Source organism: Sprattus sprattus (assembly GCF_963457725.1).
Source record: "Sprattus sprattus genome assembly, chromosome: 17".
Lineage (NCBI taxonomy): Eukaryota > Metazoa > Chordata > Actinopteri > Clupeiformes > Clupeidae > Sprattus > Sprattus sprattus.
Genome location: NC_137915.1, coordinates 25,858,188 through 25,999,175, shown reverse-complemented (window position 1 = coordinate 25,999,175; position 140,988 = coordinate 25,858,188). Strand labels below are relative to the sequence as shown.

The window sequence follows — 140,988 nt, the reverse complement described above, 5'->3', positions numbered from 1 at the left end:
TCTTTTAGTTTATATCTATTCCTATTTTTCTGTCTTCTGGACAAGACTGCCTGTGACAACCAACAAACCAAGCAACCATCTACCATGTTGGACAATACAATAATGCTGCAAACCTTGGAGGAACATTTAAGACTGTTACACACAACTTTCCTCAAGGTTTTTTTTTTTTTTTTTCTTAAATTTTAATTTTTTTCTGACAGCATGTGCTATACAAAACTACGGTAAACGTGTCTTTTTACGGAACTAACGGGTGTCACTAGAACACAGTAAAAATTGGAAGACAGACTAATTTCTTTTTTTTATTGTTTTGGTTTTGTAGTGTGAAGACTGGGAGGGGTTTGGCGAGGGATTGGATGAGGGTCATTTCTTTTCCATGAAAAAAGGTGAAAAAGAAATGTTCAAGCTAGTTAAAAAGAAGATGGCTTGCATTTAGAGTTTGGCTAGTGCAGTGTCAGAGACAGTGCATCTTATTTGGTACGGAACTACTTCTCAGGTAACCAGTCTCAAGGGGGATGTGGGGTTACGTCTTTTTAATGTCTTTTCGTGTAGCGAAAGAAGGCCGACCCTTCGGGCATGAGGAGTTAGGCAGGGGAGGGGTCTACCTGATGACTTCGGCGGCTCAGTTAGCCCCATGGGTTGATGAGCCAGACTGGAAGTTGAAGGTGCCCAGTAAATTAGAACACTAAAAACAACTAAAACAATATGTGCAAGACCATGGTGAGGAGGTTTGGCTGTGAGTGAGTGAGTGAACGAATGGACGCGAAAGAGTCTGAACAAGGAAGTGGGAAGACGACCAGGAGTAGGCCTAGATGGCTGTCAGCAGATAAATGTGTCATGTTGGCTTTTACTTAGGTTTTTTATTTGTTTTGTTATGTTTTTGTCCACGGTTTTTCTTTTTCTTCAATCCAGAATACATTTTGGATGTCAGGAGTTAAGGACCTAGATTCTGACAACAGAGGCCAGCCTCATTCCTCATAAAAGCCTGTATCTTCAACTAGTGTTGGACATGAAGATGGATTCCAGTACATGCATCTTGGCCGGGTCCCTTCGTATTTTACCTCTTTCTCACAGGGACCAAATTTTTAGTTGCGACCTCAATGGTCCTGAATTGTAGAGACATCTCCACAGGCAATGGATAAGACGGAGAAGAAGAAGAAGAAAAAAAGAGTTCAAACTTCACTTCATGACTGAATGGCCACATTCTATCTATTTGAATAGAGGGGAGAGAAAGAGAAGGAAAAAAAGAAAACAAGGATCATTATTGTTCTTTGTCTTAAACGTGGCATGTGAAAAACCACATTTCTGTATGCCATAATGTAACAGTGAATGTCCACAATGCTGCTGTTTCAACTCAAAGATGAATATATTTCTATATATATTCCTTTTTTTCTGTGCATTACACATACAATTCTCAGTAGAAACTGCATACAAATGCATATATTTGTCAACAGAAATGTCAAGGCTTCCTAGGTGAACCAGAACATAAAACAATAAAGTCTAGAACTGAAAGAACCGAAACGAAAAAGGCTAAAAAAAAAAAAACACCAGATAATTGTTCATGAACCACAGACCACCTCAAACCAGAAATACCTCAGATTTTTCTATGTGTATGACTTCTGTTATATATTTTGTTAGTTGTGTTCACTTGTAGTAAGTATATTTTAATGTAAGTTGGCTTTTATGATTAGGGAGTTTTGGAAAAATGTAAAAAGTCCAAAATCTTTTAAGAAGTGCTACAAAGTTATGTTGCATTATGTGAGAGAAATCATGTAAATAGCTGTATACAACCTTAGAATTCTGCCTGTTGATGACACCTGGGCATTATTCATTATCCGTGCTGGCTGTTCCTCTTATGTTCTTTTACTGTCTGTACCTACAAGGGACATTGAACCTTGATCTGTTTGGCTATAAATCAACTATAACAAAAAAAATCTAAAATCTCCTCAGATTTGCCCACTCCTATCTCTCCTTACTGTAGCATAGTATTTTATTTGCACAACCCCAAAATGCTGTTCCTTTTTCTTGTCATTTGTTTCCTTAAATGACATTCTCTAAAAGCATACTTATGAATTGGCATGAAGGCAGAGTGGCCACACAGATTGACCCTCTTTCATTGCTTAACTCACACAAAGTGACTTCACCAAATTTACAATTGCTAAAAATTCTTTGGTTAAGTCCCAGCTCTAGTCTTAAAAAAAAAAATGTATTTTTACACGAAAAACAGACTGATGGATTCTTTGACAGAGCTGGTTGTTCCAAAAGGTTTGGTGTCCCACCCCTCCTGTGTCCTTGGCGCATAGATAGACTACACAAGGCTCTGCAGCGGCTGCTTACGACCCATCTCACCCCAAACGAAGAGCTTTAATTTATCCTCCATGGTGCCATATGTTAGCTCTGGGTTCTGCACCTCCACCACCCAATGCGTAGAGCATTTGAAGATTTTAGGAGCATATGCTGTATTTGTGAACAGTGACAGAATAGATGATAGTCAGAACTCCTTGAATCTTGGTCATCATGGACCCCTGTTTCAGCGTCCTACTTCCAGATGGATGTGTGGTTAGTTCACCCGGGTACTAGAGCTGTTTTGGCTTCATTTGCTGTGAGAATGCTTTAGTAGGTCTTCATTTCAACTCCGAAAAGATGGTGTTTGAAGCCCTTCCCCAATGAAGCTTATTGCCAATAGTGAAAGGAAAGAAATTGCCCCACTGCCAAAGTAGTTTAATTTGCAAAGGCGTTTCATTATAATACAGTATACTAGGGTACCAGTTTTCTAAGAGAGCATTTGTTTTGGTCATTGGCATAATTAGCTCTACCAGTGCCCTCAGATTTGTGAGAGAAGAGTGTCTTCCCTCTTGGTCCCTTTTCTGCTGACTGGTGCTTTGAATAGTTGCCAATTGTGACAGACCATGTAGCAAGCAATATCTTCTGAAATAGATTTCTGTTGTTTCTAAACGGAGTGTACTCATAGGTACTGTGAGATCCTTTAGCAACCAACCAAATCCACTGTACTTCAGGTGTGCTGTGTTTTGAGTACGTCCGGATTGTTCTGCTGTATGTCAGTCCTTGTTAATGTTTTTGGTATTTGTTGATGGTTTGTTTCCATTTAATCGATTTCTGACATGCTTTTGTGTATCATTTGAGAAGATGTAGCCAAAATCCTTGCATTTTTTTTTAAGTCTGCAAGAGGGTAACCAAAGTCTTCTGTCTGTCTGGGCTTGAGAAAGAGGCTGATCTCCGTGCCCTCTCTTTGAAGCTCCTCATAAATTTGCAAAATGATTCAATTGGCATCAAAGCGTCATGAAAGTCATGTGAGACCTCTTTCAAGATGATGGCTGTAAGATGATAAGCTCATCAGTATTCAAATCTCCTATGCTCATTTAGGTAACTCCATCAGCTCAGAGACACTTAAATGTTTGTATTAAGTAAAAAAAGAAACTCAGACATGATTGGCTGTACTAAACAACTGTGCTGGTCTAAGTCCCCCACGTTACAAATTTGCTGTTACACATGGTCAGAAATATCTTATTTACACAAGGCTGAGCTATGTTACTATGTATTAGCAATACTGACTGGGGTTGTATGGTTTTACGTGGCAACGGAAGAGACCTGTATTTTCCTGGTGTTTCATCATATCTCAGTTTCCCCCTGTTATGCCAAAAGGAATAGTCCTCTCTGTGAATTGAGATGTGCTGAGGTTAGGGTTTAGGATAATGTATCTTTTCAACATGATGGGAGTCGTTCCAAAAATGTTTTTAGCTTTAGTGCTGCAAATGTAGATGTGCAAGTACAGAACAGACGTGCCCATGAGACAGGGTCCATGTTGACCAAGATGGCCTCACCAGAAGATGAAATGCATCAAATATCAGCTACAGTCCAAACCTCTGACTAGCCAGAGGTGTTCTGATGTTGTGCCTTTGTTTTCCACATCACATCCCATCACTGAAGCAGCCTCTGCAAAAGCCTCTCCCCTTGTTTTTTTGCTTCCTCTCTTGTTGTTCTTGTCATAGTACCACAAAAAGTTTTTAAAAAAGACAAAAAAAAACACCATATATAATATAAATCTCTAAAAAGTGACCAGCTGTAATTCTGGATGCAGTCTTAGATCCAGGTTTTCAGGAACCAATTACCTCAGACCTCATGTGAAAACAGTGTTGCTAGCTGGATAGTCGTAGAAACTAAGTGATGTACACTTTCGTCTTACGAACAGGAAAACCTCTTTTGTACTGGTGTAACATATGATCATATGACCATGCACCCCTTGACAATGTGAAAACCTCTTCCTCATTGAGCTTCTGACCTCTGTTTGAGATGACAGAAATGGTACTGGATGGGAAGCTTCTTTGCCTTCCCTGTGAGTCTGACTCACCATGAAAGGGATTTACAGAAGGACGCCGAGAAGCAAATGCAACATGCAACAGGCTCTCAGAGTTTATCAATTGGCTCAACAACAAAATGAAATACTAACAAAACAACCAAATGGGAATTTGTGTCTGGGAATTAGAAACTGTAAGGGACCGGTCAAAAAAAATGTAAAGACAAAATTATCCCCGTGTGTTCACTTTGGCAACAAGCTTCTCTTTGATTTTTTTTCTTTTAATATGTTGGTCTCATATGTGCCATTTACACCAATGTATCCTTATCAAAGTATTTCCCAATGTAAGCTATTGTTTTGTATGACTGCACAATGGAAATCTGAAGCAAGCATACATGGATAAGTGGATGATTTAATATATTACCTCAGTTAAATCAGAATTCAGTTCAGGTATCAAAAACTGTTCTTATCATAGCAGTTGCTACACAGTACTACTTCCATGGCCTCACACAACCTCTGGAATGTCTGATACCTGGAATTATCTTCATTTAGCCAATGTCCCCATCAGTACCATGTTTTTGTCCAAACGGGTCTCGGTCACAAAAGAAGGATACTGGAAGAAATCAGTGGCTTCCTAGAATGAAACCAGTGACTTTGCAACCACTTTGAGTGAAAATGCTGTATTCCTCTGTATTCACAGATACACAGTCTTTGTTTTTCTATTAGTTTTCAGGTCTCATGTCACAGTCCATATTGTGTTGGCCAAGACAGTTCCAAAGGAGGTTTTCTTTCTTGTCTTGTCAAGGGGTCATATTTAAAGTGCTGTTTCTATACCAGGATATGTGAAATGTAAATGTTGTAGGGTATGTTTCACTATTGTAGCTAAATTGTAGAACAGAGATGGCTTGTACTACTGATTTTAACATAAATATACTAAACTAAAAAAATCTGTATGAGACAAAATTGTATACAGAGTTGAGCTTGTTGCTGTAACCCCTCTTTCAATTGAAGAGTATGTTAAAAGAAAAAAAAGGTTTTATATATATGAAATGCCCAGGAAAAATCCAACATCCATTGTATTGCTGAGTTGTATGAACTGAGGACTTTCTGAACGATCATTGTAACATAGTTCTTTAATTTGCAGTGGATCATTGTTCCTTTTTACTGTGGTAATTTTAGAGCTCAGTATCCAGAGTTTGAGATAGATTTGCCTAGATTTCGGGATGTGGTTGTTTCAGCTCTGCATTGGGGCCAGAATAAACCAGTATGAATGTAGTATTTGCCCAGTGTGAAACAACTACACCCTGACTGTTAGAGAAAAAATACTAGAAAGGATTATTTCAATTTTATCTTTTTGTATATGAAAGTAAACAATAAAATACTGATAAAGCATTTCTTTATCATGTGTTTCCTCTTGATCTGTGATTTGGCATTTATTCAAGTGATTCATGCAAATGATAAACATAGCAATTATGTCTATGATTTCCTTCTTACTATAGTGTTCAGAGATAGGCTACCTAGTATCAGGTTCACAGTATCACCATTACCATTGGCGGTACATACAACTGAAAATGTGTGTTTTTATTTAAAGCCTGGAAAGTTTAATTACTCAAGAAAAAACAGGTGTAGCCTAAATTGAGACTTCCAGCACATACACTGAAGTCCTGGGATGTCTTTGGCCTTTAAAAGTGCACAAAGCAGTTAAACATGGGAAGCTGACCTACCCTCTAATGTTCAAGGATACATGTACATGTTACTTCTTACTTCATTCAGAGCCATTGTCCCATGCCTCTGTTAGTTCACAAGAGCCTTTTATGATTTAGCGTAATGTTTCCTGTAAAATTCTAGCAGAATAATAAGATCTTTTTTGGGGGGGGGGGGTGGGGGGGGGGAATGCAATGTAAGCTTACTTCTAACCACTGGGTGGCAGTGTTGGTATGGGCATAATTTGAGGCAGCTGTGCTTTGGTCAGCAAGTAAGCAATTGGGTCTACGGGATTTTTTTTATTGGTGCAGCACAAGATTCAAATTATTACGGGTGATTACAGAGATGCACTGTAATTGGTATCAATAGTTAAATAAATAAAAGATAAACCTCAAGTGAATATATAAATACCACTACTAGAGAACAGATAGATAGGCCATGCCCACATCATTTCTTACGATCATGTTAATTCTGATGTAGTTCAGTCTCATCCGCATATGCCATAAAATGTCTGAATACAGATGTGAAAGAAAAAAACATTAAGAGACCAATTGTTGATGCCAATGTCCTTCTAATTGCCTTTCCCGCCCAATGTACTCTTTTTCTCAACTTTCAAAACGTAATTTATACTTTGCACAAGTGATAAATGTAGGACACACATGTTGGTATTCAAGGGAACAGTTATGTAGACTAGTCCCTAATCAGACAGTCTCCTGGTGACGTAATGTATGACGTGTCGGAATGCAAAACAAGATGGCGACTCCCGGGACGCTAGGATTCCACTATGTCCACTAACTTGGATTGCTTGTCACTAAACAGGGAAGTCTGGGAGTGCTTGTATTTTTGAGAATCGAAACCGCGGGTTAGATCACTGATCTCAAAAAGAAACTGGATAGCGCATCCCATGGTTTCAAAGTGAGGCCACACGCAAATCGTGGCGGCCATTTTGTTGGGACCACTTTCCTGCTTGAGCCCAATGATTATGACGGACGATGGATATTATATACAAGATATTTAATTAATTTGCATATTAAGTCTTATAGTAATGTCAAGTTTTCATAAACCTTGTTATAGAGCTTGTGTTTGCTTGAATACAAAAATTGAAACTTGTTCCTTTATCGTATTTGAATAGTGTTGATGATTACAACCTGGCCAATTGGTAGCTTTCAATTACTGTATTTCAATAACTGTATTTATAAACACACGTTTAATGGATATTTGCAAGCCAGAACATGAAAATACACACTGTGGGAATGTATTTGTTCCACTCTAGGGCTAAAGGTCAAACCATGTTATGTCATATGGCTAGCTTATATAATATAATATATCATTATTAATATGTCGAATCATAATAAGTCAAATCATGGTGAAATCAGAAACCACTTTAATTTGCTCAGGCTTGGTATATCTATTGAGCATCACGCGAACATTTACTTACAAGTGGAAAGTACGTGGAAATTGTCTCTTTTGCTGGAATTCTTCGTGTTCGCTGCCCTCAGTTGCACTTTTATTGTCATTCTGAAATATTTTCGTTTTTTTCGCTTTTTGCAGGCGAAAGCACAACACTTTCCCCCGTTGCCGTCTATGCATCGTTTATAGTATCAAAGTGGTCCCAACAAAATGGTGCCGGTTAAATTGCGCGAGCTTCAATTCTCGCGGACCAAAACCAATAGGATGCGCTTTCCAGTTTCTTTTTGAGATCAGTGGGGTTAGATAGGTAGTATAGCTTACTAGCTAGCTAACAATCTGCATGAAATAAAGCTATCAGCATAGGCTGCGGCACACAAGTCTGTCGTTTCTGAGATAAATAAAGGCATAATGAGTTCAACATTTAACTATCTTAAATTTTTGAGTGGATTTGTCTGTGGGGCGGCTGTGAGCACAGGTTCTTGTGTCGCTGGGATCCAACTTTATCTACAGAGGAGCGAAGAACACAATGACAGACCCGCCGAACCAAATGACAGACCTGCCGATCCCAAAGGTATTGCTTGTTTATCTACTCTTAATATTAAAAACCGTAAAGATAAGTCCATCCAACTTGTTAACTCTGCTCTTAATAACTTATAATGGTCAGGACCAATAGGAATCCCTAGCTAGTGCCCACAGATTAACAGCCTAGCCTCAGTCAGCACATGTGCATTCATTCTAGCTTTGCAACCTGTAGGATGGTTGTTCTAACCAGGAAAAAGTAACGGTAGCCTACTCTGTTACACCTTCAAAGGTTAACTTAACCTGCCTTGCAAAAGTTTAAGCCTTGTGATAAAGATATGATTTCATAAATCACATTTTTTGACATCCCGGTTTAGAGAGCCAAGCCCAGCTAGATATAGGGCGGTACGGTTTACCTCTGACTGGAGCTGAGACCAGGTACTACGCCAACCACACTCTGTCCTATGATCAAGTGAGAAGAATACCAAGATGGGTCGCTGAACATCTTTCAAAAACTAAACTGCGTGGTGAGTCAACCGGCCCAGTAGTTTGTCTCGTTACAGCACTTTTACTTATGACATGACATACTAACCTTGTGTCCTCCTTTGTAGGAGAAGCTAACAGAAAGCATTGCAGATTTCGGCCAGACCCCACCGTCCCAGAGGCCTTCACAGCACACAACGATGATTACCTGGGTAGTGGGTGGTCAAGGGGACACATGGCACCAGCGGGAGACAACAAAGCCTCTACAGTAATTGCTTTTGAGCTCCAAATAATGGTCATGTACAATGGATTAATTTAGCCAGCATACTCATCTTCATCATCATTAATACATTAGTTTAGTCAGCATGCTCACACTTAAGTTCAGGTATTTGTAAATATAGAAATAGGCTAGTTAGAGAATGGGGTTGGAGGTAACAGGATGTAATTGAATTTACAATAGAAATAGTCTATGATTCTAAACAAAACAGCAAAGGACTTTTGAACATTAATCAGACATTCAACAATTGCACAACATAATTGGATTACACAAAGCCACTTAGCTGTCACTGGAAGTATGTAAACAAGTTGGATCTAAATGATGAGAATGAAATAGTTTTTGGATGGACTATTTCCTTCATTTCAGTGCATCAAAAGTTTACAGTGAACGGATTTTGTCACAAGGGGATGTGTTGTGGGTGGGTGTGTGTGTGTCTGTGTGTGTGTGTGTGTGTGTGTGGGTGTGTGTGTGTGTGTGTGTGTGTGTGTGTGTGTGTGTAGCCTAGAATGTTATGTGTAGTGACGCATAATCAAGAGATTTTTTAAATCATTTTTTTCTAGCTGTTTTTTTTGTAACCAACACTATTATCAGTGAATTGTAAGGCTTCCAAAGTGTTGTGTTGGCTAAACAGATGTTTTATTTCTGTTTTCACAGCAATCTATGACTGAAACCTTCTACCTCTCGAACATTGTGCCACAAAACTATGAAAACAATGCTGGCTTTTGGAATAGGTAGCCTGATATGTTTGTGTTATTGTCATTCTGAGCATGTGAATTGCATTTTTAATTTTAAATATCATTCAAAATCTAAAGCCTGTTTTTTGTGTCATTTGTAGATTGGAGATGTACTGCAGGGACCTTACTAAGAGGTTTGAAGATGTATGGGTTGTGTCCGGGCCTCTTGTGCTTCCTGAAGTAGGAGATGATGGCAAAAAGACTGCATCGTACCAGGTAATAATAATCACATTGTTAGTGGAATGAAAGTGTATATCTGAATTTGAATGAATCACTTGTAATCACTGGAAAAAGGAAATACAATTAAATCATCTGATCTGATACCAGTCATGTGTAGTATATTTGCGTAGTGTTATGCGTAAAACTATAGTGCTGATATTTCAATATTTATACTGAACATTTCAGTATATGGACATGGAGATTAGAGTGTCAACTAAAATGTACATACCCCACATCATTTTTACATGTACTCCATTACTAACAAATTAGGAAAGAAATCTAATATTGCAGTCATGTGGCAGTGACATTTTCTGTGGGTTCAGAAGCCGGGCTGCTAGGCATAGCAGCCACAGTTGGTTTCTGGGAGAAGGGTTTGGTTTCCCTGGTGAGGCTACATGGACAGAGACAGCCACCCCCAGGCCGGCACCTACTGCAAATCAGCTGCGACAGGGGCCATGTTCCTCCTATTGGGATCCACTCCAGCCCCAGGAGGTACTCAGGCTCAGATGGCTCCCTCTGCCTGGGGGGACTAGGTGGCCCGCTTTGGGCTGCACTGCACAGCATTTTGGCCATTTGTCCCACACCCAGCATTTTGAGCTAACGTCCCATAATTTCATTGGTAATTTGGTGTTTAAAGGTTAGAAATCCAAACATATTGATGTGTTCTTTATCCCGCCCTGCACATGAGCCACTAATGCCATTGAGGCATAGTTTAGTTTCTGCTCTATTTAAGTCAGAAGTGCTGTGTCAAAAGCAAATGCATACAAATGCAACATAGCCAAGCTTTTCTAGATGCCTGGCTTTCATCCAATTGCTGGGAAGAGAGCAGTGAAGGCAGTCATCAAGAGGCTGTCAATCAGTGACAGCCGTCAATCAAACTTTGCAGACTTGGGGCTGATGAACTCCTGGTGAACTCCTGTGCTACGTCAGAGAAACCAAACTAACACACACTTTGCAGATAAGGTAAAAACTAAGAGATGACATCATGACCAAATACTTTGCTTGAGGACAGTTTGATAAGCCTGTAACGGCCAATGCATGTTGATGTTTATCAATAAAGACATGTAACGATCCAAAATTTGTGTGCCTTTGGAATGACAAACAGCACTGTGCTCATCATATCTTTTCATGTAGTGCGGCCTGTAGCCTGTATCTTTTGGGCCTAACTGGTGTGCTGTAAAATTGACTAAAAGTATACAAAAGTAGGTGTTTATGAGCCGAAAGGCAGAATACCAATGTTTCTTATTCAATGCGATTAAAACATTATATTAAAGTTTGAGGTTGCCTCAGCACTGGTTGCATGTCCCACATCCCACACATCTCTCAAGTTGTATTGTGGCAAGGTTACTGATGAAACGTTTAACTGCTGTGACTAAATACCAGGCTGAAGGGTTTTATTACTTTTATTATGATTTTAATAATTCAAGAAGCCTATCGGAACATCAGGTTCTGATACGATGTTGACCATTATTTTATTGCTCTTGCTGCTTGCTTTTATTGATTTTCTGTAAAGCACTTTGAATTGCAACTCTTTTACGAAATGTGCTATAAATAAAGTCTTACTTACTACCCTCAGTACGAGCTTCCTTTTTGTAAGACGTTGCATCAAAGCTTATCAATGTCACTTTGCTATCCATTTTACCATGTTCCATTTGTGATTTTAAAATCACATATTTATCATGCGTGTCGTGTGTTTCTGTCTGGCCAGCTCATTGGTAAAGATGACGTCGCCGTCCCTACACATCTCTTCAAAGTCATCCTTGCCCAGAGGAACCCTTCATCAGACACTTTGGCACTGGGTGCTTTTGTGGTGCCGAATCACCCTATTGGGTTTGATCATTCTCTGGCGGAGTATCGGGTCAGCCTGTCTGACCTGGAGAGGATGTCTGGCCTTTCCTTCTTCCCCGAAGTGGACCCCACCTTGACTCTGGGAAACCTCTGTGAGCTGGACTCGTGTCACCTCATGGACTTCAAAGAGTTCACCCTCTACATCACAGGCTACAAGGTAGGCGGTGCCAGGAGTTCAGAGAAGCTGGAGAAAACCATGGCGGAGCTGACGGACATGGGGATAGTTCCAGACGACTACCTTCTGAAACTCTACCAACGAAAGAAGGAAGAGCTCACGCAAAAAGAGGCACCGGATGGGAAGAAGGGAAACTGATTACTGTTCAGATGCCTTTACCATGTTTAGAGGTGACTGCATTATCACCAAGAAAGTATTTGGTCATCAAATGAAAATAGTGATGATACAAGCTGATATTTGATCACATTGGTTGCAGTGACTGCAAATTATTTGTTACAATTGAAACCACCAATAAGGGTATTTTTTTTTATGAAAACTGATAACTTAAAACAAGGCAAATTGTGCCAATGTGTAGTGTAAGCATTAAAGTTGCCTCTGCTTGTTGTTAAAAAGTTTAAAGTTTAATTTGTATGTTGTAATGGGAACCCTCCCAGTATTCCACACTGTAAATATTCTTCCTTATCGGCCCATAGGGCAGATGGGTATAGGTCACATCAATACAGTTTGAACCTATTGACAACCAGAAAGTCAGAGGTCTGACTCCAAACACAAAACCCACCTACTAAGTAGTCTGCCCATTTTTAGTGACCTGCAGTAAAAGACTGCAGCCTTGAAAAGCTACTGTAATTGTGTACATTGCATTGTATGCACTAACGTTCAAAAGTTTGGGGTCACCCAGACGATTTTATGTTTTCCATGAAAACTCTGTATTTAAAAAATGAGTTGCAAAAATGAATAGAACATATAGTCAAGACATTGACAAGGTTGGAAATAATGAATTTTGTTCATTATCAAAATTTGCTTTCGTCAAAAAAGGGTCCATTTGCAGAAATTACAGCATTGGAGACCTTTGGCATTCTAGCTGTTAATTTGTTGAGATAATCTAGAAATTTCACCCCACGCTTCCTGAAGCACCTCCCACAAGTTGGATTGGCTTGATTGGCACTTCTTGCGTACCATACGGCCAAGCTGCTCCCACAACAGCTCAATGGGGTTGAGATCTCGTGACTGCGTTGGCCACTCCATTACAGACAGCATACGAGCTGCCTGCTTCTTCCCTATATAGTTCTTGCATAATTTGGAGATGCGCTTTGGGTCATTGTCCTGTTGTAGGAGGAAATTGGCTCCAATCAAGCGCTCTACACGGTATGGCATGGCGTTGCAAAATGGAGTGATAGCCTTCCCTATTTAAGATCCCTTTTAAAATCCCTTTTACCTTGTACAAATCTCTCACTTTACCAGCACCTTTTCACCTGTTCTGCGTCTCAAAAATGTTCTTCTGTATGATCCAAACACCTCAAACTTTAAATTCGTCCAGAACACTTTTTTCCAATCTTCCTCTGTCCAATGTCTGTGTTCTTTTGGCCATATCAATCTTTTCTTTTTATTGGCCAGTCTCAGATATAGCTTTTTCTTTGCCACTCTGCCTATAAGGCCAGGATCCCAGAGTCGCCTCTTCACTGTAGAAGGTGACACTGGCGTTTTGCGGGTACCATTTAAAAAGCTGCCAGTTGAGGACCTGTGAAGCGTCTATTTCCTAAACTAGATACTCTAATATACTTGTCTTCTTGCTGAGTTGTGCACCTGGGCCTCCCACTTCTCTTTCTGGTTGGAGCCTGTTTCTGCTGTTCTCTGAAGGGAGTAGTACACACCGTTGTAGGAAAAGTTCAGTTTCTTCGCAATTTCTTGAATGGAATAGCCTTCATTTCTAAGAACAAGAATAGACTGGTGAATTTCAAATGAAAGTTCTCTTTTTCGAGCCATTTTGAGAGTATAACTGAACCCACAAATGTGATGCTCCAGATACTCAACTAGCTCAAATGAGGGCCAGTTTTATAGCTTCTCTCACCAGCAAAACCGTTTTCAGCTGTGCTAACATAACTGCACAAGGGTTTTCTAGTCATCCATGAGTCTTCTAAGGCGATTAGCAAACACAATGTACCATTAGAACACCGGAGTGATAGTTGCTGGAAATGGGCCTCTATACACCTATGTAGATATTTCCACCTAGAATAGTAATTTACCGCATTAACAATGTATAGAGTGTATTTCTGATTAATTTAATGTCATCTTTGAAAAAAACTGCTTTTCTTTGAAAAATAAGGACATTTAAGTGACCCCAAACTTTAGAACGGTAGTGAAATGTTCATACATTACAGAGGCTTCTTCAGAAAAATAAAATGTATATGAACATGTGTTGCACGGGGCGTCTGAGTTTACAAGAATAATGGAAATGGAAAGAGGATCTATTTCTTGATTAGACCTACAGGTCAGCCCTACAGCTGATATCATGAAAGAACTTTCCATTTTTTATGCATTTTTCCAAAATGGTCTGGAATCTATTACTTCTGTTGCCCTTCCTGTTGTGGTAATGTTTTAAGCAGTTTCAACTCAAAGGGTCACTGTCTCACAAGCTGCTGGAGGACATTCATAGAAATGGGACCCAGAATTATTTTTAAGAATTGCTCCACCCGACTGGGCTATCCACTTGTCCCCTTAATGGACCTTGTTTATTATTAAGGACGATTTAGAAATACAAAGAAACAAAAAAGCTACAAGGTTAAATTTGTCAACAGATTCTCTGAATCTGTCGTGTGCCATTCATTTTTAATGAATTCTATATTTCTCATCTGAAATTGGACATGAGTGCCGCCCTCCTCCCCTGCATGTGCCATATCTCCTTAAGGGGTGAGCTTGTGTAGTAGGTTGAAGGTTGAATCCAGCCTGGAATTGGTTGTGTCTGAGCCTGTATGTCTCGTCATGTCTGATGGAGGCTCATCTTACAGCTCAATCTTTTGATCAAGGAAGGCTTTTATTTAGGACGGGGCTAATGGAGGACTCGGGGCAATTTTCTCCCTGGCAGAAATCGTGCATAATTGCATTTGACTTCTCCGCCACACCAGAGGAAAGCAGGCACCTGAGTTAATTTGACCTGTCAGATTGGAACAAATGCACTAACAAGATTGATTGTTTGTTTATTGGCAGCCCATTATCCTTTCAACATGGAATAGTGCATTACCACTTATGTACTCTGTTAATGTACGATAGCCTCAACTGGCTTTACACGGGATCCTTTTCTGTCCATCACTGTTCTAATCTGACGTGTGCTGCAGAGGCTGATGTAGTGGCATGAGATAGAGCTAGTACAGGAGCTCATGCTTTAAAACAGCCCTGGCCTTAAGCAGTGTGGCTGGTCAGCTGCTGTGTGCTTGTTATGTTGTAGATGTGTGTAGGACCCATTATGACTGCTGCTGATGAAGTGGCACAGTGAGGTCAGGGGCATTAATAAGTCAGGGGGGGGGGATGACTGCACTGCTGGAGGGTATTAAAGCAAAGCATGAACATTACAAGTGAGCCTGGCACAGTGTGAGCAATTCATGCTGTCCTCATAAAAACCTGTGCTATCAGTCAAGATGGCTGACAAGCAGTGGCAGATCAGTCTGAGCTGGAAACGTAATGTAATCATCAGTTTAGTTTCTCATGCCTATCATTCCCTTCTGTCTTATCCATCTTGAGTGTGTGCTCCTCTTAGAGTTTTTAAGTAGCAGAAAATAAAAAGATACAAATACTTCGCCTGTTGCTTTAACACCTTACACTAATTACAGTTGAGGGTAATAGCTCGGCTTGAGCAGAAGGATAAAAGTTCACCATAGATCAGATCCAAACAAAGCATTAAATATACAAAGCTTTTTTAACTCTAAAATCCTTTAGACATTGTGCTTCAAGCTGATATAAAGGAAATAACTTGCCTCCATAATCCAGTCTTATCCTGTCATATTGGTAATGCTGTTTGTCATTTTGGGAGGGTTAAGGCCCCATGGGTCACCTTTCAACTGATCTCTAAACATGCAAGGATGCATGGGTCACATCTTAGTGGAAACTCCAATACCAAATCGGCAATAGACAGTGCTAAATTGTTACTCTAAATTAAAAATCATATTGTAACCATTTCGATATTTGTTAAAAATGCAGGAACACCACCTAGACTGTATTTACTCATGTGCCTGCAATTTCTGTTAGTGTGACAATGACATTTAGTTTATGCTTGATGCATTGTCCTGTTTTAAATGTGAAGTGGCAAGTCATAAGATGTGATCCTTTTGGAAGACATAAGGAATATTAGAAATGAGGAAATAATGGTGTTATGATAAAACTAAGAAAGTTTTCTCTATTGTTTCACACATCGTTTCCTAATCTTAGACCTACACTGTTTAGAGGCAGGTGCTTGGCCAAACCCCAGGCTGTAATTAGCGGTCGCAGTCTGCCGTCTTGTTCTGGAACATTCCTCCTGTAAACAAACAGCTATGTACAGTACAAAGTTAGCCTATGTGTCCAGCCATGCTCTCTCTCTCCCCCTCTCTCTCTGTACAGTACACAGTTAGCCTATGTTTCCAGCCATGCCAAGGCCTGTGCTGTACCTCCCGCCCACACCTCTCTTCTTGGCGGATGTCTGATTTGATTTGTGCTGCTTTGTTTTGTAATTATCCGTAGTAATTGGAAACCAGTGATCCATCAACAGCAGTCTGATGAAGTCCCAAACAGATGTGGTTAGCTTACCATTCAGGACTGTTTCACAGCATTCATTTGTTTTCCTAAATGGAAAGGATAAAGAGGTGGTTTGGCTTCAGCCAATTTTCAAATGATGTCCTCCAACTTAAGCTGCAGGGTGCTTTCTATTAATGAACTCGGGTGCGCCAAAGAACAGTTGCACAATTTTTAAGTTCCACCCATGCTCTACCTACCATTCCACTCAAAGCAAGAAGCGTGATTATGTGTTCACTGGCTTGTTTTGGAAAGTGTCTCTCTGAGGCCTGTCCCATTAGGTTACACACCTTTACTCCATGTGATGGTTGGACGTTGGGCTGCCTTGGGCTCTCCCTGCGTTTTGGGGGTTCCTTAGCAACCCTGTACTGAAAGGCTCATCCTAAAGGAGGGGTTTTTCCCATACCTAATCAGCACAGTGCTCTACACTGGGAGTTTCCTTAGGGAATGTTGTTATTTACGTCATTTTAAATTGTTTGGAAACAACACTAATTTATGAAAATTGATGTCCCTGAACACACCTGAATTAGCACTAGAAAAGCGCTATAAGAAAGAAAAGTATCATTGTTTGAATATAACTGACTCCAAATACTGATGCACAAGTTGTTTTTTCAGCTTCCTTTATGCTTTTATATGCTAATCCGGAGAGGAGAGGTCAGTGAAAGCAACTGCCAAAAGATCTGTTTCTTGAGATATGTGAATAAAGTGCAATATATTTTCATATGGTTTTAGAAGTTTGAGTTTGGAGGTGATGATTCTGTTTTTCCCACAAAAGAATGTCGGACAATAAAGTTCAAATTCATTATGTCAGTTTTAATTGATATCATGTATAGTTTTTGTTTACAAAATTGAATTGTTTACATAAATATATACTTGTGAATACATACTTAGGTTTACTAACTGATGATGAATGTACATTGCAGCTGCTAAAAGAAAGAGCTAGGGTATATGAACATGACCAATGATGTGATTGTAATTCAATGGTTGATCAGCTATGATTTCACTCCATAAAGCCGTCTGTGTGAAGAGAAAGGGGAAGACCACCTCTAGATGAGTTTCTCGGCTGCTTCCTTCCTGCCACTCTCACTTAGGCCAGCAGATGGAGCTGTGTGGCCATCACATCCTTCACACACTAGCAAATACTGATAGTCAGAGCTGCTCCTGTTGATACTCCAGTATTCTTGTCAGGTGCTGCCTGACAAACATTTTCATCTGTGCAAAGGTATTTATTTCATTCACATACATTTTTGCTGAACCTGTAGTTGTAGATTTTGTGACTAGTATCAGCAACCTATTACACAGGCGAGAGTTTTTATGTTGTTATATATTTAACACATATATTATTTGTACTTGTGTATTATTTGTATAAGCTCCAGAGCCTATTTAACATGTTGACAAGCAGTAGTCATTGCTGTGTCAGATAAAAGCGCTTAGTGTTAACCCAATATTAAATTGAACAAAGCAAAACATCTGTTTAACATGATATTTTATATAACTTATGTTATATAAAACATCATCGTATGTAGTATGTCCTTTACTGACCTCCAATTACAATGTGTTTTATTGAACTTCTGTACATATAACTTTTATGTGAAGCTGCTGTACTAATAAAACTGGAGCATTGAGCAACCAGCGACTTGAAGATTGATCTACAGTGGCCATTGTTCAATCCTAATGTTGTACATTCCCTTCTTTAGGCGGTGCATAGTATACAATTCCATCAAATTATCGAAAATGGATACGGGTTCTGTACATTTCAGCCAATTAATTTGACCTGTGCAGACTGTTAACACTCTGGATCCTGTAAGAAAGTGCTGAGCTCGCTGTCCTCTTGAGAGGCCTGGTAGAATCAGCTTCAGCTGGAAATAGTCCAAGACAAACTGGGAATAAAACCCTAGAGATTGGTGGTCTCTGGGGAAAGCACAGCATCCTCCAAAGGTCCCTTGCTGTGTAATGAGACTAAGATGAAAGGGGGAGTGAGAGAATGCAGGAGTGCTCACCCTGGTGTCTTCCCACTCGCCCTGGTGTCTTCCCACTCACCCTTCTGAAAGCCTATGGTTACTTCACAGGATCAATCCACATAACATAATGAGTCTTCCCTGAAAGCCTATCATGGAGTTCCCTTACTGTGTGATTGCATCACCTGCTTTAAGTGGTTTAAAATCTCCCAATGCTCAAATGTGAAGCTAAGGTCTTTTTTTGCTGTACATAAGTACATATTTGTGTGCTTAAATAAGTTCACTTAAGTCAGAAAAACAGTTTCAATTCACTTTAAAAAGCTTCTTTGTGAAATTAGTATTCACCCTTTAATGGTCTGCTCAACCGTTCAACAATATTTCTATATCTTCCTAACCTTTGCCAGACTTAGACACCTCAGGGGCATGCTCCCTGCCAACGAGGTGTGTTATACAAGCAAAACATTTGGCAGGCGTTGACACCCGTCTCCTAATTGGTTAATGCAGTCTCATCGTATTGAACATTTCGTTGCTGAGCGCAGGAGAGTGACAGAGAATTCTCTTTTTTCTTTCCTGGTGGCTGTCAAAAGCCAGCTAGCATTAGTGTGCCAAAAACTCTATCGCTTAGAGCAGCTGTGCACTAAAAAGCCTCCCCATCACATCTCTCTTCGGCTTCATGTATCGCCTCATTCGCTATAGAGGAAGAGAGGCTAAGGAATTACCCCTCACATTAAGAGCTGGTTCAGTGAAATTAGCCTGGATCTACAATGTGCTGTATCTTTAATATTGACAGAGCATTTAATCTTCTCATGATTTTATCCAGTATTCTACATTACATCTATGTAGACTTATCCGTATGCCTTTGTGCACTCAGCATAGAGGGAAATGTAGATGTAGACCCTATTCTATTAGTGTGTTTGCATAAGGATCTGCCTGAATGCTCACACAAGGTAAAGCTTGTGAGGCCACTGATGTTACCCATGTGCAGAGGAGCACTAAGCCTACAGCAGGTTTGTGCTTGACACCTCCAAGCTCCTTCAGGCTGCAAAGGTGCAGCTTGTCCCACCTGGGTGTGTTGTACAGCAGCGGCCCATGTGCATGCGTGCCCTGACATGCGTCTGTGCATTTGTGCATGTTTGTTTGGGCGCAGCGCGTGCAGGAGCAGGCCGTGCGGCGTGCCGGCTACTCCAGTCTGAGACAAACAGGAGGATTAACCTCTGGAGAGCGAGGTCAGCGCTTCCCACCGGGAGAACACACTCATCTTCCTGCTCCGCCGAGAGACCTCATCAGGGCTGCGCTGCCATGGCAACCCCATACAGCAAACACCACTCTCGTGGGTCCTCACTTATCTCTACGCGCATGAAGAGGCAGAGAGAGAGCGAGAGGGAGACGGGAGGACGGAAAAAAACACAAACAGAAAGTAGGGACAGAGGAGCCCAAGTGGAATTTGAACAGAGGGAAGGAAGAAAAAAAATGGAGGGAACTTTTCTACTTCGACAGCCCCCCACCCTCTCTTCTTCTTCTTCTCCTTTTGTAACTGCAGTGCTGCTTGTGACAATGAACCCACAGTATGCTGGGCTGCTACTGATTTAGCATTTTAGTCTCCTGCTCCTGGGATCCCTCAGCCTTTAGCTTAATGATTGCTGTGGTATTGTTACGGCTTTGGATTTGTTCACCACAAGACACAGCTACCCAGCAGCCTGTGTGTTTTGGAATCAGGGCTTTAAACCAGAGATGAGATCAGGAAATGAGATGGCAAGCGAGGGGATGAGAAGAGAAAAACAAAGGCTTGTGTTATGATCATAAAACTTCCCTGCAGTTCCTTGTCATTCCCTGTGTTCTGTCCTGCCGGTGACAGCACCAGGGAGCCTTCATAACATTTTGATGTTCCAGCGCCATAAACAACACAAGGCCAGGCTTGGGGGTGATGGCGCTGTCCAGAAAGGGCCCCAGCGAGTCCCCTGCCTGCTCCTGTCTTTCTCAGGCGCATTTAATCACCAGGCTGGCACTCCGCCCGCCCGCGTCCCTGTCTGCCGGGAAGTCTTCACTCACAGAGGTGGTGCTGATGGGAAGGGCGACGGACACCATCCTTTCTCAAAAAGCCGGTCTCTGGCCACTGGGAAGCCCCATGCCCTGTCCCCCTCTGGAGGAACCCAACCAGGCAGAGCGCTAGATGCCAAAGTCTTTAGATCACTCTGGATGTCTGGAGGTAGTGAGTGTGATTGAGATGTCCACCCGCCTTGCCTCTGTGTGAACTGACGTGCCTTGCAACTTGCCTGTGTTTCTGTGGGTTTGTGTGAGTCTTTGTTTGGGTTGGGATGGTTGTGATTTAGCAAGAGAGATAGAGAGAGAGAGAGAGAGAGAGAGAGAGAGAGAGAGAGTGAGTGAGAGAGAGAGAGAGAGAGAGACTGTGTTTTTCAACCATTATTTCACTTTTGATGGGGTTGATGCATTGGAGTTCTTTTTTTTGTCTGAGAATCATGTGCACTTTGACCCAAATGCCAGTTCCTCCCTTTAGTGTGAAGAGGCAGGTTAAGCCTTCTGGCCGAGGCTTCCGAATCAGCGTGGCTCACAAGCTGCCCTCCTAGAGTGATTTGGTTGCACTCTGTAGCCAGTCACTGTCACCCGCTTTGAACATTCTAGAAAATGTGTTTGCGGCTCTTTGAGAGGTGATTTTAGAAGAGATAGAATTTGCTCAGTCTTGACAGACGTGATGGATGTGTCCATGTGTGAGGTGTCTTGATGTTTTGCCAACAATTTACTTTTGTTTTTCATCACGGCAGTGGTGTTTTATGCCAAACCTACATTCATGCTTGTGTCAGCTTTTTCAGGCCCATGAATGCATTGAATTCAGACTGTTGAGCCTCGTGAAAGCCTTTCTGATGGTGATCCTGCATGTACAAACATCATTCAATGTGTTATTACTATCTCAACAGAAACTGTTGATTTTGATGATTGTACCGTTTCATTCTTATATGTAAAATAGAGTGTAAAAGTTATATATGTAGCAGTTACAGTTGTTGCTATAATTGGCTATATCACAAACCTGATGAAGGGACCCATGCCAATATAAATTGACCTAAATCTTCCAATGTAAGCAGCACTACCATGATGATCCAAGTGAAATCTACTTGAAGGTGTGAAATGGAATTTAAACAATCAGAGAAATCTGTCTCTTATACTAGATTATCTATTGACTTCTAGGAGTTTTTAATCAAAATTCGGTTAAACAGATTACAAAGAGTACAAAAGTCTGGTTTGCCAGTCCTGGAGTCAATTGGTACTGTTTGGTACCAGTTTTAACAGCAAATTTCTGATGCAAACAAACACATCCAGTGCAGGCAAACACATACACATGCAAACAAACACATGCAGTGCATACACATGCAAACAAACACATACAGTGCAGACACATGCAAATAAACACATCCAGTGCATACACATACGCATGCAAACAAACACATCCAGTGCATACACATACACATGCAAACAAACACATCCAGTGCATACAAATGCAAACAAACACATACACATGCAAACAAACACATACAGTGCAGACACATGCAAACAAACACATCCAGTGCATACACATACACATGCAAACAAACACATGCAATCAAACACATCCAGTGCATACACATGCAAACAAACACATCCAGTGCATACACATGCAAACAAGCACATACACATGCGAACAAACACATCCAGTGCATACACATGCAAACAAACACATGCAAACAAACACATACAGTGCAGACACATATGCATGCAAACAAACACATCCAGTGCAGAAATATGCAAATAAACACATCCAGTGCATTCACATACACATGCAAACAAACACATCCAGTGCATACACATGCAAACAAACACATACACATGCAAACAAACACATACACCTGCAAACAAACACATACAGTGCAAACACATGCAAACAAACACATCCAGTGCATACACATACGCATGCAAACAAACACATCCAGTGCATACACATGCAAACAAACACATACACATGCAAACAAACACATCCAGTGCATACACATACTCATGCAAACAAACACATCCAGTGCATACACATGCAAACAAACATATACTCATGCAAACAAACATACCAGTGCATACACATGCACATGCATTTATGTATGATTTGGTTGACAGAAGAAAGAAAATGTTTCTCCCTGTTTACCCCTTCTGCTGCCAAATTTGATTTGCTATTTGTAGCATTTCTGACTAAATCCTAATTAAAATGATGGCCATTGTTGTGCTGCTTTGGCAGTCATTTAACAGTGTATAGGTTAAGCAATAGTAACATCCAATATAATGAGATTTTCAAAGCTCTTTTATTATAAATTAGTTTCACTGGTGATTTAAAACCAATAAATACCTTCGGTTCTAAATTACTACTTGTATGTATTTGTTATTGCCTTTTAGAATAATATAATATAATATATATCAGACATGTGCTAGGTTGGGTGTATTTACATCTAAAGATTGTATGTCATGTTATGTTATGGTATGGTAGGTTGTTGCCTTGTCCTAAGAATTTCAGTGCCCAGTCTGATCCTGTGTCATTCTGTGCATCTGACAATAAAAGAACTTGTAACATCTTTAATGCCAGAAATCTTCACGCTTGAGCCTTGTTACTGTCCGGCCTAGTTCCCTGACCACTGTCCGACCCCGGTCTGAGGCACGTGCACCCACACGGCCCGGTACCAGTAGTCTGGGCGCCGAGAGTGTCTGCAGGGCTGGTGGCATCACCATGATGGTGGTTGTGCCGTATCAGCGGATGGCAATTATGCTATGTGAGCAGGCCCGACAGATTGACCATGATGCAGTAGGGCAGGTAAGGCAATTGGCACCCAGTCCAGAGCAAAGATGAGCAGTCTACACTGACGCGCTGTGACAACTGTCACTGCCTTTAATGGCTGACGGAACCAGAGGGTCCCAGAAACCTGCAGGTGAGCCAGATGGGGACACCCTCAGCACTGTCCCTTGACTCGGGAACCAACCAGGCACTGATGGTGTTCCTTCATATTTAAATGCCAAGGCATACTCATTTAGAAGTTTATATGTATTCTCACCAAAACACACAAGACATAAAACATTAGGCATTAGACACATACGCATGACGAAAGCTCAGTAGAGGATCTCAAAAACTATTACCAGCTTAATGAATGCTGGGGCTTTTTCTGTCATCTACAACCTGTAATTGAATTTATAGCATCAAAGCATCTGTCATTAATTTATCTCAGGAACAGCTCCAGTGAGCTTTGGGATTGAGGATAATCCCATGTCTCCACCCAAGGAGACGTCTGCTGCTTGAAATATGGCCTCTCATTAGTGCGGTATCATTTCTAAAAGTAGGTGTCATTTGCTGGGAGCTCATTGTATTCTCTCGCTGTGTGATTGATGCGCCCCTATCTGCTGCAGTACTGGAAACATTGTCCTCTTTTCACTCGGCCTGGAAGGAGAATGTCCTCCATTACTCTCTCTGGGCAACGTAATTTCCTTTGAGTAGCTGAACAATTCATTGGGGTTCTATATATTAGTTGCAGGTTATCTGTTGTTTTAAGTTTGCTCAGGGTTTGGGTAGGGGCACACTCAGATATTGCCCATCGCCTTCTGAAAGAGTTCCCACTGAAGCACATCCTGGTCCTTCTGAAAGAGGCGCAAGAGTTCCCACTGAACCACATCCTGGTCCTTCTCTGCCTGTGACCCCCAACGGCTCTCCTCCCTCCAGAAGCTTGTTTGGTTTTGCTTTGTCTATGATTGCCTGCAGAGCCTTTCGTCTTTTTACAGCCCACAGTTAAAGTCTCAGCCTCAGATGACCCATGTATTACATGCACCATCCAGCCTGATTTGACATCCCAGCACTATACTTGAAAGTGAGTACTGATGTGACGTGTCCTTGCCTCAGTGCTTTTTGAATTCATAATTTACATTTTCAATGTGTGAGTTGTCACACGTAAATCTGCAAAATCTGGTCCTCTCAATGTTCAGCCACTTAAACATTTACTTACACAGTGCATATTATTCTAATATTTCAGAGGTTGTAAATAAGGCAGAGAAACACAAAGCACCAGAAACCACACAACCCTAACATCCAGTGAACGTTAGTCCAAATAACTTCACACTTGAAGTGCATCTCCTACTTCTAAAACGGGATGCTCTGTGGGAACGTAGCATCTCCCCTCCTCCTGGGTCTCACGTGTCACAAACATCTGTTGTTACTTTATGTCTGCTTGCTGGGTTTTCCACCTCACTTGGGATGGGCACGGAGAGCAGCTCTTGTGCTACAAACTTAAGTCAGTCTTACACATTATAAAATCGAATTAGAAAACGTGCTTGCATAGAAACACAGGGCATATCGTGCAAGCCCTTTAATTTACCTTGTGGCTTTTTACAGTGGTGAAACGTCAGAAGTGGAATGTCAGGGTTTTAAAAGTTGAGCTCTGAAGGAGGGTTGTGTAGGTGTACGATTACAGTGGAATAATGGCCCAGGGAGACTAATTGTACACCTAACTGTCTGGATATCAATCATATTTTTCCAAAGCATGAATCTGTTCCCCAGATGATGTGATTTTAATCACCTATAGAGGACAGAGTAATTGGTGTTTTTCTGTGGTTACCTGGAGGCAGAATTCATGTCGTGCACACTATGGTACAAATCATAGTTGAAACCTTCAGTACTACACATATGCATGTCCAGCAGACTGTACACATGAACGTTTACATATAGGGGTGTTTTGCTTTCTGCCAGGCCCAATGTTATTTGATTTCTCTGGACTTAAGCTTTACATAATTCTATACTCATAATAGTCTAAATATGCATGTATGCCTTATCTCAATATGAGATGTACTATGCATCAGATGCAGTGTCTACTGTCTATCTAGCTAGCCATCAATGTAAGTTAGCAGCAGCAGGTAATTGTAGCTGAAACCTGTTTCAATGCAACCAAGACAAATAGCCATCAGTCTTCTGTTTTAATAATAGAGTGGCCACAACTGCGCAAAACTGGCTGGTTGCGCCGGATGTTCTACCTGGGATCTTTAAAGGCCCACCTACACAGTATAACTTGCACTGTCTGTAGCCAACAACACAACAACATAGCTGTCCAACCATAGAACCTGAGCAGTAGGACACAACAACAACAACACATACACAACAACAAAGCTACCTTTGTGAGCATTTCACTGGGGTGTCAAGCAGGCACCTGCCTACCTCCATCAGTGTTTCATTGAATTAGGCCCAAAAACACCTCCAGAAGGTTCAACAGTGGTGTCTGGTGTCCCAGACCCACCACCTCCATAGTTGTGATGGGTTTAACCATTATCACATGTCTTTCACACATCTTTCACATACTGTACTAACCATGGGATTCACACATCTCAGTCTAAGTGCTGGTTAATACATGGAAAATACATGACATCATGCACACAAGTTAGTGGACAACAGGTGATGGGTGTCCTCCATGAAGTCCAGTGAGATCTGGTAGCAGTAGGCATTGGCAAACATGACCAGTGGTACAAGGCAAAGAACGGCATTCTTCAGTGTTTCTAGTATTTCTGTAATTCTGTAATTAATGAATTTGGGTCATTTGAATGGACTGCACCTACAGTATAAGGGGTATACATTTCTGAAATGTTAAATTTGCACAAATATTTTAGTTCTAGTTGTACGGATCTATTAGTTCAACCACTTAAGGCATCCTGGACTATAGTAATGTCTTTGATGGTCCCGAGGCTTCTGAGGGAGTTATCCAGTTTTGCTGAATGCCTCTCTGTTTTCAAAAGGCAGCTGGAGACCCAACTCTTCTTTTATCACCTACGCACCTGATGCACTTTCATCTCCCAACCTTAAAAACAAATCCTTTTTATTTCCCTTCCAGCTCTTCTGCCTCTGTCTGGTTCTTTTGTCTCCTAAGCACTCCCGCTAACCGCTATCTGGCACTCGAACGAAGCGTGGCTTTATGGAACGTTTTATATTTTCACCTTGAATCAGCCGTTTGTCTTTGTAGAACCTCACTGGGACGTCTCAATGTATTAAAGCATCGGCCAAATATAAAGTATAGCATGTTGTTGTAAAAAGTGACTCCTTTCTCATTAGCCAATTGCTCCCACTGCACATATGTTCTATGATACATCACGGAATCCCCAGGGGTATCGTAAAGTGTTACACATCAAATAAATATGAACACCGGAACATACACTTAAAACCCTGGGAACATGTAGAGCAGAAACAAACTTTTCCGCTGACTTTTGAAAGTGAATTGGAGTGTGCAGTCGTTCTTTGTCACTACATTTGTGCCGCACCTGGCCTCTTCTGAGTCAGGAAATGGTTACTGTCTGTTTCTGTTTTTTTTAAGAGCATTAAACAAAATAATTTCACAAAACAGCAAACAACAGATACAGCAAAGACTGATTTATTCAACTTACAGATCCATTTAAACTTTTCATTCCCAACACAGGTCAGTTGATGTTTGTTTTCCATGAAATCTCCACAGCCAATTTACAGAGAGAGAGAAATAATACATAGCTGACATTTTGTAGGGACAAAAGCCACCGTCTCTTTGAACAAATATAAATCCATCGTTTTTATAGTCACTGTCTTTTCACCAAAATGAAAGAGCAAAATGTTTCCTCACATTCACATAGATGACTGTCACCATCGTTCGCTGTCCGTATTGAAATGACCCAACAGCCCTGGTGACTACAAACAAATTGTTCTTGGTATTATTTATTAGCATGTTCACACAGACCTTGCTCGATCTTCTCTTTTGTGAAGAGTAATTGAATTGCAGGCCGTTTGCTTTGCCAAATGAGGAGAGTGGAAGTGGAGGCCAGTGTGCTGCAAAGCGGGGGGGGGGGGGGTGGGGGGGGGGGTGGGGGCACACACACAGTCACACACACACACACACACAGTTAAACACACACATACACACACACACACCCCGCCCGCTGACTGTCAAACCGAATCTGTTCAGCTTCCACAGCACAGAACCCATCTGAAACCATTAGATCAGGGAGCAAACAGCAACATGCTTTGGCCTCATCCCCCAGCATAGCGCTAGTGCTATATGGCATGGTGGAGTTCACACACACAGGCTTACAGGCTCACACACGCGCACACACACACACACACACACACACACACACACACACACACACACACACACACACACACACACACACACACACACACACACACACACACACACACACACACATACACTCACACACACACACACACAAACAAAGTTACACACTGGGTATACACATACAAATAAAATAAAATGAGACACGGTCTCACACAGTAGACACAAGCGCGCGCAAACACTCACATACGCAGATGTTGGCAGAAACACTCTCACCGAAACACACACACACATACACATTTCCAAGCTAAAGCTCAAGTCTTTTGGGGGTATGGCTCCTCTCCTGTGCAAAAGTAATTTAACTGAAGGCAGTTCAAGCTGAACAGACTCTCGTGTGATGAAAATTGCTCATAATAACATTGCCTTTGTAATTATTTTACAAGTTGCTCTCTGTACAGTGTTAGAAATCAGTATAACAATTTTTGTGTGTCTGGGCACCACTGCAGAATATGGTTATTATTTGTAGAAAGAAATGACAAAAAGAGAGAGAGAGAGCGAGATCAGTCCAATAGAAGAGTAATTGACCCCTCTCTAAAACATAAAAAATGAAATTCTTAATCAAATAGTCAAGTCTGCCTTGCGTCCATGTTATTGTTACATATTTTTATCCTTAACCTAAACACACTGCTTGCTTTAGATACATGTGTAATTTCTAACCATAGCAATATTTAACCATATTTGTGAGAAATATATTGCATATAATTACAATAGTGATGAGCAGCTACTTCTGTGTGGACAGACATATTTGTATGTCATACATACCCTACGGAATTGGTTTATTTTCACTGCAATATGCCATTCTTAAACAAGCTTCATAATTTCACAATTTCAGTATTACAATATGTATTAATATAGAGCTGAGATTGCAGATTTAGTGAAATGCAGTTCATTATCATTTGTATTGCTTAACTGCAATAGCATTAATTATCCCTCAAGATCATCTCTATGACTTGTATTACCTTTTGAAATGAAGGCTCTCCTGTAGAGTGAAGGACTAAGAAATTAATGTATTTTAGGTGGATAGCAGTTGCAGAGAGTTTGAATATTTTTTCCTTTTGTGAAAGAATCGTGAGCCGGAACTATGTTTTATAGCTATTATTAGACTGAGTGTTATTAGTCATGTCGGATCTCTTGAACCGGTAATATGCATGTTACTTTGAATACAGTGCTTTCACAAAACAGACTGAATTCTGTACAAGGAAACACAGGTAAACTTGGATTATATGAATTAATCTAAGGGGGTTTGGGTGAAGTCGTTTTTTCTCCATTTTATTGAGTGGATTCTCATCTATGACGTCTGAATGCTCTTTATTGTGTATGGAGGCCAATACTAATGGTGACAACAGCAACATAAACAATCAAACATTGGAAACAGCTTATCTTGGATGATGTTCTTTTATGGTGAGAAAGCTGAACTTGCAATTCTGAACAGAGATGGACACAGAGGATAGATGTCTACCAGGCACACACTGGGTCTATTGCTACAGAAAACAGCCCTTCAACAAACCTACAATCCTGACCTGAAAGATGCATCCAAGACCAGATCCTTAAATTGACTCAGAGATATAAAAACAGATGTGCTATAACCAGTTAGAGTATAGCCTTAGCGGCCACAAAAAGGTTTCCTTATAGAGACGAGGCCAGTACAATATAAACTTTGACACTTATTTTTTAAATTGTTTTAAAAAGTAAAAGTAGCAAATTATTGCTGAACTCGGTGTGTGCAAAATAGGACAAATCATATTCAGCTTAAAAAAGACAAAGAAAAATTGTGTTCTTGAGTGTTACATCTGTGTAGGATGCAGTCAAAACGTGCAAAAAAAAATATTTCAAAGGATAAATAATTTTTGCCAAAGCAGAAAAGTGTGTAGGTTTTCTGAAATAAATGTTTCCTAACAATGCCTACACACATCCCGAGGTAAATAAAGGTGTTACTTTGAATCAAGAGACTATTATTGAAGTAGCTTGATTGTCATTTACTGATCATACTTAGTTATCTGTAATTTAGATCAGGTTATTGATAAGCAACTGATGTAAAGGGGAAAATCTTTTGTGTAAACTCAAATTGCACTGATGCAAAAACAACAGATTCATGTAGTTGTTTTTTATTACCTGTCCTCCCGTTTTATTACAGTCTAGTTTTCAAAGTTTTTTGTTAACTACTCAAAATGAGCAGAGGCAATATCGTACTTTAAAAAATATCAAAAATAGCATGAACCGTACTCATTCTATGAAAGACTGATAATTAGACATTGATATACTACCATAATCATAATCCCTTATCTTTTGCTTAAATGTAAAGCTGTTATTTGGAGGAATCACACCAATATAAGTAAGACCTTTATGTACTCATTCAGGCATACTTTGCAGTATATTGATAAACTGTATATCAGTCTAATAAATGAGTATTACATCAGTGATATAATTGCAATGACCCTTCAGAAGTCCCTCATGCATATAAACTTAGAATGGACGTGAACAGGGTCAAAGGGTCTTCTATGTGATGTATAGTTTCCCTTTGAGTCTTCCATCAAAACATATTACCCACAAGAAAAAAAATACTTCAAAAATAAAATGAAACTAAAAACGAAATCCCAATTTCCTTTGAAAACCCTGCAGTTTTGATTCCCAACCACATGTATATCAAGACTGAAATTGGTATCATATGAGCTATGTTACATTCGGTAAACAAAAAAAAGGAAATATGAATTAACCGTGTCCTTTCTCCAACGTTACAGAAAAGTTTCGTGGTCTCTGTCGGGGGAAGGATAATGTTCACTCAGGTCCGTGTCCCTGGCCTCAGGTAATAAAGCTTGAAAAAGCTCACTAGTGGCCCTCGTCACACTGTCATAAGATGGCGGTGAGGAGGTGGAGGACAGCGTCTCTATCAGCTCCATCTCAGGTCCATAGTTCTCCTGCATCATGCAGGCTATAAGTCCCTCTTTCTCGGGGGCACTGCTGTCCTCTTTGGACGCATCTTCTGTCGTTGTTGTTGTTGTTGTGTTGATCTGGCGGTACAGGAAGGAGGCGTGCTTCAGCTGCCTCCGCACCAGGTGCCGTCTGTAGGCCCTTTGGATGATGCCGGCGGAAACGTCTTCCTGCTTGCGTCGCAGCGTGGTGGTGATGGGCTCGTAGGAGATCTTTGACGGGTTCGCCATCATGAACTTCTCCTCCATCTGCTGCTTCAGGGCATCCATTTCGCCGGACTCGCCCAGCACTCGCTTGGTGAAGGCGAACAGGATGTCCAGGCAGTGGATCTTGTCGCCGCTCACCATGGGCAGGTCCATCGAGATGAGCTTGATTTTGTTGGGCTTGGCGATGCACAGCGGCTCCGACAGCGTGTGCGCAAAGTCGGAGAGCTTGGAGTACTCGATGAACTGCGTGGCCTCGGGGTCGAACTTCTCCCACACCTCGTAGAACATCTCAAAGTCGTCCTCGCTCAGAGGCTCTGTGCTTTCCTCGGTAGCTACGCTAAAGTTTTCGAGGATTATGGCTATGTACATGTTGACCACGATGAGGAAAGAGATGATGATGTAGGTGACGAAGAAGGTGATTCCCACCGAGGGATTGCCACAGTTGCCCCGAGCGTTGGTGCCTGTGTGCGGAATGTTGGGGTTGCACTCCTCTGGTGAGTTGTTCAGGATGGGGTTGAGCAGGCTGTCCCAGCCGGCCGATGTTGTGATCTGGAACAGGCAGATCATGCTGTTTCCAAACGTCTCGAAGTTGAACATGTCGTCAATGCCGCCCTGCTTCTTCACATAGGCAAAGTTGGCCATGCCAAATATGGCATAGATGAACATGACCAGGAAGAGGAGGAGCCCAATGTTGAACAATGCTGGTAGGGACATCATTAAGGCAAAGAGTAAAGTCCTTATTCCTTTAGCTCCTCGAATCAGTCGTAGGACTCGTCCAATCCTGGCTAATCTGATGACTCGGAAGAGAGTCGGCGAAACAAAGTATTTCTCGATTATGTCGGCAAGAACAATACCTACACAAGGAAGTGAAAACACAGAACATATAATTAAAATATGTAATCTTTGCAGTGCTAAAAAAATCCTACCTCCACTTATAATCATGTATCTAGATCTGTACTTGTATGGGCTTTCGGGGCTTCCCTTCGCACACTTTTACTTTCCATGAATCCCACAGCAAAATGCAGATTTATCATCAAGTCTAAGCCCCCGCCACAGGCGTCCTGCCCTTTCTGTGAATATAAATGATCGTATTGTGTGAAAGGAAAAGTAGATCATGTAAAAGTCCTACAAGATCAAAGCAGAAGTCCATACTAGACTAATTTATCCTCACTCTTTTACTTGCACAGTCACCACATGACAACAGTGGGTATAAAACATCCCCCTGATGATTCCATATTGGTCCTTATTGTACAGCCATACAGTAATGAAGGTATGTGTTGGTTTCCTTTAAGAGCCCAAGCCTTCTGTCACAAAGCTTAATCCGCATGTGAAAACTGTGCTTGATGTTATTAGTATCAAAATAAGGTTACAGGGAGCTGATACCTGAAATGAAGGGCAAATATAGCTGAAACAATTGATTACCTATTACGACTAACAAGAACAAGTTCTTATGTTGGCCAAATGCAAATACATTACAATCACAGTTAGAGGCTGAATAATATTTTAGTATATATGAGCACATAAAATGTGTGAAACAAGTGTGTGAAATTGTGAATATGTTGTCTGTACAAGTGTGTGGGTGCACATTCCGTTTCAAAAGCAGCAGAGCCAAACATTCACGTCAGCTTTACCTACTCTCTGACCCTGATTGGTGCACCTCGTCCCATAAACTAAGAGGATTTTGACCCACCTGGTCTGAAACATGACTTATGAATGGAAGAGGGGGTCTAGAGTCACCTCCCTGAACCGTACATCAACCCCTCTGGAAGCCATCCGTCAACCTTCCAGCCCCCCAAAGCTCAAAAATTGTCAGCTGATTCGAACCTCAATCACTACCCAATCACCCAGGCTGACAGACCTGATTGCTTCAATTACCTTCACCTTAACTGAGGCATCCTTGGTCAGGGAAGGCTACTCCATCTGTGCAGTAACCCCTGGACCAGCTCCATTCTCTGATCAGGGCCAAAAGGAACATATATGTTCCAAAGAGCAACAAAGTGGGTAGAGCCCATGTATGCATGGGGGAAGCCAGTCTGACTAGATAAGGGTATGGAGACCTTGATAATTCATGTCAAGGGTATGTGGACTTAGCACTAAAGCAGTAACAACATAAGAAGACTAAGATGAATGGGTGATGATACTAGCATTTGAACACTGTCAGCATTCACTTGTGTCAGTATCCTACAGGCTTTATCTATTTAATAACAATATTAAGTAGCTTTTGAGTGCTCCTTTGACATAGAAATGACATGCTGTATTGACACATTTTTACTGTAAACATTTGTCCAGTATATCATGCTATATACGGAGCGACACACACTCACCCACAATGGAGAGGATGACCACAACAAAGTCAAAGATGTTCCAGCCAATTTTGAAGAAGTAGCAACGGAGGGCGATGATTTTGATGATGCACTCTGCAGAAAATATCAGAATGAAGGCTAGATTGACCTTATAAAGGTTTTTATCCATACTAGGTGACTGTTCATCGGTCTCCACCATCATGGTCAGCATGTTTAGGATGATGAGCACCATGATTATGATATCAAAGGCTTGTCTTGACACCAGGTCAAAGAAGAAACGTTGCACTGCGTTCTGTGGAAAAATTGGGGAGAAATACATTTATCTTGGCAAACCTGGCAAAATTCACATTATAATACAGGAAAGTGGTAAACAAGGGCACAGTTGTCAAAAGATTTTTAGTTTTTTCAGAAGTCAAATTTAGGTTTTGAAAATGAGCATGGCCAAAATATAACAAATGATCAAGTAACATCAGGTCAATGCACAAAGAAAAACCTTGACTAAATATAAAATACACAAAGAAAAAATTTGACAAAATAAAAAAAAAAATAGGTATATTTCCTGATGTTTTGACAACAAATTGATGCTAATAATCCAATAGATAGAGATTGGTGCAGTTCCTTAAAGACTCGAAATCTAAGAGCAGGTATTAATCTGAATGAAGTCTTGTGCAGATGCTCACCTCGGGCCGTGGGATTGGCTTTTGGGGCTTTTTGGACCCAAGTTTCTTCATGGCATTGTAGTATTTCTTCTGTTCCTCGGTCATGAAGATGTCCTCCCCACCTAAGTATAAAAGCACAATCTTCACTGTTATTTTTTCTCCTGTGCATTAAGAAGAATATCTCCATAGATCATTCAGTAAGCATCTCAGTCTCTTGATACTTATCTTTCGTTTCTGTTGGTTGAAATTGTCAATTATGACACCGATGAAGAGGTTCAGTGTGAAGAATGACCCAAATATGATGAATATCACAAAGTACAGGTACATGTACAAGTTGGTCTCTTTAATAGGCTGCTCCTCCACCTGAATCAGTGAAAGGTAAGAGATAAGAAAAATGCCATCAGTAAATAAACATATAAAAATAAACAATGGACTGAAATATTGAAGCCAAAGACTTTATACTAACTGCACGTGAGTCCACCGCTGCATACATGATGTCCATCCAACCTTTGAAAGTGGCCTGAGAATAAAGAATTCTGTGTGATTTTTTTGGTACAGATAATATGTAATATCACATATTTATTTAAATCCATCCAAATTATTATTGCTTGTTAAGTTTAATGAGAGGATGGGTAAGAAAATGGTGGTTAAGACTTAATTTGATTTTTCAAATAAACCATTTTATTATTGTAACAAGTTTTCTTCATAAATGTAAGGAATAGTTACATGAATTTGTATACATCAATTCTCCTATAATATGGTACACATCTTACAAAGATAAGAGGCAAAAGCAGGAGGGAAAGGGGACAAATATGGTCTGTCTTTTTATGATGGGCTATTTTTATAGCAGAAAGAGAAAAACTGAATGGAACATGGGGAGTCCTACTTCAAAACAAGTCAGTGCTTATCAGCAAGAAATCACTAATGTCAGGCTTTTCACCTTAGTTACCGGTAATTGCAGCCTTTTGTGAATGGCTGAGGGCTGACTTCTAGATGCAAATGAGAGGTTGGTATTGAGTGAAGTCAGAAGAAGGTGATGGAAAGAGCTAAGTGACTTGTTGCTAGGCGACTGCACCAACTAAGTTAAAGTGAAGAATGACATGTGTGCACTCTCGCTCAGTACAAAACTCAGTATAATAGTCCCAGTGACTGCTAAAAATAAGTTCCGCCGACGTGATTGATTTAGTTGTTCTTGGGGAGTCAAGGTGGGCAGCAACAGGAAAAAACTAAAGAAGAGGGAAATGGAAAGTTTCAAGCCGAGAGGGAGTGGGAGGGCATCACACTCACCACTTGAAGTAGCGCAAGATAACCGGCGCCGACATTATCAAAGTTGACTTTCACTTTGGTCCAGTAATACTGTGTGTCGTTCATGCCCAGGCACTGGGTCCTGTTGTTGATCTCCGTCACGTTGTAGATGTAGCCCGTGCGGTTGACGCAGCGTCCGTATTTGCCCGCAAACAGGTTGACCCCCATGATGCTGAAGATGAGCCAGAAGATGAGGCAGACGAGCAGCACGTTCATGATGGACGGAATTGCCCCAATCAGAGCGTTCACCACCACCTGGTTGCCACGGACACAGAGAACCACCCGTCAGCATAAGGACACTCCTCACTAGTAGGATCAATTTCCTCATGCTACTTAAATGTCAAAATTAGCAAGAAAACATTTAACTGGCAATATGTTGTTATATGACTAATACTTATACAGTTGAAATAGGCTTATTAGGGAGATTTTTTTAAACATTTATTTAGTGAGGTTTTCCCTTCAGGAAAAATACTTTTGTGGTTGATGTTGATCATGTTACAAACAATATTCATTCAAAGCACACTTATTTTATTAAAATAGCAAAAAAGGCATAGTTGTATTGTTTTTATTTTTTATCTGTAACAAACTGCCATTGAAGATGACAACCTCTACGCATCTGTCTTATTAAAAGCAAGTTGGTATGTTGCTTCAGATCCCATTCAGCCAGAAATTCAACTTTCCAGGAGAGTCTGTATTTCTGATAATCCTCATAGAACTAAATTGCATTTAAGTAGAAGTTGAAACCCTAAGGGTTTAACAAAGTGCTGAGATGGACTTGTGTATTAGTTGATTTAATGGAGCTTGGAGATATCCATGAGGCTCATCAGACGGAAGTGGCTGTCAGACAGAAATCTGCTACATAGTCGCCGACCCAAAAATGACACAGCACTTTCGCAGTCGTGTGAGCACACTGTGTGTGGTGGACAGCGGAGACGGACGCTCTTAAGGCGGCGTGACGTATAATCGCATTTTCCAGATTTATGCGCCACAGAGGGGGAAGTCTGTGCACCTCAGCCTCAATTTTACAGACCATGCAAATCTAATGGGGGAATTTAGCTCCGCTCTTTTGGCTGCTGGGGATATGGCTGACAGATTACAGGGGGGGATTTTTTTAAAGATTTTTTTTCTTAAACAAGCCATTTAATTTAAGTGCTTTTATTGTCCAGCATTTGGAAGAAAATGTCTTTGTCATGACAGTAAGATGTGGTTCTGATGATGAAACACTGGTTGAAGGTAAATAGGAAAACCACGTAAGGAAGATAAAAGTGAGAACACTGACCACAAACGTATCTATGTACAAATGTATGAATGTACAAATGTATCAAGTCATCGCATTGTCTAATAATAGTTACATTTGTGCAGTACAAAATATTTTAATACTGAAAGAAAAAGTATCAGGTGTTTGCTTTAGTTGAATTGAAAAATGTAGAATACAAAACATGACATACAAAATATTTACTGAGCATGCAGTGTATATTACCTATAATACTGCTAATCACACAGATAACATTCCTTACTGTAATAACATCTATACAGATTGAAAGACACAGTTCCTTTGGTGCTTTAACTGCTAGAGAATGTGAAATATAATACTGCCAGTATCTACGCTCAAAGCACTTCCCAGAATGTAGAATATGTTGTATGTCCAATCAAGCCTTGGTGTGGATTAAACGGATCAAACTTCATTAAATTATAACAGGACAGAGAGAATGTCACAATGTGGAGAGAAGCTTTGTGAGACACACATGGCTTTTGTATGCTTATCTTGTTGCCATCAGATCCAAAAGAATGTTTGGCTGAGGATTAGTGAGAGAATTAGCAAATGAATTAAGTGCTGAGCCCACCATGATACTCAAAATCTGCATGTTCCAATCACTGAGAGACTGGCGCCAGAAATTTAAATCTGTTTTAAAAATGTAAAAGTTGAACTTGTTTAATGATTTTTTGCAAAGCACTGTAAGTAACACTAAACAGAGGTACAGATGAATGATGAGTTGAAGAATAAATAGCAGAGCAGAGGAGAGGAGAGAATGATAGAGAGCCACTGAGAGAGAGAAAGTCTTACCCTCATGCCTTCAAATCTGGACAGTGCTCTCAGTGGTCTGAGAGCCCTGAGGGTCCTAAGTGATTTGATGGCAGCAAAGTCAGAGTAGCCTAGAGCGCTGGCCGTGAGGCTTACTAAGGACACCTACAGGGACAAAAACAGGGGAGGGGGGGGGGGGGGGGGGGGGGGAGAAAATAGAAACTCAACATTAGGGGAACTTCCAAAAACCTATCAGGAGCAGGGTCCCTTCATTTCCTGTGAGGAGGGAAGAAATAAAAAGGTTGTTGATTAGAGCCGTGAGCGTCACCCGGCTCTCTCACAGTGTTGGTCACATGGCTGTGGAGGAGAGGAAAAGGGGGCATGAGTTTGCTGAGTTATGAGATCACAAAGGAATGTGAATTGATCATCCAGAGAATGATTTTTCCACACCTGTTGAAAGCAAAAATGAAGTTTAATGAGCCTAAATTTGGGGAAGGAAAATACAATTATTCAACTCGGTCTCAACCTGCTGAAGGATAGCTGAAGGTGATATTAAGTAGAGATACAACCTTTCCCACTCAATTGATGCCCGATGACGCTCATCGGTTTGGGGCCTTACCCTCATGCCAGCAAAACGGGCGACTGCTCTCAGCGGCCGCAGGGCCCGGAGCGTCCTGAGGACTCGCATGGCGCCCATTTGGTCATAACTGACTGCACTCGCCAAGAGACCAATCACTGAAATCTGTGTGGAGCAAATTATAATGATTTCAGTTATGCCAGTACTGATAAAGGTTTGCCCCCTTATTTCTACAGTTCTGTCATGAGAAGGAAGGAGCTCCTCTTTTTTGTAATTGCAACAAGCAGGATATTCACTGAGCAAATACTCTTTCACTGAGCTATGATGTAATTTAGTAAGCAGTATTGTTCTTGTATTTATTTCATTACAAATAAATCTGAGTAGCAAAACATAAACTAAAGTCTGCAGTTAGATAAATTAGGTACTTGAGTGGCACAGCAGAATGAGCGTGAGCCTTTATCACTCTTAAAAGCTTTGTGTTCAGATGCTTACAGGTTGGCTGGACTCACACAAATCGATTTTACATTATTTTTAGGCAGGAACAAGCACCACACATGAAACCTGCAAACCCGTGCATGATGAGTGGGCGTTGAGGCAAGGAGGCTAAAACCCATTGGTGCTAACATGTCTCTTAAGGCATCAGAGAGTTTTAATTACTGAATTACACTCAATTACTCTTACCCATTTAAACCTCTCTCTCAGAGTGGGCCTCCGACTCCACTTTAACCTTGATTTTGAGAGCCACAGTCACACACACACTGGGCCAGAACCCACATGTGCTCCAGCTAGCAGGCTAAGACCCATTGGTCCTAGCATCTTACACTAAATTAATAGTTCAGAAAATGGTGAGGGGATCAAACACAAATAGGACAGTGATGTGAACAATAAATTGTATCTTATAACACAAAACCTACTTCATAAAAGGTAAAAAATCTGATCTTCAAGATATACAGTACATTCCAATTTTTCAAGCAAACTCAACCAGTTTGATTAGTTGATGCCTGTATAACCACTCCTTTCCAACCTGGTTCATTTCCTCCTATGTCAATGCATAGGAGCAGACAAACTTGTTCAAAGATTAAGCTGACAGAATAAGCTTCACCCAGCTTTACCTTAACAGCTATGGGATAAGTCTGCGTTCTGTGGTTATGAAATCATTTCAGCATACAATGTTCTCCCATAAAAACACACACCATCCCCTCATGTGTAAATGCAGAACCAACAGGACAGCAATAATGCAATCAACCTCACACTAGTGTAATTGGCCACATCACCAAAAAAAACCTCTATTACACAAGATATATTTGTGAGAAGGTTTACTTTACCACAATACATTTACTGACATGTACACAACAAAACCGATTATCTTTATGACTCTGTATACCTATATACTGTATAAGTGCACTCTAACAAGATTAACTTATTAAGGGTATAGTATTTTTCCTCAATCAAGGCACTGGGTTATGTGTTGTCATATGAATATATGTTCTCTGAGCAAAACAGATTCTTCATGAACAATACAACATCGTTGTCTTCTCAAAACCAAAGAAAGTGACTGTGACAATCCTCTAGTGTCTCTGAACCTCTGCGTGTACATATACCTCTATGTAAACGTACAGTAAGTGTTAACTACAACTTCACCTTAAATAATTACAGTGCAGATGTGCAACTCTTCTTTGTGCTAAAATCACGTATTGCTTGTCTTGGATGAAGCTGTTTGTTTTTCTATGTTTAAGTTTCCATGGGTTTTTAATTACCATCTTAATGTGTATTAGTGCAAACTGGGAAGGCAGGGACACAAGCTCAGGCAGGGACACAAGCTCAGGCAGGGACACAAGCTCAGTCTGTCCACACGGGAAACCCAAGGGCAGCCCAAAACACTCACGACTGATTAATCATTCTGACCATGACAATCAGACCACACTGTGATAAAGGCATAGGAGATAAAACCGCTTATCATCCTCCTTTGGGAATGTGGTACGAAGGGACTAATAAACCTTTCTACTGTACCCATTAAGTTTTTTCACAACACTTAACCAAAGATGTTTAGAAGTTTTCAGCTTGTACAAGCCCACATACTTCCCATCACTTCTCTTCAACTTCCATCAACACTGTCCACCATAGAGGATGCTATGGTAAGCTAACCCCAGAGGGGGTTTTACCTTAAGAGCAAGCTGATCCTGGATCAGATGTTTGGTATATTTCAGCACTAACCTACATTTCCGTTCTGTGAACAGCTTGCCCTCTGCACTGACGGTGCCACAAAATAAAGGGAGATGTTTGAAAGGCAGGGCCAATGACAGCGATGTGTCTGTTTGCATCTGTTCTGCTAGCCCCATAACTGTCCTGCGTGATGTCTGTAGCATGCATCTGTTCTGCTAGCCCCATAACTGTCCTGCGTGATGTCTGTAGCATACATCTGTTCTGCTAGCCCCATAACTGTCCTGCGTGATGTCTGTAGCATACATCTGTTCTGCTAGCCCCATAACTGTCCTGCGTGATGTCTGTAGCATACATCTGTTCTGCTAGCCCCATAACTGTCCTGCGTGATGTCTGTAGCATACATCTGTTCTGCTAGCCCCATAACTGTCCTGCGTGATGTCTGTAGCATACATCTGTTCTCACACACACTGATTGCTTTGTCTTCTGACCAAATCATTTCACCCCTCACAATATTGGTGATATAATGCATTAGACACTGTCAGGGACTTAGATCACATGTTTTCCCTCAAGACAATAGTATGGTTTGCAACAAAAAAGAAGGAAAAAAGAACATTGGTAAATTTGTGACATATTGCATAAAAGCCTTTTGGGTACTGCACAATATCTAGATTATAACACAGCACACAGAGAGCTACGTGCATATGCTGTACTGTCCCCCTTTGTCAACGTCCAAAGCATACAACACAAAGCAAACACAAATAATGCACCACATTAAAGGACATTTTCTTAGTATTGTAAAAGCTTTACAGTGTTCTATTCAGGAATGACTATCAACAATACTATTCAAATCCCATCTCAAAAAAGGGGAATAGACAGACAACATACTTACATCCACAATGAGGAAATCCAACCAACACCAGTAGTTTGTGAAGTATTTCTTAAAGCCATAAGCAGTCCACTTCAGGAGCATTTCCAAGATGAAGATGTATGTGAAAATCTTGTCGGCATACTCAAGAATAACTTTGATCACTTTTCTTTGTTCTATGTAAATGTCTTCAAATGCCTAGAAAACAAAATAAAACCGAGTCAGAAACGTATGTACTTATGTTGAATTATAATAATAATAATAATAATAATAATAATAATAATAATAATAATACATGACATTTATACAGCGCTTTTCACAGTTCTCAAAGACGCTTAAATGATATGTGCCACTTATATGTATAAAATTATGTGTGTGCACTATAGAGATGATACCATAATTACATGTCATTTTCATAGAATTTCGAAAAACAACACACTGAATGTCACTTTGGGTCAAATCGTTATTTTATCCTCTACCTCAAGTTATTTATTAATAATCACATTGCAACCGAAACCATGTTGTTAAGAACTAGAGTATAAGATTCGGCTCTTTCTGTGCTGTATCACATTTGGACTACCTCTTCCTGTGGCATAAATGTCACACCAAACCCTCCCAGGGCTTACAGTCAAATGAGCTGTGGAAGCCATTTGGTATGCTGCCCTCTGTAGTGGAGCTCAGGGGTATGACAGGACGTGGGGGCTCTTGACCACACCACGCTCCAAACCCTAACTCACACCACGCCCCAAACCCTAACTCACACCACGCCCCAAACCCTAACTCACACCACGCTCCAAACCCTAACTCACACCACGCCCCAAACTCAGTGCCAAATAGCTGCAATCAGCAATGAGGGGGCGAAGCAAGCCATCAGGGCAGAGTTGCCATGGAAACATCATGTCATTACATCAGGGACATGGTTATTTGCACTCACAGCAAGTTTCAATGTCAACTGACCAAAGATTGAGTTCACTTCCTGGTGGCTTTGGTGAATGTGATACGCTGTCCTTGGGGATATCACCAGACATAACAACCACTTTTATTTTACGCGCATAAACAAACCTCCAACTCTGACCCATTGGTGGCGCTACAATGCTCAAGGTGCAGATATGAGACACAATATGTGCCTGCGCAGCTTCACTGCTTGTCCCCCAATTACTATCGTAGCTGCAAGGGTTTGACCAGCTGTTGACCTGGCTCTTCAGGCGCGGCAGTGGTGGCACAGGGCACCCTGTGTGCAGATGCCTAGGAGCGCTCTAGGTTGTTAACCCATGGTGAGCACCTTCTTGTCGTCCTTGACCTCACACTTTTGCCAGGCTGGCAAATTTCAGTTTTTGTTGGTTTGTTTGTTTTTCAGTAAGCCAGATCAGCCTTATGTTGTAAAGAGCACTCGTTTGAAGAGATGTGTTGGTAAATGCCACCAAATGTCATCATGGATACAGCAAGCCCACCACACTGCATCCCAGACAAACTAGTGGCGATGACCTTTGTTTCTCCGAACAAAAGGGCTGTCATGTATTCCTGTGAGGACTGGGTGATGCCAGGCAGAAGCAAAGACTCATGAAGTTTGACAGCTCAACCTTAAGTTTAGTATGTCATCTTTTGGGGGGAAAAGGAATGCTTCCTATTTCTTATTTCTATGTTGTGATCATAGCGCTAGGCGATGATCAAGATTCCATTTGCTATTTTAAAATGTCCACAAAATATCGATATCCTAGCAGCAAATATTTTCCCAATCTATGAAGTGTTAAAGGATTTGTAATCAAGAAGGTCTATCACAGCGGCCTTTCTCACTCCATCCCTAACAGCCCTTGGCATCTGCTCCATCCGATTATTGTCTTGTGAACACTGTGCTTTTGCTCCTGTGAGACAGCTCTCCCACAGAGTGCCCTGGTGATAGGAGTTAACCCATCAGCAGGAGGCCCAGCACCCCCAGCCCCAGCCAAGGGAGAATCATGCTGCTTTATGCCAGTGACAGCTGATCTGGGTCCTGATTCCGTACTCCTGGTGAAAATATGCAAGACCAGCTAAAGAGGAGTTGACTTACTTGCAGAAACCCTCTGCCTACACCCTCCATCCCCACCACACTGTCATGCATTAATTCTACCCTGCTCATGATACATCTACATGCTCTGCGCTAACCTATTTACCGGTAACGTAAATAATGGCCACCATCGAAATAGGTTTCTGTTTCATTGCCCTACTTACCCCTTTCTTCTCCCTTATAATCTGCATACCCCCCCCCCCATTTTCTATCTCCACCTCTCTACTCAGCCAGCTCCAAGCAGGTGCCCCCCCACCCCCCACCCCACCCCACCCCCTTATGAGCCAAGGTTCTGCTGATCTGTTTCTTTCACAGAGTTTTTCCTTGCCCCTATTGCCTTTGTGCTTGCTCCAGGGGGGTTTTAAGGCCTGGGCTCTGTAAAGCGCCTTATTGTTTTGGTGCTATATAAATAAAATTGAAATTAAAAATTGCATTCCAGGAGTCCACAGCACTGTTTATGACATTGTCGGTATAGGCACCAAGGTAGGAGGGGGCTTGGATAATTTACTTTGGCAAAGAGAATCGATATCACTTCCTCAGCAGTTCATTTTCAGTATGTCTTTGAGTCCATGCCTATAACAAGGAGGATTGGAGGCTCCTGTGGTCCAGTTAAAGATACTCACCAGAGCACCACTGCTCAGCAGGATCATGAAGATGATGAAGGACTCAAACCAGCTGTGCTCCACAATCTGAAAGCAGGTCTTCCGCAGCGTCCACCACACCTGACCAAGCCCCTCTGTTGTGTTGACGTCACAGCATTGGAAGTGACGAACACACACTAGTGAAGGAAAAGGCAAAGAATTACACGGGATCCAAACAGAAAACAGCTTCTCTTTGCTTTGGAGGTGATGTGATAACAACACAACAGTGCTCTCCTTCCCCCCTTCTTTCCCCCTTCCTTAACTGAAATGTTGCACCTTACGCTGCTATGATTCAGCCTGGCGAAAAGCCCATGTTTGATTACTCTTATTCTAGTGGGTATAATAAAGCATGATCCTTTCCCAGCTCCATCACACTGTATCAGTGACGGTTAATTGTTCTAAGACAGTACCCCTCAGAACAAAGGGCTGCTGAGACCAAATCCCATTTGAGCCGCCCCCAGTCGTCAAAGCGTCTCCATTACAGGCAACGGAGCCAGCCCTGTCCAAATTAAGTTATTGCCTGTAAATGTAATAATGGCATTATGGTAACAGGGCACACGAAACTCAATTTATAACGACACCCCGGCTCTTTCTCCAAAGCCAGGAATGTGTTAGCATCTAGGCCTCTCAACTTGTCAGCCAATTAACGGCTATCCATCAGAAATCAAAAGCCATCGATGAGCATGACAAAGTAGGCAAGATATGGCGGAACCCAGAAGCACAAAGGAAATGGGTGAGCTCTTCTGCACTCTTGGCCAGCAGTAATTTACCACTTAGATGTGTTTAGCTTAGAACATACAATGCCCCTAGACTCACTCACAGAGCATAGCTATTACTGTTGTCTGCTCCACTTCTCGCAAACAATTGATCGACAAGGCTGATAAACTGCTTTCCAGCAGAACTGTAGCAAGATATTCATCCAGTCATGATGTGGGATGTCTTGCTTTTAAGGGGAGCCAATGGTGCTTCAGTGTAACTTCATTGCATTGCAGCCTGCTCAGAATAAAGCCTTCTTTTCAGAGTGAATGTTCTGTTTTGTTAGGTGTCCACTGTCCAATTGTTTTCACACGTGAAACAGAATGGCTGGCTTTTCTTTAAAAGAACAGACTGTATGCAAGCCCAGGACGGCACTCTCCATATTGCATAATATCCCTCCTCCCCCTTGACAGATGTTGGTCATTTCATCGTTTCTTTCACTCTTTATTCTAAAACAACTCTTCACTTAGCAGTGTAATTATATGCCTGAAACAGTGCATGTTCTCATTAATTAGCAAAGGGTCATGCCCTTCTCTCTGCACCAGTTATTTTTCTCTGCTTGTGTTCTTGTTAACACGGTTCCACAACCCCTAGACTGGAGTATATTCCAGATGTACTATGAGCTTTTTCCCCCTCTCCTCCCCATTCTATCACTTCTCTGCTGTTATCGCTGAGAGTCAAATATATCATGACTGCATCATTAGAGAGCCAGTGCCCTGTTACCCACAGTGGACACACAGCATGTCTAAGAGATTTCCATACATTATACACATTTGAAGATATTTATTTTGACGTGTATGTACTGAGGTGTGGGTAAAGAGTGTCTGTGACGGTGTTTGACTATCCGTTCTGGGTTCTATCCACATGAGCAGGAATCTTTACAAAGAACACACTTTTTCTCACACATTTCCCTTAAATCCATTTCCTCTCTGGCTGAGTTGAAACATGAGTTGACACTCTGACTCACATCCCCGTAATGCATCGCCACGGCTTTAGACACAGCTGGCCCACGGGGGCTGACCAGCTAAGGCTAGGGCTGAGTGCAGCGTTATCCATCCCTGATATCTTCCAGGAAAGACAGGCTTGCTTTGGCAGAGCCCAGTTTTATAGCAGCTAACAGATAGACGGTCTCTGTATCATATGATGGACGAATGATGTTTGCTTCTTGTTTTCCTGAGATGAGCCTAATATAATAGGATCTAATCTGCAGTGCCATTGGTGTCTGAAACCTGACACAGGATTTTTCTTTAAGTGAGGCACAGCCGTTTTTAAAGTGGCTGAAGTATTACTATTACAACTAGGCATTATTTAAACCAAAATTAAATAAGAAAAGGCTTGAAAACAAATGAAAAACAGTGTATTTCCGTTTAAAAAAAGTGCAAGCATTTCATAGGGCACCAGGATTTTCATAATTGTGTTGAATGTGTGCATACAATTGGTAAATCCTTTACAGTAAACGGGCCTGTCAATTTCCATATGAAACTAGATTATCACATCCTGTTTTAATGGCGGTCTTTGATTGGGTCAGCATGTTTGTGTACCTCCACTTCGATTGGAGGGTCGATTAGTTCTACAAAATTGAATATAGAGAGTAAGTCATCATCACATTAACAAGGCCCATTTCATCCCTGACATGCTTTTTCAAATGTTTGCTGACACAGGACATTCAATTTAATGCCCCATTGCCCTTTCAAATGTCAGTTAATTGTTAAATGTTTTATATTAAATTGCCTTCCCTGGGAGTGGAAAGCAAAGAATAAGAGCAGGGTACTGAGGATTGGTATGTAAGCTCATAGATCCAAACATACTGAGGATGGTTATGTAAGCTCATAGATCCAAACAATTAGCTATAAAAGTGTGAGTTGTCTAAAGCAGTTCCTTCAATTCATCTCTCAATAACAGGACTTATAGCGTATTTAAATATAATATAAAAATATAAACTAGGAAGACATTTTCTTTTATAGTATAATGTTTCAGTCCGACTTTAAGACTATGAAAACGCTCTTTACCATTGGTAAAAAAAAAAATAAAAAAAATAATAATTAGTGTCCAATCTGTTCAGAATGTTAAAATAAAGGCCATTTGTGTCAATTTACCTTCTTAAATCATTTTGTAATTAAAATATAAAAACAACCTAAATAAACGTTCTCTTCCTAATGCTGTCTAACACTTACCATCGGGGAAGCAGTTGTCAGGGTCCATAGCCTCTTCGGCCATCTCAGAGTACTCATCCTCCTCTTCGCCTGGTTTCCTCAGGTCCACTGTGCTGCCCTCTGACAGACTGATGTCATCCTTCTGTAAAGTGTAAGGTGTACCAATACATTCAAACATTGGAAGTGAACCACCCTGTACCTCTAGGATGAAAATATCGCCCAACTGCCTCTTTTTACATCCTTGGTTGCTTTATTTGGACTCACACATGCATGATGAACTAAATCTGAATTTCATCTGAATGCTGCTTATACTGACCCTTGTGATTATATGCAAATATTCTGAATGTATACATATCCTGTAGGCACTAATGTACACATCTCTGTTTGTGAGTGAATCAAAAGCACTCGTGTCCACTGTGTCTGTGGGTCAATGGCAGTGTGAGCGCCAGTCTGGGTCGTAGGGACAGGGTGAGCCTGCCTGAGGACCTCCTGTTCCTTGTCCCTCACTGTGTCCACCACCCTTGACCCATGTGTGTGTGAGCGCCAGTCTGGGTCGTAGGGACAGGGTGAGCCTGCCTGAGGACCTCCTGTTCCTTGTCCCTCACTGTGTCCACCACCCTTGACCCATGTGAGTGAGCTGGGGCCTCACGGTGAAGGGCCTGGGTTGCTGAGATGCTGGCCCTTTCACTGTCATGTGGATACAGTGTCTCATGAAACATAATGCCCCCTTGGCTACTTAACTCACGCACGTACACAAACACAAACACAACCACTCACACGCAAACACAAACACATACACAACCACACACGAACACATACACATGCTCTAACGCCTGTAAGACCTTCGGAATGACAGATCCGTCCCCAGGCCGCAATGGCATGATAAAAAGCCAATGTCATGACAGCACTTTATAGTGACAAATGCCACAGACCTCACTGCCCTGGATAGACTTCCTACACCTCTCAGAAGGGTCAAATAAAAATTATGCTTATCTTAAGGATCTTTTACAGACACAGATTTACATTCATGAATTCACTTTTTTGTTATCAGTGTTGAAAAATGACCAAGAGTGTATTCAGATTTGGCAGAGAGTATGTGCAGATGGTTTGGCTGATAAAAGAATGGTGATTTCAGAGCTGATGTAAGTTGTTGTGACACAATGGTTGTGGCTGCTGTGGCTGCTGCTGTGCACATGGCTGCTGTGTCTCGGGTCTGCACACAGACAGGTAAATGTGGAGTGGCAATGACGGTCTACCATGAAGGAGCGACACAATTCATGCAAAGTATGACTCAATGGAACAGATTCAGAATAAGACCAGGAAGGGAGAGAGAAAGAACCTCTCCAATATCCAGTTTCTTTTTGACTTTTCTCTCATATACATGTGCTGCTGATTTCACATTGCCGATCATGGTGAGTAAATAGAAATAGAATAGAGTAAATATCAGGTCGGGCCAACAGGCTAATAGAGTTTTACAGGGTGCAGATTAGTTGACAGTAATTTTAATATTACTTATATTAATATATTATATAATATTAATATTCAAATTACAATAATAATGTATTATTTGGTAATGATAAGATGTCTAGGAAACTCATAATCGGTTCCAGATGCCTGCCGGTCCTGAGGCCATGATCTCCAAGAAGCTCCTAACCAAAATGAAATTACCCAATCCCAAGTGTTACCTCTCAATTTCCACCTATCTGAAATCCCAGCAACAGAATTGTGCCTGTCTGGTCTGTAAGGAGACCTGCTGTGTTCACTCAATACTGGCTGACTGTGGGCATGTGTTCTCTCCCTCTCACCCCCCAGGGCCGCCGTCCTTCAGCACGCTGCTGTGCGTTAACACCAGATCTCCCCTGCCCTCACCTGTCCGTCTGTACCACTGCCATCCTATACACACAATTAACAAGGACCCTCCACCACAACAACCTTTACTCCAGTTACATCCGCACATGGCACAGGCTTTGGGGGGGGGGGGGGGGGGGGGGGGTGGATCGTTTTTCAATCTCTCTTGCCAAACAGGAATGACAAACAAACAGCATTCATTATTGAACAATATATTACATAGATCTGTGCGAGATGAGAGGATGACACTTTAATAGGATTGAACGGGAGGTGTAGTATACCTAATATTGTCACAGGGTTCGTAAAAACTGTCAAGCATCCTTCACAAACATTCACAGACATCCCCTGGTTGAAGTTCACGTCGAGGCCCTTCAGCAGGGCGTCCTGGCCTGTATGTAAGGATTCTGACGGCCCATTAGCCTCTGTGAAGCCACGGCCATCTACACTCACCCCCTAACCCCCCCCTCCGTCCTGCGTTTTATGGCCCGTACTTGTTGGCAGGGCTAACATGTGAGGAATCCCTGCCTGAAGCCTGCTTGAGTTGCACATTCCGGGACCACTGACCACCACAAAAGGCCTATTAATAGCGCTCCCGTGGGTATGGTGGCGCAAAACGGCATTCGCCATCCAAACGCAATGAAATTGGAGCCCTTGAGCCACATGTATTGTTGGGCAGGCCACTGGGTAGGCCATCCGCCATGCTGGATTAGGAGTTGGGCTACATGCACTTAGCCTGGGATAGAGGAGGGGAGGTGGAGGGATCCGCGGAGGCTTTACTGGTCAACTGTGGAGGATTTTAAGAGTGAGCGGAGAACAAAAATGTCCTCAAATGATATAGGCTGAGGGTCATGAAAACATCTCTCTGCTTGTGTTATCCCTATCTTGACCGGGCAAAATGAGAAGTGCTGGAGGATGTCGAAGTAAATCTAATCAATGTTCTTATCTTCTGTCAATAGGTCATAATCAAATCACGCTGAAAAGCTATCCAGTTATTTATGGCCGTGGCAATGCCATATAATACGTTTGCTCAAAATAAAGTAGGCATGTTTCCAGTCAGTCCGTGTGCACTGTATGACACTAACTAGTTTACCATTTGTTTATTTAATGGTCTGAGCTCTTATCTCCTATGCTGCTCATACTGTTCATGGCGCCAAGCTCACCTGCATCACATTATGTTATTGTCCTCACTCTTGAACTTGGACTGTCTCTCTTTTGAAACACAGCCTGGCTGTCAACAGCCCACAAAGGTTAATGCTTTTTACAAATACTTGTAAAGTGATAAAATTAGAGGTGCGATTATGTTTATGTATAGTGTTCCTTATAGCAGTAAAGCCCTCAACACAGAAGATGAGATCAAATGAGTGCTGGAAGTATTACGCCACTGTTTTAAATTTCCATTTTCCAAAAAGAACGTTTATCTTCGTAACCCAACCTTATTTCCAGGTGATGCATCAGTGCTCAGTGACCCTTTAAAGACGCACTGATTCTGCTTGCGGGTGAGATGCCAGTGTTTGGGGCTTTGGGGCTGACTCTGCCCCTGACTTTGCCTGATGACTGGTCAGGAGGCAGATTGTGTGGAGGGCAAACGGAGCGTTTCCCTCCGCTGGATCTCACCTCGGGGCTCGTGTTAACGAGATAAGGCCAGCTGCTGTGTGACTCAACAGAGGTCTCTCTCTTAAACGATATGAATTTATTAGTACAGTCATTTGGTTCACAACTTCAACATACCCATGGGCTGTGTTTATTGTTCATCCTTCAAGTAGACCAGCAGTACTGCAGGCTATAATCCAAAAAGGGACATAGTCCCTTTGCTTGCCTGCAAATCGGTATATCATTGCACACTGTTGTGGCATTAAATTAACATTTTCATCTGGCAATTTAGTTGGGATTTTGATCCCATTGGACTGGTTAATGTATCTGATACATTTTGTTTTTTCCACACATTTACTGAGTATGTAATGTGCATTAAACTATATCCTCTTTTTTTTTTAGAAGCATGCGTTGTATAAAGTTGTATATGAAAACAAAACACAAAATGTAACAGATCCTTACACAAAAGGTAGAAAAACTTCCCCTTAAATAATCTTAATAATAAGTATTACCAGGGATCTGATCAAATGTATGTACTTATGTGTATATGTTTCTTTCTTTGAATAAAAGCCTCCGCTAAATAAATAAATGTAAAATGTAATGTTACTTTAACGAAAGCTATGAATGATGAAAATGTATTAAGGGAATATGACTGAGTGAAAATACTCCTAACTGCTGCCAGAAAGCTACAGTGTACGGAAAGAATAAAGAATCAAATCAATTCTTTCCTGTTCTTCATTGAATCTGTCAAAAAAAACAGTGTGCATGCACAGAGAAGTAATTGAATAGTTAACAAGACCAAAGAGCACCATTTCCCCCCTGATCGCTTGTTTCCGTGAATGCCTTCAGCTGTTCTGGGAGGACCTGCAGCAGCATGAGCGAGCGAGCGACTGACTGCTCTCGCCACGGTGAAGAACTCACTGACTGCTGGGTGATGACCCAGCTGCCTCCGAGGGGCCACTGGGAACCGGAAGCCCCAGGGCAGCGTTCGACGCAGACACATCCTCATCCCCATATGGTCCCCTTCTCTCTTTCAGCGACAGTAATGCAAACAAGGCGCCGTTCAATATCGCATTAGAGCGAGCGTGAGGGACTTCTATCACTCAATGCCGTGCACACTGTGCTCGGGGGGGACCAGCGGTGATTCATGGCTGTGCTCGCAACCTCCCCTCATTTGCGCTGGGGGTGACAGATCTGCATGCAAGTTGGGAAGTGACAGATCTGCATGTGACAAGACTAGGGGGACGGAGCAGAGTTATCCATAAAGCTTAAGGGTGGTTTCAATCATCCCCCATCCGCCCGTCTATAGACGCGCCACCATTAACATAAACATGCAAGCCAATCCTCCAGATCCAATCGCATATGAGCAGTGAAGAGTTTACTGGTGTTAAAAGTGCGGGGAGGGGGGGGATTCTCAGTGTCATGACAAACACGATTGTCAATATAATAGCAACCATATTTAATAGAGGCTTAATTCAGAGGGTACACATCGCGTCTGAGATATTAGCAGGTCCAGCGGTGGAGTTTGTGCCCAGGGGAGAATGCGAGCGGGAAAATCTCATCTGCATGAGTCCCTCCCTCCTCCCCCGCTCTGTTCGGCAGATTTAGTTCAGGTGCGATACAGCGAGCGCCACAGCTCCTTCCCCGGCGGCCATGCTTTGACATTAAGGTGTTGTGAAAAGGATAAGGCTGTCTGCTTCAGTGGGCACCAACTGAGCACAGGCCAAGCCCTCACACACACAAAAAAAAGCCTTCTCAAAAAACTGCTCCGACTCTCGGAAGTCAAGGCTATTTTAAGAGTCAGAAGTAGCCAAGCACTTATTAACTTTTGCCTCTTAATCTCAAGCAATGGCAAATTCTTCACTGGACATTAATATTCAGCAGTACGCCAGATTATAGATGGGTGCCAAAACAGCACTGTCTGGTTTTTCGTGTCCTGTCTAACTGACCCTGGGTTATACGGGGCCCATAGAGCGTGTGACATATGCTCGGTCTTGACATATGCCATGTGTTAAATAACACACTGCAAACTGCCGCCTGTGGTCGGAGATGCATACAGGAGGTGATGCAGTCAGTGGCTCTGTGTCCTGCTCTCGATCATGCCATTCTCCAGAGATAGGGAGGCGAGAGATAGGGGGGGAGAGAGAGAAAAGGTCTGGCGCTGGAAACAGATGTACAGCTGTTTAAATAGTTTGGATTTGCACGCTCACCCACGAGCTTCACAGGGATACCGAGGTGATACCACAGGAGGGGGACACAGGTACACAGAATGATGAAAGAACTGAGAGAGAGAGAGAGAGAGAGAACGGGAGAGGACAGGTGCAGCAGAAGACAAAAGAGAGGTAGCAAGAGCAGTGGGGGGGGGGGGGGGGTGAAGGAGGTAGGTAAAAAGGAGGAATGTGAGAGAAGAGGCTGACCAGGTGTATTGAATGATTACAAGGAGGGGAACAAATGTCATTCACAACACAAAACTCGACTTATCACAGGTGGGTACCAAAAGCATCCCATACTTAATCCACACTCCTTGAAAAATTAGCAGTAAGCCAACATTACACTTTGGTTATATACATAGATTATACCAAAGCAACATCACATGTGATACTTGATTGTAACTTTTGTAAGGACTGTGCTGACTACATATCTCAGTTGTGTAGTCTTACGTGTATTAAATATGCAGTGAAAAATAGATTTCTCATCTCAGTTTTAAAACCTGAGCTTTAAAGCAGCACAGCGGTCCTCAGTGCTAAACGGGCACAGAACAGTGTGTTTGTATGCTCCTGATTATGCAGACAGGCACTGAAGTCTGTTGACATATTATCTCCCCATATGTCTCCTTCTGTGTGTGTGTGTGTGTGTGTGTGTGTGTGTGTGATAGAGTGATAGTATGTATGTGTGTGTGTGTGTGTGTGTGTTAGAGAGAGAGTATGTGCGTGTGTGTGTTTATGTTATTGAGGCAGTAACCCAGCCGTGGATTAGCAGATCAGGGGTCTCCTTTGATAGCTTTTTTTGTTATTTTTGAATGTTTTTGTACAGAGTTGTTTTTTCAGCACAACGTAATAATTATGAAAGAGGGGGGCCCTTTGAGGGGCCATCCCATTACACAACCAGGGCACATGGGGATTTGCCATGAGGGGACACGTCCTCCCCTACATCCCCAGACGCCCCAGACACAGCCCACAGCCGGAGTCTGACAGGCGGCCAGACACTTTCAGACACATTCAGGACCTCCCAGAATCATACTTGTGTGATGACTGGAAGCTATAACAGGAAGTTATGAGGCTAGATGAGTGTCAGTCTGCTGTCACTATCGAATAATCCATCTGTTAGCTTGTCTCTGGTAGATTTTTTCATTCCACAGTATTTACAGAAGATTAACATGAAGTCACAGGCACACATAACCTTTACAGAGGTTTCAAGAAAAAATACAGACTGATTTGAAATAAGGCTGCTATGCATCCAAACCTACTGTAGCCTTGAGGAGCTAATTCTTCAAAAGTGATTGGGGGAAATGCAGAGATGTTAGATGAGGGGAAATTCTGTTGCAAAAATGATCATATAAATCTTTGTTCAGGGTAGATTTAGACATGACATCCATTTTGGGGCAGAGGGGTGGCGGTTCAGCTCTGGAGGAAGCGGTGTGGGGGGGACTGGAGAAAATAGCCTTTCTGTGTGGGTGTACGGCATTTCAATTCATGTGGAGAGAAAGCTCCAGCCTGCCTGATAGCCAGTTATTAGCCTCTCTGGCCGGGGGTGGAGAGAGCCCTCCACTGAGAAAAAAGGGGAGAAACTGAGTGAGGGAAGAGAGAGAGTACAAGTGAGGTAGAGTAAGTGAGCGAGAGAGAGAGAGAGAGAGAGAGAGAGAGAGAGAGAGAGAGAGCGAGAAAGTGAGAGAGAGAGAGAGGGAGAGAGATAGAGAGAATGAGAGACAGAAGGAGAGAGAGTCACCCATTCACCACAGATTTGTGCAGAGGCAAAAGATCTCTGGCTTCTTGGTGGCTTGAAAATGTCACATTCTTTTATACTGATTAGGGGAGTTCAAGCAACTTACAGTGGGGTGGGGAAGGAGCGGGACTTGACTAGAGGGGATTGAAACCCTTATTGGAATTTCCTAACCTTCACATCCGGCATGAGTGCAAATTCAATAAATATACTGAATTACTGTCACTCATCTCTGTATGCTCACCTAGCATTGTGAACACAGAACGGCCTTCAATAAGTGTAAATACAATTCCAACTGAATATTTATCTATACTGTATTATACTGTAGTCGAATACATTATGTATATACAGTACCATTTCTCAATAAATCATAAAATTAAGTTGATAATCTTCTATTGCATATGGAATCATGGTGACTATTGTGCCCCATGTTTTGTTATGAGGCAGGGAAGATTATATGACAAGCCAATGCTCAGTCTTTGTCTGCCAGATGTAATCAAGGGAACTATGTTAACACAGACAACAAAGAGAGGCGATCCTATTTCACAAGCACTCAATTATCTCACAAAGCCAGGGAGAAAATCTTGACAGAGTCAAATCAAAGACTGGGCCATTTACTGCCTCGTTGAACCTACAGTACAGGGAGCGTTTCTCTTTTTTGGTAATGGACAGGAAATTTGCACGAGCACACAGCTAAACATTCACAATGGCAACCTACTGCTCTCCAGACAGAACACAAAAGCAACCGGTGTATGCCATTCTATAGCAAGGCATTCTAATGACGGCCATTTTAAAAGGCTCTGTTTGTGCTGGAGAGGCATTGTTATGTCAGGATAAAGTGAATGGACACGTGTCACTTAACAAATATGCATGTTTATATGCATTCTTACACGTATAACAAAAATACTAATACAAAAACACAGCTGACTGGGAGCCCCCAATGGCTAATTTGAGTCCAGCACAAGATATTTCTGAACCATAAGAAAAGAAAAGTCAAACTGAGAGCCGTAATGCAATGGGCATGTCTTGCTAATGGACAACAGAGGAATCCACCTCCTGACCAGCCATATTAAGAGGACTTCCTGACTCACACACACACTCTTCACTCACCAGCTTCAGCTCCTCCTCCTCGTGCTCTTCCTCCTCTGAGCTGTCGCTCTGCTCGTCGTCCTCTTCCTCCTCCTCGGGAAAGTCCACGTCTGATTCGCCCGGCGCGATGGGTACGCTGATGGTCAGGTTAGGGTTGGTCATGTAGCTGTCCGCATCGCTCCCGGCCCCGCTCACCGTCGAGGCGTAGCGCTCGCCGTGGCGCCCGATGACGGCGGCGGCACCGTTGCCCTCGGCACGGCACTGGGCCTGCTGGCTGAGGCGCTTTAGCTTGAGCATGGCCTTGGCCTCCTTGGCCTTCTGCCGCCGGCGCTTGAAGTTGCCGTTGAAGAAGTCGCAGATGGCGCGGCGCAGCCAGCCCATGCCACGGTGGATGCGGGCGATGGCAATCTGCAGGTTGTTCATCTCGCCATCCTCGTCTGGAGCGGACAGGTTGTCAGCACTGAACGAGCTGAGCAACAAGGCCAAGAAAAGATTCAGGACCTAACGGTCAGTGAAAGAGAGAGAGGGAGAGAGAGAGAGAGAGAGAGAGAGAGAGAGAGAGAGAGAGAGAGAGAGAATATGTGTAAAGCATCTTTTCAAAAAACCTTCAAAATCTTGGACACAGAGCTATTTACAATATAAGGATTCCTTTGAAATTAGGGAAAGGGTGCTCTTTTGTATAAACTCTGATTACTGGCCTGAATGAACACCAGCTATGCTGATATAAACAGCGGGTGTGATTGAAACTGCACTTTAAATGTCATGCCTCTCTCACACGAGGTCAAGGGCCTAATTCTCATAAATCAGATGTGAATTTGAAATGACTATAACATTCATACATCAGGTCTATAGCACACAGTCAGAGTACCAACATTAGAGCTCGAAAAGGAAGATGTGTGTAAATACAGCTATGTAATGGCTGCTATTTAGTGGAGGTACAAATAAAAGGCCAATTTAGTCAATTACCTTTGGCTGCTGTAGGAGAAACACAGAAATTGAGACCCAGACATGCTTAATTATAGTTCTCTTTTCCCTCGAAAGTAAATGAAGATGCCTTATCAAATATCCGTAGGCTGGAGTTGCCATGGCAGTACTTTGTTTCAGTCACCTGCACCACCTGGTCAACAAAGGTGGCCCTTATTATGTGGCGTCATGCCAAGGCTTATTGTACAGCCCTTTTATACCTGCTTATCAACTTTGCCAAGTCACTATGTGGATAGATGTTTGCTGCAGTCATCTCTGGTGTCACAGGGGAGTTGGGAAGCAGCCCAAGATGGACATAATGCAGGACACATTTATTGCGAGGAATCGGTAACAAAGACCACTGCACAAGTGAGCTTGGGAAATAGGGATGGAGTTCAACTTGCAAGATTTTGACTGATCACTATTGTTCAGTCCTAAAGAATATTTGTAAGCACAGGGGCACAGGAATGATACAGCCCAAACAAATAACAGCCAGGACAGTGTAACAAGTATGGATTATTGAGGGGGATTACCTGAATAAATATTCAACAACATGATTAGAATGCTTTAAGAAATTAACAATCTGAAGAATGATGAATTATTATTTTTTATATGTTTTTAAATATATAATTGATTAAATGCAAGTTTTCTCATGACGAATCAGGCAATAATGTAGCATCTGTGAGGTGTAAAAGAGGTGTCCACTAGCATTAAGCATTTTTTTAGGATGTTGATGAAGGAACAGATGTCCCAACCAGGGGCACTGATCAGGCTTCAGCAGTGACAGCTCAGACCCCCACAACACCACGGGGACCCATCAGTCAAACTAGGTGCGCCTGCAGAGGCACAGAGGCCCCAACACTCACACACACACACACACACACACACACACACACATAGGCCCCAACACATAAACACACATGCGAGCACACACACACACACACACACACACACACACACACACACACACACACACACACACACACACACACACACACGAGAAAGAAACCCGGTCCCGGTGCTAATACTTTTGTTACGCCGAGCGGCGAAGTATCTTCTAGTTGGACTTGACTTGGGACTGATATTTTCCCTTTAATGAATGGTTAAACGTGGTGTGGTTGGGTAACCTCTGCCTTCTTTGTTGGTGACCCTAGCGTGTCTTTATTGCCCGACATTCTATTGATATGTTTGTATGAGACGTGGGCTTTATTTGGTTGTGTCTTCATGAAATGTTTTGTTACATTGACGTTATTTTGTTTTGTATGAGCCGGAGGCTTTATTGCATTACATGGTGAGAGCATGTTGTATGGGCCATGGGCTTTATTTTGTTTATTTTGTGACCACCTGTTTGTATGTGCTGTGGGCTTCATTTGGAGGATTGTGGGTGCTTCAGAATGCTATGAATTGTTTCCCATACAGAGACTAAGACATGGACTACCAAAACTCTGAACTCTGAACTTTTGCGCCCAGGCCTGGACATATCAATTCCCCTCTCATATGCTTTCTCCCTCATTACAGACTGTTGCACCAACCAAAACTGTGTTGTATATGAATGATATTGTGTGTTAATTGTGCTTTTGAATATAATATTGCAATGAAACCTTGAGTCTGTGTTCTGCTGAATCCTGCAAGTCAATAGTTCATCTCAGTTCTAAACAGGAAAGGGTCAGTTAAGCCCTACACTGAATGTTGTGTATTGTGACTAATTGATTCCTGTGTAATGGTTGATTTGTCGCCTAGTCCTAGTCAAACCGTTACAACACACACACACACACACACACACAAAGGCCCCAACACACACATGCACACACACACACACACATGCACACACACATAGGCCTCAACACACACACACACACAAACAGTAAACACACATCCTGTATGATAGGCAGCTACAGCTAGCCTAGTCTATGATACAATGATCTGATTTGTTCTGTCTGCTTTCACCATTTTCTGCCCTACCATATCAGGCTAATCACAAAGCTAGAAAACATAAAGAATGTTCACACAAGTCATCTATATAAAGTTTAACAGACTAGGCATTAATTACTGACAGGGCTTTCAAACAATATCTCCTCAGTTTCATTTTCAAGAAGCAGCAACCATATTCTGGCCTGTTTTGTATTCGCTTAGCAATTCACGGCTACTCAAAATATCACACACAGCCCTCCCAAAGCTACATGCGCATGCTCCTGGCAATGAATACCAAGCAGCAGCCTGTGTAAGGGTTTCATGTCTGTCATCGTAAACTACTGACCCTGTGCATTCAGGACTCTCCGGGAGGGGTCCCTCTCCTTGCCCAGAGGCACCTGATAGCCATGATCAGGTACTTTCGCGGCAAGACAGGTATGATTGGTTGTGTTTTTTTTTGCAGGCACTAAGAGTTACTTGGATAAACCTTGGCAGGTGTCTGACCCTGAACCCCCCTCGGGGCTTTACAGAGATTGATGTTTGGTGTGGCAGTTTGTGCCGTCACCCAACACTTATCTTACTTTTAGACAAGAGACCCAGAACGGCTGCTAAAACTTCATCAATTATTATGTACAAAAACATACGCACAATGATTTGAATTGTTAAGCCAGCAGGTTAAGCAGTGTCCTGTTATGTATTTATCACAGATTGATATCCTCAAACAGATCTAGACTGTACATAACATTTGTAGCAGACAGCTGATATATAACTGAGTCAATCAAGCAGTACCTCGACCATGAAACAGGTATAGCAAAACAGCTGTACACACACATCCGCACACACAAACACACACACAAACACACACACACACACACACACACACATACCCCTTCAGACACACACACACACACACACACACACACACTCAATGGCCCATGTCGCTACATGAATGCTCCAGTTACACTTCCTGCAGTCACAGTTTCCAGACCCGTGTTGAGTTCACTTAATTATGCTGTAAATGGTAAATAATTTGTAGCCTCTCTTGCTGGCTGGTTAATAATTCTGCAGGCTGCTCTTGACCAAACTGACCAATGGAGGTCATCTCCCTTGTGCCCCAAAGACCTTTTCCCCCATACATGGGGTTTAGTTACAATAAGAGTTAGCATTCTTCTAGCATATACTTTCATTGTGCTAGGACAACTGACTTTTATCTGTGTTCCCTCATATATACAGGGAATGCTAAATGAACAGGACTAAAAGCAGGATAAAAATTAAGTTATTTAAAAAATAAAATAAAAAAATAAATAAAATGAGCTGTCAAAAACAGTATAATAATGTCTTCCAGGGGACAGTTGATACCCAAGCTATTCTGAAATGACTGAAAGCTAGCCATGCTAGAGGCCACACATATCGACATATGTCCAGTGTAGATGTTGAGGATGGTGCTCTGTGCGTGTTGCATGCGAACAGAACAGACAAACCTCTCAAGACTGTGGGCTGAGTCACAGACGGACACGGGCAGCTGCGTGACGACAGGTGTGGTGCAGAGAGTCTTTGAAAAGGGTCACATTAGCAGGCTAACGTGCGGCCAGCCATGCATTCCTGTCGTGGAATGTTTACTGTACCACGTGTGTTCTCACACAATGGTGAGACATTCTGTTTCACTCAACGCTGTTTGGACAGGTTGATGGTCAAGTCAAGTCATCTGTCCTCAGGCTACAGTAGAGGTCATCTAATATAGATTTGTTTAGTCTTCGTATTGATATTTCAAATCTTCAGAAAAGTTAATTTATTCAGTCTCATATTTCACAGAACACCACTCTCCTATTTGAGCATGTACTATACACTATGTAGGCCAGTATCCATTTCAAGTTGATCAAATCAGAAGGCTGATATGAGATATAGATAATCCTTAAAGTTATTGAGTTTACCACATACAGAGTATTTGTAGAAACCTCTGTCATAAAAGTCATACTGGAAGAGTGGGAACCAGAGGTGACAAATTAATCACTATAGGGGAGGGATTAAAAACAAGCACTCTGCACTGTCATCAGCGCTGATGAACTAGCCCATGAATAGATGCTAATTAGCAGTGCTAGCTGCTCCGTGTCCATGGTAATGACAGCTCATGCCCGAGGGCAGCTCAATAAAACAGACTTGAGCGTGTGCACAGGCAGCCGTTGCATAACCCGCCCTGCTCAGTGCCACCTCCGAGCAGAACACAGACACTGCACGTGCATTTCCTGATTGTGTCACAGTCAGATGGAAATAATAAAAGAAAACTGTGCTACTGGGTCAATAACTGTGGCCAAAATTCCCAGAGAACCCTTCTGTCAAGTTGCCACACACCACTTTTTGTGGATATATTGGCAGCACTTACCGGATGGTAACTATTTTCAGTGTGTTTGTTGTCGAATATGGCAGTGGTCACTTCGATTGGCTTTTAACTGATTGGGAGTAGGGGATGCAGGGGTGACTGTTGTTGCGGGTAGGGCTCTGCAAATAAACATCCACAGCCATCACTGTCAAGTCCGTTTGGCTAAACTGGTGCCATGGGCACTGGCAACCCGTAATCCCTCTCAGCACATTTGGGCTGACCTGAATCTATTGGCCTGTACACCGGCACAGAGAGCACAGGATCAATGTGTTTATTTCACTTGTGCAAAACGGGGCTTGACAGCACCCTGAAACACAGGCTCACTCACTGATTTCCAATACAGCACTCCTAACGAGACATGCAGAGCTGGATACTATAAATACAACTCTCTGATGAAAATTATAGTAAATGTTCTTTCTCTGGTGCTGGTAAATCAAATGTTATTATTCATGTCTTTTAAGACTGGCAATATAATTTAAGCCAGCCGTTTGATTCAGCATACTGAAATAATTTTCTACCAGAGACTTCCTACGCTATACTGATGTCATATATGTTTCCGTCCTGGAACATATCTGTACATTTATGTATACAAAAACTGAACACAACATATACTGTAAGTAAGCCCACACTTATGCATGTCACCAAATGGTCACATGTATAAACAGAGAGCTGAGTCTCTCACTCAGGCTTATTCAGACAGACAGCTGCCAGTCACAAGAGAACCAACCCATACAATTGCTTCTGAACAAACAAACAAACAGAACCTTTTTGCAGAACTATTTGCTAGATAGTCACATTTGACGCTGATGCCGAAAATGCACAAAACCATATTTGACAGACAGGGTATGCTGGAGCCTGGAGGGACAGTTCTACTGTTCTTTCAGAGCTACTGAAACTGAGAAGCCATGCCATACGTCATCCCTTGTGATCCAAAGGCACAGCACACAGCATGTGCAATCGTATCCGTCATAAAGCATTGAGAGTAAGCACAGAGAAAAGAAAGGGGGATTTATGGGGGCTGTGCCCAGTAAATCCTGCAAATCTATAAGAACAGTTCCACAGTATGTCAATAGTGCAGCTAGGTCTTTATTTAGAACCATGACTATGTTCCCATGTCAGTGCCAGTGAATGCCAGGAGAAGTTTCATAATCTCTCCACAGAACCACCACAGTGGTGTTGTATCTCTATAAATGACTAAACCAGCGTAACCAGCACAAACATCTCCGTGTGACCATCACCATCACCATCAACACCAACACCATCAACATCAACATCAGCAGAAGCCCCAATAATAAAAGCGATCTACTGTTGGCTAGTCAAGGCTCATACGAGGCATAAATCACTTGACTACAGCAGTGGGGCGCTTTCCAATATGTGAAATGGCCCTTTTGCCCCACCCAGACACCCCATCCACCCCACAATCAGCAGCCTTGGGACCCCCACAGGCAATATCAACATATTAAAAACCTCAGCCCCCCACCCATATTCTCAGGTTCAGGGTCCTGTGGGTTGGAAGCAACATGGCCACCTTCAACAATTTCCAGTGTGAAATACTGGCAAATGTCAGGGGTTCCATTCCACCTGAGCCCACCCCATTTAGCTAATTGCACCAATTAGCTGCTCGATTGGTTCGGCCTCCTTTTTGATTCTGCAAGGTGCTGTGGTCAGAGAGAGATCTCTGGAAAACCAATTGTGAGAAAGCCCTGCTCAACGGGTGAGGCAACATAGAGCAAAGGAAAATACACACACACACACACACTCTCTCTCTCCCCGTTCTCCCACAAACACACAAGCAGAGAGATACCATACAGAACGATACACATGAGAGCGAGAGGATATCACCTCAAAAAAACACACTAATATCCAGCGGAAAGGTATAAATGATGACCTCGGGCATCTTTACTGATAGATAGACCTTCGAAGTGACACTGATGAAAAGCCTGTCTTGTCATATCAATTATACGAAGTGGATGCTCCCCACATCTCTTTGTGGCTGAATGAGAGTGACATAAACAAGGGAGGGGAGGGAGGTGGAACGTGGAGGGAGAGAGCCGGCATCACAATAGCAAGATGGAGGTCAGGCAGGGACTCGCAGGAAACAGATAAATTAGGTACGTTCCGAGCGCCCGGGGGGCCCTCAGCGAATCAGAGGAGGCGATGGGGTGGGCCACTATTCATCTTCCGACTCATCCCCCCAGACACAGTCTCTCCCACACAGTCTCACTGCCTCCCCTGCCTCTCTCTCTTTCTCTCTCTTTCTATGTCTTTTTCTCTTTTTTTCTCTCTTTCTCTGTCTTTCTCTCTCTCCCGCTCTCTCTATCCTCGCTCTGTCTGGACATCACTGTGTTTGCCTTGCCCCTTGACCTCTCTCTATCTATCTGTCTCTTTCTCTCTCTACCCTTTTCTGTCTTTCCTAGTTCCAGCTTTCCCTTGGGTGAGCAGCTCTTTGTAATTACATGTGATTTAACCTGTGGGAGTTGCACCCTGGTGTGCTCCAGTGCCATGCCCCTGATCCTATGAGCAGCTGGTGTGTCTGTTTCCTCTGTGTACATGCACGCACGCACGCACACACACACACACACACACACAGACATACACCCACACACACACACACACACCCACACACACACACACATACACACACACACACACACGGGCACATCCACATAATCATGCATATGCAGATAGTTGCTCAGACACATACTGTATGTGCATATACACACACTTCCCCATTACCTACACACATAGCCACAGACCCCCAAAGCACACGCACGCACACAAGCACACACACACACACACACACAAACACACACACACACTCACACACACACAAAATGTGCTCTCTCTCTGTCTCTCTCTCTCTCACACACACAGACACACACACACACACACATACACACATACTCCCACACACACACTCAGACAAGCTCTGCAGATGAGGAGCCACACTGTTCTCCAGAATGGGCACAGAGGGAGAACCTCTGAGTAATCGTAATCAAACTTGATTGCATTGCGCCGCAGAGGTTGCTGCTATGTGAGATGTCTTCTTCAAACGCCCACAGTAGATTTATTTTCTCAGGAATGCCTTTCTGCGCTCCACTCAAAACTCACATTCAATAGAAATAAAGTGTGATTAATCTATGCCTCTTTAGATATGAACCAATTGGATTTAATTCTACTTCATTCAAAGAACGTACTGAATGATTGATCTTTGCTTTTTGTTTCGTTTACAGAGGCCAGAATATCACATGATTAACCAAATTGCATGATAGAGAGAACGCACTGGGAATTGCTTAATGAGCATTTATGTGATGATGTAAGGCCACTGAAAAAAAAAAAACACTTCTTAACTTAAAATAGCAGTAATGAGGATATGACAACATGGGCGGATATATCACCATGTGCCTTTGCCTTTGTGGTTGTTGTGTTCTTACAGTTCCAGGGCTTCAGGGCGCTGGATGTTAACGCAAACAGGCCTGATGGGGCTTGGTGTCACTCCTGAGTGCTCATTGCATTAGGCACCGTCACAGGAGCGTTGTTGACTCTGCATGGGGCTCCTGGGCATCCGCACACGCCACAGGGGAACACACACACGTAGCCAGGCAGTCATACAGTCATACAGTCATACAGGCAGCTCGGACATGTGGAAGAGGTATGTTTTTTTGGGGAGGGGAAAGAGGATATGGAAGTCGTGGAGGTTCAGAGAGGCAGGTGCATTGAAGCAGGCAGAGAGGCAGGCCCTACTCCTTCACTTCCATCTATCACTCTCCTCGAGTTGACGTGTGTGTGTGTGTGTGTGTGTGTGTGTGTGTGTGTGTGTGTGTGTGTGTGTGTGTGTGTGAGAGAGTGTGCGTGTGTTTATGTGCTCTGTAGGAGTGTTTGGATAAAATGGAGCACATTCTGCAAGCAAATAGAGGATATCTGAAATGTGGTAATGGGTGTCTATCATCCTGGTGGCCCTCTTTTTTGGGTTGGCAGTGGGAGGGAGGGGGGGGGGGGGCGCCGTGACTGAATGGGCCACAGCTGTTTCATGTCACAGTTGAAAAGATGCGAACAGCTCTGATTCAGGTTGAACGTCTCTGTTTGGAGGAGTTTTACTGGAAATTGTGGATAAAGTAATTACTGTCACCTGCCACCGGTCACTTCTCCAAATGATGTGGATGTGATCAATATTCTGTATCTCTGCTTTAAAAAACTCTTCAACTGGGACATTATTCAATGCAATTGTCATATTCACTTACTTTCAGCTCCTCAAACAGCTTGCTTGAGGGGGCTAACTTGACTGATATAGACTACAATAGTCTATACGATTAGTTATCATGCATACTGAGTTAAGGTTGTTTAGTTGTTTTCTGTAAAAATGTTGGGAATATTATTATGAAGAGTGCCTCCTCATGTTTCCAGTCTGAGACGACTTTCTAGGCATACTTCAAAGACAACAGAAACTGGATATGGTGTAATCAAATAAATTCTCCACACTAGAAAAAGAAATGCTCCTACTGTCCCTTTGCATAACATCACTTAACGCTACCGACTCAGATAGGATTCAATTCACACACTCCCTATTTATTATGAGGACTGGGATTATCTATTAATGAATTTATCCTGTGCCAATTGAACAATGAAAAATAATTTTCCAAACCACATTAACTCAACAGTACTCTGGCTTTGCATAGAGCACAGTATACAAGCCTCTATACTGTAAAAAAGCAGTACTCGGTCTTAGTATAGGTGATATAGGCACTTGCCTTGTGTGTCCATGCCCGTAGGTGCACAAATTGTTAACAAAAGCATCCAACTGTGGATCATGATATTTAACAGGAGTTCTAACCAACACCAATTTCTATAGGGCACAAAGTGAGCCTGGACTACCACTGTATGCTGTAAATACATTTGTTGAGATTGTTTTAAATATTTGTTTTCTATGGTAAATAAAGTCACATTAAGTAAAACCAAATCAAAACATTCAAGAAGTTGAATCAACTTAAATTTGGGGCTTTTTGGTTCAGTGCATACTGAATGATTTAAAAAAAAAACTCATCAGAAGCCAAGGCAGTAGACCTACAGTCATGACCAATGGTTAGCCAGTGTTGTTTCTGGCTCTGGCCCAAAGGTATCCACAAATCTGTTTACCCACAAACCCTAGCAACAACGACCATAGGTAGGCCTGCTGGAACCCAGGAAGCCCAATATACCACTGCAGTGAAAGTGTATAGAGGTCAAATCAGGAACTACAAGAGAGCAAAGGGAGATAGTTTTACGCCTAAAGCAGTTTTTAATTTGCTATGCTGTTCACTACAGTAATGTTAGTCACATGTCAACTGAATTCCACTGGCACACTGTTTCCCTGTAATAAATGCTAGTATTATTGCTGTCATTTTCATATCTCTACAGAAAACACACATGTCAACACATAGCTTGTGTTTAACAAAACACACAAAGATAGCAGCAGATACCCCTCAAGCCTTCATGTTACGCATGTATTATTTCACTAATATCAGCTGTGCTTGACACAGTGGTGGTCCGTCAGGGCCTTCAAGGCCTTCTCTGCTGGCCTAAACATCATCAGAAAATAAATGTAATAAATACATTTAATTTTAATATTTTCTTTTCATAAATATGTATTCAATTATTCCTCATAGTTCATTATCTTCATTTCATAGCTTCCAGCGTTGTTAATTTATGTTAGAGCTTTCATCCAATCATATTTCAGCTATCACGTGTTGCCACGCTCCGAGAAACCTTCCCCGAGAACAGAATTCTTCCCTGAGGCCTTCAGAATTCACATTGAAGGCCCGTGTACATCTGATTGGTTTTCACAACTGGCTGTTTCAGTTCATTTAAGTTGAATGAACTGAAACAGACAGTTGTGACAACCAATCAGATTTCGAGTTGGCGACACTGGGCCTTCTAGAAGGCCCGGAATATTTCTTTCCTCGCGTTGAACGTGACACGTAAACGTCCTTTGATTGGATACTGAGGCAGACCGGTGCAGTGCTTCAGTGCTCAGTTTAGCTGGCTAATGCGAAAACTGAAAACGACGTACATCGTTTCAATGCTTATTATGCTAGTTGTTTCAATTGGTAAGACTAAATATAATTACATTAACCAACTCAAATAAACTAGTTTACACCAACTTGATAATTCCAGTTTTTGATACAATTACAATGCCATTTTCAAGACGGAACTTTCAAGAAAAACTGGATATGGTGAGGATGGGAAGTTTAATGAAACTGCTTTGCAGGTGGGACAATGCGATGTTTAGTGGACAAACTTGTTTAAGCTCTCACGAGTCCTTTTTCCATCACATATGTCGCACTAACTTTTGATGCGCACCATTTTAAAGTGCATTATCTTTTTGATGGAAAAAGGACTATAGGCTACTTTCGGTAGACTTAATAAAACTTTGTAGACTAATCCCTGAAAATCGCCTTTTATTTTTAAGTTGTGACAGTAATATCCAAGCGATCATATAACTGAGAGTTTACTACTCTCAATGTATTGTTAATACGGGTGTATTGATTTTAAATGCTCCGGAAATATTAATAAAGTCTGTTGTACTCGACTATGTTAAGGTGATGCAATGCTCACTTATACTGCCTTTCTGTATAAATATAATGGTTCGATAGCCATGGCGTCATAATGATAGTATTAGGAGGTGGATTCACTCAGTTTAACATCGTGTAGGACATCGCTGAAGGCCCAGTCGTGAAATGCACGGACCGCCACTGGCTTGACACACAAAGGATGAAAATGGTTATGGTATTCAGTGGACGCTTTTGTCCAAAGTGACCTACAAAATCAATTGAAATTATGAACAATTATGAAAATGGAAAAAGCAATATAACCAAACAACCAAAGCATTATGCTTATAAGAATATTGTATATCAGATCATAGTAAAATGTATAGTAATAACTATAATAATATAAAAATTGGAGGGCTTGTAACAAATACATTGTTATAAAGAGGTGAGTCTTTAAAAGCTTTGTAATACTCGTTAAATGTATAATGATTGTCACTTTGGAAGAACCAAATACATATACATTTTCTTAGGACTGATGAAAGACAAGATTTTGTACACTGAAAAAAGAAGGATGGTCAAATTTGGTAAACCATTATATACTTGAATTACACAAACTATTCTCGTTTCTCTTGAAAACACAATATTAAGTTAAACTAACTAACTGCATTCAACATTACACTTTATTCCTTCCATGGGTGTTGTTAAATATTGACACATCTAATGGTCTCAATGGTTTTAGAACAGGATAACTCTTAATAAGATTAATTTGAACTGCTCATAGCTGTGTTATCAGTTACCATTAGATCACAGCTTGAGCCTACATTAGAGAGTGAGCGCTGTCTGAGGTATAAATCATTACCTTAGGAAGTACAGTCATATTGTCTGTCCAAAATACTCCTATCTACACAACAGACATGTGGAAAAAGCACTTTTATCATTTAAAATCATTTATTGTAAAAATATTTTAAAAGTTATTCAACAAAAACCTGCACTTCAACAAATGTATGTTGTGTCCGCAGAACAAAATCAAGAGACGGACTTGTTTCATTTGGTTCAATTAGATGGAAATATGTGGCATGATCAACAAAAAAAATTTTTAAGTAAGGGCAGCAAACTAAATAGTGTTTTAATACACAAATCGCCTTTAGAATATCATGTGACATTGTCCCTGACAAGCCAGAATTGGAGCCCTGTGGGAAGTGTGATTGCGGTTGATTCAATGTGCTACAAGAGTTGGATCGATAGAGGTATCCTTTTCACTCTGTCGAGCCAAACACTCATTATATGACTGTGTCTGGTGTGAAAAGACACTTGTGTTTATGAAGCCACTGTTTCACCACCACAGAGGACTCATGTACACTGAGTGCAATAAAACTGGGCAGTGAACCATAAACTCTTCCAGTCCACTTGAGGTCTTAATAATGAAATAATGCACTTCAGAAAACATCAAGTGCCAACCATAGCTAATGCCGCTAATACGGCCTGAATAAAGAGTGTCTGATTGATTGAAGTAGGCCTACAGCTAAGACCCTGTGCAGCTTAATACCCCAGAGTCAAAACCGAAGACAATAACAAGGCTATCTTAACAATCCTCTAAACGTCTTTATTTTACTATAAGTTGAAGGTAGGGAAAAAGATAAGAGGGAGGTAACCAGGAAGGGGCTTGTTCCAACTTGTGTCCTGACATGGGGCTCAGGAGTCACCTGGGTGTGAAACTCTCAGTCTCTGTGGTGAAGGTGAGACACAGCGATCCCACACTACTGACGTCACGCTGGAGCGTACACTCAGACACGGGAGTTAGGGGTCGGATTGCTTGGGAGCATCTCGCTTGGGCACCATACATAACAACACCTAGCAAACAGATACATGGTGAGCTCAGGGTTTACAGATGTGTAGATGTAGTCACACAGGGACAGGGAACACGCATACTAGACACCTATTTGCACTCGTGTACACACTCTTGCACACACACACAACCAAACACGTGCACACAAACACATGCACACAAACACAGAGAGGTCTATAAATAAGTGGCTGAAACTACTGTCCCTCAGGTCCTGGGGCTGCCTCTCCTGATCCCTGCTCATTAACGAGTGTTCTCTGGCTGCTGATGGGCATCAGGGCTACATCTGTGCGTATAAGCCCATGACCTCCTCTTTCTCGTAATGCACAGTGATAGGCATGGCAGGCAGAGGCAGCCAAGGCTGGGCCCTGGTCACACAGACACATTGAATGTAAAAGGCAATTCACTTCAATATTTCTCTTAGCCGTCACACGAAAAGCCATTGCGATATTTCTGCTGCGCTTCTCCTGTCTCAGCTGACCACTCAAGCAAGTGTGTGAGAAGGTACTAGAACACAAAAGGCGTCCATTACACATGCCTGTACATAAGTCGAAGACCTCACTGAAGTCGTCCATTACACATGCCTGTACATAAGTTGAAGATCTCACTGGAGGCATCCATTACACATGCCTGCACATAAGTTGAAGACCTCAACTCTAGGTCTTCTGACTAAAAATAGACAATTATCTGTCCTGCTCACCACAGGCCCTTTGTAGGGACAACAGGTGGTGAATTAGTTTGTTTGTTGTCAGTGGTAGCACTGCTCCTGATATTCACTAATACAGCACAACCTCAGGACTCTCTAAAGAATGGAAATAATCATGCACTACAACCCTTTATGTATCACTAACTCACACAGTCTAACACAGTTCTCAGTTGGTGTAAGAAAAGAGTGTCTTTTCTACATATAGAGGAAGGCTGTCATTATTAGATAAAAAAAAAACACCCTAACTACGACCAACACTAGTCACTCCGAGACTTCCATCAAAGTTTGGATGAAAAGGTATGCAGCATAAAATTATTTACTTTAACATCTTTGTTCAAACATATTGCTGAAATCAACTCGGAAAAGTGCTCTACTGAAATAAATGTATATACTGGATTATGTTCACCAAAGGAAGATCTTTATGTACCTGTTTGTTGCAGAGAGCCCAGATGGTGACAGATGTTATGCAAGAGCTCTGTCGTTGCTAATCATTGTTAAAATGCTTGGAATGCTTATGTTTTGGACAAATCCTTTTAACCTTTGCTCTGGCCAAGTAAATGTAAGTAACTGTGGAAAGGAAAAGTTTTCCTTTTCACAGTTACTTACATTTACTTTTCACAGTTACTTACATTTACTTGGCCAGAGCAAAGGTTAAAAGGATTTGTCCACCTAAGTTGAGACATAGACCAGCCGTGCTAAAATTAGCATGACAATTTACATAGTTTTAATGCAGAGCTGTTACAGTATAATAACCTCCAAAATGTCAGCACTGCAACCTAATGTGAGGGACCTGACATTTAATTACAATTACCTGCAGTAGTGTTACAGGGAGCAGAGCTCATGAGAGGTGGTTAAAGGGAGGTAGTGCTGATTACATGACGTTCCTATGGCCCTTGTTGTGGTAAGCGGAGTAAAAGAGAGAGCAGGTATTCCAAAGGCTGAAAGGGATGTGCAACTTTCCAGGATCCCACTTGACACCGGTAAGGTGCTAACTGCTGACAGCCATGGCAGGGCATTAGCGCCCAGCTGCATTCTAAAAAGTCACATCACACACCTCCAACAACCAATGGGAGAGCAGGGCAACTCAACTACAGAAGAGAAACTGATCTCCCACAGACACAAACAGAGACACACACACACACACACACACACACACACACACACACACACACACGCACACGTACACGCAAACGCACGCACACGCACACGCACACACACACACCACTGACAAAGAAGGGGTCAAACCCTAGGAAACCTTAGCTCCTGTTGCACACACACAGGTCTAACCTGACAAGATTCTTTCTGTACCTAAGCGTCAACCGGACCCTGCTTTGGGAATGTCATTGGAAGTATGCAGACTCAGTTAACACTGCATGTCTGGAGTATCTCCAGGGTTACCCTTCGCTCTTGATTGCTTTCACATTCCTTTGCCAGTGTTTCAGTCATTTCAGTGACGTCAGAGTCTGAGGTACTATTGATTACATGCATCAACAAGGACATCATCATGAGTTTCTGAGTTCTGTGAAATCATCAATCAATTAAAGGTTCCGCAGAATCTGCCTAAAAATCTGCAAAACGAGATGCAGGGGGAACTGGCGCATATGGGTTAAGCTATAGGACTTTTAGATGGCCATCTCCTTTAGGTAATTATCCCTTTAAACAACATTTGCATTTTTTCTTCATGAACTCAGTCACCTACTGAATTGAATGGAGCCCTTTCAAAGAGCACCGGGCCTGGACTCACTTCCTGCCCACCAATGGGTCCACTGGTCCGGGCCTGAAAGATTCAGAGGGGCCAAGGTGCTCTATCTGATAACACTTTCCCCTCTCTAGTTACCACCACCTGCTTGGAATAATTCTGATTATTCACACAGGTGCAGGGGCCTGGAGCTTGTTGCTCCCATCTGCAGTGATGACTGAGGCCACACACACACACACACACACACACAGACACAGACACACACACACCTACACACACACACACACACACACACACACACACACACACACACACACCCGTCTCTGAGGGCAAACACCCACTCACTGAAACACATACAGACATGGCATGAGTGACTGAGGGCAAATGCACACCAAGACAATGAACATAGACACACAAACACATCAGCTTCCAGCAAAAGACTCATGGCTCAGCACACTAACACACACACACACACACACACACACACACACACACACACACACACACACACACACACACACACACACACACACACACTCACTTCGTACCGATGTAGACGACCTATTTCAAAGCCAGGACCTATATTCTCCAATTTCCTGGAGTTCAAGACCACAGACCACTAGGGGGAAGAAAGGCAACAGCACCTGACATTAGGAGGATTGATTTTGGGTTTGGGGAAAGCTATCCTCACTGCTGAGTCGGGGCCAAATGTATACCTGAACGTCACTGACCCATATATGCAAGATTACACATATCACGTTACTACGCAGAAGTCCCCTGATCCTTACAGCACACCTTGTGTAGGGCTGCTCTCTCATGAGTTGTATGGTCACATTACACCTGCGAATGCTTTCAGGAATGTTAAATAACCATACTGTTAGTGAGACATTTATTTAGTCCAGGCAAAAGGTCATTCAGGCTCACTAGACAAAATATTCAGTCCAAACCCAGTCATATAATACCCAAAAAGTTGTTGTCATTTCAGTAGTCATTGTCACCCACAAACAAATCTAAATGCCAGTAATCCCTTTGAACTCAACAGACCCTTGGACTGAACTAGAATAATTCTGGTTGAATTTCCTTCAGCTCAGGACTGACTGATAAAATCATACATTCACTGTGCCTGACCTCAAGCACCATGAATATTGCCATTTACAAATTAGAAAACCTACCATTTCAGAACTGACTAATGTCATTTTTCTTATGAAAATGCATCTTAACAAAAAAAAAATATTATGTACATCTATAATTGGATGACTATGGTGCAAGGACTGCCTCAGGACTGTTCAGCAGCCACATGTCTAAAGTTTATAATTTTGTGATGCATTGTAAGCATATTGTAGTACAAAATGTGTGGTGAACACAGTATAACAGGATGGGGGCATTTAGGAATATTAACTACATTTTAACATATTTATAGCAGCTATGTACCATCTGTGCACTCATTCTTTAAAACACAGAAGAATAGTATGTAAGTATGCAATTTCAGATATGTCCATAAAAGAGGTCTCAGAGAGGCTGTGAAAACGGCAGCACTTCTGCGTCAGTGCGCTGCGCATATGGTTACAAGCCTGGCCCTGTCACAGATGCACAGAACATTAATAAAGCCACTTAAATAACTCTGTTCTAAAAGAGTCCCTAGCAGAAAAAGGCAACACTCACAGCCATATTACACAACTTATCCAAATTCTGTGCCTCCTCCCTTTGACAGTTGGGTCACACGTGGAGAGGGGAAAAATAGACATGTAGAGAAAAAAATCAAAAATAACATGTTGCAAGTTTCATAAGCAAATGACCCATCCCACTGCAGGCATCCCCACAGAGGGAGACAATATTAGTGGATACATTTGGCCGGGAAACTGTGGCTTGCCTGACTGAGGCGATGTAGCCGAGTGAGGAGCCGGGCTGATTGCCGCTGCATATCCCCCCATGGATGTCTCTCTGTTCACTGGGAGCAAATTGAGCGTTCAAAAGACGTCAGCAAGTTCGTTGTGCTCTGCAGCCAGGGAGTGCTGTAGTGAAGGCTAGTGGACACGCTATAGGGCTGCGCTCTTAAATCAACTCTACAAATAAATTGGGCTACTCCGTGTTTTGTGCATATCGTGTACAGTCATTAATTCATTAATGTCAGAGAAATTCATGATGAGCATGAACCAAAAGTTATCCAATGCCAAATCTGTGAAATGAGATGTAATATTTGCTGACATTTTACATGCATTCTGAGCCTTCATACAGTGGCTTTTAAACCAGAGTAGCTGATTTTTTCAAACTGCAAAAACTTCACCGTTCCATAGTTTGTACGTATGTGTGTATTCACCCTCTCCAAGGGTTGGTTTCTCATCGGCTTGGCTCAGCTTTCAGCTGGTTTAACGATGAGCTCATTGCAGGAAAGGAATAGTCAAGAGTTCAATATTTTAACAACGCCACACATCTGACTTGCTTATGCAATGGGGCCGCGTATATCATTGTCTCTTTCCACCATCCCATCGACAGAGACCCACACTGCCAGGCCAACAATGCCTGGATCAGTGGCAGCACCTGTTCATGTGTCAGTTAGGATGGAAAACCCCCCCCTCATCCCACACAGCCGTGAGGCCTCAGCTTTACACCCCATGTTTGTGTATGAGTGTCTGGAGGGAGGGGGGGGGGGGTTGTTTGTTAGTGTGATACTAGTCAAACTGCTTTGTCTATGCAGCCGGATGAGTTCTGCACAGTGACAGAGTCTGGATGGTTATTTCTAGCTCCATCCAGGTAGAGTGTATATTATCCAGGTATATTAGAGCGTATGTACTCAAATAATCTTCCATATACTTCAATATCAAAATACTGTTCAATGCTAATGACTCCAGGCAGCTAGATGTAAATAATATGGATGAACAACTGAAATCATCCTGACTTTGACACTTCTCTGAATCTGTGATGTTATGTGATCGCTCTTTCACAGCAGTTCTTCAATCGTGAAGACTAGATTTGTTGATATGGAAGTGGGCTAGTAGTCGCAGAGTATGTCAAGCTGGACTTGTAACAGTAATCAAACCATAAATCTGTCAAATAAACCTCTTTTAAAAAACCCACGCTCAGAAAGCAAGACCGTCTGACATTTCACTCCTCATTGACATTTCCCATGCTATCGTGAGGAGGCCACACCTGAATTTTGGACAGGGTAATGAGGGAGGTCCTTCAAAAAGCTCTCAGTAACACACCAAACCCCCAAAGGCAGCTGTAGATATGGAGCCATCTGACCTATCAGGGTGTCCCTCTGGAGCAGGCCCCCCACCCCCAAGGACTTGTGTTGTCATGCCATTACAGGAAAAGTCATAAAGATTAGCCCCAAGCTCTGCCAAAACCCCCAACCACGGCAGAAATGAGAACAAGGGACCGGAGGGGAGTGAGCGTGAGAGTGAGAAGCATCCTCTTGCAGCTGTAGAGACATGAGTCAGTGATGTTGACAGTGACATGGGAGGACTGTGTTTGTACAATCCAAAACAGGGCAGAGCTGACACCGGGCACCCAGCAACCTTTTCACTGAAAAAATGGGGAGCCCTACTCTTGTGTCTGAGCACACTGTTACCCAGAAGTTGTCATTTATACGTTTGTAATATATTCAAACGTATAGCATACGATAGCCCAACAAAGGATGTATTAAATAACAAAGCAAATACAATGGTACCCTTGCCCGACTGAAATAGATGCTCAATGTAATCATTGGAAGGGCCATTTTATCTCTTCACAAATCACACAACCAAAAAAAAAATGAGCAACAGTTACAAAGTTGGCACTACACTACAATGAATTATGCACAGGCTATTAAGTTAAGCTAAGATTGTTTACGGAGTAACATGGGATGGGTTGGAAATAAAACCATCAAGAAAGGGTAGGGTTTTAAATGTCCACTCCATGTGCCTTGACAACAATTCCAGATGAAACACAGCCAGAGATTTAGCCTTGTAGCTTTCATCTCCAAAGTCAATTCAGTCACTGTGATCCACATCAGATAATCCATACACATACCAATCAGACTATGGCCTTAGATGCTCCCTATAACCAGATCTATCCTTCTCCATGAGTGAGTTGCTTAAAAGCAAAGATGAAACAGGCAAGAGACAAGACGACTTACCACCAGATTCCCGATCACCATGACCAACATGAAGACCAGGATGCACATGGGCTGCCCGGCCACTTCCATACAATCCCACATGGTCTCGATCCACTCGCCGCACAGCACCCGGAACACGATGAGGAAGGAGTGAAAGAAGTCCTTCATGTGCCAGCGAGGCAGCGTACAATCCTTGGAGATCTTGCACACGCACACCTCGTAGTTCTTGCCGAAGAGCTGCATGCCGACCACGGCGAAGATGAAGACGATGATGGCCAGCACGAGCGTGAGGTTCCCCAGCGCTCCCACTGAGTTGCCGATGATCTTGATCAAGGTGTTCAGGGTGGGCCACGACTTCGCCAGCTTGAAAACCCTCAACTAAAAGGAAGGAGGTAGAAAAGGATACAGTTGAGAATCAACATTAAAAACACAGCTGTAAATATTTATGGAGAGAGTGATTACTGCTTGTCTATTTACAGCCAGATTTGAAGAACGCTCTTCAGACAAGGACACTGGCTACATTCCTAAAGGGACACCCTGGTAAATACAGTGTCAGTTCACTCCTTTGGATGCCATCTCAGTGTACTGTGGAAACGGCCGTAATCTCCTGACTTTAACAGATTACTCAGCAACCCAATCTTGGCATTGTCTCACACAGTGAAGGCTTAACTAAAGCATAGGCCTACAACAGTGTACATGGTGTACCTCAGGGCACCATGCACAGATTTCAAGTCACTCAGGTGAGTCAATGTCGGGCAAAGTAAACCTTTGACACTTTAACCACTGTCATCATCCTGTTCATCCCTCACACCACCCACTAACACTTTTCGAGTGAACTAAAGGTGGCGATAAGACAAAAATGAGTCAATGAAGTTTTACTTTGGTACAAGGATCATCCAGAATGTTTCTGAATGCATGTAAGGGGAAGGCTGCGAGTGTGTTTAGAGTTTTTAGAAGTCTGCGACTGCAAAAGAGATGTTGAGGACAAGCCCCAGTCTTCTGCTGACTTCACAGAGCTGCCTCTGGAGAGTTACACACTGCGTGCCCGCTGAGCTGAGCATCACCAGTGGACTGAGTGGGACGGCAGGTGGTGACAAGAGAAGGGCACTGAGAGGCATGTATGAATGTCCATGGGTGGAAAGGTTACCAGTCTGAAGGATCGCAGGACGGACAGGCCCTCCACATCCGACAGACCCAGCTCCATCAGGCTCAGGCAGACGATGATGCTGTCGAAAATGTTCCAGCCTTGCTGAAAATAAAAGTACGGGTCCAGAGCGATGATCTTCAGAACCATCTCAGCAGTGAAGATTCCAGTGAAGACCTGCAAGAACAACAAATAGACAAATAGACCAACGGTGAGGAAAGTAAGGCAAGAGAGGGAGAAAGGAGCTGACGCAGGACCTGACCTGGCAATTCCTGTTTGAGTCAGGTCACTGACTGAAACAAGTGTCTACTACTATACTTAACTTTCTTTTTAAAGTTGCAGTCCAACAAGCAGAAATTCTGTGTCTCTCATTTGTTCTTTAAGTTTGGGAAAATATATGACTTAACTGCGGGAGCAGATGGAGACTCTACATTATATTTCTGTAAATAGTTGTGCAAGCAACGCTCTAATATTGTGTTCCAGTTAAAATGAAATATGCTCAGTCTATGCTTTCTTAAAAAAACGCTGTTTTAGGCACATCCTTGGCACTTTCATGTTGGCATGACTGATTGGCCCACCGTTGCAGGAAACAGGGGGTGTGTCTGTGGGCAATGTGTGTGTAGAGGAGGGGTGGGGATTGGAGGGGGGTGGTGAAGGACTGCACACAGAAAGGTCTGGAACAGCTGTGACAGGTCTGTGGTTTGTTGTGATTTTTTTGTCTTCCTTCTCTGCTTCCCTGTCTGCACTCTGCTTGTTGTTCCTGAAGGATGATTGGTTGGATGTGACACAGGATACGTGACACTCTGGTGGAGCATGGGGTGTGTGTGGGGTGGGGGGTGTGAGGGGGGTGGGGGGTGTGAGGGGCTGGGTCTCAGCATCAGAGACAGACTCTAGGAAGCCCTGACCCCAGCATTAGACCACTGAAGCTTCACAGACTGCCAGACTTCCACAGCAACGTCTGGCATTTTGCTTTAACTTGAGTAGGCTTGGCGTAGGTCAAATCTGGTAATGAACCCTTCAAACTGGCAACTATCATGCCCCTTAAAATCAGACTTCTCAGCGCTATTTCACACGTTTCTGCTTCTTGTTCAAATGTGCACTGACAAGATATTAATGAAGACATAACACCTTGTTTAACTGATCGATTACAGTGCCTTTACAGTCTCTTTCCCAGTCTCCTGAAGCATAACTACCCCCCTTCTCAAACAGAACCTAGAAATATGAGAAGGATCTTAACAGTCTCACTGCAAGATATATGCCCTCAGATTCAACCTCACTTCAGCTTGGATTTTATCTTTTGTTTGCCTCAAGTGACTTACTTGTCAAAACACACCTTTCTAAAAGGCCCATCCACATTACATTAACCCAAAGAATATTCTCTGAATATTCCATCAGTTACAATAAGCTCTTTCAAAGGCCACTAGTATATTACAGTGTACATTAGTTTAGTGCTTTGCACGACATTCTCTCTTTATTTTGGAAAGAGGAAGCCCTGAGGCCCTTTAAGAGTCTAGCATCTATCAGAAACGCATGGTCTGCCACAGACAAAGTGTCCCAAAATATAAGGAGAATTTGTTCAGTGTTTAGACATTAGTATTGATTCACCATTAATATATCGGTTTCTGGCAGCTCACATTTTTATGACAGCATTCCACAGACCTCTAAAGTGGGGTGAGCTGGATATTTCCTCACACCACTGGGCGATGACAGTTTGCTTTGAATCTAACTGCATCATACTCATTTTCAGTTCAGCTATTTGATAGAGGAGTGCATGCTAAATTACCTCTGCTTTATTTTAAAACATACATTAAAAATGTGTTTGAGACATTTTTAGATCAAAATGACACAAACCCAATTAAAAATGCAATACTGCTTAAGCTGCTAATAAAAATGTTGTAATTGTGCTTGAAATGACATCATTGTTATGTTCTCTGATTTTTCTTTTACATATGACATCACTCAGAACATTCAAAGCATTCAATGAACAATATACATTACAATGAGTGCTCATGGTGGCCATGTGCTCATGGTGTGACATTTTGTGTGATTTTATGTAAAAATCCTTTTTCCCAATTTCATGGGTGTCACAATATGTTCCTTTAACTCCATGCCGAAAATGCAGCAAAAATAAGCTGGCATCTCATGTTATGTACAGTAATTGCTAAACAGATCCTCTTGACCCTAAATAAAGACCTCCAATGCAGCCCATGCAGAGCAGCGTGAGACGGGGAGCGAGGGTGCGCAACACCACACATCATGGCAGCCATGACTCACGGAGCGGCTGAGTCAGACACGCCTGTCTGTCTCTCTCCTGTCCTGTCCTGTCTGGTCCGGTCCGGTCCGACAGATAAACGTCTCTCTCTCTCTCTCTCTCTCTCTTGTCATGCCAGAGCCATGCCGAGCAAGCATGTTTCTCAGGACACGCCACCGATGACACCGCAGATGACACCCTCTACTCCAGCTCATGCTGCACGCTCTGCCACCGATGGGAAGAGGTGGACTGACACTTGACAGCGTTTTGGCCAGAAACAAGACACGGGGCATAGCCTTGAAGGACACAAACAACACCAGTGTAGCTGGGTTAAAGTGAAGATGGCAGTGTGGGGACTACCCGTGAGGTGAAGAAGGCAGAAGAGATGCCTGCTGACGAGGACCTCTCAAAGACCCTTGTGCCACCACCAGAGGGGCATCCGTTAGCACCCCTCAGCTCCATAACGCACAGAATTAGCCATGTATCATCCCAGACAAATATCGTAATTCTCATTATACAAAAGGAGCATGGTCACCTCACTGCTAGCATAAGCAGCTGCAGTACCTTCTCAACTTTAGAAGCCTAACACCTCACCACTTTTGCTGCGTCTCTGGTAATCACTTTGTATGTCTGTACAAACTGATTACATGGCTTTTGTAGCCCACACACTGTAAATCTGTCCTGTCATAAAAATGAGGCCATAGCCCCTGTGTCACAGTGAACGCGACACGAACAAGTGACAGAGACAGCCATTTGTTGACTGTTACAGCCTCCAGGCAAGCGAGAACAGTTAGCTAGCACCAGATGCCACTGGCTAGTGATGCCTTTCAACTTCTGCTCAGACGGAGGTGAAAAAGACAATAATTGCGCCGGTCATGCAAAAATGACATGAGAGAGAGAAAGAGAGAGAGAGAGAAAGGGGAAACATCTATTTTTCACCGTCTCCTCCGCCAAACCTGCTCTCTCGACCCTGCTCTGGTGGCTGTGACTGCCACTGCTCTGAGCCCCCTGTTCAATAAACACTGTCCAGGGTGTCAGGACACCGCACTGAACAACTGGAGCGAAAAATGCTCGGGAGTCAGTTGTCCTACATTGACTTATTCCATACACTAAAAACACAACAAAGATGAAGTGGCACTTTCAGCACATAAATACTTCAATGCATGAGAAACATAAAAAACATGAAATGACTGATGATAACCTTCATGAGTAGAGGACCCAATCATACAACAGTATGTGGCTGTATTAATATATATCAATAACATGGCAGACATATGCATAAAAAACATAACAATGCGTACAGCATCTCTACCCGGTCCTCGTAAAGTTCTTGCAAGGTCTTGGTGTTGGGTCATGGCCCCAGCAGGGAAGGAGCACTGTAATATAGGCTGGCGGTGATTACTTAGAATGAGTACATCATGATTGGCACTGACCTTGCCCTCTAGGTGGACGGGTGCACCTGAACCATGCCAAGGCTGGATTCATCTGACCGTATCACATTCCACATGTCCTTTGTTCCATTTACGTGTGTTCTTTGGATCATGGTTCTTGCCAAAGCAATGTCACATTTCTTCAGTGGTTAGGGTTAAGAAACCTGTCTCCGCTCACCTTGTGCTAATGAAGCTGCCTGCTTCTGAGTGCAGTTGAAGTCAAACTGCTTGCCCGTCCTGCTTAACACTTCAAATGAATGCATTAATGTGCAGGAGACTGTACTTTCTACTGCAGCCGCCCCTTAATGGCATCCTAAACTCCGAGCCCCATGCCAACGTCACCTTTGGCAAAGTTCCCCGTGAAACATTAGAGCTGAGCTGTCTCCGTCAGTTAAGTTCCTTGTCCATGAAGGGTGCCCTTACACACATCCCCCTTTTTAAAGTTCTCATTATGTTGCAGCCATGCTAGCAAAAAAAGAAAAGCGTAAAAGCAATCAGGTGTATCAAACCTTTTATACCTGACCTTGCATGTCCAATAACACCAACAGCATGCTTAATGTAATAAGATGCCAATTAATGAGGAAAAATAAGTGATGGTCAGCTACTTTCCCCCACTTACACATCCATTTGTACTTAGAAATAATACCAGCGAAGCAAAAAGCGACTTACCAGGTTGCCGACGGAGAGCATGGTGTTGAACTCGTCGGTCATGGGGTAGTGCTCCATGGCCATGAAGAGGGTGTTGAGGACGATGCAGATTGTGATGGCCAGGTCCAGGAAAGGATCCATCACCATGAACGTTATGAGCTCCTTCAGCCTGAGCCAGTTGGGGCTGCACCTCCAGATGAGGTACTTGTGGGCAAATACATACCAGCAGGGGTGGCACTTCTGCTGGGCTTCCTCCAGCTCTGTGACCCACGGGGGGACAGACAGGAGGGCTGAGTGAACCAAGAAACTGAGTGCCAAGCATTATGTGCTCGGGCTATTAGCAGTCAATCTTCAGTCACTTCGCTTAATGCATGTATGCATCCACCTAACAGACTCAGCAGGTGACAATTATTCAACGTACGTCCTACCATTTTCTAAATTGTTGCAGGCATTTCAAAGAACTACCTCCAGGGATCTTAGTACAAAAAGTACAGGTAATTATCTAAATGATTCAAATACAGTTTTGGAGTAAATGAGCATCACAGCTGTCTAGCCGTTGAACAATAGGTGAAGGTTGAATCAGATTGTGTTTTATGACAGTGGAGGAGTCTGTAACAATTGATATCCCATAACAAGCCATAAGATAGAGACGGATAAGACAGCAGAAAGAAATACGCCTTCAGCCTTCAGCTACATTTCACTTAGTAAAGGTGAATAATTTTTCAGTCTATGCTTAATGCTAAAAACCAATATGAATATTTCAAGGTAACTCACCTGAAGTATTAAACATAAACCTGTCATAAAGGTAATTCATATCTGGATATTAGGATATTAATACTCTTTCCCTCACTTAGCTCTCAAAATCACCGCAGCCCACACGGGACAGCTGCTACTATTTCACATCCGTCTGATAAATGTAATTCAAGCCTACATTTCACTAAGCCATCGGGATTGATAATGTCATATTTTCACTGACAAGGCTAGATAACCTAGGCCTCGTGAGTCTATTCACATAATTGGATTTTTTTGCATCATAAACATCATACAAAGTTTGGGTTTCTTCCTTTGTGAGAGTGTAGAGCAACTGTTTCATTTCAGGGGCCTCTGGGATTCCACTGACTGTGGCACACAGAAGGAGATTTCTCACGGGAGACTACAGGGAGCAGATGGGGAAGTCTTTCATTGGTGTTATTTATTTCTATGCTATCGCATGGCTCAAATCAGGACTAGAAGTATGAAGCATTGACCAAACCTATATTGCTGTATCAGCAAGAAGGTAGGCACGACATTGGTCTCTGTCATCACAGGTAAGTGTGTGTCCTAAATATAATCTTATTTGTTTCCTAAAAAGCAGGTTAAGACATTTCTTAAAAAAATTATACCAAAACAACAAGTGATCACACAATATTTATATTATTACTCTAGTCATTTATTTTTTCTTAAGTATTATGTGCATAATTTAATAAGATCATATGGACCTTGCAGCAACTTATTTTAAACGTTGAAAATATCTCTGGTGGTAGGCATGGCTTTAGAATGGTCTCACTGCCGGATATAACCCCAAAGATGAGAGCTAGTGTGTGTGTGTGTGTGTGTGTGTGTGTGTGTGTGTGTGTGTGTGTGTGTGTGTGTGTGTGTGTGTGTGTGTGTGTGTGTGTGTGTGTGTGTGTGTGTGTGTGTGTATGCGTGTGTATGCGTGTGTATGTGTGTGTGTATGCGTGTGTGTGTGTGTGTGTGTGTGTGTGAGTGTGTGTGTGTGTGTCTCACCCTCCATGGCATCGGTGAGGCAGCTGGCAGCACTCATGGTCCGCTCCCTGCGTGAGAGCTCCTCCACGGAGATGATGGAACTGGGGAGCAGCATGCTGCTCAGCTCATTGGTGGAGTTCGGGACCTGGCGGAGGAACGGGGAAAAAAACACATCAGCCAAAACAAACCATAGAATATTACTTTCAAACACATGTCAAAGGCTAACAGGCATCCAGTTGTACGTTTCCTCCTTGTGAAAACACTAACGAAGGGAGACTGAGTACTCTTTCACTGACCTCATGGAGAACATTGTTTGATTTGATATATTTCAACAGCTTCTACCGGGGTTTTCCGACATTAACATCTGCCAACAGTTATTCTCTGTACACCTTGGGTAGCTGGCCCATAATCTCAGTGTACATAAGAAAGTAAAAACCCACTGGTAACCTCTATACCAGCGCTTTGGTTAAAAAGAAATCAGGAAAAAACAAAGGACACTGCACAGCTTTTCATAATCACAACATCCTACTGAAAAGGTCTCTTGCTGACCCAAAGAACATGAATAATTATGATAAAAATAATAATAATGATACTTATACGATAATAAAAACTGCACTGAATAAATCACAGCTGCGACTGAAAATGAATTATGATACAACATGGAGATTATCAGCACCTCTCCAACAGCAGGTACTCGGTGTAACACAATGTTTCACGTGACAGTCCTGGCCCAGCCAAACAACAACAACCACAACAATAATAAACAAAGAGACAAACAAGAAAACACAAGACTCTCTGCTGAGGTCCTAAGTCAGCCTGATTGGCTTTCTGAGTGATGCCGGGAGTCGTGGGCCTGACTTCAGTTGGCATGCACACGCTGTTCTGGCTGGGTTCGGGCTCGGGCACGAGACGTCACTTCAGGCAGACCCTTCACGCTGATGCACAATTCTCACCATGACCCCGCAGATGACGGGTGGAGAGAGTTTGGGTGGAGGGGCTCTAACCGATGTCAGGTCAATGGCAACAGGATGAGTAAGCGACAACACACAATCACAAACCGAATGCAGAACACGAATGTGTGCATTTAGAAGCTCACACAACCCCTTGGTTTGCCTTGTTTTATGCCAATGATAAGACTGTTCACTGTCGTGGTTTTTACAGATTGTTTGTAAAGGGTTTTTGCTGCTTGTGATTGAAAACACCGGTAATGTCTTCAAAAATGTGTCATCCAGTAACCATTTTGTGACCAGGATTTTGTATGTTTTTGCAGAACATTAATATTCACAGTCTAATATCCTGCTATATCAACAACACATTTCAGGCCAGTCTAACAACAGCGACACTGTACCGGCCCACTTTGTTTAAATTAAGGGCAGAGAGTCAATTATTCCTTATTTGTCTGCAGCAATGACAGACTGATCATATAATGGCTTTTTGATCCCAGGTAATCAAAGCTGTGACGCACTGGCACTTTGTCTCTGCCCACGTCACCGCCCACCTCCACACTGTTTTGGTGTGAGGGAAACTCCAGGCCACTCTCCCCCGAGTGAGACGGAACACCAGAGCACCTCTCCTTCAGCATCTGTTGCTACGTTACCATGGCTGCATTACCAGGACAACGGGGCACCCATGCCCCCCCCCCCCCCTTTTCTCTCACTCATCCAAAGCAGAGAATTGAGTCAAGGCAACCGCCCTGAGCGTCCAAACAGCTTGCCGGAGTTTTCTTCGCTTTATTTGAGATAAATCTTGACTGCTTGGGAGTAATATAAGCCCTCTAGTATTGGCTACTCTTTACAAATAAACACTTCATAACGAATCTATCAAATATTAACCCTTCATATCTAATCCATCAGATGTATAACACTTGTGGGCTGTGCATGCTTCCTACTAGATATAATTCACTGATAAGTCACCATCAGCTAAACAGCAGAATAAATCATGATTTCTTCGTTGGAAGAATTCTAAGAATTCGGTGACGTCTGTGATTTATTTTTTCAGCTTATTGACAGTCAGGGGGATTGCCATTAGCATTCATGGACGACCTCGGGTCTGGCTGTTTACTAATGAGATATATTACAGGAATGAAAACATAGCTGAAATGAAATGTTCGAGGGGTCTCTCAATATCGAAAGCCAATACATTCACAGGGGTGGGACAGGGTGGCAATCAGGACTGATGTCAAAGAGTGCAGTGAGACGGAGTCTGATCATAGAAGTGATAGCTGTTCTCAGAAAGGGCTCACTGTTGTGCTTATTTGTTTTTATTTCTTATTACGGACTTTTAACCTGCCAGCACTGTGCTATTACTACACTTTATTTCCTATGGCAGCTCTTTTCATACAAAATACAACATACATTTGCAATATTTCAGATTTACAAAACATTTCGGCTGACTGAGCAAATATCTAGTGCCTATAGTAATAAGTAAGGGATAATGTATTGTCCGGAGGTCATTCTCCAAAAATAATTCCAGACGGAGCGAACAACACCCCGACGCTGAAGAGCCGTATAATAATATACGTTCTGAAGAGCCGTATAATAATATAGTATAATGTTAAAGGCCCTAGTGTAGTAGTCTTTTGGACACAAACTAGTGTCACTGGTACCAGAAGATTTGGTTTGTTGTTGTTGTTCTTAGGTCTGCCACTAAGAGGACTTCTTTATTTATAGCGTATCCCTTGATCAACTTCTGTTGCACTAATGAGATGCTTTATTGTATGGTAGAGGCCTTTTAGGTGTGCTAATCTATGGAACAAAAACAGAGTGCTTTTTTTTAAACAAAACCAGATCTGAGTTCCACATACGTAACTAAAAGACAGTCACTTAAATGTCAGCCTTTTTCAGTGCAGGTATTTTAAAGGCTGATAGTCTTTTCAATGTCAGTGCTTTTCAACTTCAACTCTCTGGGCCCTATCTTGCACCCAGCGCAATTGACATTGTCACCGACGCATGTACCATTCCTATCTTGCACCCGGCGCACAGCGCGATTTTCCCTCCAGAGGCGCGCTTCGAAATGAACTTGCGTCGACATGGGCGGGGGCGGAACAGAGAAGGCGTTTCTCTGGCGCAAGTGGTATTTTTCAGTTTCAAAACAACGCTGTGCGCCGTGCGCCATTGACCACAAAAAAGCTGGTCTAATGTCAGAGGCGCAATGTCTAAAGTCTGTAACGCGTATTCAGAACGCTATTTTAAGGGCGCATGTGCTTGCCCGCACAGTATAGGACCTATAGGCTACACTTTACTTCTGTCGTCTACACAAGAGATTTACACCAATTTTTTGGCAAGCCATATATAATTACAAGGAAAAATAAAGTATTTACCACATGAGGAGATCATTGTGATATCCATATCCAAGATATTTAAAAAATAGGCATACATCTAGCGTACACATTGACCCAAATGATTTAGGTTAATTGTAATGGCGGTTCTGATGTCTGCCATCTCCTGGCAGATGAGCTGGGGACACACTGTCACCATCACATTTCTGCGGCGAGATAAGGAGAAAAGGGAGGGAGAGGGAGAGGTCGGTAGAGAGGAGAGCCTGATCAGTGGCTGGCCGCACGAGCGCGCACGCACACACACACACTCACACTCACTCGCTCTCTCTCTGGCAGATGAGCTGGGGACAGACGCACAATGTCCCTATCACAGTCTACAATAAGTTCGGCTATACATGCAGTTACGTCAGGTCTAGTCCGACATGCTGGGGAATTCATAAAATTTCCCGTAACACCCGACAGCCAAGAGCGGGCTAAGCAGGCGTTCTGGGAGAAGTTCCCTGGCGTCCTTGGCGCTATAGACTGCACCCATATTCACATACGTGCACCCCCAGTGTTTTACACAACACTGCCATGAATCATGGATGTGTAAATGAGGATAGATTAGAGGACTTTAGAAGACGTGAGGTTGAACTGCATGTGCCGATGGGTGCAATATTATTACCATGCATACATAACCTAGTGATTCAGTGAGTGTGAACCCAAAACATCGGAAAGTATGTTTTTGTGACTTTTATTTCAAATATGTTGCCACCAAAAAAGAATGCTAGTAACTGAAAAAATACAAACGAGAAATGAAAGTAGAAACATTTCTCCAAACAAGCATGGGAAAATATTTATCGTGATTGTTTCTGGTAACACACGTTCTGGTGACCTCCAGGTAATTCCGCCATTATAATAACAAGCCGCTATGCGCTCCTCGCTCTTAAAGGGAATGTGAGATGACGCTCTGATTGGTTTATTGCATATTACGCCCAAACCACACCTATGGCTGAGTAACCTCCTTTGGACCAACCCTTTTGACAGCGCAAGTGTGTTTTTTCCGCCGTTAAAATAGCAACTGCGCCATAGAGCCGCCCACACAGCTACTTGCGTTTGGCGCCGTCCTACTTGCGTTTCTGATCGGCAAGATAGGGCCCTCTGTCTCTGTTTTGCAGTGGTGGTTTGGTGGGAGGGGCAAAAACGACATGATTTGCGTTTGAATGAGGGCGTGGTCTGATGAGGGCGGAAACAAGAGGGGAAATCCCATGCAGTTCAATGGGTCTCCACATCCCAAAAAAATGATATACATGGATCATTTAAAACTGGACACTTTCAGGATAGATTAGTGTCCCAACATGGTGCACCCTTAGTTAAAATTGCATTAATTGTATTCTAAATGTCTTGTGCTCCTTGGTCCAATCTTAGTCAGCTCAGATTAGCAGACTAACGTTAGCTTATGTTACAAGTAAAGTTAGCCTTGTTAACTAGAGTACATTTCTGACATTGTACCTGGTAAGCTGAAACAATAACGTTGGTGTCATACATTTCTATCACCATTTTATTATCTGGTCTTGTCTCAAACATCAGGCTACAGTGCCCATTGCATACATAGCATAGGTTACGTTTAATAGGCTACTGTATGCGCAGGTTGGATTCCATAGACATGATCCTCACTGCAAACTGATAGACACCTCTTCAACCTCTTGGGGTGACAACAAATATTGAGAGGTTTTTCAAGTTGTTTGCAGTCAAAAAAATAGTAGCAATAACTTTTTTTAATCAAATGTTTTTCTAATGTTTTGTGGGTTGCTTTGGAAAAATGAAGGTGTGTAGCCCCAGAAGATGTGTAGCCCCACAGGCAGCCTGCCACATATTTACATTTACATTTACATTTAGTCATTTAGCAGACGCTTTCGTCCAAAGCAACGTACAAGGGAGAGAACAATCAAGCTAAGAGCAATAAAACCTGGTGTAACACTAAATACTGCTTTTTTTTCTCCAAGAAATAGAAAACGACATAGAAAGAAAAAAAAGTGCGGGAGTCGGGACTGTCACTGCTTAAGTGCAAGTTAAGCCAAGGTGCCAGTTAGGAAGGGAGGTGCTCTCCGAAGAGTTGGGTCTTCAAGAGCTTCTTGAAGGTAGAGAAGGACGCCCCTGCTCTGGTAGTGCTAGGCAGGTTGTCCCACCAACGTGGAACTACAACTGAGAATAGTCTGAATTGCCGTGCTTGCACAGGCGGCAGTGCCAGACGACGCTCACTGGATGAGAGCAGCGTCCTGGGTGTAACATTTGCCTTTACAAGAGCATTTAGGTAGGTGGGAGCAGTACCAGTAAGCATTTCGTAGGCAATCATAAGTGATAACATATACAGGGAAGCAGCCAGATCATGGTTTGAATCTGCTTTTGACCTCTTTGCTGACAACATAGACAACAGCAACCAAGTTGGGTTAACTAACTTTTATGAAGTGACAGAGTAATCTTCACATTTACTGTAAATCTTACAAGTAAATTATGTCAATCCACCTATGCAAATCATGTATTACTTGCCCCTCCCACATAGAAAAGATTGTCGTTGGAAAGGCACATCACATAACATTAACATCGATGAAAAAAATGACACATGTTTGTGTGTTACTTTATTCTTTGTTGGAAGAGCGGATTATTTTAATGACTGTCTTTGAGTTCAGTGGAACTCTTTTCAGTGCCCAAACTTAAGTGTTTCACTGTTCTATTTTTCAGTTGAGTTTTTTCATCATTTTTTAAAATGCCAAGCACCAACATAATATCATTACATACATTCAAAGGCTGGAGCTGGCTAATCCTCTCAAATACTGATATTTATTCAGTATAGTGATTTCTGCTTCCATGTCATTAATGATCAAGGTTAAAAATCTCTTAGTCTATCCTTTACGGCACTACTTTTCTGGGCTGTCCATATCAGTACATCATTAGCAGCATGATGCTATCATTACACAATTTCCGAATTTCCAAACAACTGAAGAATAATAATGTTTGAATATTATTAGCAATAGTTAACTTTTAATAACTTAAAATTCCTTCAATGTAACAGCTTCAAGGAAACCAGAAATTGAAACTATGTTAACTGTCACATAAACATGCCTTGAGCCATCACATATGCAAATCCACCAAACCTCCCCTATGCTGTATACTGTGCACTATCCTAATTGTACCATATGATGCATCATATATATTTAATAAGCCGTGACTGTACTCACACTCTCTTCCTTGACCTTCTCCATGGTGCAGGCAGGCAGTGCTGTGAGAGGCCCCTGGCCTGAGATCCCGTTCTGGTCCATGGCCACAAAGAGCTTGCCGTTGATGTTGAGGCTGGGTAAAAACACCCCAGACCCATGGCTGGCGATACTCTGCGTGCTGGTTCGCCGCGTGGGCCAGGGCAGCGCCAGAGATCCTGCCCGACTGTCCGCGTCTCCATGGATGCTGAACTCATCGTCAGCGAAGTCCGCCTCCGAGTCTTTGTTGCGTGGGCGGAAGTTGAAGATGCTGACCTGGCTGCCCCTCCTGGTGCGTGATGACAGCGTGCGTACAAGAAATGCGCGTGTTGTGTGCTGGGAAGGAGACAGGAGACAGGAGAAATGGGAGGGTTTGTTGTGAAAGGGGGTTTGGAACACTCACTACAGGGTAGTAAATGTCTATATTAATGTCTACATGCTGTCAGTTGACTGCCACTGTCATTGGCCCTTTTTTGTAAAGTCTGACTGAGGCTGACAAACCTTCATGCCCTCTATTGTGTCGATTTTTTCAGTTTTTTCGTCACACTCGTTCTCCGGCTCTTCAGACAAGGTTCTTTGGCTTTTTCTCCGAGCTTTTTCTCCCGCCGTGAGGTACGGAGATAGATCTGGAGAAATCATAGACTCGGTCTCTGTCACTTTCTGAAAAGTGAGTGGGGCATAACAAGGGTGTGAGGGAAAAAAACGCCATGGTTTTAGGAGTTTCAGAGCAGCTTAAATAGATGGAAAGACAGACCCCAGACAGCGCATTGCAATATCTGGGACCTACAGATGCAGACATCTCAATCACATCATGTACTACATTGCAGTGTCATCTTCTCCACTATTCTGAATGTCTCTCTAATATGATTAAAAAGGCTAACACCATAACATCACATCTATGCCTTGAAGCGTTTAGGCTGCTGCTATGAGTGGAGGACTGAAAGAGAGGGTTTGGAGACATACTTGCTGTTCCTGCCGCAGGCGCTCCATAGCTTGCTGAAACTCGCGGTCCTTCTGCAGCGCCTCAGCGATGGTGGCCTGGTTCTGCTCCTCATAGGCCATGGCCACCACAGCCAGGATCAGGTTCACCAGGTAGAAGGAGCCCAAGAAGATGACCACCACGAAGAACACCATGTAGGTCTTCCCCGCCGATCGTAACGTCTACGTCAGAAGGCAAGGAAAATTGTAAAACACAGTGACTCCTTTGTAGATTTTTTGTTATTGCTGTTTGTAATATTGAGAATTATAGCAAAGCCAGATCTTCTACACAATCTGATTAGATGAGAGCTGTAATCAATACGCAGTGCCACTGAAGATTTGAAAAGATTTAATTAACACCATGAAGAGTGGAGCGCTTTGCGTCATTACCTGATGATAGAGATTTTCCCAGTAATCTTGAGTCATTAGTCTGAAGAGGGATAGAAATGCCCAGCCAAAGGTGTCAAAACTGGTGTAGCCATAATTAGGGTTCCTTCCTGTCTTCATACATTCAAACCCATCTGGACATTTCCTGTGAAAGAAACCAGACATAAGATAGATGTGTCCATTTGGGTATGTGGGAGTTATTGAGGCCAACAGTGAAATCCTTGAAGTGTTCAAGTGCCCAGTGTCTCTCCAAGTATGCACTTAGGAATGAGTACAGTGCTGCCAAATTGAATGTATGCTTTTGACTCACAACTCTGCACTCCCATTACTCCAATAGTAATTAATGATGCCACATGAATGCTCATTTGGCTGCATAGTCATACCCTGAAGGTCACAGAAAATTCATGCGGAATGCCACAAGAATTCGGAGCCGAAAGAGGGCAAGAACCACAGTGTAATCCACCTTACTGTATATAGCAACTGTCGTAGCTCGTAACATAAACACATTGTTCCAGACCAGCCTGGGACAGGAAAGATGATGCCACCCCACAGAAATGCATCCACGTGCCACCCCACGTGAGCCCAGCTCACTGGCCAAAGGCGTATGCGGCCCCCAACACTTGGGCTGTGACGAGCAGCGAGGAGGTCGCATGAGGGGTGGCGGGGGTCAGCCGACTGTCAGCGGGGCCGAGCTGAGAGGCCCGTGGCGCCACTGAATGTGCCAGCCCTATGCCGCCACCCCCTCTTCCCACAACCACTCTGTCTCTCCCCTGCTCGCCGGCCTCATCCCCCCGCAGGCTCCCGGGCCGGCGGCTCTCCAACCGCGGTGGCATGTGGCGGGTGTGAGGGTGTGGGGCGATGGGCGCTATCACTGTCGGACACCTCTGTGTGTTTCTGGAGGACGTGATAATGGACAGGGCCACTTCAATTCAATGCGGATGGGATGGTGAGGGGGAGGCGGGATATGAAATGCAAAAGGAGAGGTGGTGGGGAGGGGGGGTGATGGTGGAGCTCCACAGGCTGATAGTGAAGCAACCTCAGCTCCTGTCCTCTCACAAAATGTAAACACTGACTCACACTGAACATCACTTACTGGCACTCAGGGTTAGCTAATTCTGGAAACAATAGTATTTTGTTGTGTCTCTTTCACTCTCTTTGATGGGCTCAACATAAGACACAATATAGTGTAAGCTCAAGGAATAAAAAGCTAATCAACAATTACTGCAATAGTTTTGTGACACAGCATTAGTGATATTCTTGAAACCACTAAAGACACTTTGTCAGCCATTTGTGAGACTTTTAATTTGAGGTCTCTGTGGTCCCTTGGCCAAAGAGGCTGCAGTCACTACATTCACAAGCTGGGAAAAAACATAATGGTCCAAAGCATCTCCAGAGTATGAGGTCGCCTGACATGGTCTATTTTAGGGTTTAGTGGAGAAGGGGGAGGAGATGAAGCTTGAGGGGGAGCCTTTCAGAATGTGTTTGGTGGTTGAGCCCGTAAACCAATACGGTTCCCTTTCTATTGTTTCAATATTAGCTGCCCATTGGTATCGGGAGTCTCTATGTGCTAGGAGGTATTGGAGGCAACCTCCTCTGTTGCACTGTCACCAGGATGCTCTCAGTTAGCTCAGATGGCATTCCCAAACCTGCTTCTGCCATTTAAAAATTCAACATGAATACAATAAAACGAGCATACTAATTACTAGCTAATGAGCAGATCACATCAGACTATCTAGGTCCTAAATGCTTACCAACTGTATTACAGCTCAACAGTTGCAACAGTAATATTCTCCACAAAAAATATCAGCCATAGGATGAACCCTCTTTTGAAATGTTAAAGCGGGTTTACAGAGTGGATCAACGACTAATGTGGATTTATTATCAATAATGAATACTGCTTCAGAGTTCCTTTCTGGTGCCTGCTCTGTGTTTTCCAAACAGGTGTTTGAGCAGGAAAGGTGAGCTGGTCATTAACAGCTCTGGCTCTCATGACTGGGCCACAGGGTGGAGGGAGCCCAAATGAGCTGTTGGCAAAGGGAGCTGGAACAGGAATCTGCCCCCCCCCCCCTCACCGCTCACTCAGTGAGAGAGAGAAAATTAGCTCTCCTTCTGTAAGCCCCTAAAATGAGAGAGCCAGAGAGAGAGAGAGAGCATGAGCTTCAAAGTAGGGGTCTTCACCTTGATAAGACCCTGAGAGTTCACAGCTCATGTTTCTATTAGGTGAACGCAGGTCACAGCCTGTTTGTACAAACAGCAACTATATATCTAAGAGCTTGTAGACACATTACATCAAGAGAAAAGCATTACACCACTACGTTTTCCGCCATGAAAAATTGATACACGATAATTTAATTATTCAATCCTTTTAAAAAGGGAAACTTCAAATCTCACTACTATCTATTTCCATCTGTATAAAACCTCAAAACCAGCAGTTCTGAATGTGTTGTCAAAGTCATCCGAATCTCCCAACAAGCATTTACTGAAATGTTAGTCCACAGGCTATTACCTAGGACTGTGCAAGAAAGGTCTTGCAGGGTGCTCTATCAGGATAAGAGAACGGAATTTCTATAGCAACCGTTTCCAGGATGTTTGTTGCCCGAGGAGATTGTTTTTTGTAACATCCCTTGAGGTTTTCAGCCCGTCTCTGTGGGTTTGTGAGTTGTTCCAGAGAGGCTGGTAACGTGGCTGATATTTCATAACTTACATCAGATTCTGATTATATTGAATAATTCTCCTGTTGAGCTAAATGCTTGGTGAAGTAGCTGAAGCACTATATAAACTCAATCACAGGCAGCCATGTAGAAATGTATTTACATTTTTGTATTGCTTTTGATAAAGTCCATTCAATTACTTGATAATATTCTTTCTAACAGTATAATTTGATTAGTAGAAAGTAATTTCTTCCATTAAACATGCCACATATAGATTAAGGCGAGTGTCTAATGAAGAGACATGATACACAGTGCAAGTTTAAAAATTCCAAATATTCTTTCGATTGATTTAGGGAAAGCCTTATTTTACTCAGGTTTCTGTTCTTTGGTCTTGTCTAAAGATAATAGTAATTAATTAACAATTAAGCAGTTGGACTCAAGATCACCGACACTGTGGTTATGGTTGGGCTATTTTGAGTTGGTCTGGTTTGGCTCGTGATCAAAATCATGATCCATCCATTTGGGCAAACTATGAGCTGGCTCACTAATATAATCTTTCAAACATCCAAAATGCACCCTAATTACAGTGTATTTATAGTCTCATCCAGTGTAATCAACACAGACTAACACCCTATAATTACCACTGTAATACATGCAAGCCATTGGCTGTTTCTATAGGAGCCTTTGGAGTAGTCACAAAAAGGTTAATATTATCAGAATATCGCAAAGATTTTATGATACATACTTGATTACAAACAGGGAACACAACTACATCATGTAAAAAAAATAAACTATTTAACTCAACATTTAATAGAAACCACAGAATAAGAAAAGATCTACCTGCTTGCTAAATGGATTAGCACACATCTTGCACACCAGTGAAACTACAAATGCACATTTTATTTTTAAAGTGAATATATTCATTATACCTTTTCATGGATGAAAGGTACAAACATGGGAGAGATAAAGAGAGGGAGGAAAAGACTAAATGATCTTCACTTCATGGCCAGGGTAGCCATTAGTGAAGCCATTAGGCTGAGGCCAACAGCCTTAAACAGGGACAGATATGAGCGGAGCAAGGGTACCTGGGATAATGTGCACTCTGTAGACGCTAGTGGCTGAGAGAGAGGTGAATAAAGCTCCAGTGTCTCCCCTGTTGACTTATGCTGCGGTAACTGCATATTAACATGGCTGGTTTCAGGGAGATTATCACTCCTGTGGTATCTCTAATCCTGTAGCCCTGTTCTTGGTAATTTCATTATAAACAAAGCATTTAAAAGGCCACTCATGCGCGACAAATCACGCTTTCATCATCATCAGGTTTTCTAAATCAAGAAATGCCATTGGTTGCATAAATGTTGCATTTCTTTAAGTTGAATTTTGTCATGCAATATTCAGCCTTTGCACAATGGCTGACGTGCAACTTAGTCTAAAATAATACAATACTTTTTTCCTAAGATGGTCCACCCTCAGTGTTGCATGTGTCCAGTATCCCACAGTGAGTGTGGTCAGCCTGGAGCTCAGCTCCGTGGGTGGTGTTATCAGCGCCGGACATGAGGCAGCCTGTGGATGCTGTGTTATCAGAGGGGAAGACAGACAGATCTGTTCTTCTTTGTCTTCCTCTGACTGGGAGCAGATGTTACAATCAACATCTGTGGGCCATTCCATAATTTATGCCAACGGACCATTAGGCAGCGACGCTGTCATGGCTCCCACCTCTATAACTCAAGGGAACTGTTCTGCACTTTCCATTACAAGTTCAATATATATTCCCATTTCAACTGGGGGGGGGGGGAAGATTCCAATACTTTTTAAATATTACTTTATTGATTAGCATAGCTTTTAAGATAATGTTTTAACCCCTTGAAGCCCGGTCTAAAAGCTAAAATACTGTATGCAGCTACCAGTTGTGAGAGCTACTGATGCGACTATACCATACTGTAATTGCATCTGCTTTTCTCCCATAGGAGAATGCAATGGAATGTACACAGCTATGACATTCAAGAGGCCACTGTCAGTGGATGATGGCCTTTTAGTCATCATCCCACACCCCTGTTTCACAGAATGGTTTCACCTAAGTCACCCGGCTCCCTCTTCATCATAATGGTACAAGCATGCTTTTGGGCGATAAATGAAAACCCTATAACACAAACGGGCATTTATGGAAAACACAGAAGTGATAAATAGTTTGAATGAGCTGTTACAATATGGGATGTAAAGGGGTAATGTAGAACTAAAAGGCTAAACCAATGTAATATCTGGTGAACTGCTCATTGGGGATCCATTAAAAAATGAATACCATCAATTCCCTGTCAGGCTATGTGGTATCCATCTGATTGCTCCAATCCATTTTGCTTGCACACATGTGGTGAATAAGTGCTTATACCATAATCTATATTTTTGGAAATTCTCTTCACAGTGGTTAAGCTATCAGCATCTTCTAATAAGATGTTCACAATCTTATACTATCCACAGTGTGAAACCTGTGCAGTGACTAACAGTCACGTCACACTAGTGATACTGAGATGAGACCACTATTAGACATCTAAAGTGATTTGGATATGTAGAAATACTGGGTGTCAGTATTCTCTATTGAAACATCTCCTCTAAAAGTTTACTTCAACCTCTTTGGTATTTGTATTGCCAGTCAAACAGGCAATGTGATGAAGACTTTTTTTTGCCTTTAAGGGCTTTGCATCATAGATTCACTCAATGACAACCGAATTACAATGCACATGAGATGTAATTAGATAATGAATGAAAATCCTCCTTGACCCCGTCACAGAGGGGTCACAGCCGCCAGACACAAGCATCTAATCCAAACCGCTCTTAAGAAAGCTCTCTTCTGAATGTGACTCAAGAGCTATGCAGCTCCCACTGGAAGCCATGGCAGCGGAGCTGGTCGTAACAGCTGACTCACCCAACCTCCGAGTCAGGCCTTCAAAGCTGCCCTAGACCCCTTGTTTACATTAGCCACCCTGTCACAGGAATCCAATCCACTGCTTTGCCCCCAGCTAATCTTAGGCCCCTTTGGCCTTCTCCACTGGTGCGCTGCCACAGCCAAATATGACAAGGACAGCCAGTGACGACTGACTGTATACTAAATAATTAGACGCCTTACAAAACCAATTAGAGTTTCAAGTAACACGGGACACAGCGAGAGAGCACATACATACATCTGTTTAATACATAAGCGAGGTAGGTTACTGAAAACAATCTCCTTGTAAATACCTTAAGAGTACATCATTGATCATTCATTAATTGCTTGTTTTATATATATATATATATATATATATATATATATATATTATAAATAAACAAGTCTCCAATGCATCCTAAAACACACAAAGTCCAATCTTGTAATATGGTACTAGCCACTCACCCAGCATCACTTCCATTTCCACATATTAAGGCATCCTTGGCTCCTTCCACCTTGTAAAAATTTTCTAAAAATGAGAAAGACACATGTAAGATGGGTACTGAAACATGGCACATGTTCTACACATTTGGTACAATTTCACTAAGTAATTCTTAAAAGCTTACCAAGAATGATGAAAGGTCCTTGGAATTTTTGTTTGAACACTTAGAGGGAGGATAGTCAGCATTTATTGGATGTTATTTGAGACATTTACAGAATGCTGAATTTTCTTTCCTCAACCTACACCTGAAATATCATATGATAACCTGATGGTCCTTAACCTAATTCACAAACGCATCTATTTTATGAGAACATGAAAAAGGAGTAATTCGAGGAAATTCTGAAATGTGCACTGTACTATAAGTCATTATAAATGATGTAAGCATTGAACTAAACCCTAACACAAACCTATTGGTGTTGGGTTACAGTTAGGACATCACTTTTGCTTTTAGTGAGATACACTTTGGCCCTGAAGTAAGGCAGCTCCTTCAGAAGTCATACAAATGGTATCGGCGCGGGGCTGGTGAGAGCTACCATTTCGATCGGACCCGCAGCCATGTTTTCAGTCCCATTCAAGTGACTAAGAGATTACAATGTATGCTAGCCTCCCTGGCCACTCCGTGCTCCTTTTGCTGAGCGGTCAGGGCCCTTCATTTTCACACCGTTTGCCTTTCACCCTGTCCCCACTCCACCGTTAGAGAGTCGGTGGGGGACTGCAGGGGATGAAGTGGAATTGGCAGGCGGCCCGAGCTTTAGCCCTCAGCTGTCGGCATTCCACGTTTCAGCATGGCCTTAAATGTTCCTCCTGTGCCGAGCGAACTCAAACGAAACCTAAAAGCCTCTCCACCGGTGGCTCTTGTCAGCCCGGGCTGTGCCCCCGCACCAAGGCTGACCAGATGCTTGAATAACAATTTAAACACACTCTCTTGTGGCCTGTGTCATGCTATCTACGTGGCACTACAAATGTATTGAGAACCAAAGCCGCCGAAAGTAATGCGGTTTCTTATCAAATAACCTTTGAACCTGCCGGTCGAACACACAATATTACTCCAACAGGTTTCTCATGGAACCTTTCCACATGTCTTATGCAGGCTACTCTGATTGAAATATCCTTAAAAGGGATTGTATAGGTGTTACTTAGACAACGGCAACATCTTATGTTAACATTGAATCAGTAGCCAGGCCTAACCGTAATATCTACAGCACTCTTGTGTGGTATTTGGGAGATCTAACTTTTAACGTTACTTTCCAAGACCATGTGTAACACATACGGCTATATTTTGTTTATCAATACGGTTATTATAGGCCTACAACTTCTGTTGCGAGTCAGTAATTGAAACAATGTGACTGGTCATGATAAGAGGTAGCATCAATCTATTTAAATCTTTGCCCTACATCCGATTTGCGCTGGGCAATATATTGAGCGACAGTTCTGCCCTAATTTCTATTCTAATGAAATGGGATCAACCAAAAATAAAATCTAAAGTTTAATGAATGTCTGCACCCATGTAATGACTGTGCTGTTTTAACTTAAATTTATGATCAAGGGGGTCCACTATCCCACTCATAATTCAAATATATATAAAAAAAAACATTACCCTGATAAGAAACAACAAAGCCAGACTAAGCCAAGACTAAGAAGGATACTGCTATTATATTAAATATCACTATAAGATACTGCAGTGTATCAGAGGCACAGGTTCCCAGAAAAGTCTTGGCAACCAAGGCTGTGATAATAATCTCAGTGTCTTCACCCTAGGTAAATGCCAGCAGGAGCTTCAAGTGTTTGTGAAATTCACAGTGACACTGCCCTGGACATGTTTGTAGGCAAAAAAGAACATTCCAGAAAAAAACCTACAGTGTGCTCTTTGCTGACCAGAGTTTTCCTAAGAGTAAACAAATGATAATAAACTTCACCTTGTACTCAGAAAATCTGAACACACTAGAAAACACTAGAAAATCCATTAGAGAACAGCTTCACATTAAATGGCAGACGAGCTTGCAGAATTAATAGCGTGATTTGTTGTTTACTATTACTACTAATGCACATATGTCATAAGGCATTTGGACGGACATGTTTGCTTCTGTTATTTTCCCCACATTGTTGAAAGTAATACCATCAGTGGTCTTCCTCTCTTAAAATCAACGTCAGGCATATGCCATTATGTAAGCGTTAACAAATGTGGCTCAAGGCAGGGAGCGTGTTCCAGTCTCATTTTTGCCACACTACACGTCCACACAATAAAAAGAGAAAAAGCTGCCTGGCTGAGGCACTGTCTGCTTTACAGCCCAGGCAGATTTACTCTGATCACATGACCATCACTCTTTCACACTGGAACTATTCAGGTCACAAATGGTGAAACATGTGAAATGTTAAAAACAAAATGGAGTCATGGGAAAAAGTCAATTAATGATTTTTTTTGTCACTTGAACATGCTGCCCATTCAGACTGCTCTATTGATATTGTGAAGTCTGTAAATATTGCCCCTGGGTGAAATAGGTTCCAGTCATTCTAACGACACGGTATCTACCTTCAGTGTTGACAAACTCGTCCAAGGAGGACCAGGTCTTGTTGTTGCAGAGGAAAGTGCTGTTGCTGTTGAGGCTGCTGACTGTGTTGTTGATGCAGTGGTCCGTGCTGCGGACACACTTCTGCCTCAGGTTGCCCATGAAGAGCTGCAGGCCAATGAGAGCAAAGACGCTCAGGCAGAACACAGTGAGGATCATCACGTCCGCCAGCTTCTTCACCGACTGGATGAGAGCTCCCACGATGGTCTTCAGGCCTGGGTGCAACAGGGCAAAGGTCAAGCTAGCCTCTGAGTCCGAGTCGTCAGTGTTCTTCTTCCTGACATGGTGCCTTTCCATCAATCACAGATTTCATAGCTTTTGCTGTAAACTTCCTCTTGAGAGGATGATGGAATTTAATGTGGGTTTTTTGGCACTTATGTCTTTTATAGTCTAAAGGCAGTTCTATAAAATCCTGTTGCTCAAATGAATTTAAAGAGGATACATAGGAAACACTGAAATAGAGGTTAATGTTTCCTAGACTACTCCTTAACATTAATATTCAAATGCAACTATGAAAATCATAATTTAAAACCTAATGTTACTATAATTATTAATAACAATCATAAAAATAGTTATTCATGTCATGTTATAGTCAACGTAACAGTGTCTTACTGACATGAAACTGATTGCAATCTTTGTTACTGTTGCTAGGTTACTTTGATATTAATGTATTAAAAGGTATCATGAGAAAACATATCATGCAACCACTGACAAAAAGCAACACACGACATCACACCATAAACACACCACTGCAAGGCAACCGGAAACACACACACAGAAAAAGCAGGCATTCTTCTCCTGGTATGTGTCACTAACAGAACAACAACAAAATATTTTCTGATGACTCTTCAATTGTCTCCAGTTCACAACATAATGTCATTGACACCAGACAGATTTGTCCAGCAAGCCATTAAAAATTGAAATACATGTATGCCTAGCAGACTGCCCCCACGGCATATTACATACGTATACAATACAATATATCTCATATAATAGACTATAGTGATACATCTGTAACTATGTGACTAATGTGACTTTTAAAATGTGTTCAAACAATTAAATGAATGAAAATATTTACAGATAGTAGTGCCAGACTATAAATTGATGCTTTATTTGGTATATTGAATTTATGTAATTTCATGTTTTAATTGATATGGCCTTTTGTCTTTTGTCAATCTACAGATCTATAGATTTTAGGACAATAGTGAGAGGTGTGCCTTATTAGGCGGGTACCTCTCAGCTCAATCTGAAGGACTGTCTGATGTGAATGCCTTCAGCTTGTTATGGATAGTCAGTTCACATGTATGCTCATGCCTTTTAGATGTTAAACACTAAGGTTGAATGAGGTCTTTTGAGTCAGGTTACTTAACCCTTTGAGACTGTCAGCCGTGGGAACTTGAGAGTTCCGCCTCGGCCTAATTTCACTTACAGTAGTGTCATGTGTGTAGACAGCACATTTTCTATTCTTAACACTACAAAAAAGCTATGTAAACATTCTGGGTTCTACTCTTTCCTTCAGAGCGTACATATCAATGTGTGTGTGTGTGTGTGTGTGTGTGTGTGTGTGTGTGTGTGTGTGTGTGTGTGTGTGTGTGTGTGTGTGTGTGTGTGTGTGTTTGTGTGTGTGTGTGTCTGTGTGCATCAAAGATACCTTAATGCTTAAATACTCTTGGCAACACTAATACTTTCTACACCTCTGGGAGGTCTACCCAACTCAAAAGTGTCCCCATCTCCTACATGCCACATTTCCATATCTCCATGAAGTGCATAAGCTGGAGAAAGAAAGGAAATGTCTGCTAGAAGTCCTTTAATGTAGGCCTTAGTATTTAACTCCCTTCTCACCTGGGATGACAGAGATTGTTTTCAGTGCTCGGAGGACTCTGAACGTTCGCAGCGCGGAGACATTGCCCAAGTCCACAAACTCAGTAACATATCTGCAATGAGCAGAGAATCGAAGCACACACAATGACAAATGCAACCACAAGAGGCAAACACACAGGTGAAAAGACACAGGAGACAGAGAGGGGGCAAAGAGGCGTCCACAGTGGGGTGAGGTCATGGGGCAAGCTTTTTAGGGACCGAAGAGGGTACAAAACTGCGGTTGTGGCCAGACAAACAGCGGCAATGCTAACCCCCTACACCCGTCCCCTGACGATGCGGTGTGGGGCAGAAAACCCTTACCTGGGATTACAGAAATAGTTTTCAATGTTCGGAGGACCCTGAATGATCTCAGTGCTTGAAGATTGCCTACTTTAACAAACTCAGTTATATACCTGCAGGATCAAATTACAGTTGTGGTGAAATATAAACAAAACACACAGAGGGGGAAAACATAAAGGAATCAGTCAAAAAACATGATTGGTCAATGATCAAATCAATCAAGCACAAAAAGAAAGAATGATCTTCTTATTAAAATAAAAACAAAAATATGATCTATGGAATGCTAAAGGGTCTCCCAGAAATGAGAATAATCAGTTTTGCGCCAATTTGCCAGATGCAAATTTCAATAAAATTTGAGTGCAGATCACATCATGGGCCTATCTTCCCACTTACCATATCTGATTTTGTGTGCACTGCCCATTCAACTTATCAAATGACAGTGAACAAAAACAAAAAAGGATTCATATGTAAGATTTAGAGGTGAGCTAATATTTACAGTAAGATGGTATGTTAAGCCAATTTAACTTGGCCAATGTTCAACACAATGTTTCGCTGTTTCACTCAGACAGTTGCCAGTCAAACAAGTGAGGGTGGTCTTTCTGTCTCCATGGAAACCCCAGGGATGGGAGCATTTATCGTTTATCACCACTCGTATCCGTTTCCCAGTCATCAGTCTGGATTTAATAAAGCCAGCAACGGCGGGAAGGAGTCCTGTCAACGCCCTGATGCTGCTGTGACTTATGGGAAAGGATGGGGCTAAGGATCCCAGTAACCCTGCGGAGGTATCCAGTTCAAGGACAACTGGTCTGTTTGGCCGAGAGGAATACGACCGTAAGGCCACGCGAGAAATCAGCAGTTCATCATTACAATCGAAGTGGGGAGAGTCCCCCTGCACAATGTTTCTCTAGCGTTCGGATGATGGGGGAATCAAATAATATTGCAATAAAAGTGTACATGAATGTTTACATCTTACAGTAACTACTGATCTCCGTCATTAACTTACTGGAAGCAATTTATGCCACCAACAGAAATTATGTTGCTTTAACACCACTATATTTATTTTTATTTTTATTTTATCTTTTCAAATTAGAGAAAAGAATACATCTTGTTTGTAAATTATTAGTTTAATACTGTAAGACGTAGAAAATAAACTTTAATTTTAAATTAGTCCATATTCTCGAATACAAATGCAGTATTTCAAGATAAATAAAGGAGTTGCTTCGGCCCTCAGCTACAGGACTGCTTTCTGCCGAGCACAAAAGCCAGTCAGATGGTCAGACTGGTCCAGTCAGACGGTCAGCATCCAGAGGGTGGGGCGTATCCTTTCTGATTTATTCCACAACATCCTTGAACTGTGACCCTGGGCAGTTTGACAGTTGGAGATACATTGGACATTCTGAGGAGGCGCATATTCATCTTCTGTCTATTTACAACAATGTCGGGTTTCATTGATCAATTCTGGAGACCACACCAGATTTTACTGAGTTCTAAACAGAAATGTTAAGAGTTCTGTGAATATGTCCCTCCGTCTTCTTTTTGTTACAAGGACAAACTGAACCAGACAATCCACAGTACAAAAAAACGAATTGGATAACATAGAGAATAAACAATCAATAATATGGACAAAACTAAACAAATATTGGAAATTAAAGGGGAGTACCCCAAGGGCTAGAAAGGACACAGAGAGAAATGACCCATTAAGGCAGGGGGGGATATTTCAATGTTCGACTGTATCTCCATGAGCCAGTGAAGACTCATGAGGTGAAACTGATGAGAGCTACTCCATCATGCAGGCTAAACATGTCTGAAGAGGTTGCAGACAAGGTTAAAGGTGAAAGGTCACCACAGGTCAGTGGAAAGGCAGATACTCACGCCATGAGTATTACACTGAAATCCAGCCAGTTCCAGGGGTCTCGCAGGAACGTAAAGGGCCCCACGCAGAACCCCCTCGCCAGGATCTTTATCGAGGACTCGAACGTGTATATGCCAGTGAACGTGTACCTGCAAGGGAAGGTGTCGGACAGGGTGGAGAAGAGGACACAAGGGGGTGGAGAAAGACAGACACGTAGAGGTTTAACACGTTAGCTTAGCAATGGACCAAGCGGGAACTCAGCAGCAACATCTCCCTTCAGTTTTCGTCATGGTCCAGTCTACGGAGTACACGGCCAAGAGTTTGACAGAAAAACCACAAAGAGACACAGAGACAAGGGGTACATAGACAGATATGAAGCAGCACTGGGTTATCAGAGGAGGACATGGGGCTGTAAGGGATGGGGAGGAAGCACGTGAGTGACTCAGTGTGCATCAGCAACCTGGGGGGATGGACAGCAAGCTCATTTGACAGACGCTCCTTGATGAGTTTTGCGGTCATCAAGACGAGAATGGGCATTAACATCCAGCACGGCACTTTAAACACACTTTTAAAGCAGAGTACATGGTGGCTGAGATGGAGGATGCAGCATTCTGAAGTGCACGGCCATATTCTTTTTTTTTTATCCTGCTCTTTTGGATTCGGTGATTGTTTGTTTGTTTTAGTTTTTTTTATAAGCGTGTCTTTTTGGTGAAAAATGTTCCGTTTGACATCGGACCTCTCAACACTGATGGCTGACTGTGGCTCGCCGCCAAAGACTAGGAGTGGTGCTTAAGGTCCAAAGACTGGGAGTGGTGCTTAAGGTAAATTAGCCTTTTAAGGAGGTGTGGGAGACACAAGCATCTGTTTCTCTGACAGAAATGCCCTTGTGGGGTAGACCGGCTTAATCAGCCGCCGCCGTCGAGGCCTCCTACGCGTTTGGTCACCCACTGATCAGCATGTGTTACTGTCAGTTGGTGTTGAGAGGTACGAGTGATTTCCAGTCTGAGCAGGTGTTGTGATTGGCTGGGATTCATTGCATGCTACATGCCAATAAACCCTTGGTCCTCCTTGGTCGCAAATCAACTAATTTTGGGGGATGTCGGGCTGACCGCACGCAAATCATGTGAAGACTTTTATCTGTATTCATTAAAGGTGAAGATGCTCGGCTTTGGCCGGCGCAAGCTTGACCTCCCACAGCACAGAACCGCTGTGAGGGACAACCCATGTCAGAACACAGCAAACTACCTCAGCTACATGCTCAACATGGGTTACATCCTCTCTGTCCACGGGGGGAAACCTGAGCCTTACTTCATGATGATGGGAACAAACAGACTGGCCAACTGCCCTGGAGAAGTGTGGGGGGAGAAAATGAGGGAAAACGTCACAAGAATATATAAATGGGGCAACGTGATGGGCAATGAGGGCAGACAGACAGTAGGAAAGACAGACAGACAGACAGACAGACAGACAGACAGACAGACAGACAGACAGACAGACAGACAGACAGATGGATAGATACATACATAGAAACACAGGTCAATAGGTACATAGATAGATGGAAAAAGAAAGAAAGAAAGACAGGAGGTGGATAAAATGGCTTGACAGAAAGAATATAACCCATGTTCACCTCAAAATTGGTATTGCCAAATTCATCTGAATATTAATTCCCATTCCGTCCTTTTTTGATCCATCTGATTCATTTTGAAGATTTAACTGTAAACCCCTTTAATGAAAATCTTAGTCATAACGGTATGACATTCATACCACGGAGTTCATTCCAATGTAGCATAGCAGAGGTGCAATTAGCAAAGTCAATAGGCTCGGATACACTGAAATTATTAACTTACTTGCTAATTGTGGTTGGCAAGGCAACAAACACCTGGCAAAGCTTTACGTCAGGACACATAGGGCACAGTTCAGAGGTCAATACAATCAGAAAGGATCAGAGTAGACAGAAAAGTATGAGAAACAGAAGAACTGACAGAGCATTTTTAGCCAGGAGAAGCGTCAACACAGAGAAGGGGTCGGCGGCTGGCGTATACTTACTCAACATACTTGGCCCATTGTGCAGGTTCAGACATGGCCATGAAGCAACAGTTGGTCAAAATAGTGCACATTATGAAAAAACTAAATAATGTAAGGAACATTAAGGAAAACACATTTAATTTAATTTCAGTCTCAATAACAAATTCATATTCTGTTCATAGCAGTTCAGTGTCTGTATGGTCTTGTGTTGAAGTGTGGAGATTTCAAATGCATGTCTATATAATTGGAGTGTGTGGATGGGTGTGTCTATGTGTATGGTTCTATCCAGTGACAAAGCTAAAAGATTGTGCTTTCTGTAAATTACTATTAAACATCTAGATGCAGTTCTGAATTTTCTATGGTAAGTAGATCTCTCATCACATACATTTGTACCAACCTAATGGACTTATAATGAATACTAAATAATGAAGTTTTACAAAACTCAGATAACAAGACATCTAAACTTTAATTTTTGTGATGCTGTTGAACAGTACAGACTCAAGAGTGAGTTTGATTTAATGGTGCTCAATATCCCAATAAACTCAGGCTGAAGAATGTTTTTTTTTTTAATACAAAGGAAAAGATGTTGAGTTTGTTATGCTTATGGTTGGGGATTTCCCACAGTGGCCAAATCTCTCACTGCAAATACTCTATTGCTGTGCGTTGGGGTCCTGTTCGTCCTGTCTGGATTTATTTTAGATAATGACCGCCGAACTATACATTATCCCTTACTTATTATAAACACAACAGGGAGCATTACATCCATCGTACCGATACCTAACAAGAGTTAACAACAATAACAACAAAGATGCCTTTGTGAGCATTTCACTAGGGTTGTCAAGTGGGCACCTAACTTCGTCAGTGTTTCATTCAGTTAGGCCCCCAACACCTCCAGAAGGCTCATCAATGGTGTCTGGTGTCCCAGACTCACCCCCTTCCATACTCAGGATGGGTTAACACATGTGTCAAAACCAGACACACCTCAAGATACACCACCAAAATATTCCACAGCCATGTCAATGCACTGCTATCTAAACATCTCATTATACTATGGCATGCCAGGGTAGGAATTGGATAAAAATCCAGGATAGGGTAATTCTACTGTCCCTATCATTAACCAGCAAAGAGTTAACGAGAGTAAAACCTGATTATGTCTTCATGTGTAGTGACCCTGGGTTAAGATACTTTTATTAACTAGACAGAATAGGTTTTACTATGATTTATGCTTCCGTCTTCACCCACCCAGTGCGGTTCTGCGGAGTTGGGAAAACATCACAAGTGGAACGATGTATCTAATGCGGTCAGCATTAATAGCCTACAATTCTCTCCAGCTGATCTGCCTCTTCTCAGTATTATGCCAGGTCATCCATTGCACTAGCTTATCTCGAAAAGCTTTTGCTGTTCGTCTAGATTCCTTTTCTTACTCGCAAGCAAAACTGGTTACCATCTGCCTCCTCTCCAGAAACGTCGCCTAACCCCATGCTTTCCAACTGTCACCTAACCCAAACCCCACTCTTCCACTCTGTACCTGCCCAATGATATCCCTATGCTGTAATACGCCTTGATCTCCTGAATTCTACTTCTTTCCTGTTTTCACCACTGGAGCACTGTTCTAGACTGCTGGATCCTTACACTGTGACAAAGACATCTACAGGCTGGTCTTAGCACATTTGAACTCCTCCACCCAGCTAGTCAATGGTAACACCAAAATTATTTTTTTATACAATGCTACAGTACTCAGACAACCAAGCCATTACTGACACCCCAAGTAATTTCCTAACTATTCTACCAGTTTTCCATCACTGATAGATACTCTTCTACATTTGCTAGGTTTCACTTTCATCCTTGCCTATACTGTCATTCAACTTGGCTCAAGGGGTACATGGAATCGTTGTTGTAAGCATTATCATGTTGTCCATCCTAACTCGGATAGGAGGTAACCCATTCTCTTACCACTAACAATCCATTCAGATGACTCCATTGCCATGGTGAAAGCCAATGGTTAAATGGTGCATCCAGCTATAATAACAATCTCCAAATGCTGCCAGGATGTGGTGTAGTTACTTGTGTTGAAGCTCAACTGAATATGCTCAAAATATGCGGTGACTAACATTGAAATCTTCTCATGGATGATGGGGACTGAAGTAACTGAAAGCCTTCCACACCTGACTCGTTTCCATGGTTTCTGCCTTCTCTCAAATCAACCTTTCTTCTTCAACTTGTGATCTTGACTTGGCTTGACCTTGGTTTTCTTCTGAGCTGTCTTACAAACTCCAAATTTTTCCAAGCCATAACACAGGTGTTAAATACTTTGCATTGCTTATAATCCTTTGGGATAAATTACAATGTACAACTCATTCATTATAAAAGACATGGGAATAAGACTATTTCTGTATGTCATTTGTCCACATTATATCCTTGCCTTTATAAAATCTTACATTTACAGTTTGAGAATGAGTAATTTATGATCTAAACATAATTGCTTGAACATGTTATGTCATTATTTATGTGAGGTTTGTCACGGCAAAATATCCTTAAACTTTCTTTTGAACTCCCTTTCCAGTTTTCAGAGGGAGATTTAACGTCCTCCTGACAGCCTTCTTAAGTAGGCCTATTTTTTACAGGGGGTCTGTCTCAAAGGATTGGTCTCCCCTCAGCATTGCTTATCATATTGATTGGTGTCGACGCGTGTCTCCCATGTGAAAAGGATGCATGACAACCCTTGCATAACCTATTATGATCATGGGAATGTGTGATTCAATAAGCCCTTTAGGCTTTGGGTCGCGTTCAATACAGTAACTTCTCACAATAGTGGTGTCAGGCTAGCTGGGGTTCAGCTCGCTGCAGGCTGCAGCCATATGGTTTGCTAGCAGACAGCTTGCGTGCCTCGGCAGCACTTACTTATTTGCAGGCGCCGCAACCAGTGTGAGTCATGATTATAAGAGGCCCGGACGCACAAAGACGGCAGGCTCCCATTATGGGAAAGGTTCATTTCAGCCTCAAAATAAAGCTGCCAAAATTTTTGCTGTGACGCAATTTGTAACAAGGAAAAGGGCAAAAAGCCTTTCAGTTTTTCAAATTGCAGCTAAATGTGCTTTAATACTGAACTTCAGCCCTCAGTACATGATGATTAAAGGCCTCTTTGATATCCCAAATGCCCTGTCAAGTCCCAGACAGGTCTAAAAGTCTTGTCTTGTCAGCGGCTTGTCTTGGAGTTATTTTTCCATGATGATATGGCGCCTATGTCTCCCCGCATAGGCCTACTGATTTAAGAATCGCATTTCTCGCATGTCTCTAATGAGTGCAATCACTTCAGTGTGGCGCGTCAGACTGTGCTTCCCTCTCTTTCTCCAAGCTGAATGTTATGAATGCGCTCTCGTGGCGCTGGTTAATCAAACATGTTCCCTGGCTCTTGAGTCCCTTGGGTAATCTGCTATTAGAGAGGCCAGGCAGAGTATCTGTGCCGCCGCCTGAAAGTGAGCACTTCTCACCTCACACGTGGCCAAACACAGACATAAATCTGTCTCTTAGTGGCATTGATTCCACTGCTAAATTATGGTAGTGGTTGGAATCACATTTGCCTCTATATTTTTATAGCAAAGACATTGGTTTGTTTTACGGGTAGCCTGATCACCAGATTCTCTAGTCTTTACAGTGTTATGCATGATACACACACTCAAATTTTCTATTCTAAAAACCTTTGGGTTTGGGAGGGGTAGCTCTATGATTTTATCCCACAATAGGCTGACAATTGAACACTGCTTTTAGAATACAGGGCATACATATGTTGGGGGCTGAAATATGGCTATGGCCTGGAAAACACAGGACACCTGGTCACCCTATTTTTGGGAGTGTTTGAGCCCGAACAACTTGATGCCACTGCAACAAAGTCCGGTGTGCGAAAACAAAGCCAGGGCCGGTAGTTAATACGCAAGCCACTTGAAGGAGCACACGTGTCTCAGCCGAATGGGCTGGCACTCCCTTTAACCAGTGCAACACCTCGGGAGTCAGGCCCTCTACCCTCTTATCATGGCAACAGCAGCCAAGTGCCCACAAGCATAATATTCCTAAACACCCGCGGACGTGGCAAAACAGAGGGGTGTTGTATTTTTAGAAGCTGTCTGTAAAGAAAAGGGGAGGTGGATGGGAGTGCTGTGTGTGGGGGGGGGGTGAGGGGTCGGGGGTTAGGGGGGATGGGTGTTTGAAAGGTTTGGCAATGGTACAGATGGAAGTGCAGTCATCCCAACCTGGCATTGAACTAGCCAAGCGACCCCCTGCGTACGCCCCACCCCCCCAATTAGAGTGCGTCCCTGAAATGTCAAAGCACAAGGAATGCTGTCACGGTGCAAGTGTGTGGTGTCGTCATGCCAGTGGGTGTTGATGCAGAGTCTGTGGACAAAAGGGTGTTGGCTGACTGACTGTCACAGCCAAAGGCATGGCCAACGTTCTTCACCAGACATTTAATTCTAGAATGTTCCCTCAAAATGTTCCTCTTTGTCCCAAGAGTTTAGCTTCCTGAGCAAACTTTTTTTCTTTTCTTTTTTTTACAGGCTAGCTGAGGTGAAACTGACACATTTCGATTATATTTGTATCCAGTCCATGTCACTTTCTTCATTGTTTTCTCATCTTAGTTATGAACTGGTTGATTCTTCATAGGATTACCTGAACACAACATTTTGTAGCTGTTCAAAAGCATCACAAAAACACACAATTGGTCAAATCTACAAAATGAGATAAAATAGCATAACATTTGTCATAACAAAAAGGATATGAGTGTACCAAAACCTTTATTGATGCTCTTCTAACGGGATGAAAAGGGCTAAAAATATAGAGTGCAGGTGTGGCACTAAATCGGAAGATGGCCTTCCCTTTGTTCAGTACTATAAAAGTCTGTGGAGAAGAAAAGCAGAGAACAGAGAGCACCATACATTAACAGCTTCTACAGACAGACATAACTAATAACAGGTTGTATAAATTGCTGGACTACTCATAAGCAATCAGTCATGATCTATTTAAACTGCTTCCTACCAGTCACCATTCAAAATGGATTCATACGTTAGGAATGTAGACCAACTCAAAAAGGGTCAAGGAAGGTGAGAACCATCTTAGCTGAAAAGGTCTCCTTGATAGCACAGTGAATCGACATGAACATAGCTTACACATCCAGTCATCCATACATTTAGACATACACAGAAACTGTAACACTATCTGTATCAAATGTGCTTCGGATAAATGGTCCTGAAAATGAACATAAACCCTATCAACCCCTGGTTCTGTCTCATTCCTGAAACAGATGTGGTCCTAGAAGAAAGTCTACAGTACTTTGTTAGCTAGACTCTGTTTAAAGGTAAAGTATTTCGGAGTCACTTTTTGGGACTTACATGGGCATCCTGCAGTAGGCAGGAATTAGACGCAGGTCATCCCCTTGGCATCACTAACCACTGTACCACCAACACCAATTAAGCACAATTTAACATTCAGACTAGTCTGTTACCACTGTAGTTATCTTACTTAAGGTTTGGCTGAAAACACAGGAAGTGTTTCTCCAGATAGGGCAAAGAAAACAGTTCATTTTTATAATTAATTTCACCACCACCACCCAGCCACCCCCACCCCCCCCCCCCCCTCCCCCACACACACACACCCACCCTACAACCTACTCTACAACCAGAATTATACCCTAAAGGCTTTTATCCACCATCAACTATGATTTCACTTTACAAAAATACTCAGAGGGATAACTCATCCCAGATTTATAACAGATTCCCACCAGAAGTGTTTATTATCAGCCAAAATGGGGCACATGATGAAGGGGATGAACAATAGGCCACCTATGAGAGGGACCAAAGAGTGCACAAATAAATTACTACAGGGTGTGATGGGGCAATATCTGTCACCAACGGGACGGCATCTATCGCTAAGGGCGACAGTGGCACAAGGGGACATCTCCATCCCCTCTTTGCACGGAATGCTGCGGTGTGGCGCTGACGCTTTGGCGGTGTCTTCATAGCGCCCAGGATTTATACTGTGACAATGTAACATAAATAACATCAGCCAGTCACGGGCTGAAGAATCACTGCGTGCGGCCAGCACCCCGTCAGCAGAACACTACTGGTGGCATGTTGCGGCAGCAGCATTTTTTGCATGAGTTATGTGTAGTGTCGGTGCTTATCAGAAATCTAGCCCACAAGTGTGACACGGTGCACCCCGCAGTCATTTTTTAAGTGTGTGTATGTGTGTTTGTGTGTGGGTGGGGGGGGGGGGGGTTGTGGGGTTTTGTTTTCCATTCCTCACCTGTCCCTGAAGAGGCTTGTTGTCCCCCTCATTGCTTACATTAATGGGCCTGTGAGAGATGGTGAGATGGGACAGTCTCTATTCTAAATGGCCACATACTGTCCGCCACATTTGCGCCTGGCAGACTCGTCTCATCAGTTAGAGCTTAAAAAAAGAAAATAAATCAGAGACGTGCAGCGGCAATGAGCCACTCTCTGCTCTCCGGGTCTCGTGGACGGAGCCAGAGCTCTGTGTTTTCTTTTTAGCTCATGAGTGATCTCATCCTCTTCAGAGATGTCGTGTCAATGTCAACAGGGGAGCCTATTAAAGTGACATGCGCTACCGAGGCCGGACAGCGGTTGGGTCACGTGTGGGAAGTGTGAGGTCTGGGTGAGAACGGCGGAGCAAGGTCACGATACGGTTGCTCAAATCACTATCACGACATGCTACCTTGTCTTATCATCTACAGAACGAAGCCCTCCGTATTTGCGTACAGTTCGCTTGATTTGTACATGCACCTGTCACCAAAAAAATTGATTATTCTGATGGTTTGTGTGTATGAGTGTGAGTGTGAGTGTGTGCATGTGTGTTTGTGTGTGTGTATGTGTGTGTGTTTTAGGAAGAACACAATAAGTGTCACTGTGGTTGTATTAAATACAGTTGGTCGTCATCATAAGTTGCTGAAATTGCTACCGTATTTTTTTGGAAGAGCAGATTTAGGAAGCATTTTAAAGATGATGATTTGGTCAAGTCTTTGCCTAAGCGTACGAGAGAACAGCGGGCACAGCAGAGGCTGCATTAGAGCTGTCCAGGTCTGTGACTCATCAGTTTCATCAGCTATCACTTCTCACTTCCTTCCCCCTCTGATTCAGCACAAATAAATCAACAGTCTGCTTGCCAGACACCAAATCCCTTATTAGACGATGTCTTCATTTTATTTCTGAACTTTCTAAAATTAAATTCCTGTGACTATTTAAATGGCCATTACTATTACTCTCAACACATTCATGGATTGGACTTTCCAAGTGGGTTTTATTTCTATTTTGAGGCCACTCCTTACTCCTTTTCCCCCCACCATAAAGCATTATTGTTGAACAAAACAAACCAATCCCTCTTCATATTTTCCATCCAAACATACACAAGGAGACCTAATCACAGAGCGAGATCTCTTATGAAATAAGAACAGAGATGGAAACCCAACCCAAAACTTGCCACCACTCACTCTCTGGTCCTTGAAGTAGAACGGGTCGATATCATCCAGAGGCACGCCCACCAGTGCAGACGGAATGTCTCCGAAGATGCGCGGCAGCTGCTTTCCCGCCTCCAGGTCAGCCCGAGGCCTGGGCTTGACCACGTCTCCCAAGTCCTCCTTGTACTCCTTGGCCTTCTTGGCCTCCTCCTCGGCAATCCGCTGCTCGATACCAGCCAGGGATTCACGAGTGAACCGGTGCAAGCTGTCAGGACCCGGTGGTAACAGCAGGGCTGCCATCTTTTCATCCTGAGTCTTCTATCCTTGGGTTTACTTCACAGCTGAGAGGGACAAGCATGTAAGAGAAAGAGAGGGTTAGAGTAATCTGTTGATGTTTAGAGGGTTTGACAGATTATACAAGTGTGAGATTGAGAAAGATTTTGATTTGCAGCTGAATCTTCGATCAGATAAAAAAAAAGGTAAGAAAAAGTTATGGCTAAATAAGATCAAGCATCTTGACAAGCTAACCTGACCGAAATGACCCAATGAAACCTTCTGCTACAGACACATGTTTAAGACACACAAGTTCAACCTGTTGATTGGGGTTATGCAGCAAAGTTCAAGCATGGTAACTTTCATGTCATGTTAAGGTTGTGAAAGCTTTATCCTTCTTCTTTGGGCTCTCTTGTGTCTGTGGGTTTGTGAGGGTGTTAGTGGCTGAACAAAGAAGAAGAAGCCGCCAACACTTCCCCTTGCCAGCGCATGGCACGCAGGCACAGACAGCATCTATGAACAGACTGGGCCATCTGCTGCGGCGGCTAATTGAATGAATGAGCTGTGTTCATTTATCATCCAATCATGTGTTTATTATGGAGTGTCTATGACACACACAGAGACCTGGTTTCCAGCTTCTTTGAGAGAGCCCATCAAAAGAGGCCTTTAATGAATCAGCCTGACTAAAGTTGCCCCTCTTGCCCTGATGACTGTGATCATGGTATGAAGTAACCTCTCCAAAACCAACCTGTGCTGAACTAGTCAACACTTGTTGATTCAAAGCCAAACAATAAACAATTCATAATGTATTATATTTTCTGCATAATACATTATAATGCGCTTTATAGAGTTTTGCTAGTATTGCTGACTAGCTGTAACTATAATGAACAGTGGTGTGTAATGGAATGTTATGGTAAATGACTAGGGATGAGAACCTTTACGATTTTAACGATTCCGGTTCCTTATCGATTCCTGCTTATCGATTCGATTCCTTATCGATTCTCTTATCGATTCTTATTGGGTAAGGGGTGAAAAAAGAGCACAAACGGGTTTTTTACATTAATGTTCTTTTATATAAATTTCTAGAATGCTGCACACACCATAAACAGAATGTTTACATAAATAACCAAACACTTTTATTAAAAAACAGACATTCTTGCCACTAAATATAAAACAACAATATTTAAATGCATATGTGGTGAGAGTGTCAACTCTAAAGCTATACATTGACATTGCAGAGCACTGTTGATTGCTATTTCACTCATCTATACTGTATAGATGAGTGTATGAGTGAATGAGTGAAATAGCAAACAACCCCTATACAACCCTTCCTCTGCTACCTACTGATCTTTCTTTTCCAGAGCAGATATACCTCAGGAAATGTCTCATAATTGTTGGAACAAATGCATCCAGGTTTAGTTTAAGTTAGTCCAATCTAAACCCCTCCCTCATTGCACTCTTGAGATAAACTAAATCTGGCATTAAAATGGCACTAACAAAATCGTTGAATTGTCTGATCTGACATGAAGCCCTTGTTATTGAGTAAACTGAAGGACTGTATATTTTCTTGTAGGTTGCTTGGTTGTATGGCTAATTGCGAACTATTATGCTTAACTCTTCTAATAGCAATGTAGAACCCACTACAAACACAATAACGTACTGAAACATACTTACTTGTATCATGCACACAATGCCTCACATACGTATTTGAACAAAGATGATTCGCAAACTAGGCACTCAGTATATTTAAAACTTAACTATTGCTGCCACTGAATTGAAAGAGAAACGTATCCATATCTAGGGAGCTGCACGCGTTGCTAGGCAACGCCATTATTAACGGAGTCTTTCGCGTTTCATCCCTGACTTACCAAGCCAAGGTAAAGTCCTCAAAATGTTTTATCATAACGGTGTTACTCGTGTGTTATCAGCAAACTTTCTAGAACCAACAGAGGGGAGGCAAGCACTGCCTCTGCCTCAAGCCAACGGCTGAAAATAGAAGATTCTACAGCTAAGCTAGCCTACGTTGTATGACAATGTCCAACATCGCCCATTCTGTTAAGCAATTAAATGCTAAGTTTAGTTATGGTTAACACGACAACGCAAACGTTTGCTGATAACACACGAGTAACACCGTTATGATAAAACATTTAGAGGAGTTTACCTTGGTAAGTTAGGGATGAAGCGCCGTCGTTAGTTAGTCAAAAACATGACAATCTTGTAATTTAATACCATGTTGTGTGCTCAAGTGCTTATTCATAGTAGATGTACCTCCTCCCTTTGACGAAATACATGTTTTACAGACGTTACAACTGACCATGTTTGCATTTGTTCGAGTGAAATAAAGCCACACTTTAGATCGCTTCTTTCTAGTTGCCATTCCTGCTGCGGTCTGATTTTTTAAAGGAAGCGTTCGCGCATGCGCTAACGGCACAGAGGTCCGTTTACAGACCCGGTTTTGAATTTGGCTAACGATTCCAAAGATTCGGCTCATTAGGAACCGGTTCTAAACAAGAACCGGGTTTCGGTTCCCATCCCTATAAATGACATACTCTAACTCACATAAAGCACCAAAATAACTCTATTTATAACATATTAAAACATTGCTTATTTATTTTTGGACCTCATTTTATAGTAAGGTTTCATCATAAACCCTATAATGGTAACATCACCTCTCCTTAATGTGCAGTCAATCCAAACAAAATGCACACATCAAGGAAAAGAGCTACATGAATGTTTAGACTGGCATGATGTTTATCTGGGTGGTATTGAATGCGGCACTTGAAATCCCAGTCAAGCAAGCACTACAGTGTGTTTTGGAAATTAACTGGAAAACATTTATTATCTCACTGCTTTTGGTCTCCACTCCTATCTATTTTTTCTAAATTTGTGTCACAGTTTGTCACTGTTACTTATTTGAACAGGCCCTCATGCCTGCCATATTGGAGAAGAGTCCCCTTCCCTGAGAATGGGTTAAATGTATCCGTGTGAGACCCAGAGGCGTCTCCTGGTCTCCAGTGCTCTGCATGTATAATCTGCCCTTTCATTTCCATACCATTTCAGCTATTCAAAAAGGCTGGAGCCAATGTAGCTAACATTGTGTTCAGCTGAACTGAACAAAAAAAGACCCAACATGCTTGAACTGTTTTTCTCTCCTTCCAGCAGAATTCCTGCACTAGACTCTTCCTTTCAGAGAAACCCCAAGCTTTCATGTCCACTGATTTTAGTATCTGCCTGGCTCAAAACAGTCACAGTGCCCTCTTCGCTTGTTCATATTTTTCTCTTTTTTCCCTTCTGATCTAAATCACAGTGTTGTCAGTCTGCGCATATTTTACAAGAATTGTTGAGGGGGGTTAGTGAGATGTGCATATTTTGAGTGCAATGAAGTCAGCTGAAAATGTATCACAGAAACACTTGCAACTAATATGCCTAGGGTCAAAAATACATTTAATATTACCACACAAAAGATTGTAAAAAATAAAAATCATGTGGGGGTGATTTGCTTATGGTAAAGATCACTGTTGTATAAAGTGATTGTGTGTAAAAGGCTGACCCTTGGCAATGGATGCTTCCAGAAACAGCCAGAAAGCCAATTTATACCTCAAAATGAAACCTTGTGTACGTGAGTTACAACATGTCTGCTCGTGAACACATTCCATAACCTGTTCAACCCAATCTAATGACCTCTCCTTCCCCAGAAGGAAGCTCAATGCAAAGTCTGTTTTTAGATCACAATGCCCACGGACTGCTGATATCTTTCTTACAGCCTACAGAATTTGGTCTCTGTTTACCATTTCATGGTCTTCCCTATTTGTGCTGCTGTCTACTCTGTAAAACTGAACATTGAACCTGGCACATGTAATACTTTGACACTAAAGCTAAAGGCATGGTTCACTGGACAGACAGTATGAATCGGGCTGCAAAATCTCACTCACTTGCAGGGTTTCAGGGTGGCTTAGGATGATCTCACAGGCTGACCTAGGCCAGTTTTAGGTATAAAACTCTTTCCCAAAATAGTTCAGTCCGTCCATTCAAGTGCCCACAGTATATAGGTCATCGGGGGCATACAACATGTTAAAAAGCCCCCTTTCTTTCTTTCAGTGCGCCAGAGCAGGCGTCCGGGACTGAAGGGGAACAAAAGGGTGGATGCTGAGATGAGGTTCCGTGTTTGGGTGGTGGTGGGGGGGGGTCACCTCGGGACGCCTTTGTGGCGCTTGCGGGGGCGCCACGCTCCTGATGTCTACGAGGCCGAGCGGCTTGTCAGTGAAAGGCACTGCTCTGTGTTCTAATGTCCGGGCACTGTTCCGTGCTGAGACAAGGGACGAAGTATCAAAACAGTGGCCTTTACACGTCCCCGCGCTCCACAACGGAGACATAACACGACACAAGAAAAGCAACCGGGGGAAGAAAAAAACAACTACAGCAAAGTCCGGACACTGCACCTGCCGAGTCCTCAACCTTTGGCTTCACATGCTTGGCTGGAGCTCCTGCATGTCGCTGGATGGCATGCTGGCAGTGAGCGGTAGGGAGCGAGCGAGCGAGTGGGAAGGTGATCGTACAGTATTTATCACAGCACACTTGACACTGAGGAGTTGCAGAGCTAAAAGAGTCAAATGTCATCAGGGGCACCTACAGCGTGCCAGAGCTGTAAGTGACATCACCTGTGGTCTTTCGCCAAGACCTGTATACAGCCGGCAATTCCGGTTCAAAAAGAGCCTCTTCAAAAAAGGCGCCTGGACAGCTCTCTTTCAATCCATGAATGAAATACTGTGCTTCGCAGGCAGGTTTAGGGGTGTTAATGTAAGGAGAGAAGGTGTGTTCAGCTCATAAATGAACAATACTATCTGCCGCACGGTAAACAGTAAGTAACACTCATGTTTAAATGGTGTCAAATTCTGTTGACTATCTGACAATGTAGAGCATAGCTCTAAAAATTGTAACACTTTACTGTTCGATGAGGCAGCTATGCTATCCCGGAATTCTATGGTATATTTTGAAAACCTTCCAAAAATGTTGTAAGGAAAGTTCAGTCAATTGGCTTCATAGCTAATCGAATAAGCCAATAAGCCAAATTTGTTTCAGACCATTCTGGTCAAACTGAATATTTGAAAAATATCTGTTACAAAAAGCATTGATTTTGACACCTCTTGCTATTGAAATGTACTTGAATGCATTCTGACAGTGGTATACTTCCTTTTTGTGGGTGTTAGAAGTAAAAGGCAGCCTTTCCTTATCATATCGTCAACCATTACAGCTGAGAATTAGCATAGAGATATGAATCAGTCCCCAATGGCTTGCCGTCCCTCAGTCTGTTTTCATTTACATCAATCCATTGTGCCGCTGCATTTCTGTTAAGGTAATCTCCCACAAGGTTACAACCACAGCAGAGGGATCAAGGGGCCGGCCATGTAAACCCACAGGATAGCCATAAAAACAGGCCCCTACGAGGCAATGTTGCCTAGGTCAACCTCACTGCCCTCCTCAGCTCCCACAGAATTCAATTGACCTGGGTATTCCTTTGGGAAATCAGCAATAAAGTATCCATACGTGGTGTAAGTGCATAACCATTTCAGCTAGGAGACTAGTGTCCCCAATCTGGGGAGTTATTTTATTTCTTCCCAGTGATCGTCAGTTTGGCAGGTTTCGTTTGACAATGAGTGTCTATGTGGAGATGATACCATGACAAAACATCATTAAATAAGTCCAGTTCACGTTTGAAACAGGTTAGAAGTACCAGATCTTACACTGAACATGAAAGCAAAACAATCTGTTCGATTTTTCTACCCAGTTGCTGGTGTGATGTCTCACAGAACATACAGTGATGAACGGACCCGATCGCATAACCTCCTTGCTGGAGGTAAATATATAACTATGTTATATTTTAACAACTATATGAACATTTAAAAAATGCAGACCTGCCAGATGTTGTCCTTGATAGTATCGCTCTCCTTTTATCATTTTCACCCAATGACAGCCTGTTGACCTCAGCTCTACTATCTGATCTGTGTGACTGCAATCTTCAGAATCACAGACCAATATCCCACCACCCCATTCATTCTCATTCTTGTCATTCATTCCCCATGAATCAACAGTCTAGTAATCAAATGAGCGGTGCACTGACCGTTCTTTACCAAACCTAAAGCCTCTCATTCTGTCATCAGCAAATAGGCCTTGCCAAATTGATTGAGTCGTCACCGTGACATAGAAAAAAAGTGGATCATGCTCGATCAATCGTGATGTCTTAATTGATGAGCACTTCATTATCAGCAATTTATTATTGAGACACTCAAACCCAACAGGATTAAAGCCCATCTTTGATCTCTCTCTCTCTCACACCTTTTATCTTTCTCTCTGCATTTTTCTGTCTGTCTTTCATGACTTCTTTTTTTTCCTCTTCCTCTTTCTTTCTCAGTTTGTCAGTGTCTCCCTCTCTCTTAATCTCTCCCTCTCTGAGGACCAACCAAGCTCCCATTTCTCCAGGCCTAACCCTTTGCACACTCTTAATTAATAAGTGACCGCCATGAATAATGCTATGCGTGACTGCTCAGCCTCCTTGTTCAGCCATGATGGATTATGCATGGCCACAACTGTACTCCGCCTGAACCCTGTGCAATCAGGACGACATGTGTGCATCTTGAGGACACAAGAGGGCCGAACATCACAAACAGTGCTGTGACGGGGGAAGGTAAGAGACGTTATTATAATCTAAATGATTGGGAGCTAAATAGTAGCCTGCCAATGACTAAATGTATAGTCCTCAATCAGACAAATCCATCCTGAAGAGCACTGTTGCTGTCTGGTTGAAATATGTGCTGATGTGTGTAGCGAACATTAGCCTTTTAGGGGGAGGGGAGGCATTTTCTCTGCCTTGATTGTTTATTTCACCAGGTCTTCACTCATGGTCTCACTTCACTGCCTCTAGTTTCTTTATCATTGTTTATTTATTATATTCCACATAATACAACAGGTTAAAACATCCATGTATCCACATTATATACAATATAAACAAGCTTATATTATCTTACAAAAACAAGCAACTGAATGAAGAAGAGTTCAGATTCAGGAATTTTTTTTACAGCTTGGCATATTCTGCCGTGACAACTCTCCTTAGTTGTAGATAACAGACATACCCAGAATGGTGTTGGGTTTTATTTTTGGCCAGGTTTCAGCTAACCCTTTCCATATTAACAGGAAATGTTGCAGTAACTCAAAGCGACACACATGCCAGGAGGAGGGATGTGACAAATCAACTGCAAACTGACCTCGGAACAGGAAGCAGGGCAAACAAGGCAGAAGCTTTCCTTTCACACATGGTAAACCACCCTCTTTTGGCCAAAAGAGCTCTTCCACTAATTCCCCTGCTGCGCCCAGGAACTTTGCTATTCAAAACTGAAAGCAATTTAACATGCACGCACACACACACACACACACACACACACACACACACACACACACACACACACATACACACACACACACACACACACACACACACACACACATACACACACACACACACACAGTCCACACACTGATATGAGATTCATTTTCACTTCCATTGTTATTTGTTAGTAAAAAACATTTTGGTTTGTACACTTAAAAATATATTTTTCTATATATTTACTAATGCACTTCGACAAGTGCCAAAATGGTTGATTTTCAGTAATCCATTTTAAGGACAAACATTTCAGAAGCACATAAAAATGTGTACTACTGCTGCAACAAAATAGTATAACAACAGTTGTGTTATCAGCAATACCTTCCAATATTTTTATAATCCAGCCCCCAGGATGTTCTGCACAAATCATATGGTGGATTTCCCACTTTGTCAGAATAATCTGACCAAATGAACACATGAATCATCTACCTTCAGTGCGGTCATGACACCAAGGCAGAGCATAAATACAGACTTCCACTCATATTTCATCTCTGCACCCCCACAGCAAGCCTGACGACCGAGACATTTCTCAGCCTTTTAATTTCAGCTCAGCCAGTGAGACACGAACCAACAGTCCTTCAGTCATTTTCACCAAAACATGTTATTAACAATGACTAAGCCATATTTGATGGGCATGACTGTTCAAAGCCATGAAAGTCCTTCTATTGATTTCAATGGGGAGCATGGAGTGTTCGTGTTCCCCGGCTTGCTCGCAACTAACCAGCCAACTGAGAGGGAGATTGAGAGTGCTTCACTGCTCTCTGTTCTGTGATTACAACCAGCCGGCTGAACCCGGTGTCAATCATCCACTCACAGTCCCCCCACCTTCTCCGTAAAGAGTGCTCTGCATGCTCGGGGAAGCAATTAGTGATTAATATGCTGATTAGGATTGCAACGCAGTGGCGCTGATGCTGGGAAGTAGACTGATCACCATGGAGCCGGATGTGGATGTAACATGCCATTAGCAACCTGCCAGCACGCCTGGGACATCTATGTTTCAGACACACGCTAAGCTAACATGTTCCTAACATTGCAATATATCTGCTACATTAATGGCCAGCTAACAGGAGGAGTTAACGTACTAAATGTCATCCATTGTATCGGACTATGTGCTAATGCCCGCTAAAAGTCGTCACTTTTTTGGCTGTAATGGTCTGCCTGTGGTCTGTTCCTGGTCATGTTAAACACTGTCTTGAGCCACTCACTGGTGGGCTTCACCTCGAACAGCTGTTGACTGGTCATCTGACTTTAAAAGTCAGTGATGGGTCAGTTCTAATCGACGCTGAAATAATCCTTTTGCGCTGTGTCCTGTCTCGTTTGTTCGCAAGGTGATTCCTGAGTTCGCTGGGCTCTGCAGGCCTGACCTCTCGGCACATGATTCGAGTTCTTTCTGGGCTGTGTCAGTGGCCCCCGTCGCTCAGCTGTCACTTCCAAAGTAGGCCGATGACGACCACCCCTGTCAGAAGATTAGCGGCTGTAGGCCCTGGCTGCGCCTCACCTTTGAAAAGGAGTTGTTTCAGTCACTCTCACACAATGCGTGACCTAAGCCTAGCAGAGTGCCACTGACACGGCACCCCCAGACCCCTACAGTGCACCAAGCAAACTGCCGATATTATTAGAAAGCCCCCATCAGGGGCTCTGTGCTCAAGACAAACACAAACAAAGATCACAGTGTGGACTAAAAAACTACCCCGTACAGTTGCTAAGGCCATTCGGTTCTAACATGTCAGCTGTCAGTTACTGTGGTTGCTCACTGGTACTCTTTGTGCCTTGGTGGGGCACCAATAAGCCACCAAAAACTTGGTTTTGGATCAACCAGGTCAACCTAACTGGTTGATATGGGCAAAAATACACCAACCAGGTTCGTTGATGGTGGCAGAAAATCAGCACCAAGCTGTCTGATCAGAATTACCATTTAAATGAATACGCCCATATGCGTGCCCCCACCAAGTCTTCCTCAGTTCTCCCTCCTTGATGTGCATACATTTTGTATTTGCCTTCCCTGCTGGCTATACATTTCAAATAGGCCATGCTTCACTCACACAGAAACCTTGCTGGCTGGCGATACATTGAGTTATCTTGTCAATTGTGAATTGCTAATGGCTATCATTCCAAATCTGTCACCTCCACCCTGCACCCAGATGGCTGTTTGCGTGTCTTTATTTATTTCTTTGCCGCATTTCTGATGAGGAATTTCCAACAGCATGGGCTGTGACTGAACCCCCTGCTACAGGTCTGACTCACATGAGGCTAAAATGGCAGGATTGGCTAAGAGCTTCCCCCAGTTTAAGACAAAGGAATAGACACTGCTTAAAAGATGAGGAGGAGAGGAGAATTAGATGGAGAGCGGAGGGGATGAAGCAGGCCCATTTTTATGCTATTTACTCCTCCTCACAGGAACCTGGGGCTCAGTCATTTTCGAGAGTGCTCTCCTTTAAGCTCCCATCATGAACTCCTCTCCCACCTCTCCCCACCGCTCATTAAGCCTCTGACAATACCACTGCTCATTTTAATTTCATTTTAAAGGGCTCAGATGGTTCATGGACTTTGTTTCCTTCGCCTTTACTTGAGTCGAAAGACGATTTTCCATTTTGTGTGAATTGTAACTAGCCACACGAAGAAATGGCCATTCCATGATCTGCCAGGTAAGAGCTTGTGCTGCTGTAGACAGGAACACAACAGAGTGCCAGAGACAGTCTGAAGCCCCTTCAGTAACCTGCTAAAGGAGCATCAAATAAGCCCTCATCATGAGAATGTTCCCTTCGCTCCCCTTGAGGGGAAATGCGGGGATTGTCCTGTGGGGATTGAGTGGGAGCAAAGTTCAATCAGGGCAGCAGGTAATTTGGGAGAAAACAAATTATATCTTAGAATAATGACAAAGGCATGAGAACCGCACATGGGAGCAAAGCTAGTACAAACTTGGCTACAGTGAAGATAAAAATAACGACAACTGTGTGCCTTGCAATCATCAAACTACCTTTATCATTAAAAGGACAATAGTTTTATGACAGAATAATTTGTTCAATCGATGCATGGCTGAAATCATCAACTAATAATCATCATATTATCTTCTCCAATAACCCCTAGATAACTTAGCCAAGTTTGCAACAATAAATCTGGGCCCAGACAAAAATATTTTGTAAGTCATTTACAAGTGCAAATTCAGAAACAAAAGAAGAAAATGCATTGAGACATAAAAGCAGAGGAAAGATAAACAGAGACAGAGAGAAAGACAATGAATGAGTGTGTGTGTGTGTGTGTGTCTGAATATTTACCGTACTGTTGGTCTACAGAGTGTTAAGTCATTGGCAGGGCATGTAAGAAAATATTCCAGACAGTCTCTCGGTCACCATAGCACATGCATACAGACGCCACATATTTATAGTCACCCTAGCCAATGTGCATAGAGAGCTCAGCCTTTTTATCAATGCTTATCTCTAATAAAGAAGGTGAGAAGAAAAACACACTGGTCACATTCAAAGCTAACACGGAAAAATCCAGACACTTAAAAGCCTACCTGTCAATGACACCTCACCATGTGCATGACAGGGAGTTTTCTGAGGTAAGTAACACATTGTGTGACAGCCTCACTGGGCTTTGATATCCTTGGGGAACCATCTCAGGCTAATGTAAAAGCATGCATATGTTTACAATGTCATATTTAAACACACACATACCACTATTGTGAGGGCGATTTTTTGGCTTTCATTAAACGAGGTAAATTAATGTTTATTATTTTGGTTCCCATGACATCCCCCAGGCGAGCCAAGCACCCCTTGAAACAATTGTCCATCTCAAATGGTTCTGCTTTCTATCATTCGCACAGAGCCTAAAAGTATCTTCTGTATTTAAACATTCCCGTCCCTATGCACACGCAATGAGCCATACATCGCACATGTTATGACAGAAGAGGAGGCCCTCAACAACTGAGAGGAGGGGGAAAAACCTGGCCATCAATCCTGGTTTTGGATGTTTTAGGCCCAAATGACACAATCTTGATCATTTTAATAGTTTTTACATTGATTTGCTCCATTTCCATCCCTTTTATGGCTGAAGGAATGTGCTGTGCTTTCGCGACCCACTTAGATTAATCTTGTTTGAGCTCTCTCCTCAACACTGTGTCACTTTTGGTTGCCTTGAAGAAGGACAGCATGCCTCTTCAGTACAACTCATAGGCCTCACAAAACCTGGGGAGATTATTTGATTTCTCAGTTGCAGAGAGGCCACACACTGCTTTTTGCTTTTCATCACACTGTCCACACGGCTGTCTGCTCCACTTGCCGCTTCAGGTCTTCACATGTGGTGGCGGGTTTGCTTTATCTTAAGTGAAATATCCTTGTGGTCATAAAACTTGTGTCCTTTGTCCTTATTAGTATACTATTATTTAAACTGTAGATGTGCTGTATGTAAATATCAATTATAGCACAAGGAAGCCAAGTTTAAAAGCTCACTATAAACATGCATCACTACTAATCTATTTCCTCAGAGATCATATTCCAAATACATACTTTAGGACGTATGGTTAAAGATCAATCAAAGACAAACCAAACCTGGATAGCAGAAGCCATGCTCCAAGTGCTCTATCCATATTTTTCTGAACGTTAGCCAACTAGGAGTGCTACAGCTGCCAGAATCAATGTGTTTGCAATTCATAATACATCTGAACCAGCCACAAATAGTTGTAGTAGTGTCTTCAGTACAATGGGAGAGTTGTCCAGATCAATGCTATTAGTGCTAATGCTAAGCATAGGGCCAGTGGCTGTCGTTCAATTCTCAGAAAAAAAAAAAAATGTTAAGGTCCAGATTTGGTCCCTTTTTTACAGTGCAGAACACATAACTCCACTGGTACCCTAACTAAAAAGTGAGCTGTTTAAACTAACTAAACTACTGTACAACAATCACTCAGCCTTGTCTCTGCAATAAAGTGTGAATAGTCAGGTGGTACATAGGCTACAGAAGATTCTTCTTTAAGAGCCATCTCAAGACGAAGGTCAGGACATAATAACATGAAAGTTACAAGTCTAAGGTTCCTATTATGTCTTATAATTCTTGTCAACATACCTTTGACATTAATTATGCTTTTATCAAACTCAAGAAACTATGGATCTGAACTCATTGTCAGAAGAGTAAATAAATGTCATGGCGTCAGGGAAAACATGTAAGTGGGAATTGCTTTGATCGCATGTTAATGTCAGAAATACATATCTTTACACAAAAACTACTTAACCAAGTATGGCTCATCCTGTGGTCTACAGCAAAGTGCATGTTGGTACAAGGAACTCAACTTTTCTCTAATACTGCTATATGTTTTTGTTTCAAACCCTGCTGTATCATTAAGTTTATGCAGTGTTAAGGACAAAAATATTATAAAGTTGCACAGTTCACAGTCCTGAATGCAAGAATACCCAACCTTTTTTAATAGTCAGTCTCTTTCTCTCTATTTCTATCTCTGTCTCATTTTTCTCTCCATCTATCCATCCATTTTTCTCGCTGCATTGATCTATACACCAATCTTTCAATCAACCCAGCCATCCATACATCCAGCCATTTCTTGATCTGACTGTGACCCGGCCATGTGGCTGGACTGAGATTCTATAATACAAGACATCACACACACCTGAATGAAACCACTGTAGATTGAACAAAGGCAAGCTTGCACATATGAAAAATCAACCAGTGGAACTGAATGCTGTTGCCGTAAAGTCTGGCTCAAACCCAAAAACTTCAAATTCCAAACAGCTGCAAAAAGCTGCACCAGAGGACAATTTTAGCATTTAGTCAGTCGTAGCCACCCATGACACACTTAATCAGCATTCCCTTTCAAAGTTCAAAGCCTGTTACATGTTATTTCCAAAACAACTTAACACCCTCTAAAAAAGTATTATCTAATTAGAGGAAAGTAATGCTAGATCATAAGCAAAGGAATACTACTTTTTCTCAAACCATTATTCCCAATAATCATGGTTAATGCGATGTGCTCTCTGTGGCATGTCAACGCATCTTTTTCTAAATGTGCAACGCTATGTACTAGACCTGATCCATTCTTCTTTTTATTGACTATAAACACTGGCTACTCCGAGGGGAGCCTTGCAAAGGTCTGAGTAATCAATAAAGCTCCGACGTGGAGGCCTGACACCAGTGTCCGCATTCCCAAGGGACACCATTCAAAGTTGAGATTAACGCATGGTCGCTCGCTAATGTCTGCTCTTAGCTCTTCCGAGTGCTTGGATCAAAACAGGGACCTACACCTTAACTTAGAGTCGGGGCATGGTGGTTCCTCTGACATAAGGTCATCTAGGGCTAAAGGCGGCTGCTTGCTTCAGCGTTGGGGGTTAATTGTTGGGGGTTAAATTTACTCAGTGCAGTTCATGCTCCCAAAGGTTGCGCGTGTTGTCATGAGCCTGCCATTTGCTTGGCAGATAGAAAGCTGTTTCCCTAAAAGAATGTCTGAAGCTTGAAGTTCTTTTCAAACCTTTGGTTGGGTAGCACTGTTAAACTGAGCAGACATGCAGACTACATTTTAGTAATCTCATCACGTAACATTCGTTTTCTAAAAACAATCACATAGTATTGCATGTTTTACTGTGGTAGAAAATACGTTAGATTAATGCTAACGTATATGGGGAATCCTATAGAGACCACGCTAGGTATTAGCATCAATTAATTCACGTTAATGTTTTTGTATGAGCCTGACATTTGCTCTGCAGATAGATAACAGGTTCCCTAACAGAAAGTCTGAAGCTTGAAGTTATTTTCAAACCTTTACTTGGGAAGCACTGTAAAACTGAGTAGACATGCAGAATATTTTAGTAACCTCATCTCGTAACATTAGTTGATAGAATGCAGGCTGCGAGGCTCGCGTAAGACCTTACGTAAAAAATGACGCAAGTCTAGAAAAAGGGGCCGACGCACGCAAGACGTGAACAGTCGCGCAAGTGTCGCGCAAGGGGCTTGCGCGGCCTCCTGCGCTTGCGCTTACGCTTACGTCCCCGAGCATAAATCAGACTTAAGGAGATGGGCAATGAAGGTCACCTTTCATTTGTCATTTTCAAGTGTCTCGAGAGACACGTCGGAACACTCCCTCCTGTTCTTTGCCACACCAAACTGTGTTTCTTAAAGATATCATTTATTGGGGTCCCGTGGGGCCCAGAGGTCAATAAGGCTCAACAACGACTCAGGTGGTGCAGCAGTTTGGAATGCCATTGTTTTTATCTCCAATTAGGAACTGTTTAAGACAATTTAAAACCAACAGCTGCACTATGAAAGCAAAGTAAGAGGGAGAAATCTACAAAACACAGCCACAACTAATCGACTGAAATTCGCATTGTTAGATGTAATCACTCATTACAGCACGTTTCCCCTGCCCTGAATTAAAAAAAAAAACAATGCAAGGAGATACAGTTAACAAACAAAGAAACGGGACAAAAATAAGGATCCTTCAATCTCTGAAAACCAATCCATCAAATTCCAAAGTGACCTTTGGCCTTGCTAAAACCATTACACATGGAGCATGTAAGCAGCCACTGAAGTTAGGATAGAGAGTAAGCCTGTTGACAGTCTGCATAACCCTCTTGACCCCGGGACAGCTGATAACACTCCATCATATAGCCAGACTATACGAGGACATGCTGCTCACAGCTTAAATGAAAGGCTGATTTTGGTAATATCAAAGAGTCATAATAAATGCTGTACAACAGAAAACCAGAAAATATTAATAATTTGTTTGTTGGCTTGTCTGTTTTTCAACATTTGGCTCTCTGTTTAAGACATGACACCACAGGATAATGTTACATAAAATTGCATGAATCACAGATAATGATGTGCGGGGACTTTTACAGTATATATTACAGTGTATAATATTGTTGAAATTGACAACATAAAACATTTAAATAAATAAAAACACACAAGAGAAGCACCTGAGAGACACCCATCTGAGATTGCTTCTGGAATGACAAGGCGGAGCAGTGACATGAGGGCACTTGTCACAAATAAATTATGAGTGGTCTGATAAATAATTATTCCAAGGTCACCTTCCACTGTTACCACATGTTTTATCCAGCCTCGACAACAAAAAACAACAAACCCTCAGACATGCCTACAGGTGGTGCTAGCAGTGGGGACACATCGCAGCCCAACAATCTGCCGTGTCTAACATGTGAACTGTTAACATCGGTCATCAGCCCATATCAAATGTTTTTACTAGCGTAATATAGTGCTGCCAGTTTCAAACCAGTTAAGGTAAGAGAGAGATCCCAAATGACTGGAAAAATTGGCCAATATTTCTGATGATATTATTGTTATTATTATTACTATTGTTTTGCTCACATAATCATACAATATATCCATTTGAATAAGTATTGCTGTGAGGGAAAGGCAGCCTGAACTGAACCTCCATGTTTGACCCTGGTGAGTCATGCAATGGACAGATGCGTTTGATAACACTTGCCGGATATTATTTGACAGCTCCAAATGTTTTTTATCCCCTTAAAGAGTTCTTGAGAGCAATATTCCTTTGCAAACATGACAATGTTTATGTTGAGATGTGTTCAGGAGGTACCTTCATTAGAGCAGCCTGTGCTAGGGGTCTTTTTGGGCAATCTTTTGCAGGGTATTTTTACATCACATTCCCAACATCTAGATCACTATGCTCGGTGCCCCTCAAATTTCATAATCCAGATTTTACACTTATATACACAAACACGTCGTCTGATACATACACTCACTGAGTGGAGATAGAGGCATTCCTATAGCTCTGGCCAATGACTTGTCACCAGGGGATGTTTTGATGGTTTCATTGGAAGACAAGCGGTCGTGCATTACGCCTCAGCCCATAATATGCGTCCGTGTGCCAAAGTCCTTTATATAACCCCTTGATAACAAGATAAGGTCTCCACTTATGGTAAATTGGCTGTAGTTTCTTGTCCTGTATTGCACTCAATATAGTTCTGTATTGCACTCTTGTCTTGTATTGCACTCAATGTAGTTCTGTATTGCACTCTTGTCTTGTATTGCACTCAATGTAGTTATGTATTGCACTCAATATAGTTCTGTATTGCACTCTTGTCCTGTATTGCACTCAAGCATCTTCATTGGATTCATCAGGCATCCTCAATTCACGTCTTGCATAATATTGGTCATAGTTTTGTAAAGTTTGTAAGGCCATTAGTAATGTTGATATAATTTCTACTGCTGTCCAGAAACCACTGAGAAATGAACGTTATAAACGTTATAATGTTATAAGAAAGAAAGAAACTGTGTGCTATTCAAAATTGTACATGTTTGTTATTATGTCTGACAGGTGAGATGATGTTAATACTGCTACTTCTAATAATTATATGTATTATTATCATTGCTGTTGTAATTTACCTTAATAATTATATAATATTAATATTGTTATTTGTATTAAACACTTTGGAATGAAACATAGCCTATGCGTTACATTGCTTCTCAATCCAGACGTCATGACATTCTTACATTTAAATGTGAAGCATTTTGACGCATGGTTTTATTGGACTTCATCATGATAGGTCACATTTTAAAAATGTGTTAAAAGTAGGACTATTCAAGGAGCCCATACAATCTGTTACGTGAGGTGAAAAACGGGCCTGCTATCTTGACTTTCAGGACCTTGGACAAGAGTGTAACAGTCTACACCACCTTATGAAATGTACCGTTTCGGGGACCTGACAGCTGATGAGTCTACACAGGCCACTACTTCGTTTTAAAGGTCAGATATTGTGAGGAATGGCTGACTGGTACGCCAAGCACCGCACAGCCTTGCCTGTTCAACTGAGGTACAGCTAAATACAACTCAAGAGACGTTCTAATAGGAAGAGAACGCTTGTACATTTAGCCTATAGGCTGTCCTTAGGTAAACTACGGAGAAGAAAGGACCGCGCAACAGGATAAGCTTCTGAAGTATGAAAGTTGGAAACCATTGGGAGAGTGTGATGGGATGTGTGTGTGTTTGAGGGGGTTAACAGCTGATGGAGATTTATTATGTTATTGCCTTAATCCCACAGCATTATTGGTGCGCAACACTTGCTTGTAATGTATGCTGTGTGAGATATTTTGTCCATAATCAAGGAATGCAGTACAACTATGGCTAAAATGTGTGTGTCCCTGAGCCACATAATTGAATTTCGTATTAAGGTGACATTCGTCTTCAAAACAGTCCACCGAATGGCCCCAGGTTCGTATATAGGCTTTTGCATTCGCATGCAAACTGACTTGCAATAAACAAGTGATATTTAACTCTACAAAAAACTTAAAATATTGCAATGCCATGTAGACGTTCTTAAATGTGCAAGTTCTCTGCACTGAGACGCTACCGTTCAGACTCTGTAACTTGTGATAGGGTGAATGTCAGACAAAACCACAACACAACTGATACGACGTGCATCTCTTCCCAATTTTATTTTTTTGAGGCAAGTACTTTCGAGTATGAAAGAAAATCTCAAATATGTGACCTATCAAAGCGAAAATTTTATCATCGAGTAGTACGCCCATTTTGTTGACCATAACACTCTTCTTGTCCATCTTTAAGAAAATGTTCCAGACATGTTGTGAGATAAGTAAGGTGAAACACTTACGTGTGAAACTTCTTTATGTTGGCTACAGCATTCCTTTCAGGATGACTCTTAAGTTTCCGTTTATTTCATACATTTCCACCGTTGGTTAGAAACAAGTCAGGCCATGTCCAACTCTGTTCCTGACACACCGTATCATTCAAAGCTTTAAAAATGTGTTTGGTAAGCTTCAGATTTTTTTTCTTCAATTAAAAGAGCATCCTGTCTGGACCAGTCCAGAGCACTGAAATCTTGGTAAATCCTCTTTACTTGGCATATTGAACGCTTTAAGGATATTTTCCAGTGAGTTGCCCCATTGATTCTCTATTGCAATTTCCAAATTACTCCATTTGAACTTCTGTGTGTCATGGGGAGAGAATGTTTTCTCCTAACAAAAAACTCGCCCGGTGTTTTTCGCGCGTTGTTTATCCCAGTGAGCACTCAACGAAAGCGCCTAGTTCGGGAGCGGTGGTCAGGGGACCCTCAGCGTTGGTCTGTCTACTGCCAGCCCTCTCCGAAAACGCATCCTAACCGTTTGATTGCCCTTGAGCCACCAAGTGAGGAAGTCAGATGTTCCTAGGTAACGCCTACTCCCGGGTGTCACAACGAGCACTGTGCATTAAATTCGTCTTTCTATGGCACTTCTTAAGGGTTAAACTTATAATATTGTTCACTGCCGAGGGATTTAGTGTTTTTAAATAATTTCAGGCTAACAACTACAGACCACTGGCATGTCACTGCTGCCATAGCCTACATTTAAACATGTTTTAAATGTCTAAAACTGTTAGGCTACAAAATCTGTTTTCATTAGCTCATCGCAACTGAATATAATATCGCCTAACTTAATCTGTTTTGGACTCTCCACTTAAGAGTAACCAACCAGACGTAAGTATATTTTAAAGTCAGTAGCCTATATGACGACCTTTAATAACTGCACACGGATATTTAATTTTCTACTTGTTGAGAAGCTTTCACACAACCCATTTAAATTCTCCTTTAAAATCCGAACAACTCAGGCTCTCTAGCCTACTAGTAACAGTAGATTGTGTCAGAAATTAGGGCCCATACTTTTTAGCGGTGCAAGTACAATAGCAAACGAATCTTAGTCTCACTAAACTGATGTAATAAAAAAGATAACAGTCCACGACTGATACGGTAGGAAGCCAGACTGTGCCTCCTTTTTGTATTTTTACGTGAACGCATAACGCCCTCTTCTGGTAAATGCCCCCTACCTCCTCAAAACCACAGAGGGTCCATGAAGAAAAATAGACATCTAGTGCTACTGGTTACGTTTCAATACCTTGCATTATAATTACAGTAGGCCTACTTACAACTATTTGTTCAGAAGAGAATTGGAAACTCAAGAAGCTTAAAACCAATTACTGAATTACTAATTAGAGAACTGCCTAGTTTGACTGCCGTAGAGCTGTGGCCTACAGGTGTAATCAGTGTTTTTTGCTATACAAAAATGGAAATGCTTCCAGATGATGGTAATTGAAGGATGCTGGGTGACAATTTTTCCTTTGCTCTTTGCATGTTGGTACTTTGTTTGTATGCTCTTTGATGGCCTGGACACGTTAATAAATACATAGAAACAGGATGTGTGAAAATTGCAGCGTAATATGGGGAGCGTCATCCCTACATGCAGAGTTAGTGCAGAATCATTTTCATTTGTATGGGCTTGAACCCTTAATATCACAGGGCATGAGCCCCAATCCCACGTCTTAACAGAGTTGATACTGATCCAAGAGCTGACTGAAGCTACCTACAGCCATATCCAATATCCAACACAAAATGTACACATTAGCACTTCAAAAGCCAATCCAAATGATAAATTAGTGTATTTCAGGAACCATGTGAATAACTGACCGTTTGTGATTCACAATTAGTCACAATGCCTTCAAACTCCCCACACAAACTCTTAGAGCAGGGCAAATTTGATTATTATTGTATGCTGTTACGCCCCACTCTTTGGGGGGCCTATGGGGCGAACAACACTCTACCACTGGCCCACATTAACTACAGGAAAACACCTTTAAAACCACCATATCCATGGGATTCATTAGCATAAAGATATACAAAACAACCCAAGATTCTAAATCAAGACTACAAAAGACACAATATCAAAACACAACAGCAAGACCGGAAGTCCCCAAAGCCAGAAGCCTCTCTTTCTGCAGCAGGATCCTGGAGATTGTAACTGCTGTTTAATCACCTGGCCAGTTGCACCTCCTCCGGCTATCAGGTGTAGCAAGCCTTGGGCAGAGCTACAGAGAGGGAAGGAAGAACAAAGAAAACACAGGACACAAACGTGGCCGTAGCATACATAACAAGACTTCCCCAATGAAGGGTATTTGTCGGTGTTCTACATAGATGTCTATTACCATAAGCTTATACTTTATTTGTGTATTGTCTCTATACATTTTAAAGTGACCTTATGATACTGTAAGGTGCTAGTGTCATGACTTGGGACATCTGTTGGTGTGTAAAGGCCGCAGAGGACTCTTTTCCTGTGTTTGGCATCTCCATGTGTTTTTTGTTTATTTTGGTTGTCCGTGTGTCTTAGTCCTGACCTTTCACCTTTTGTGTTAAATTCCTGCCTTTGTTTGTTTTTACCGCCATTTTCCCCACCTGCTCATTAGAAAGTCACATGTCCAATTTGCATAGTATTTATATACCATACATTTATTTTTAAAACACATGGAAATTGTCATGGTAATTACCACAAAAATGTAATTGGACTCTTCAAAGCTTTATGACTGATTTACAAATATTTTATACCTCTCTTATCTTGCTACAATTACATATTCTCTAGAGATGGATATAAGAACACATTATTCTGACTGGACATTAGACATGGGGTGATCAACACAAGAGGCCTGTTTCTCAGGGGAAAACTTAAAATAGAGAGTGCTGTCCTTACAGAACGGTCACAGTGTCTAAGTTTCACGTTTTATGGTGATTGTCTTACAAGCAAATCACTCATTCATGTATTGTTACCTTTACATACATATTGATACTTCCTTCTCTGACAAAGGAACATGACATCATGTTTCATTAGAGAAGAGACATGTTTGTTAAGCATTAGTTACAGAACTGGTCAGAACTGTTCAGTATTTAGAAAAGGCAAATACAAAGTTTTGTTTAAATATTTCTTATTTTCCACTCCACTACATTGTTTAAACGAAACGCATAAGACAATCAAGTAAACCGCCTTCAGTTTCCATTGTAATAACACATCAGCTGTTTTGCAGGATGTCTCTTCTAATTGAATAAACATCTAATAAACATCTTATAATTAAGTAATTTCAATTCTCCACCAATAACTTGATCTTTTCTTATTACATTTGCTGAACTCATTGAACTAAATTCATTTATATTTTGATTGATGATGGGATTAACATTTCCCAATGGTCCCTTCAGGAAACTCCTCTTTGATTTGCAAAGGTTACTAGCGCTGGACCTCACCCTGAGGTGTGTGTGTATATGTATTGTATATGTATATGGGCCGAATTGGTGCAAAGTCAGGTCGGAAATATTTTGAATGTTTTATTCCCAAAACTTTGTCCATGTATATTGTACCATATCTAAAGTACACATATCTAGTAAAAGAACAGTCCATTTTTATATTGTATTTTCAGAATGTGTTGGAATGTTTTTCCTCTTCCAAAAATTGTCACTACCGAAACATCACATTTACTATAGTAAAAAAGTATTATTATTGACCTGTTCAGATTGAGTTTCCTTCCCTTCTCTGAAAATTATTTTTACAAATATTTCTTGAAGGTTTTCACAATGAAATCCATACAAATTTAATTTTTACCAAATTTTCAAGTTCAATTTATACAATTCATCAAAATCTAAGTGCAATATTTCTTTGTAAAATGCAAAATACTGATCATAGTGATTCCAGAGTTGTTGATTGATGAAATTGAACATACATTAATCCAATCGGTATCATAACATTTTAATTGATTACTCAATATACTTAATTTTTTACAAAACATCCAGTGTTTCGGTAGTGCTGCACTGTTTCGGTAGTGACTGCACTGTTGGATGGATGTTCATTTCTCTCCCAAAATCTTCCAAAAGGTGCTGTGGGCCGCCCTTTAGTCCACACAACACATTTATCTAAAAATTATGGGATTGAACTACTTACCATTTCATTTTGTCACTACCGAAATCATCAGGTCACTACCATATGTTTCGGTAGTGACTGTTTGGGTAGTGACAATTCTAGCTAACTTTAAGCATAAATAAAGAATCCTAGCAAGCACACGGCTTGCAAACAAATCTTTGAAGAGGTGTACACACATACAAACATAAGATTTTGCATGAAACCCCAAAAGGTTTACTTAATTGAAGAAAACATGGGTTTCAGAAGTGACAATCCTTAAGGTTACACGTCGATTTTCAGACTTTGGAACACATTTATATAAAAACTATGGGATTTAGCTACTCACCATTCAACCATGAGCCATTCGACCACAGGGATGCAGTGTCACTGCATGGTCAAAAATGCAGGGTGGTGGCTAAAACACGGTCTCAGCCAATGGACTAAAACTCTTGTGTTTCGGTAGTGACATGAAAACTGGGGACATGATGTTTTGAGTAGTTTATTTATTTAAAAATTAAACCCACAATAAATCTAAATATTCCAAGTTCTGTTTAAACCCAATCATAAAAATCTTTGAAACTAGATCATTGAAAAAAATCTAAAAAAAATTGAAAAGTGTTTACAGGCATTGAAATTTAGATGTCAGGGTTGGGGACAGCTACTTCCCAATAGAAAGTACCCTATAAATAATGATGTTGTATATATTTAGCTTATCACTATCTCATTTAATGCATTGGGTTTAAATAGACCATAACATTGTCTTAGTAAATATCTATGCCTAAATACCTAATTGTTTTGTAAATAGTTTTTATTGTTGAGGGACTGCATATTACACACACACACAGACACACAAATCCTTCACCAATCACCCTTTGTTTTCCTGCTTCTAGCACATGGTTACATCCTTGACCATAAACGTTTTCAAAATGAGTCGTTAGACTGGATCAGACTAGCTCCAGACCACTTGCTGTCAGGCTGGGGGACCATGTATAGCTTTATGTATTGCTAGTGTCTCTCAAGGGTCAACCCTGCAGCGGGGCTTACTTGGTGCAGGTTTTTAGAGCCCCTGGGCCTGTGCCCGATAGGCCCAAGCAGTAAACCAGAATTAAGAATTAAGTGAAATAAAAATATATTTTCCATTCCATAAAAAGCGTTTTATCTTGAATGATAATGATTGGCAAAAAATAAAATACATCGTTTGTTGTATGTCTTATTCTGAGTGAAAATGTAAGGGACTATAGTTTGACAATATGGTGACTGGACACTGATAGAGTGTGAAGTAGTACCTGTTAGTTACATTTTTGTGGTTTTGTGACCTGTCTAGTGAATATCTAGTGATATTTCGTAAAACTAATGTTGTGTGAGCAGATGTATTTCTTTTTTTAACTGGAGGGGGTAAATGTCCATTTAAAAAAATGCTCTGTACATGTGCCTAAGTTCCAACATAGCTTTGGGGAATGTACCATTTAACCCAGTGGGCATTGGAATGGTTTGTGCAAACTCTCTCCTCCCATCATTTCACATGTCATTACATCATTTCACCCTATCTTCTACTGCTAGCAACATATCTAGCACTAATCTGCTTACTACATCCATTCAGCCTGTTGCATTTAGTTTCTCACTCAATGCTGTCAGGGCCTAGTCTGGGAAGTCCCGCCCCACTTCTTCCGGCCAAATTGATTTTGCCTCAGAACTGGGTCTGGCCAAGTTTGCATACCCGTTCATTTCAAGATTTCCAGAATCCTTGGAGCCAATCACAAACTGGCTTTTGGCTACCTGGCGCGCCATTGGCGGATTTAAACTTAGGCCTACCACGGCTACGTTACAAAATCTACTGCACGGAGAGTTTTTAAACATTGGACATGGTGGCCGCCGAAGCACCGCAAAACTTCGATAAGGCAAGTTTTCTTTGAAAACAGAACAGAAACTTGCCCTGGAACAATTCATACAGAAAAAATATGTGTTTGCTTTATTACCGATCGTTGTATCGTTGTATAGTATCGTTGGTCTGATTGGTTAAAGGACTGTCCAATCAGGTGGCTGAAGTGGAGCGCCGTTGAGAGTTGGCCAGACCAACTGAACAAATGGAATGCAGTGAAGGGGCAGGGAATTCCCAGACAAGTCAGGGCCTGCTATGTGGTATTTAGAAATCTTTGCTGGTTTCAATAGAAATGAAACCCGGGTATAAAGAAAGACTCAGCCATGGCTCCTACTTCACTCCTTCGTCACTCTTTCACCTGCTGTCAGCTCTACTGCCCACCCTTAGAGTAAAGTTGACATCATGAGCAGCTTTACATTTCCTCATGTCAGGGTCCCTTGTCTAAAATAACAGTTCGGGGGAGTGATTGATGATTCTCCTTGTTAGGTCCGAGCAGTCTCCTCCATGTGTAACTGCTTGCCACTCGAGATGTGAACTAGTCATTGCCGACAGTACACACTGTGTCAAATGTTTGGGTAATGGAATTGCCTTGAATTTCCCTTAAGTCATGTGTATACTGCACACATACGATTCACAATGCTCCCGGCTATAGATAGATGCTGTTGCCGATACACATTTTTCATCTTACATCACCTCTTGAAATGTAATGGCCCTTGTTCCTTGCTTATCACACTGCTTGATGGAGTTGTCCTCCTAAATCAGGGAAGATTAGTTCTGTTATCTCTGTCCCTACCATGGTCTCTCTGGGTCTGGATGCTTCGGTATTTCATGCTATTCAACATACTCTGACATGTATCCTGTTCAAGCAACATTCAGTTCTCAGGACCACACACTAAATGGTACTGTATTATGTGTCTGGAACTGATCAAACCACCTAAGGGACTTCCACCCTTTCCTACCAGATCCCGACACAGTCTGCTGGCCTCAGGTTGTGGATTTGGGTTTTCTGGACTATCACAGGGCTTGCTTCAGCTGTGAAAGCACATCTCTGAGAGCATTAGTAAGACCATTAGAAATACCAAAACATGTCTGATGAAGAGACTGTAACGTGCGGGGGTGGATTGAATCCAAATGCTCGACTCGGAGACAGAGGTTCTCAGGAAATGCTTTTACTGTGCAGTAAGGATATATGGTACAGTTCAGGAATATACAATACAAACAAATCCAAACAGCGTCGGGCAGCGGCAGAAGTCGAGGGAAATCCGGTCCGGTTTCGAAGCACAGGTAAGGCAGTCCAATATTAATATCACAGTTCCAAGAAACGTCAGGCAACGAGGGAAGTCGAGGGTAATCCAATCCGGGGTCGATGCACAGGTAGACAAGGGTAGAGAAGGCAGAGGTACAGGCAGGGGGAGAGCAAAGGCAGAGTCGATCAAACAGTCCGGGGTCAGAATTACTAGATCAGAAACTATCAAAGAACAAACGCTGGAACTCTTGAAACACGGGGGAAACAAAGACGAACTGGCAACGAGACACAGGAAAACACACAGACTTAATACACTAGGTGATGAGGAACAGGTGCAAACAATCGGGGGATGCGGACAATCAACGAGATGGGGCACACACAAGGCAGGGAGTGGATAATCTGAAACAAGAGGAGAGATGAGTAGACAGTCACAACACAGAACATAACATAAACTACAAATAACAAGCCAACTTAACTAATAGACAGGACTGGACGTAACAGAGACTTACCTTTGGTACCTGATACCTTAAGGGATACTGATCTTCATCAGCCTCCAGCACAATTCCACTAAAGGACCCATTTCCAAAAGCATGGTGTGATAGCTCTCATGATGTGTCTGTCTACAATGGCCCATCATGTCTAAGTTTATGTTTTGTAGTGAGTGGCTTGTTTGGGGGACAGTGTTCAAGTGCCCCAGGAGTAAGATATCCTCACTTCAATTTCTGTAGACTTGTTTTGTGCCCATTTGCTCACAAATTTCCTTCGTTGGTGAATAAATCAGTAAATCAACATACATCAGTACTGCGCTCCCTCCTGGAGGAGTAAACAGGTCTAGATTGAGAAGATGGTTAGGCTTCCAAAATTACTGCAAAATAAGCACATAGTCCACATATTTAGCTTTCCCTCGAAGCTAAATGCAAACCAATACTGAGAGTCTGGGTGTACTGGAATGGAAAATAAACGCATTGGTGAGGTCCATCAAAGAAAATTGTCACTTTTTTGCCATCACTTGGCACCTTAGGTGAACTGCTGCATATCTCCACTCAACTGGCTGAATTTTGACCTTTGATTTTCATTACAGGAAAGAGTGCGCACTGGAGATGTCTCACTACAAACAATGCACTTCTTTTAATTGCTTAATTGCTTGCAGGTCTTGGACAAATCTCCACTCAACTGGCTGAATTTTGACCTTTGATTTTCATCACAGGAAAGAGTGCGCACTGGAGATGTCTACAAACAATGCACTTCTTTTAATTGCTTAATCCCTTCAGTTGCATCTGGTTTAAGTAGGTACTGGTTTCTACATGAGCAGTAATTGGATTTAGGCGTGACGGATGGGTGCTACTCCCTGAATTAGTCCAATGTCATACTGACTAGCTGCCCACAGTGTTTTTGGCACCCCCAGAGGCTGTGGTTAGTATGATCATGGCATGACAACCAGATGTGTGGTCTTCTGTCACCCTGAGTATCATGCCCTTTGTAACTATTGTTCATGTACATTGGATATGCCCTATTCTCACGTGTATGTAGTGCGTGTGCGTGTGCGTGTGCGTGTGCGTGTGCGTGTGCGTGTGCGTGTGTGTGTGTGTGCATACTTTTTAATGGACTCACTGCATGGTGGTGGTTCGCCTCCCACGGCCCTTCCCCACCTCCTTGCCCTGTCAATCTGACTTCTCCTTGGAAAGAAATTCTCTAGCAAAGTCTTATTTCCGCTTGACTTGCTTGTCTTTGGGTCAAACCCCTTGGTGAGTCTGACCCTGGTAGCTCTGACGTTGAGCCATCAGAAGGAGATCTCCATCTCCTTTACATCTGACTGTTTCTTCAAGTTTGTTTGCTGGTGGAGATGATGAGCCCAGGGCTGGATGTCTCTCATGTGACAGTTTCCCTGTCTTGTAGCTCAGTTCTCAAGGCATTCACAAAGTAGGTCTGGATATGTGCCTCCTAGGTGCTGAATTCTCAAAGGTCACTTCTTGTGAATTCAATCCCGCTGTTTGCCTTGAAGACTTTAATCAGGCTCCCCAGATATTTGATCACCTGACCTCGGCTTGTAGCCTGACATAGCATGCAGATCCATGTGCTTTGGAAAATGTGCTTTAATTCTGCCTGTTAGTCCTTTTAACAGAACCTTGTACTCCTGCTGACCTGGGATTTTAGGCTTTTGCTCTGGGTCTTTGGAGGTGATAAACTGGTGGTGATGTCTTATGTCGCCAGGTTGCCTGTGACTGGCCCATAGCATGTGCCCATATTGAAGGTCAGCAGTCTATGCTGCTCGAGTGCTGGGTCAGAAGGTTTTGATGGCGATTAGTAGGTGTCTTGCAGAACCGGCCACCTCAATAATGTCTTTCGTGGTCCAGGGGTGTCTTGGGTGCCTCCTCGCCCGTTGGCCACAGCTATAATAGGCATTTGGACACCTTCGCCTCCTGGACTCCAGTCATCCTCAGCGAGTTGGGCCATCTGCTGGACTGGGAGTTCTGTCTCTGAAGTCATAGACACATTTGGCAGGGGACATCATGTCCATGTGAGTGGTCACCAGGTTTCACATGGTGGACTCATCTGGGACCCCTTCCCTTATTCCCTGTGTCCCCAGTGGCCTCTCTCATCACTGACCAAGTCAGTGTCGGTTGTGGCTGGGTGACCTTGGGTGGCGGGGTGCTGGAGGCGGATACGGCTGGGGGATCACAGGTGTTGGACGAGCATATGGCTGTGTGGTCACGGAAGGTGAGGGCAGATCTGTGGTAGCTGCCTGACCCGTAGCTGGGCTCAAATGCACATCTGCTTGGTCCCGCGGTTGCGTTATGTGGAGACATAATCAGGTTTGAGAATAAACAAAAGAATAAAAAAAGAGGTTACCGTTATCCCTTTGCCGGTTTATGACAGGGACAGTTGAAATGTGTGTTTACCCACTGTGTTGTGTCCACATATAAGATTCTGTCTTCCCCTTCATTCTGTAGCCGTTGTCTATCGAGTTTCCTTATGTCTTCAATAAACGTTAATGCTTGTGCCATTCGTTACATTATTATAAATCTTAGGGATTTAGGTATGATTTAGGAATGCATGGCATTCACATTGATTAAACGCCAGTCTTGTTTGAAATGCAGTAGGCTTAGAATGCTTAAAATAAAGCTAGATTTACAATGATGTCAATCAGACTCATTAAGTAGTCCGGTCATGACTTGACATGTAAAGACATTTGTACTCTTCCCCAACTGTGTCATTTCATTTTTTGTTAAACTTTTTTAAATTAATGATTGTTCTTGTGCTGTGGATGTCTATAGTAATGTCTTTGATTATTCTCAAAATTGGTAAAAAAAAAAAAAAAAAATGTAATTAAAAAAAAAACTGACAATCGGTGCCCGGAAGTGTCTACTTTTCTCTTCTTTGGCTCCTTGGAAGTGACGTCATCCTGTCAACATGTAAGATGGCGACGCATCACAGGCAAAATGCTGCGGGGCGGAGGAAAGTCCAGGTAATTTTTTATAGTATTAAGCACAGAGTAACTTGTGCACAGAGTACTGTGTGATCGTTTCTTCTTAAATGCTTTTTTGCATGGTTATGGTGTTGAATCTGCAGATTTGTAGAGAACAATCTTTAAACTGATCTGGCGCGAAGGGGGATGCACTGGTCCCTGCTTGACAGTCCTGCTAGCTACCAAGCTAACTGTTAGTTAGCTAGCTATCCTTTACTCCCCTCGGTAACACA

General features: G+C 42.3%; 2 protein-coding genes across 2 annotated transcripts; one reads left to right on the top strand and one right to left on the bottom strand.

Moving 5' to 3' along the window:
- The first annotated feature begins 7,748 nt into the window (after positions 1-7,748).
- Positions 7,749-11,845, top strand: exog (exo/endonuclease G). Its single transcript, XM_080855357.1, has 6 exons — positions 7,749-7,997; positions 8,323-8,472; positions 8,557-8,696; positions 9,360-9,436; positions 9,541-9,655; positions 11,367-11,845. Exons 1-6 carry the CDS (start codon positions 7,835-7,837, stop codon positions 11,817-11,819), a joined length of 1,098 nt encoding a protein of 365 aa, XP_080711483.1. The 5' UTR covers positions 7,749-7,834; the 3' UTR covers positions 11,820-11,845.
- Positions 11,846-30,065: 18,220 nt separating this feature from the next.
- scn5lab (sodium channel, voltage gated, type V-like, alpha b) lies at positions 30,066-112,071 on the bottom strand (the record flags this gene model as incomplete). Its single annotated transcript, XM_080855644.1, has 26 exons — positions 30,066-31,321; positions 32,792-33,062; positions 33,451-33,551; positions 33,651-33,792; positions 33,896-33,949; positions 34,717-34,989; positions 36,800-36,922; positions 40,387-40,560; positions 43,030-43,184; positions 45,978-46,098; positions 54,444-54,923; positions 74,563-74,919; positions 75,689-75,862; positions 80,036-80,274; positions 81,782-81,905; positions 88,256-88,606; positions 88,772-88,930; positions 89,234-89,431; positions 89,639-89,780; positions 95,669-95,732; positions 98,236-98,487; positions 100,115-100,206; positions 102,305-102,433; positions 104,331-104,411; positions 109,081-109,199; positions 111,805-112,071. 26 exons carry the CDS (start codon positions 112,069-112,071, stop codon positions 30,066-30,068), a joined length of 5,898 nt encoding a protein of 1,965 aa, XP_080711770.1.
- Positions 112,072-140,988: the final 28,917 nt, after the last annotated feature.

Coding starts and splice junctions, on each gene's coding strand:
- exog (XM_080855357.1), top strand. CDS start 7,835: ATGAGTTCAACATTTAACTATCTTAAATTTTTGAGTGGATTTGTCTGT. Junction 8,697..9,359: donor GAGACAACAAAGCCTCTACA/GTAATTGCTTTT, acceptor CTGTTTTCACAG/CAATCTATGACTGAAACCTT. Junction 9,656..11,366: donor AAAAGACTGCATCGTACCAG/GTAATAATAATC, acceptor CTGTCTGGCCAG/CTCATTGGTAAAGATGACGT.